General features: G+C 40.5%; 8 protein-coding genes across 17 annotated transcripts in view; 4 read left to right on the forward strand and 4 right to left on the reverse strand.

The window, feature by feature from the left end:
• The first annotated feature begins 10,411 nt into the window (after window positions 1-10,411).
• fam222aa (family with sequence similarity 222 member Aa) lies at window positions 10,412-55,435 on the forward strand. Its single transcript, XM_054611121.1, has 3 exons — window positions 10,412-10,768; window positions 35,188-35,330; window positions 51,630-55,435. The coding sequence occupies exons 2-3, from the start codon at window positions 35,234-35,236 to the stop codon at window positions 53,090-53,092; spliced, it is 1,560 nt and encodes a 519-aa protein (XP_054467096.1). The 5' UTR covers window positions 10,412-10,768; window positions 35,188-35,233; the 3' UTR covers window positions 53,093-55,435.
• A 6,284-nt stretch (window positions 55,436-61,719) lies between these two features.
• On the reverse strand, window positions 61,720-76,479 carry trpv4 (transient receptor potential cation channel, subfamily V, member 4). 2 transcript variants are annotated; one of them, XM_054610567.1, is made up of 17 exons: window positions 76,380-76,479; window positions 75,311-75,392; window positions 73,796-74,244; window positions 73,124-73,299; window positions 72,145-72,297; window positions 71,279-71,419; window positions 69,547-69,845; window positions 69,234-69,413; window positions 68,860-69,018; window positions 67,855-67,947; window positions 67,653-67,726; window positions 67,119-67,284; window positions 66,961-67,027; window positions 65,496-65,800; window positions 63,508-63,635; window positions 63,296-63,417; window positions 61,720-63,174 (listed from the first exon to the last, which is right to left on the reverse strand). In XM_054610567.1, the coding sequence occupies exons 2-17, from the start codon at window positions 75,317-75,319 to the stop codon at window positions 63,074-63,076; spliced, it is 2,622 nt and encodes an 873-aa protein (XP_054466542.1). In that variant the 5' UTR covers window positions 75,320-75,392; window positions 76,380-76,479; the 3' UTR covers window positions 61,720-63,073. The 2 variants fall into 2 exon arrangements, with proteins under 2 accessions (XP_054466542.1, XP_054466543.1); XM_054610568.1 differs by lacking the exon at window positions 61,720-63,174 and having other exon boundaries at window positions 63,332-63,417; window positions 63,508-63,646.
• A 5,757-nt stretch (window positions 76,480-82,236) lies between these two features.
• On the reverse strand, window positions 82,237-85,916 carry gltpa (glycolipid transfer protein a). The gene is made up of 5 exons (XM_054611677.1): window positions 85,814-85,916; window positions 83,063-83,121; window positions 82,823-82,956; window positions 82,559-82,709; window positions 82,237-82,419 (listed from the first exon to the last, which is right to left on the reverse strand). The coding sequence occupies exons 1-5, from the start codon at window positions 85,914-85,916 to the stop codon at window positions 82,237-82,239; spliced, it is 630 nt and encodes a 209-aa protein (XP_054467652.1).
• Window positions 85,917-86,938: 1,022 nt separating this feature from the next.
• On the forward strand, window positions 86,939-92,738 carry tchp (trichoplein, keratin filament binding). The gene is made up of 13 exons (XM_054611419.1): window positions 86,939-87,084; window positions 87,414-87,608; window positions 88,970-89,180; window positions 89,292-89,348; window positions 89,689-89,757; window positions 90,421-90,594; window positions 90,674-90,786; window positions 90,881-90,947; window positions 91,048-91,220; window positions 91,311-91,392; window positions 91,484-91,669; window positions 91,850-91,993; window positions 92,083-92,738. The coding sequence occupies exons 2-13, from the start codon at window positions 87,418-87,420 to the stop codon at window positions 92,113-92,115; spliced, it is 1,500 nt and encodes a 499-aa protein (XP_054467394.1). The 5' UTR covers window positions 86,939-87,084; window positions 87,414-87,417; the 3' UTR covers window positions 92,116-92,738.
• Window positions 92,739-92,804: 66 nt separating this feature from the next.
• On the reverse strand, window positions 92,805-108,185 carry git2a (G protein-coupled receptor kinase interacting ArfGAP 2a). 6 transcript variants are annotated; one of them, XM_054611408.1, is made up of 20 exons: window positions 107,791-108,185; window positions 104,942-105,075; window positions 104,469-104,581; window positions 104,194-104,299; window positions 104,017-104,103; window positions 103,790-103,920; window positions 103,506-103,600; window positions 103,090-103,135; window positions 102,561-102,612; window positions 102,402-102,474; window positions 101,166-101,263; window positions 100,943-101,054; window positions 100,702-100,844; window positions 100,453-100,602; window positions 98,458-98,706; window positions 97,447-97,536; window positions 95,822-95,904; window positions 95,458-95,646; window positions 94,511-94,586; window positions 92,805-94,156 (listed from the first exon to the last, which is right to left on the reverse strand). In XM_054611408.1, exons 1-20 carry the CDS (start codon window positions 107,840-107,842, stop codon window positions 93,944-93,946), a joined length of 2,292 nt encoding a protein of 763 aa, XP_054467383.1. In that variant the 5' UTR covers window positions 107,843-108,185; the 3' UTR covers window positions 92,805-93,943. The 6 variants fall into 6 exon arrangements, with proteins under 6 accessions (XP_054467383.1, XP_054467384.1, XP_054467387.1 ...); XM_054611409.1 differs by having other exon boundaries at window positions 94,523-94,586; window positions 107,791-108,182; XM_054611412.1 differs by lacking the exon at window positions 98,458-98,706 and having other exon boundaries at window positions 107,791-108,184.
• ankrd13a (ankyrin repeat domain 13A) lies at window positions 107,646-116,812 on the forward strand. 4 transcript variants are annotated; one of them, XM_054611417.1, is made up of 16 exons: window positions 107,646-107,731; window positions 109,200-109,349; window positions 110,923-111,058; window positions 111,343-111,467; window positions 111,575-111,620; window positions 111,903-112,046; window positions 112,149-112,338; window positions 113,173-113,239; window positions 113,348-113,429; window positions 113,522-113,583; window positions 113,663-113,793; window positions 113,922-114,079; window positions 114,221-114,352; window positions 114,443-114,603; window positions 114,734-114,798; window positions 114,944-116,812. In XM_054611417.1, the coding sequence occupies exons 2-16, from the start codon at window positions 109,242-109,244 to the stop codon at window positions 115,140-115,142; spliced, it is 1,806 nt and encodes a 601-aa protein (XP_054467392.1). In that variant the 5' UTR covers window positions 107,646-107,731; window positions 109,200-109,241; the 3' UTR covers window positions 115,143-116,812. The 4 variants fall into 4 exon arrangements, with proteins under 4 accessions (XP_054467392.1, XP_054467393.1, XP_054467391.1 ...); XM_054611418.1 differs by lacking the exon at window positions 107,646-107,731 and adding an exon at window positions 108,294-108,364; XM_054611416.1 differs by lacking the exon at window positions 107,646-107,731 and adding an exon at window positions 108,384-108,562.
• Window positions 116,813-123,709: 6,897 nt separating this feature from the next.
• Window positions 123,710-130,190, reverse strand: slc6a4b (solute carrier family 6 member 4b). Its single transcript, XM_054611030.1, has 13 exons — window positions 129,995-130,190; window positions 128,769-128,903; window positions 128,428-128,647; window positions 128,144-128,282; window positions 127,892-128,026; window positions 126,803-126,906; window positions 125,671-125,798; window positions 125,447-125,559; window positions 125,139-125,270; window positions 124,847-124,946; window positions 124,612-124,712; window positions 123,899-124,066; window positions 123,710-123,790 (listed from the first exon to the last, which is right to left on the reverse strand). Exons 1-13 carry the CDS (start codon window positions 130,188-130,190, stop codon window positions 123,710-123,712), a joined length of 1,752 nt encoding a protein of 583 aa, XP_054467005.1.
• Window positions 130,191-135,674: 5,484 nt separating this feature from the next.
• Window positions 135,675-143,425, forward strand: part of sgsm1a (small G protein signaling modulator 1a) — a 26,232-nt gene continuing 18,481 nt past the window's right edge. The window contains exons 1-3 of the mRNA XM_054610817.1: window positions 135,675-135,726; window positions 135,836-135,879; window positions 142,700-142,775. Of these exons, the coding sequence (XP_054466792.1) occupies window positions 135,675-135,726; window positions 135,836-135,879; window positions 142,700-142,775 (172 nt within the window). The remainder of the gene's footprint in view (window positions 135,727-135,835; window positions 135,880-142,699; window positions 142,776-143,425) is intronic.

Here is a 143,425-nt window from a genome sequence, read left to right on the forward strand (position 1 = left end):
CAACGACAGGTATTTCTCCCTGGCTGCTCAAACATAATTCCCTGTAGACTCTTTATTTCTTTTGTCAACAGGTGTTCTGTCGAAGTCTGCGTTCTTGTTGAATCGTGTGTCCGTCCTTATAAATTGATAGGGCCCTTCTCATTGTTAGGGATAAGGGTTGGTTCAGGTTTAGGTACACATGCTGTATCAACGGGTAAAAAGTATTGGACACAACACTAGCATTTTGTGTTCTTTTTTTTTAGCATTTGTTGAATGACAGCATAGCAGACCCCGATCTCGTCCAGATGGATGAACATGTGTGAAAACAATCGGACCCTATAGTCTGTTAAACAGTCCTGAATTTGTTTCTTGACTTTTCCAGCTCCAAAATTTCTACCTCATTAATTTCAGCATGTCTCCTTCCTTTTTTTTTATCTTCCTCCTCTCTGCTGTCAATCTCTTCCCGTCACTTTTTCACACGCAGTTATTCATAATCCACGACAAAATTTGAATGAATGAGTGACTAATTGTAACTATTGTCTATTGTAATGTGATCACAACGGGGTGTTTATAGAGCGTTTTACAACGGGTTCAAAAGCAACTCTGTCTGTGAAAATGAACATACAGTAGGCCACCCCTTGAACATGTTTAACAAGATTATCTTCTGTTTTATTTATTTGTTTTTTGTTTTAATGTTTGATTAAAGGCTATACAGGTAAGGTTTTTGAAAATGCTCATTTCAATTTATTTATCTTTCTGTACATCATCAGGAAACCTGTTTTGTGGTCAGCCAGGTGATGTATTTTCGGATGAAACCCATTTAAAATGAGCAAGGTCTAGGGTGCAGATACCTCAACCCCTACCAAACTGATAAAGCGAATCCTAATGGCACCTTTCTGTGCAACGCTCGTCCTCAACAAATTGATTTCCATGTGTGAAACAGAGAGTTGTCCCTGGAGACAACAGCTCCTAAAACCCTCTTCACACGTATATGCTGCTCATTTAGAGCAAAGGACATTAAATGAATGTAAAATAAAAAAAATGGGGTTGCATTGTGAGGGAATGTAAACAGTCAAAAGGGCGAAGGGGAGCGTGCAGTTGGCGATTAGACCCAGAGTTTATATAGAGGAGAGTGCACACAGTCCCTTTTGCCAACTGTGAAACAAATGGCATCTAAATTGAATAATTCAGTCTGGGGGAGAAAGACGTGGGATTTGCACACAAAGACTGACTGACAGATAGAGTGAGAGGAGCGGCAGCCAACCTTTAACAGAGCTGGAGAGAGAAGACAGTAAATGGCAAGTTAGATTAATAGATTGGCAAGGTCTCACAGAAGATGGGATAATAATTCACCAAGCAAAAGAAAGGCGTCTTTTTTTTAGGTCAGAGTTGAGCGAAGAGGAATTATGAAGATGGAAATATGAATATTGAATAATGCAGTCAAGATCCTTCCTTGAAACAAAAAAAGATTAAGAGTGGTAGGGGAGTCAAAGGTTAGAAGCAGTTGTGCAGAAAGATAGAAGTGAGTCAGGTGGGTGTAGAATAAAAATCTTCGAAGGAACTGAAGCGTAGTAGAGACAGAACAGCTGGAGAAAGAAGAATATGTGGTGCTAGACAGAGGTCAATCCTCCATCTAGCTTGAGCGTTCACCTCTGTCTATGCACCTTTTAACCAGCGGCTGACTGCAGACAGACATGTAAATGAACACCTGGATTTGTGAGGGTGTTTTTTTGGATCCAGTTTCTTACATAGTAATTTTAGCTGAACAAATACAAATCACTCCAAGAGTCAATTATGTCATGGGGAAATGGGAAATGGACTATTTAATTTTTACAAAGCAACCTCTAACTCTGGTTAATTGCATGCTGCATACTTCAGCTCTCTTCTCATGTGATGTGTCTTTCCTGCTCTGGCTCTCTGCCTCCAGCACCTCAGCTTTAGATTTTTCTCTGATCTCATTCATACTTTGTGCTTAGCGAAGATGTCCTGCTGGGATTGTTAACCAGATTCCAACACAGACTTTTAACCTGCTCTCTCATTCATGGTAATGTCCAAACCCATTTTTTTTCAAACATCATATGTAGTTTTTGTCTACTGATTTTTGACTGGCAGTGTGATATTACCAATGGATCACATGGCTACTTGTAAGTGAAAGGGGTTGGTTGTAGTGATGAACTCACAGATAATTAACACCAGACTCTGCAGTTCCTCAGCTGTATGGAGCTTTTTAGCATCTTTCAGCTCGGTTCACTCTCAAGGTTCCCATATCGTTATTTTTAGTGAAAAAAAGATAAACTAAAACAAAACACTGCACGCTTCTTGCCCAGCATAAACAGCAATCAGACAAAGTAAGCAACTAGCTAGTGAACACAGTTTAGCATTAAGCTGCTAACGAGCTAGATATTTACTTGGAAAACAGAGCTGAGATTGAATGGTGGCCGTACCTACTGGATGTGTGTCAGCAGGCCAATTAAGTGCTAGAAATGTTGTGTGTACAGCTCGTTTCCACTGTCTACAAAAATCAGTTATCATCATATCAGATAAAGTGAGACCGTGGGCCTTTTGCTGTGCAGCAGCCACTGTGGCCACAAGTGATTAACAGTAAATGCTAAAACATAGTGGTAATGGTAGCACAACTAAAGAAACGTCACCCACTGACTCAGTAATGCAAGTTACACAGCAATATCTATCTTAAGTTTGCTAATATTAGCTAACATTAGCCACCATAAGCTACTGGTCATACTAGACCAAGTGATATGTAGCAGCAAACCCCTGAGCATATTGAATTAAGCAAAGCTGTGTTTGACGGTTTATAAACTCAACTTGTTATTCGTTAAAGGAAGGCGGTACGTGTTTTATTACAATCGTACAGATTTGTACTATCTTTTTGTAATTTATAGCTGTCCAGCGTAAAAAGGCAAATGCATATATAATGGCTAAAAATAACAAGCTAGGGCGAGATTAACTATCGTCATGGTCATCATTATCCTTATTGTAATGATTGTCATCGTCATCATGTTTGTCCCTTCTGTAGTTAAACTTCTCTATTTATGGTAGAAATGTCTTTGTAATCATTTCAACTTCACAATTCAGTTGCATTGAGGACAATTTGTACGGAGTCAAGTAATTGGACCGAGAATCCAATGAGACAGTTTCAGCGTGGTGATTGCTTCCAGGAGACAGCGGTGCTCGAGTGTTGTGGAGAGGTTGTCTCTAATGTGATTAGCTGTCTGTTTCAAATTAAACACAAGCCAATAATGAAACTAGGGACAAAGTATCCCATTGTCCTTAGCATCCCTACAGATATCCTCACTTCTCTGTTTCTTTCTGTACTCTGACAGCTTTTGTTCCGCCTTTCATTTCCAGCCCTCGTCCTTTTAAGAGACAGACAGTAGAGAAGAGGTGTGTGTGTGTGTGTGTGTGTGTGTGTGTGTGTGTGTGTGTGTGTGTGTGTGTGTGTGTGTGTGTGTGTGTGTGTGTGTGTGTGTGTGTGTGTGTGTGTGTGTGTGTGTGTGTGTGTGTGTGTGTGTTTTTTTGGGGGTGCAGGGCGGGTGAAAGAAGGGAGCACTCAAATCCCAGTGGCTCTGGGGAGCTGTCAGAACTGATAGTGCTCTATCACTTGAGAACGGAGGTGCAAAATTGGGCAGAGCTGAGCACTGTGCAAAGCATAGTATGATGGTCCCTCTGTCCACTGGAGCCTGACTGACCGAGGCGGAGAGACATGGAAAGTGTTCAAACGGCTGCCTCACAACTTGAAATGAACAAGCCTAAGCAATTCAAAAATGCAACGGAGAAATACAGAAACTTGCAACATGGACGACAAAATCCTCTGAATTTTCGGATATTGTTTATCAACAATGCAAATCATTGACTGCAGCTACCTAATAGACTTACTCGCGTTCTTGTTGAGAGTTAGTTGAGAGATCAACACCAATCTTTTATCTGTACTCATATCGGATTGGAAACAAGGGAAACAGCCTACCAGCATTACTATTAATTAAAAGTTAATATCTTTGTTAAAACCATACAAATCCCAAAGTGGAAACAGGAAGAGATTTGAGAAAGTTACTGCCTCCAGCCAAGAAATTCTGTGGCACATAAATCCCTGTAAAATGCAAATTGTCCTATTTTCACTTTAGTTTTCTACGGATTAAACAAGCAAAATGCAATGTGTGAGTCAGTGAGCATTAGAAGTTCTGGAAGGCAGATGTTGTTTCTTTGGACAGTGTAGCTGTAGTTTTTGGTTTGTGGCACCATAACTCCCTTCAACACCACACTCAAGAAATAGAGTTTACTAAATTTTGTCACCTTTTCAGAATGAAAGCAGGACACACTTGAAACCCATTTAGAATAAACATATATCAAGGAACTTGGAAGTAGTGAGGATTTTAATCAAGTTCTATTCAAATTACTTCCACATTTTTCACAAGATTAAGATTTAATTAATACATTTTTCAGTGCAGATATCATTAAAACCCTTCTTGGCTACACAGGGAGGAGGAAGGTAAATCCAGATTATAGGTGGAAATTTAAAATGTTGTTTTTTTATGTTGTGCTTTTATACACATTGATTATATGTGAATGTTTGTGTTTTAGCTGTTCCCTAGGCTGCATTTTTATTAAAGTGGGCCTTAACTAAAACAAAGGGTATTCAGTGGCCCCTCACCTGTCACAGACACCAGTGCTGAGCTGACTCTGCATTGTGTTGTATTCAGAATGTGAAGCTCTCAAACAACAGTACGATTAGCTGTGTTCTTGGCAGACCTGCCTCAACCAGCTGCTGTTAGGAGGAAAAACAACAGCGTTAATACACTGTGTATGTTTGTGTTTGGTAACATGGACACTTTAATTACATCGTTCATATTTGGCACTTTAGGTTTTGTAAGATGGTGATATTCCATGTAATGCAAACTTTTGAACTTGCATTTAGAAAATGTACATAACTTGATGAATAAGAGGATATGATTTAGTGTGACGCTCTAAGCACCCTTTAAAATCTGTATGAGACGCACCGGGCTTTCAAGTGAGTACAGAGTAAACTCATCTTCGTCATCATTAGACTCTCAGAGAAAATGCTCCAGGAGTGAGATGACGTTGTATAAAGGCAGATAAAACCCATACAGGGCAGTTGGATTGGTTACGTTGTTAACTTAGTTTACGTACTTATTTTAAGCCAAACATGATGTTTTTTTCTAAACCTAAGCAAGTGGTTTTGTTTTAATTTACAATGTTTACCACGTGTTTGCTGCGACTGTGTGCTGGGCTGCCCATTACGTTAGAAGGTCTGACAAAGTGTCAGTATGTAAAGAGTTGGAATGAGAATATGTTATTTATTTTCTTGTAGAGTAATGAGAGCTACTTTTGCTCTCAACTTTAATACTTACTGGAACAACTTCCTGCATTTCGGTAGAACATTTAAATAGTTTAGGCTCTTTAATCTGTCTTCTCTGACATTCAAAGACCCGACAATGTGAAGTAAACAACATATCATTTCTGATCACCTGCATGTTTTATCTGATTCTTTTTTCCAGTTCCGTTTCTGCATTTCACACTCTTTGATAAAGCTGTTTTATAACTGAAATGTTGGCTTGTTAATGGCAATAACAGTCTCCACCCTAAAGCAGACTCATTCCAAACATAAAGGGCACCATATAACCTCAACTCGGCATGTCTGCAAGCAGTTTCCTGTGTGAACGATGAGGCTCCGGGTGGTGTCTCATAAAGACATCTCTTGACTGGTCACACGCAGGAAACCAGATGCTTTCGAGGGTTGAACCAAAACACTGTTCATGGAAACAGCCTTCTGAGACATAAACAAGTGACAGTCTTTGTGTCAGGTCAAATCAGGTTCACTTAAACTACATCTTGAATAAAAAACAAGGTTACAAAGCACTTCACAGAGAATCACTCTCAACCAAAACTGTTTAGGAACACCTTGTCTTTTGTACAAATGAGTGGCAGACTTCCTGTCAAGTCAACTACATTTCACCTTTAAAACCCTGATGTGGAAGACTTGACAATTAATTGAAACAAAACGAAATAGAACCAAACTTTTAAAAACCTGTTGAAATATCACCATGCTGACAATAGCAAGGCTGTGGTAAAACGTTTTTTTTTTTTTTTTTTTTTCTAAAATACCAAATAACCAACCTTTTCTTCAGGTTGCTCCACAAGCAAGGAGCCGCAATAGCAAACACATACTTCCTCTTCAGCGTCAGTGTGAATGTGAGATTGCCAACAGCCCTCTGATGAGACGGAGGGATGTTGTAAAGATACTAAAGTTCAGGAGTAACACTTCTTTGTCTGGGTCTGCGTGGCTGCTCTGGCCTCTGATCTTTGTCCTGGCTTCCCCTCCTTTCCTCAACATTTGGCTGTCAGTGTGAAGTTTCTGGGGAGACATCTATTTGCCAATTGCTGAGACTTAAAAAATTGCAAAAGATGCTTGTCTCGTCAAGCACTTGCAACACTTGATAAGTGCTTACTCATACAGTAACATTGTTGCCAATAGCCTTTGACTTCACACTAATAAATAAGTAAATAAATAAACTGAAGTTGGCCTACATGGTATTCATTTAAGATGTCGATCATGTCAACAGGACAGAGAAGTCTTGGTCTCAACTGGTGTCTTGGTTTATATGATGGTTTTAGCTTCAGGCCTTTCGCTCAGCTCTCTGCTTCCATCTTAATCTCTTCTCGCATCTGTCAAAGACATTTAACGCAACACTATAGAGCCTCAACCCCGCGTAGTGGTGGTGTCATCCACGCAACATTATCCCCTCTTATCAAGCTCTTCGTCTTCTTTCTGTTTGATACTTCATGCCCTTGCTCCCTCTCCAGTCTACTCTTCTTCCCCTGCCACCTCTGGCTGCCCCACGATCTCATCCTGCACCTCTGCGTCCTCTAACCACTTGACACCTTTTCAGATTCATCCCCATCAGTTGGCTGACAGCGCGCATTTCACCCGGAGGGCACAATGCAGCGATCCCTGCGAATCAATGGCAGATAAATCAATGCTATCTCTTTTTTCCATGCCTCTGCTGCCATCGATTTTTATTTTTTTTTTCTGTTACTTTGCTGTTTGTGGAGACTTGAACTCTGCTCAATTAAACTGAGTTCACTTTCAGGAACAAATTGTAACAGCGTAAGGCTTTCAGCTCGGAGACAGACACTAATGTTAGCTCTGGACGGGGGCGTATAAGAGCTTTATTTATGAGATGCCCCGTTCAAGCAGAAGCTGCAGCGGTTTTTACTGAAGCTGAACCTGGATTTATTGGTATTGTGAACCCTCTTTCAGATGAGTCATGCCAAAGGCTTTCCTTAACAGTGAAGTCTTTCATTTTGAACCAGAGCTAATACCTGAAACTGAGACAAGGCAAATATCCTTTGATCATATTTAGTAAGAGAGATGGATGCATAATTAGCATGTGAATAACCATTGCTTTGGTGTTTTAGCAAAACGCTCATAGGTTTCTTGGCAGGGAAATATCTAATGTGATTTCATATCCAATCTCCAGGCTCTAGATCCTGTCATTGGGAATGATTCCTGGGGAATGCACAGACTCAGACATATTATTTTGAAAACTGCATTTAATATAGCCCAGAGAAAATTATCCACTGTGATATTTCACTAGTCTCCCCCATAAATAATTCATTGTTTTTATGTGCCCTCATGCTGCCTTGGGGATTGGAACAGCTGAGTGTTTTCACAACGTATTTGTGTCCAATCTTCTGCGAATTGGGCGTACTCTAATCAAACCACAGTAAACATGCCTTGAATGTTTGTTGAGTCATCTGCTTATCAGCTAATCAAATGGCTTATTTGCCTGCCTGCCTGCCTCACTGGAGCACAACACATCTCTGGTTGAGTATTTTTCAATTAATTGTTCATCTGTTTGATTGACTATGCAGCGGTGGTGATATGATTGAACTCCACAGGCTTTAATGTATGCTCTATAGGTCCACTGCAGCAATGTGATTGCAGGGAATACATTTCAGGCATCATCGTTTTACTGACCCAGGCATACTTTTTGTCACGTAAGTGTAAGACCACACAAAAGGTCCCCCGTATGTACATGTACCTATTTTACTGTGAAAGAACTAGCATGAAAGTGCAAGTCATAGAGAGAATTTCAAAGGCAGAAGCCAGGATAGCGACATGGGGCTGCCAGGGATTGGTGAGCAATCAGATAGGGCAGAATTGATGACCTGGCTCAGGATGGATTTCTTGGAGCGGGCTGCCAGACCGAGGTAATACTTTCAGGCTCTTATCAGCACTGGCATAAGCTGAGTGCTGCATCACCCACTTCCCAGCGTCAGCTTATTATGAGAGTCCATGATGTGTGATTGCTTGTACTGCCTTTGTGTGTTCTGAGGTCTGTGTGCACTGGACACAGTTGAGAAGAAGAAGAAGAAGAAGAAGAAGAAGAAGAAGAAGAAGAAGAAGAAGAAGAAGAAGAAGAAGAAGAAGAAGAAGAAGAAGAAGAAGAAGAAGAAGAAGAAGCGCCTCTGTCACAGCAAACCCTCCACTTCCTAACTGTTGTAATGACATTTTGCAAAAATAGGTATTTTGCAAGGTTTCCTGTGACTCATATAAGCTGAAGGTGTCAGTGAAGGAATTCTGCAGAGTTAAGTAGACAGGCACATATATGTCATGCTTTTTAAAAGATTGTCTTGCTGAAATATATTTAGGTAAGTCGTTGGAAGACATTATCAATGTTCAGGAACATAACTTCTTATTATACATTTAGTGAAATCCTGCGGTACTATAGATCACTTAATAAATCTGAGCTAACATAGGACAATAAACTCTGCTGTTCACACAGCAGGGACACTTCTGATAATAAAAACTGATTATTGCCAGGCTTATTATCCGTATGTGATATTTCTCCTATAGGAGTTCCAAACCAATTAAGTTAAATAGCATTTTACAGTCGCCAATTCATAAACAATAGATTAGTTCTGCATGGTAATCACATTTAATTGTATTCTGGTTGCATGATCATGCTTAATGTCTCCCTGTAGACCAGCTACAGAGCAGAGGACACATCTGCAGGTTTGAGTCCAGGTCCTCCCATGAAAGGATGGAGCCTTTAACCTTTAACTAGCATATAGTAAGAATATAGTAGAATATAGTAAGTGCTAACTGTTGTAGCACTTACTATATTCGTATTAGTCTGTTGCAATTATTGTTTTCGTAGTAATTTGCCTCTGCACTATACTTTTGCTCTGGTTTATGCTTTAAGATGCTTGTTTAAGAAAGGAGATGCACTTGTGACTTCTGGTGACTGAGGGGTGGCTGTGGCGTAGTGGAGAGCAAGGTAGTTCTCCAATCAGAGGGTCTGGTTTGGATAAAAGCCCGGCTTAAGACACTTAACCCCAAGTTGCTCCTGAAGGCTTGCCATCGGTGTGGACTGATGTTGCTGAATGTTTTAAGATGGTGGCACCTTGCATGGTAGCCTGTCATCAGTGTGTGAATGGGTGAATGATATGTAATATACTACTGACTATGCTCTGGATAAAAGCGTCTGCTAAATGACTGTAATGTAATGTAATGTAATGTGACTAGTAGTTCTCTTGAATACCTATGTTGAAGACACTTATTGTAAGTCTCTTTGGATAAAAGCATCTGCTAAATGACTGTAATGTAATGTAATGTAACTAGGCTGCTGCTGCGGATAAAAGAGTGATTTAAAGATCTCAATCTTCCATTCTGCATTTTTTTTTTTTTTTTTTTACTAAACAACGTGGTTTTTTTAACACGCTTGGACGCCGAGCATCTCTATAGTAACAGTCTTCAATTACAGATGATTGGCCAACCCGTGGGAATGTCTCTGTCCCCCCCCCACTGCTGTGATTGGTCGGTGGGCGGTCTGTGCAGCCTGACAGTCTGCAGCGTTCCGGGTTATTGTCAGTCTCGGCAGCTCGGCACAAGGGCAGGACCGCAGAGCTGCCTGGAAGCTGCTAGCTCTCCGTTCACACCATCACACATCTCCATCTCTTATTTGGTTATTACACCACACAGAGTCTCTCTCGGCTTTGCTATCGAGGTCACTGCACAGCCTCTGCAGGGAAATCTGGGTCTCGATCGGAAGAGGAGACATCTCGGAGACTAAAGTGACGGAGAGCAGATTCCTGGTCGCTGGGATTTCTTACATCACTTCTACAGGATATTCCAGGCAGCTGGCCCAGCCTTGGTACCTTCACACCATCACTGCTCAGATACTAACATTCATGATGCATTTCCACCTAAAGTCTCCACTTTAAACCCGTGCGTAACAGCGGTGGATTTTTTTTTTTTTTTGAAATACTGCGTAGCTGTTCAGCCATCCAGCCTTTTTTTTTTTTTTTGCATTGTCAGTGTTATTTGGAGATATATATCTGTGTAAAAGAAGAGACAAACCAAGGACCTTTTCACTTTGTCCAAGGAGGATAAACGTTGAGAAACAGACGCGCTCTCGGTGCGCAATCCTTCCGAGGACGCTCCTGAAATTGCCGACCTGCTCTTTCGTCCTCGACAAAAAATTGGCAAAGGAGCCAAAGGAGAGAAAAAATAAATAAATAAGGCAAAAGCTTATTAACTTTGCACGCTAGAGGCTAGAGTGTGGGATATATTTGCTTTGCATACCATCGGAAGAAGAGGATAAACTTAATCAACATTTGACATCGACAAAAGCAGCTGCTGGATTCTTGGAGAACAGAATGAATCCTTTTTAATTCACACAAGTATGAAGCAGATTGCTCAGTGAATGCTACGATCTGCATGGAGTTCTAGTCTACGGAGCAATTTATGGTGAATATATTTTATGGTCATTTCTTTTTTCTTTTTTTTTTTTCTCTTAAGTCTTGCAGATTCAGAAAGCTTTGGGTTCATTCCTTGTAACCATTAATGTAGTTGCTGCCAGAGCCCAGCTGAATCCTTTTGGGATGGTAAATAGAGGAACAGCAGAAAATAATGAATGTTTGTCAAAAAAAAAAAAAAAAAAAAGAAATGCTCCCTTGTCCCCCAGGATGCTGCCCACATAACGATGTCTCAGGTTTAAACCCTTTGTTTCCATGCGTGACCCACAATAAAGCAAGTGTTGTAAAAATGGACTTGTTAGAGAGCCGCTCCCGAATGGCTTTAGGAAGTGCTTTGATGTGTAATATTGGTCTTTTTCAAGTATGGGTAGCAATTAAGTGAATTGTCGAGGGTATCGCACCGCAGACAGGGATATGAGTTGCTCATCTGCACACGTCACTGCGTGTGGGGAGGGTGACTATAGTGACTGCTGCAATTAGTGATTGTTCACCCTGGAGTGTTAATGATGCAATCTCGTTTTATAGTGTGCCTGCATATTGTGACAGGCTTTTTTTTAATCCGGGGTAATTCATAGAGATGTGTGCAGAACGCTGTAAAACTTTTCACTTTGAGCTTGGCCACACGGATGATGCTCTGTGCTGCATTGAGGTCTGGAGGCAATTTGTCATTGTCCTGTGAATTCTTCAGCTAATGTGTCCTCTGCAGCCGGAGCCTGGTTGCAAATAGACACGTCTGATTATGTTGAATGGAACTGATGCCCCATGTTTTTATTTGAATGTGAATGCCAGCAGCTGATAAAGTTTAGTCTGTTTCCACTCCACTGTGAACTTTGAGCCTCATGGGTTGCTGAGGTTGCTTTGCAATATTTAGCTTCATCGCTCACACGGCACATAAATGAGCCTGCACGTTATGCTGACTGTGCAGGGGAAAAAGCTGCACACAGTATGTTTTATCATTAGACTACAAGCATCCTCAAAATTGATCTTCCTCACTGGCTCCAGTCATTCTCTCTCCAGCAGCCCCGCAGACAGGCAGCTCGCTGAATGTAATATGGGCCCCTACAGCAGGGCAGGCGCCCCCACAGTCAGGGCACCTGCCATCCTGGCTGTATTGAATAAAACATCCAGTGATGTATGAGGCAGGGGCTGCACCCGAGGGGGCAGAACTGCCTCATTTACTTCCTCCACTCTGCGCCTATGACCTGCTGAGCAAATTGTGCTCATATTAGCTCTGCGGCTGCTCCTCACCTAAACAAATAGTCTTCCCAGCATAATGCTTGCCTTAACTCAACATGAAGGTTGGACAAGGCAGGGGAGAACAGAATGGCAAAAAAAAAAAAGCTTTAATATCTAGGTCACTGAATTACCTTTTGGAGTTTGTAGCTCTTGTTTTGCCTCTTTATTTTCTGGCTTGATGTTAGATCTTTTTTTTCCTGTAACATTGGACCTTCAAGTGTCCTGCTGCAAGTCTTAACTCACATTTCATCTCCTCTGTGTGTTCTCTTGCTTTCTTCTCACAACTGTCTAACAATGGTAAAAGGCCAGAAATAATCTTAAAAAATATTAGAAAATATTTGTTCACACATAAGCAATTTATTATTTACTAATGCACTTGCTGATAAAATTATGAAAACCTTAATTACTAAAGTTAAATCTAATCTACTATACTTATCTATGCTGGCAGCAGCTGAGAGGTGCAGAATATATTTTAGCATCGTATTAATAAAAGCCTAATACACCAAAAGAAGCCTGACTTTTTTTTCCTATCAATTTGCAACTGAAATTGCATATCAGTTTGATTGATTGATAGCGTTTGGGTTCCTTACTGTATTCTTTGCTTATTAAAGCGCCTGCCTGAAGTGAATAAGTGAGCTTCACTCATGAATATCGTTAAAGTCACTGAAGTTTAATTTCCTGCGCTGTGTATTAATCTTTTTTAATCCCTGCATGGTTTGATTGTCTCAACACCTACCCAGAGGCAGCAAAACTCATTTTGGCACTTAAGATGACTAAAGTAGTAGATACAGTGTGTGTGTGTGTGTGTGTGTGTGTGTGTGTGTGTGTGTGTGTGTGTGTGTGTGTGTGTGTGTGTGTGTGTGTGTGTGTGTGTGTGTGTGTGTGTGTGTGTGTGTGTGTGTGTGTGTGTGTGTGTGTGTGTATTTACCCACCCCTGAATATATATATATATATATGTCCATTCTTATGTGGACTCTATAAATGAAATAACATTTTGAAATCTGATTTACTGTCCACAAAATCCATTTGTAGATGTAAATAATCATGAAGAACATTTTCTTCTCCTGTCAAAGAAAGGAAAAGACAGGCGCTCTTGATTATCTGATATCCTAGAAACATCCTAGCATCTTACTTCTTAATATCACCAGACACCTAAAGGAACATGAATGTTTTCTCTCAAAGCCATGTCACCAGCAGCTCATTAGAAGCCTGATCAAAGTGTTTCACTTCAGGAAAATTCGACAACAGTCCATATTTGAACACTTTTCATGTGCAGGCAAACATAAAGAGACGTGCCCTTTCTTGTACTTGTACAATATTACATGATTTAATATAAACTCTGTTGTCCCTGCAGCGAGATTTGTCTTGCACATCAGTAACAGGATGTGGAGACAGAGCATGGAAAAAATAAGCGACATGAAACAAAAGCATTACGCAGAAATTATTGTGGAGAAACAAACACACCCTTCAGCCAGTCTGCAAATGCATAGAGGTGAAAACATTGTTCAGTTTGCAGCAGAGATTTTAGTGTTGATGGGCTTTTAAAGGCGAGATTAGCAGGAACGGTTCTGTTTGTTAATGTTGTGTTAGTGTTTGTATTTCCTTGATGTAGTTAGATGCTACAACACATCAAACTGCACACTGTATATTTTACTGCTGGGTGATTTACCCTCACTCTTATTAGCTTCATGTCACACAAATAAATACACACATTTTAAACAAACGTGTCAGTGATTGTCTATAGACTCCAGGCACTTGATTGCATACATGCCCCCCCCCCTGCAGTGTTTCTGATGAGTGCTATGTGTTAAGCGAGATGCCGTGTGGTTCTCGGCTCGTTACCCTGCAGATGATTTCCTGTTGTTTAGGCTGTTGTAAAAGGTTTGTCTGACCACAGGTATGCTCATGCGATCCAATCTGCTTTCATGGTAGATGTTGGCAGCTCTTCATCGTGGTTATCGGTAGCCACTTAGCGCGTGACGGACAGCGATCCCCTGACCTCCTCCCCCCCACTCACCCCCTGTCAGACTGAGTGGAAGTCACGTCTCACCAGGCTCGAGGTTAATATGTAGCCTTTAATTTGGAAAGGTTAGTGCGGTGAGTCCGATTTGTCTGTTTTGAAAATGCTCTTGTGCGTGTGAATTATATTGAAAAGGAACTGTGCAGTTTATGTGTGGTTAATGAGTACACCAGTGTAGAGAGGCAGAGTGCTGTGCAGTTTACTCCATAACCCAGCCAGAAAAGTGAGGGGAGGCATGCTCCTTGTAAAGTGTTGTTGGTGGAAGAAAGAGAATAAAGCAAATCTGACAAGCTCTCCAACAGCGAATTTGCTCTCCTTAAAAACAATGCCGCTCTTGCCTTCCTCATGGTCACATTGATTTGTTCTGGGTGACAGTGCAGGCTGCTGTGAAATCACCCCAGCGCCATTGATCTCAAGGAGAGTAGGAGGAGGAGAGGGAATGAGAGCCTGGCGACAGTGAGCAACATGGGAAAATCCTCAGTGTGCCCCCTTCAACCTTAACCAGTAATAAAATGAAGGCCTTGGTTTCTATCAGATCAGCTTTGCCCCTGCTGTACTTCTTCAGCCACTGTCTCGCGGTCTGCTCTGCGCTTTGATTTGTTTTGGAGGCCTGTGCGTGCTGTTTGATTTGCTATTGTTGCTCGCCATGTTTCACATTATCAGCTGAACTCTTTATTGCCACTGTTTTCCATGCCAGAAGCAAGAGTGTTTTTATCTCATGCAGGCCTCTGATTAATCTCTCCCTATATGCTGGTGTACTTTAATCTTGAATGGGAGATATCTGATTCTCCTCGGCTATTGAGGAAGATCAAACTTTAATGGAACAAGGAACTGCACATCATCCTAATCTCCATCTCCTTGAGTTTTGGTTGACTGCTCTCCCTCTGGCTTTGTAGCTTTCTGCAGAAGCAGGGAATACATCAGACAGATAAGGTGTTTGCTCGTCATGCTTTGGTAATTTATTCCTTGTTGACTATGGCCACCACGTTACATCTCTTCTGTTTGATTACCTGGTTGAAGGAACAGCGGGTAAAAGCAGGGGAATTGATTGACACTTACAAATGGCTATCCTGTATGACCCAAAATGTGTGAAACTTTCCCACAAACTTTAATTGGGGTTTCTTCACAGTTCAGTCATTCCACAGGAAGAAAACGTGCTCGCCCTCTCTCTCGTTATTGACATGCAGGAGATAAGGCCATGTGTGACCCACGTCATCATTCTATAATAGCCTGGAGGAGAGAAACAGTCAGCTGCATGGATGTATTAAGGTTCAATGCGTTTGATTACCCCACAGTCAATCCAGGAATTAGCTATTGACCGCTATTTCCTCCATTCAGTTCCTCCCTATCACTGAATAATGGTACACATTATGCTGACCCGCATCCGGGCTGTGACTGGCTGAATGCATATTGTTGCAAATGGATAACACTTATGGAGTGTCACACCTCCCACAGACGGTTTGTGTCTGTGACAAAAAGAGGCTATTACCCAATTCTAAGGCGGTTGCTGTAAGGTAATGAAATTTCCACTGACTGGAGAAAACAATGTTGTCTGGTCTGGATTGTAATTGCAGAAGCCACCTTACCATTTTCCTGAGTTCAGCGTGAATGCAACACGATTTAATAAAACTCTGGAGATTTTTATCATTTATTGCCAGGCCTGGCAGTCGCATCAGGGAGGGTGAGCTGAGGCTTGCACAGATAGAACTCATTCAATTTACTTGTTGAATTTTAACCAAGCCGGAGACCATTTACACGGGAGCCGGCATACAACCCATAGGGAAACGTTTATGCGTTTGTATGGGGCTGATGCAGGTCAGCTATATTATTAACATAAAGCAACCATTTCCTTAATCTAAATGGAGGAGCAGCCTGGAATTTCCGTCATTTTCTCCTGTGTTATTATTTGTGTCAAGAAAGGCTTGGAAATCCGTGGGATATTAGGCCCCGAGGCCAAAGAGCTTCTGTGTGCCTGCCTCCACTCACATACAAAAACATAGGAACATTGACATGAGGACATGTATGGACACACACACATACAGACACACCACACACACACACACACACACACACACACTCTCTAGCCCTGTTTTATTACCTCCTGCCTGCTGCTGGAATTGCTTTCCTCCCTCGAGTGAGCCAGGCAAAGCCGGCTTTATTGTGTTAACCTATTTGTGTGTCAAGAGCGATTGCAGCGTTCTTTATCTCTGTTTGTATTCGGACGGGGAGACGGCAGAGAGAGAGCGAGGAGGAGGGAGAGAGAGTGGCGGAGGAAAAGAGGGAGAGGGGTGGGTAGGGTGGGGGGCGTTTGCACAGGAGCCAGGCAAGCCAGCGGAGTTAGACGGATGGCCGGTCACCTCGCTCCACTCTGGAGGATAATGACTGGTTGCTTAGCAATAACCCACCACCACCCACTTCCAGACTTGCATCCAGAGTAATCACTTTTTTCCTCTAAAAGATTTCATATATAATTATAAACCCTTGCACTGCCGGTCTTTGAAATCTGCTTTAATGGGACTTTTCATTTATTTAGCAGAGTGGGTTGAGGGTGTGAGCTGGAATTGGAGCTCCTGGTTATTGTAGTGTTGTGTGTGTGTGTGTGTGTGTGTGTGTTGTGTGTGTGTGTGTGTGTGTGTGTGTGTGTGTGTTGTGTGTGTGTGTGTGTGTGTGTGTGTGTGTGTGTGTGTGTGTGTGTGTGTGTGTGTGTGTGTGTGTGTGTGTGTGTGTGTGTGTGTGTGTGTGTGTGTGTGTGTGCACAGTATATCCGCTTTGTGTTAAGCAGTTGGTGGAGTTTGCCCGGGATTACGACGAGGCCAAAGCTATATTTCCTACTAGATAGCTGCTGCTGTACAACCTTTGACCTATGTAATGCTGCAGTGGCAACGTTGCATTCAAATAGATGCGTCTGCACACACATTCGCATATTCCCGTTTTTTGATAGGCGAGGCTATGTGTGCTTCTTCTTGTGAGCTCTTAGTTTTATTAACATTTTTATTGAGTTGAGCAAATTGCTGACCTTTTGTGGCATAATAAATAGCCTGGCCTGCTTAGGAAAAGAGAGTTTTGGCGGAAGTGACTGGCGTCAATCCAAGCTATTTAACTAATGATTTGCAGTGTGTTTATTCAGCAGGTGACAGCATTTAATACTGTAGAGTGTTCAAACTTTTCACTTCTTTTTCAACTGCTTTTTCAAATCTTACTCCCAACCTGCACAGTTCTCCAGCAGGTCTCCATCATTTGAGGTAACTGTGATTTTAAGTAGCAGGACAAAGGTGTCATTTCTGAACATGACCCCAATCTGCTTTTCATCACCAGCAGCTACTGATGTTGGCACAAAGTCCAGATTCGTTTTAATGCTTAGCCAATTATCCTCTTTTTTTTCATCCCCTCTTTTATGAAGAAGTAGAAAAAAATAATTTAAAATTCCTCGTTGAGTTCATATTAAATTTGTTCTTGTTTATGATGATACAAAAGTTGTGGATGCTCAAACAGACCTCGTGGATCAAGTTAAATGTTTTTACTTACACCCGTGCAGCCAGTTTGATTTGGTATCGCATTAGACTGTTCATTTTTGGAGAGGAAAATTAGAATTCACCAAACAATCTGTTTTGTTAATGGTGCTTCTTCAAATAATGTCAGCCGTTTCTGATATTTACCCATCTGTGCTCTCTCTCCATATCCCGTTCGGTGCCATCTTTCCTTATCCAGGCTCATGCACCATTGCTAAGAGTGACAGCTTTGCACGTCCTGGGAACTTCATACAGATAAACTAAACATACAGCGCTATCCCCCACCCCCATCTCAGAGGCATGCTTCTGTGGCTGCGTCTATAGGAACAGCTGTCCAGCTGTCACCGCAGCCAGCCAGTCAGCCGCTCTCCAAGGCAACATCTGTAGAGACTGAACGCACAAGGGCAGCCTGCCGTTCTCTGCTCGTCCCCAAAGACCATGAAAGTGTGTCAAGCCTTTTGGCTACAAAATACCACTGACCACGTCAACCGTATCACTGGGTTTTGATTGAACGTTATCTACTCCTGTGCCACGTAAATAAGCTCTGCGAGGCATCAAACTTAATATTTTGTCACCAACTTCCAGTGATCTGTCACTGAAACGATTCAAATCATTACAACAGTTCTTAAAAACAAAACATGCGACTGTGTAGCCCAAAAAAACCCCAAGCACATTATGGTATCCATTAATAGTCATCTGCCTCTGCATGGATGTGTCTGTGTGTGTGTCTGTGTGTGTGTGTGTGTGTGTGTGTGTGTGTGTGTGTGGGTAAACAAAATCCCAGCGAGCAAGGTGCAATGGCCTGGAACTGACGAGAACCCACTGGGAGAGTCTCTCCTTGATGTAGCCCCCCGCTCCCCCTCCCCACCATCTTTTCCTCTTGGCAGCGGAGCGATGGTGAAGCGGGGGGGGGCACAGAGCCGTGTGAGTGGGGAGATGAACAGAGCAGCGGTCCCCTCTGTCAGCCACAAACTAGGATCAGGGAGATCACATGGGACTCTCTCCTGGGATGAGCAAAGGGAAGACGGGAGAAAGCAGCTGTTCACTGTTTTTCTCTTACTTCTTCACCAGCTCACATGTGGGTTTTTTACCCTCTCTCTCCCAGGCTGTCATTAGCTTCAGTCATGATTGGTTTTTTTTGGCAAGTTTGTCCTTAAAGGAGAAAAGGCTTTGCGTGTTGCCTTAGACATAGATGAGATGAAAATGTGCTATTTGAATGTGTCATTATCAATACTGTGCCTCTTCTTGTTGTCTTTAGGAACTTTTAAAGCTCTTGATTTCTTCATCAGTCCTCTCAGGCATACTGTGCTTCTCCCCACAGACAGCTGTAGACTCATACAGGCTCTGGGCGAAGTTTGATGGATCCTGTTTACTGGAGCTGAGAGAATGCCTGGGTATCTCAAATTAAGTGTCACTTAAAGCTTGTCTTTTAGTCAGCTTTCCATTCCGTTCCCCCATCTCTGGTGACAGCACCGTGCTGCCAATTGTAACAGGGATTGAGAGGAAGACATTTGGTGATTACACATTCTGTCATGATTGAGGGGTGAAGCCAGCAACTCGAGGCAAAACCAAATTCCATATGGCTGCAGTGAAATCTCTCCACCCATAGTGAGTTACACTCAAACAGCCCCTGTCCCGATGACAGGGAAATCGCCTGCTCATGACTTATCGTTTTATCATTCAAATTTACCCCATTGATGCTTGCTGCTGTGATTGACAGCTGGGCTTGAAAGCCACAGCAATCTCAATTGAGCTGCGGCAGCCAGTTGGTAACCGTGACAATGGTCTCTCCTCTTTGCCTTGTTTTCACACTTTTTCTGATGTCACAGAAACCTCACTGATTGCTTCTCTGCCAAGACAGCATCCTATTAATCTTTTAAATAAGGGCCACAGCTCGGCAGCATTGTTTGCAGAAAACCGAGAGGACCTTGTGAGACCACACTGAAAATGAAAAGGGGGCAACTGGGGCTGAAACCGCGTCATTTTGGCAGGAAAGCCAAGCTGCCTTAAAACCAAGGATATTAGAAATCTAATAGCTGCTGTGGAGATAGATGGTGCTGAGGTCTGAATATAGACGGTGCTCTCTTGCCCCACCTGAGAACTCTGTGGGCTCTCTTGTCTTCCGCGGCTCTCAGCTTTGCTCGCCAGGTGCATTCTGTGCTTTCATCTGCATCGTGGCACTCTGAATAAAAGCTTCTGTGTTTATGGTCATTTCCTTTTTCTGTCCACTTATTGATCCCTTTCAGTGTGGTTGGAACAGGCTTTATGTTTTTCAATTATGGCCTTCAAACAGCATAACAGCGGCATATTCTGAAATGGCAAACCATTGATGTATTGTGATCTGACTGAGAAGAAGTACAGCTAAACCCTATGTCCCTCAGTACTTAGCTGACAATTTGTTTGAAGCAAACACAAACAAGAATACAATAACGATTTCCTTGCACAAAGGTATGTTTCCAACAACCCAGAAAACCTTGCATCTCGCCTCTGTCTTGAAAAGGTTTTCTGCACTCTGAGTTCATGAACTAAGCCTTTTTTTATGTTTAATTAGGTGTGATTTGTGAACATTTCCCAATTGGTAGGAAGTCTTTTTGGAGTCTCTGTACCTTCTTGTCAAGTGGTTGTTAATGGAGGCTTGCTGCAATGCTCCTCACACCTTCTGCTTTGTAATGAGATCCTTCCTGTGCAAAATAGCCCCATAAACCAAACCTGTCAAGGATGAGGAACATTTGGTGGCTCAGAAGTTGGGATGTTTACGACATATAAAGAGATTCTGAAGTTATAGGATCATCGTATAGGCCTACCTTCCATGTGTCTTTGTTTCGTCTCTTGCCATAGAAACCCAGTGAGGCAGGGCAACTTGGATGACTAATTGACTCCCAGGTCAGAGCCACATGATAGCAAGACTGCTGTTCAATGGAAATGGATATACTTTCCCCTACAGAGAGCTATGACTGCTTTGTGATAATCTGTGTGATCACGCTCCCGTGCGTGAGCATTTGAGCATGTAGCTATTCATAGCAGTTCACCCTCTGTCTCACAGTGATTTCTCCACTTTAAAAAAAACGAGAAAATTGATTCCATTAATAATATCTTCAGAACAATACAACACCATTGTTTCTATAGGCTTTATTCTGGTTCTTCCTTGTAATCTCACGTGGTGTCCTGAGGGCACTGCGACTGTTTTGCAGTTTCCTACTGCCTGCTTAGATAGCCTCACTGCAGTGCTTTTTTAATCCAAAATAAAGTTCTCTGTTTTTGTGCACAAAGACAAGCAAGTGTCTGTAACTGTTGGTCCTCGAAGTGTGCGTTAAACTGCGAGTCTGTGTTTCCTCTGAACATGCAAATGTGTGCATGCATGGCTGCCTTTTTGTTCTTGTTTGCAGGTTAAACACAAACCCTGCTGTCCCAGATTCCCACACAAGCCCCGACCACCTGAGTCTGATCCCCGCAGCCAGCCGCGAGCCTCCTCCCCTCCTCCCCTCCTCCCCTCCGCCCGTCATCCAGAAAAGATTCTCTCAGTTCCTCCAGTTTCAAAGCGCTCGCATAGCTCGACTGTGTCGAAGCATGCCCCTCCTCCATGACCCCTCCTTCTGGAGACGGCACTCTTGACCTGCTGCCCCATTGTTTCCAGCAGGGATGGATGGGGAGCCGCCCCTGCCGGCGCGATCCTTCACTCAATAGCTGCTCCATCTGTTGACTGCGTGACTCTGGGTTACAAGCGGGGATTTTGCTCCGTCTGTGCAGGGTGTGAAAGGACCTATCTCAGGGGGTTTCCTGAATAGGGTTTTAAAACTGCAGTAGCAGGGTGTTGTGATGTCCCTCACACCCCACCCCTCCACCCGTCATCAGCCCAACACAGCCGGCTGGGTGTGTGCAGGATGAGAGGCCTTCATTGTGCCTGTTCACAGGCCCCTAGGCAACAGGGTCACCTTGTCCCCAAACAAATGCTGCCCTCAGTGGGATTGTTGGCACTGCATGTCTGTGTTTCTCTGTGTGTGTGTGTGGCTGTGTGTGAGTGTGTGTGTATGTGTGTGTGTGTGTGTGTGTAAGGGGGGGAGTGAGTATTTGAGTATAAGAATGCATCATCGGGAAGAGGGCAGAGGCCTTGGCTGCGAGGACATTTATCTAACATCTCTGCCTTTCACATCAAGGCCTATTCAGTGGAACCGTCTGCGTCAGGCTTTCAAAGGGCATCACAGACAGAGAAACACTCTCAGCTGCTTTACAGGTCAAACTGCTCTCACTGAGCATTTAGACCTACGTGCCTGCTGATGTCATTTTTTTTTATCTTGTATATACGGCTTAGAAAGAAAAAAAAAAACTTTTTGGAAACATTATCAGTGTTGTCTCTCCTGAATTTGTGCTCCCCGCACATGAAAAACTAGAAGAGCGCTGCTTAGGCTTTGAGGCTGGTCTGGTCTGTGGTTTGTCCACTTTAATTGAGTGTTGTGAACCAAAAACAAATCCTTGGCTGTTTTGACTGCTGGTTCACCTTCAGTAATTAATGGGCTAAAGTCTGCCAGACATTAGTGCTGAGGTCCTGTGTCTGTCTGCGTTTTTATTTGGCATTTCCTCTATAGTGAAAATAAGCAGGACACTTACCTCTGGGATCCTATTCTTTCTCCTGAGAAACATTTGCATCAACTAAATGAAAAATCTGTTTTTAGGATGGTTTTTGCCTTTCGAAAGATTATTTTATTACATTACAGATTCAAATACTTATTATAACATATTTATTTACTATCTAGACTTTTATAAACTTGTTTCTCTCCTTCATGCCTTAACTTGCCTTTGACAGTCTAAATAACTCCTGCAGTTTAATTCAATTCTCTGTCTTTCGTTTCTATCTAAAGTGGATCCTACAAGCACCCTAATCTGCATTGTTTCCTTCTCCTTTCCTTTAACACAGAGCCACAGTCAGCCACAGCTCCACCAATGGGGCCCGAACCCCTCAGCTGTCACATGATGTCCCCAACACACCATTACCTCAGTTGAGATGATTAAAGTAGCAGGATCCACTCTTGTCATGTCTCTTGCAGATGTTTCACCTCCACCTTTCTCTCCAGGCCGAGTAAAGACAAAGTAAGCAACAGTATCAGGCAGAGTAGCAGGCGGTTGGAGCCCCCTCGCCAGACGAGACAGAGTTACAGGAGGGGGCTTACTGAGTGGAATGAGTGGAGGTAGAAAACTGCAGTGACAGCAGAATGAATAAATTGAAAAATTCTCTCATTGTAAATTGTCTATCGCTCGTGACAAACGATCTGATAGGCGAGCGGCCCGGGTTTCCGACGCATCCGTCCCAATAGAGCTGTGAATAACTGGTCTATCTCCACACTGCTTAGCACTGGCCCCGCACTTAATAATTCATACAGTGTGAAATATTTTCCCCGGTACAGATATGCCAAAGAGCTGCCGCCAGCAGGCGGGGGCGGTAAGGGGGGTGTCCCTACGGTGCTAATTTGGGGGATGGTGACGTGCATAGATTTCTAAGGGGGCTCTAGTTTAGAAGAAATGCCTCAGACACATTTGCTCTCCTGTTTGCTCTGTCTATTGCAAAGAGCTGAGCTGGAGATGCAGAGAGTGAGCGAGAGCAGATGACATTTAACTCATGGCTGATCTGCCAGGAACCAGGAACAGAGGAGGGACATACATTTCCATTTAAGCTGACTGAACACAGTTATCGGTGACTGTGGGCACAAAGGGAGGCTGTAAACCCGCTAAGTAGTTTCTGCTGTTAGCTCCAGCTAGTGTTGTGGTCATAGTTGACATCAGTGGCAGTAGGTGTCTATGGACACCTGGTCTATGACTCCTGTTTCCATCAGGTGACTCCTCCTGCCACAGGCTCCTGCAGGAGCAAAGCAGCCAAAGGCAGCTCTCATGGTCCCTGAACCATTGTCCCCTGTATTCAATGCGGCTCACACATCTTTATTCTCCACCACAATGAACCCTAAGCAGTAATGGCCATGCTCACATGTGCGTGGGCAGATTTGACTCGTCTGCGATAGTGTCATGCCATGTGTGTCCCTTTTTGTGCAGCAGTTCTGTGTGGCTCGTTCTGAAGCGCAGTCCTGTACAAACTGGGTTTTTATGGTTCGCATTCAGGCCCTGATACCAATTACGCAAACTATTAAAAATTTAAGGAGGACAGTCTTTTATAATTTAATCCTAAAGTAATAGATTCTATTAAAAATGCATGAGAGGAGCTTTATAGATGGAGCTAGAATTAGTGTCTATCAAAGACTCCAGTCAAGGATGCAGGGGGAATGGACGGCAAGAGTGGTGGTATTGCCTCATTATTCAAATAGGATATGATTACCATAGAGCAGGAGTCCCTCAGAGCTGAAGCAGAGCTTGCCGGCCACTGTGATCACAAACAGGAGGGGTATGGTCGGGGCTCCTCAGAGGAAGCTCTCCCTTTTTCTGGTGAAATGAAACTGCTTTTAGATTTCCTGTTTTAACTTTCACAAATGGGATTCGCAGTGACGCGTGATTTGTTGTGCTTTAAAGCATTTTGTTGTTGAACTACTCTTTGTCTTCTATGGTTTCCCCTCCCTGGTGTTTCACTCGAGTTGTTGAGTCTTGTCCTTGCTGAAAGCATGTGGAAAGTGTTCAAGCATGAAAACAGGAAGCCTGCAGTGTTGTAACTTAATGGCTCATGCAGCAAGCAGACCTTTTACTGGCCTTGGTGTTCCTTGGTTTACCCCACAGAGCTTCCTGGACAGGTGAAACGCAGAGTGAAGACTTTCCACAATTATGTGTTTCACAAAGCAATCTTATCTGCAGTGTTTCACTTTTAAAACTTCAGGCATTTTGTACTCCACTTTATCCCACTCTAGCAGGGACGCGAGCTAAACAGTTTTTCTGCATCAGAGGTTTTTATAGAGTACAGATAGCAGTTGAATTTCACTCTGTTATTGTGATTTGCTTCAATAATTACAGGTAGAGAACGGCAGTGATTCAGATACCAAAACAGCCCATGAAAAGGCGCCGTGCTTATTAATGGGCTGCGAGAAGTGGATTGAAAAAGCCAATAAAAACTGGAACCCTCATGAAGCTTATATGGATTTTAAGTTCTGCCTCTGAGGTAAATTCCTCTCCTTTTTGATGTAATGGTTGCCTGTTTATGGAATAAATCCAACAGGGCTTAATCGATCATCTCCGTGGAAAGGTCAAGAGGAGAAGCTCTGGTGTTTGAAGTGCTTATCCCATGGAGAAGTGCCAGAAATGTGACACCTCCTCATGAGTGGGCGGCGGCAGGCAGATTAGTGACGGACAGGGTGGCCCAGGGGGATGATTTAGGGAGATTCAGCTCTAAATACTCTGTGTATATCATAGAGAGAGAGAAATTATAAACTGCCTCCCCCAAATCCCTATTTTCAACAGAAAAGCATATTAGTAGATCAAAAAGAAAATTTTAAAAAGGAGTAGATAAAAAGAAAATGAGCGGGGTCACAGCTGCTGGTGAAAGGTCATCAAAAGTTTCTTCTCTTGTCCACACTTTCTGTCTAATGTTGCTTGAAGTTACCAGTCGGTTTCATCCCTCTGCAGTCTAATCTAATCTGGAGTGGGTGGCTTTGGGCAGCATCTGTGCTCCGAGTTGAAATAGGGCTTTCTCTCTGCCTAATCCTCTATCCAGGGATCACTCAGTAGGGTGAAGACAATTACCAGCCTGCTCTCTCATGCTAATGGAATCTCTAACTAGATCTTACAGAAAGAGGAGAAAATAGATAGAGGAAGAAGGGAAGCAGGGACAATGGCGCAGAAAGATGACCCAACTAAAATGGGTTTTTAGATTACCATTTAATTATTGATAGAGACCCAGTTGTAAGGCCTAAGGTCAGGATTTGAAGAGCATTTTCTGAGAGAGGAGATAGATTATCAAGTTATTTTGGTGTGTGTGTTGAGGGGTGTCGGGCCAGGAAGTTGCTGAGACGGGACTGATGTCACCGACATATCAGCAGCTGTGTGCCAGATACTCTGCCTTTCACCTTTTTATCACCTGCCTCCAGCAAGGTGTCTGGAGTGGTTTTAAATTGCATTAATATGCAGGAATTTATAGATTGCCTCCCTTGGCATTTCTGCAGGGAGGGGAGGAGAGTATTACAGTCTCCATCTGCACTAATTACTGGGTCTTGGCAGTGTTACCTGTCTCTTGTGAAGGACAAACCAAGGCACCAAGCAGTAACACACTGAGCAGAAGGAGCTCATCTGCTGGGGAGTCTTCAGAAAGAAGGATGTCTCCGGGGCGTTTTTACTCTGGTATGTTTGATGTGTTGGGAGCCTTGAGTACCATTTTTAAAAAAAAAAATCCCTGCTAGCAACATCAATAAACTAAATGACTTGGTCCAACTTCCTTCATCTAGCTGAGAGAGAGAAGCTAGCAGGCTCTGCACCTGATTTCAGTGACAGTTGCACGTTCACTCAGACTGTTGAAGTTAAATGTATCAGCATATATCTTCTGTTAATCCCGGTGGAAACTTAAATTGACTGACTCCAGTGTGTCAGAAGATTTAAAGTCACGGCAGCTCAGGTGTAAATCTGAGCAGGTGAAGATCAGCCCTGTTCTCCTGGAAGTGTAGTTCTGAGACCTGAAACGTGAGAGCAAAACTTTGGACTAACAAATAAATCACAGGAGCGACGAAATGTATCCAAAATACTTAATAAGGGAAAAGATAATCAGTCTCCACATATGCCGTTATCTCCGTGATGACCTGGCTTCTCAATTCTTTCTCCGTGGCTGGTCAGACTCGCTGATAACGGGAACCCTTATCGGGTTGCATTTGTCATGGAAAGCGACTACCATTTTAAATCAGTACAACCTGCCCATTTTTTCACTTTGCCCAAACACTGAGCAGTGACACCAAGACCTTGCCAACTCTTTGCACTTCAGGTATCTCACTGGCTGCTAGGTTGCCAGGTTTCTGCATCAAATCTGCACACTGCGTTTCCTCAGCTGACGGTGGGTTTCTCAGGTTTCTGTGTTTGTCTGTCGCCTGTCAGAAAGACTTCTTGGATTGCTTCAGCTCGACAACATCTTGCTGGTGTTTGTGCCATCTGTGCCTTTAGCCAGCAGGTGATTACCAACCGCAGACTCACCTCCCACTCTGTCCAATTGGATTCCCTCTGTTGGCAAGGCCAGGGCCGGCTTTGAGAGGGAGCAGGATGACAACAGCTGGATAGCACACATTATGGAGCAAAGGGAAAGGCTCGCTGAGTCTCGGTGACAGAAACTGCAATGTGGAGAAAATATTGGGAGAAAAATGCCTGCTTCCTTTTCCCAGCAAGCTTAGCTGTGAGCGCTTGTGTCATCCTCTCTTTTATAGTCCGTAATATCCAGCAGAGCAAAAATGGCTTTGTCACACTTCAAATATATCAAATGAGATCAGTGTCAACATTTCGACGGTGCACTATTTGATTGCCTTTTGGGCTTCACAACACACTAATGTTATGCATGACTGACTATTGGATCTATGACACCCTCCAGAGAAAGGCGGCGGAGTACTCCTTTGGACCATGGGAATTGGGGTCACCTTAGGCTCTGCGGAGAGCGATGTTTGGAGTCAGGCTTCAGCAAGTGAGAGAAGAAATCACATTGTTTGAATTTAATTATATTCCATTGATTTATTGAACACCCATTAATAAGCATACATTTCGAGGCAGGGCCATTTTGCATGAAGGTTTTCTCTCTCTCTCTCTCTCTCCCTCTTTTCTCTCGCCTGCTCACTCCATTTCATCATAAATTGACATAAGCCTTTCTTTGAAGTTCAGGAGCCAAGCTGAGGAATGACAGCACAACAAACAATGAACACAAAACAAAAAGACAATGAACACTGTTTGAATATTCAAGTGAGCCGCCATAGGATGGGTAGAGGGAAAAAAGAGCCCTTGTTTTATTGTTTTTGCGTTAAGCCGTGAATGGACCTGTCTGAGACAATAAAGGATTGTGTCACATTGGGATAAGAAATTTTGCAATATCAACAATGCTTTACAAATGGTATGTAATAAGGTTTACTGGGGAAATATAAATCCTAGCATGAAAACCAAGAAAGCGCAGCTCATTTTTCACATTTGGCTCAAGTTAGTGTGGAGAGTTTGTGATTTATGAAAGTCCTGCCTGGTGAGGCTGTATCTGCAGCAAAATTCTGTTTTTTTTTTGTTTTTTTTAGATTGATATAAGATTAGTTTAATGCAGCCAAATTTGTCTTCGAGTAATTTCAATTTAAATTGTCCTTTGCAGAGGTATTTTGTCAACAGCAGTCCTTTGGTGCATCCTCAGGTGTATCTGCAATCAACATTTCAGTAAACTCCACAGCTACCCTCCACATCTATTCAATATGTCACGCAGTATGTAGCAATAAGAGGAGAAGAGGATGTGTTTCCCCTGTGGTTTGTCTGACAATGTTAAGCGACGCTCTCATTGCTCAAAGTCCCTCGCTGGCATCAGCAGGTTGTAAGAGCACCTTGCTTGTATTGTGCTGGAAACCAACAGATTTTACTGAGGGGATTCTCTCAGCATGGGGCTGCAGGCATGTGTTGGGATTCAGACTGGTGATTGGAGCACAGGATACACAGCTTATTAAATCAGAAATACAAGGCTTTGTCAATTTGATTAGTGAATTTAGTTTGTTGTAGTGGTGTTTTACATCTCATTGCTCTTTGCTCAATTTTAATTTTGATCAAAACAAGAAAGTGTGTGCCACTATTTTAAGCTACAAATAAAATATTATATTTCTTGTGATGTACTGTGCATTTAGACTATTGTCACACTGCTAATTTTTGTGTTTCAGTGTTGAGCTTCAAGCTTTACGGTGGTTTCTATTAAATAGTTTTCCATGCTCATTTTAGCTTCAGTTATTGTTAATATATATCAGTTCTCGCAGCTTCTACTAGAATCTCCTATACCAGTTTTTTTGCAGCCTGTTTCCCTCACATCCTTGACATGTCTCTCCTCTGTCAAGTTTGTAGTATGACACACAAACATTTGTGAAAGATCATTATCTTATTGGTGGAAACAAATATACTTTGTCAAAATGTTCATCCAGTGTTACTAAGCCCTCTGAATTAGCTCTCAGGTCAAGCAACATATGTATGTATGTTGAGGGTACTTGTATGTTGATTTCAAGGTCAAGCTGATCAGGGCTTAGCTCACGTTATGCCCCTGTGCACTGCTCAACTTTAGTGTAGGTATAAGAAGAAAAGACTTGCAAAGCTAATTCTGTGGTGAACTCTACCTAAAGCTGCACATCTAATACTTCAGAAAATTGCTGTCTCTGGTTGTTTCTTCTATGATTGCAGTGCTTTCCTCACTGGCTTGGTAAGCGATTGTAGTAGATAATTAAGTCTGCTACAACGTTTCAATATGTGGAGATTTATTTTATTTCAAAACCACACAAAGAAGCAGAGTATGTAACAAATCTGTGGTGCAGGTGCCAGATGTGGACAGAACCGTGTGAGCTGGACCACATTGGTCATACTCACTAGCGCCTAATACACCTGGAGGCTTGTATCTAACAAGACAACTTGATTTGTGGACATGCCACACTGAGGTTTGAATTTGACCTTGAATGCTGCGAAGGTAGGGGCTGGAAATGTATAGTTTTTCACAGAATAAAATTCTCAATTTTTCATAGGAGCTTCAAAAGCTCTCTTCCCAGTATTTGTAACACTTCACATGAATCTGAATTTAAATTTCATTCATCTTAATTTGCTGGATTTCAGCTATTGTCATTTTCTACATTTTGAATGTGGTTGCCACACAGTCATGAAGGCTGGCTTCCTTCTGAGCCTGTTATTTACCATAAATGAAACTTCACCCAGCAGAAAGATGCAGCAGTTGGCTGTGAAGTCAATTAGTCCTCATTGCTATTACAGGGTTGACATTAGTCTAGGCAGGCGTGTTTTGATTAGAGATGACAGACGACTTGCTACTATTGGACTGCCAGACATTCCTCACCCTTCATCCCATGGGTGAAGCTATTGAAGCTGACTGGAATATAGAAAGCTAACAGCTGAGTGTATTTGCCAAGATGCCCTTCATCTCCAGAGAAACCCCTTATAAATATGACTGCACAGCACACAACGTTGTATAAGCCCCAATAACAGGGATATGCTGCATCGTATATATATAAGAATCAGCTGCCAATATGTTATTCCAACGCTGTATATCATGGCAATAATGCCTAAACTGTAGGCTTTTACACACAATGGCCTTTTGTTGTGCAGGTTATTTATTGTGCTGGTGTGAGGTTGTGCAGAGCTGGTGGGTGAGTGCATCCAGGGGCTTGTATTGTTTGGGAATCAGTGGCTCTTGTTTGTGGAGCTGGGAGGGTTTGTTAACAATGGCTTTTTTATGTCCCAGAGTGCGTGCCTGTCGGCAAACGTCCCCTCAGAATTTTTGTTTATGTGTTTTGTTGTTGGTGTGTGGATCAGGGTCGGCGAACATAACCCGCTCATTGTGATGCACATCCAAGTGGACCAGTTTTATATCAGGCACATGTGAGCATTAGTGTGTGTGTGTGTGTTTTGAATATACAGTATGGGTGCAAATTATTTAGTGCGGATGTGTGGAAAGTACCGAGCTGAAGGGGTTTACTGCCAGTCCTTCCTAATGGACCCTTTCACTCTCCCTCCATTCATGTGACGGTATGGTGACGGAGAAGGGGGAGCCGGGGATTAAGGGGGTAGAGGCAGCGCCTTGTTAAAGAAAAAGAAAGGGTTTGAGTGTGTCGATTGGATTAACTTGTTTGGGCTTATTAAGAGGGGAGACACAGCAGCTTGTTAAAAGCATTGCATGGGGCGTCCCACAGTGAGACGGCAGGGTCACCATTCAATTAGGGTCGAAGCCCCGCCTCTGCTCATTGTGGAGGCTGTCTGCCAGGCTCCCAGGCCACGGCTGGTCTTCACTGGGAGGGGGAGCCTCACTGGAGACACTTTGAGTAAGACAGTCAAACCTCTATAGAAGCTTGGCAATTGGCTTTCTATAAAAATGTTTTTCATATAAATACCAAAATTAAACCTTTCCCGATACTATACTTTCAAAAATAATAGCATGGTTTTTAACACCTTTATCGCCAGACAAGCACACTGATATTGGACGATTTTGCAAACCTTAAATTACAACATAACACATTGCTGCATCCCTGCATGTATGTATGGTTTGGTAAATGTTTTGTAAAGATTGTCGTAAGGGTAAATAAGATACAGTACCAGTCAAAAGTTTGGACACACCTTCTCATTCAATGGTTTTTCTTTCTTTCTTTTATTTTATTTTTCTACATTGTAGATTAACATCGAAGACATCCAAACTATGAAGGAACACATATGGAATTATGTGGTAAACAAACAAATGCTCAACAAACCAGAATATGTTTTATATTTTAGATTCTTCAAAGTAGTTGAATGAGAAGTTGTGTCCAAACTTTTGACTGGTACTGTATGGTGACAGTATGGTTAGGGTTTGGAAAGTGAAGAAAAAGGTGGACATCAGTTGCAATGTTGTAACTTTCAGACTTGCTACATGCCCATCTACCACACCGTCCTCCACTTCTTAGCCTCCAACATTCCAAGATATAGGGAACGCTACTTGACATTGGACATAAATTCTGAGGTGCGAATATGTTTAATATGAACAATACCTAATTACATTTGACAACAGTTCACAAATGTTAAATGTTTCCTAAACACAAGCTGCTATACAAGAGCTTTGCACACAGGAATCTGATTAAATAATAAGCAAACAAGACTATGAATCTGACCAAACACTCAATGTCATCTGTTGGTAAACTGTTTTTCATACACATTTCAGCACCATACCTAAAATAATTGAGCTTTAATACCCAACTGAAGTCTCAGCTGCTTCATTCTTTCTTTCATATGAAACAAGTGTAGCGCAAAACACACACATACACGCCATCTATTCACCCATGACCACCCTGTTACACCCCACACTTGGCAGGATGCTTATCTGGGCAGACAGCTTTGGGCGCGGGGAGCCATCTCCTCTGATCTCCTCTGCAGTTTAAGAACCTTTTAACTTAGAAATAGCCTTCTGCCAAGCCCACCGCCTCTTGATTCCAGCTTATTCCCTCATCTCGGGGGACTGATCTTCCGCCCCCATTGCAAACCCTGCAGCAGCGTTGGCAGAACGGGAAAGAGCCGATAGACATCCTGGCTTATGAGATATCCCCACACTGGTGTAATAGGAGACTTGTGAGTGGATTTGATGAGTGAGTGAAGTGCAGGTGGTTTTCCAAGTGTGTGTGTGTGTGTGTGTGTGTGTGTGTGTGTGTGTGTGTGTGTGTGTGTGTGTGTGTGTGTGTGTGTGTGTGTGTGTGTGTGTGTGTGTGTGTGTGTGTGTGTGTGTGTGTGTGTGTGTGTGTGTGTGTGTGTGTGTGTGTGTGTGTGCTCACACCAGCACCATCACAGGGATCGACCTGGGCATGACGGGCTTTTTAGGGCAGCTGAATGATAGGTGATAGGGTTTTTTGGTTTTGAGATAATTTCCTGCCTCTGATAGACATCTGCTAAGTAGTACAATAACCTAATAGGAGGAGATTAGGGGAAAGGGGAACATGACAAACAAGCCAAAGACTTGCTCCTTCTGCCTCGCTCCTAAAGTCAATAATAGGAGAAAATTGGTTCTTGAAATTGAATTGAAAAAAAGTGGGTCTCTTTCAGCGAAGTATAATGCCTCAGAATACATTTGGTGAGCAGCAAATGGAGAAAAATGGAGGGTAGTTACTCAATTGTATTTCATTTCAGAGAGGGGAAAACTGTGGAGGTATCCCCCAGTTAAGACTAGCTTTTAGTCTCAATCCACACCATGTGTCCCTTTCCTCTCTCTCAACCACTATCTTTTAACAAATGGGCTGTGAGGAAGGGGTCGTTGTGAAATTAGTATCCTCACAGAGAGGACACAGAGAAAGGATTATGTGAATAGCCAGTAATGAGCTCAAAGTGCCAGTGTGTTTGGGCCAGGCCTGCCTGTGTGTGAGAGGAAATGGCACCGCAAGCGACCTTTTTTTGCTCAAGCACCTGGCGAGAAATAGAGTGGCCCCTCTCTTCCATCTGCAGCGTGTGTGTTTGTGTGTAAGCATGTGTGAGAGAGAGAGAGAGAGAGAGAGTGAACTGTGTAATTAACAAGAGTATAGAGATTTAAATGACTTACATTTATCAGGGATTTTCTTTGTGAACACCATTTTCATAACACCAGGTTTGTGCTGAAAGTGATGTTTTGTGCTGCTTCTGACACGTTTGAAATATACATATTTTTGACTTAGAGTGAGGTCAACTTAAATTACTTGTGAGTGATGTTTTATTTAAAAATCTTTTTTAACAGTGAAAGACTGAATTCTTTGCAGGGGTGTTGCTTTTTTTCTGTAACACCTGCTTCTAATCTTTAAACTATTCAGACCAGGAAAGTAATTCAACCTTAATTATAGGCAGTAAATTGTGTTGTGGTTGTCTATCATGCTTCCTTCCTCCATTTCTCAATCCACACTTTAGCACTTTACACACCATCTGTGTAAGGAGGGCTATTAAAGTTTCTGCAAATACACCTCTTAATGAAAATCTGTCAGTTCTGATTTAAATTATTATTTTAATGGAACCATCTACATTTTATAAGTAAACACATTCAGGGGGTTCAGAATGTGAAGAAGACATTTTTTGTTGTTCAGGGTCAGATGCTTTAACATGGTCTGAAAAGAAGGCCATCCTGAATGGATGTGAATTATTTTATTCTGTTAAACTCATTCTGTAAAACTGCACATAAATATATGTAATTGTAAACAAATTTTAGTTGTGGTTTTGTCTAAAGGTTAGTTTCATTAAATGCTTCTATTAGTGTTTAAAATTGGGTGGTTTTTCAGTGGTGACTGTATTTTGCTTTATTCCTGTAATGAGAAAGAACAGGAGCTGGTGCTTTATGAACTGCCATTAATTTATCTCGTAATCATTATAATTGCTTTCTTTAAATGATAATCTATAAAACTAAGTAATGGACTGATGGCAGGTGGCTAAATGTTCATTTAGTGATTCACTGAGAAAATAAATAACAGGGGACAAGCCTGTGACAGGCGCATGAGAAATCATTTTTCAATAATCTGCCACGCATCACGGCAGGAGACGCTGGCGCTGACAGCACAGATGAAATATTTGCCTCTGTTCTTTGTTTTAATATGAGAGGAGACCAGCCCAGATGGAAACGATAGTGTTTCATATCGAGGCATTTTGGACATGAGGCTCAAACACATGCAGAGCTAAGATTAAGGCCACAATGCTTTATACAGAGGCAGCCATGCTTTTAAGTCGAGACTGGGCTTCTGCAGAGTTATAGTCAGTACAGTAAGCACTCATTGTTTCCTGGAAAACCAAACAATATCCGCTAAGTGAACTATAGAAGAGTGAATCTTGATCCTTATCATATCAAAACACTATCTGGACCTAAATGGTTTGCTTTAGCTGTTCTCATCCGGCACATAATCCAAGTAGAAGACTTAGTTATCAGTCATCATTGTGTTGTGACACTGGTATGTTGCTGATGAATGAGGTCTACTATGCTACTCGATTGTTGAGGTTTCTAAGAGAGAGTCAGCAGTAGGTTTTTATCTATCTATGTGTATATATATATATATATATATATATATATATATATATATAGCTGTGTGTGTGTGTGTGTGTGTGTGTGTGTGTGTGTGTGTGTGTGTGTGTGTGTATATATATATATATATGTGTGTGTGTATATATATATACACACACACACATCAGGGCTGCTATGGGCTTTTTGAGAGGAAACTAGCAGCAACTGCCTCCCTGTTCCAGAGTGAAGGTGGCTGTGGGGAAAAGGGGGAGTATAGAGCTGGAGATTTATGGCCTAGAGGGAGATTGATTAGTGCCGTCACTAGCCCTGATGTACGGTTGGCAGTCTCTCCCCCAACCCATCCCAACCCATCACATTACACACACACACACACACACACACACACACACACACACACACACACACACACACACACACACACACACACACACACACACACACACACACACACACACAGAGACACTGACACACATGCAGCCATACAGTTCAATACACAGCTACACATACATCCAGACACCGTTCAGTCCCCAGGCCTTTCCCTGACAGTCCCCCAGAGCTGTTGCATGTTAAGTTGCAGCAGACAGACTGCTGTTTTTTCAGCATTACCATTTTTTGGCTGTCTATAGATAACGCCATCAATCACCATGCAAGCACTGCCCTGGAAGGAATGTGCCTGAGTGTTTCTGCTTTCTGAGTGTGCCTTTGTGTTTGTTTTTTGAGGATGGTTTCATAGACGGGAGATGCGGTTGAATGGTTGTGTGGATGTGCTGTTTGAAGCTGCAGAGTGACTGGCCTAGACTGTGCTCTGAACCCGTGTCAACCGTGCTGCCCCAGTGCAGGTGTGTGTTTATCATTCAGCACACAAAGCTGAGAGGCAGGCAGCTGTAGGCTTGCTTTCCTCATCAAATCTTGGGTGAGAATCCTAGCCCATCTAGCCCAGAGCCAGCTGCTGGTGGCTTACCGAACACGACCATGGAGCACTGACCTCGAATAATCCTGCTCAACACCCTCAACGTTCTTCTCTTTCTCTTTTTCTGCTCCAGGTTGGCCGCATAACTCCCCCGGCTGTAGTACTGTGCCCACCTCGCCATGCTGGCCTGTCTGCAGAGGAGGCAAAACCCTCCACCCCAGCACCCGGTGTGTGCCAGCAAGACCCTGGAGCCTCTGCAAGCCCTTGGACGGAAATGTGAGTTAACAAAGCGACTGGGAGCAACGGAGGTCAGGAGATCAGCTCGCCCAGAGCTAAGCAATGAGAGACGCTTGTGTTCTTCATTTGTAGTTAATCTATCCGTGATGGTGAATGATGGAAACGTGTTGTTAACCCCGACTGTGAATAAGTATAGGAAAATAGACTTTCCGGTTTCTGTTGTTTGTCACTGTGTTCCTTCGCTACTCTGAGGAATTCTAAACAGTTTCATTCGCTCTGCACTTAGACCTTGGATTGCCATGTTGTTTGGCTACTCATTGTGAGGGGGGCTGTTTAGCTGTGCTGATTGTGCAGTCGTGGCAACAGGGCTGAACAGACAGTGTTTAACGTGCCTCACTGGCCCTGGGTGACCCTGAGGGTCTGTAAACATTTACAGTGTCTGGCCCTGGCTGTTCCGGCCGCCTGTAAAGCATGACAGCTGCTCTGTTTGCTCCCCGAGCACCACCCTCTGTCCACTCACAAAATGGTGTAAAGGGACGGAGATGAGCCAGGGCTGAAAACTGTTACAGAGCTGGCAAAACTAGTTCCAACCAGTATGGGATTAGAGAGGTCTGCGGTAGTCAGGCATCTGGAAGGTGAATTTCCCTAATTTTGTTGAAGCTTTTGGATAAGCTTTTTACAGCGAGTCTGTTTTCTGATGAAGAGAAGAAATGTCTTTTCTCCCTATTGAATGCTCCCAGAGTCTTTAGTGGCCTTTGTTTACATGGCAGGCCTACGAGCTACCTCAAGCCGATTAAACAGACTGGCGGCTGGAGAGCAGGGGAGCACTAACCTACCAGTTTTTACCTCAGCTTAGAGAGGCTTAGTGAGAGTTGCAGGTTCTTTGCTTCCCCCCCATCAGTGGGACATTGTATCAGGCCTATAACCAGCCCAGTAAAAGGCAAATAAATAAAGCACTGCCTTCTTCTTTCTCTGCTTCTCACTGGCCAATTAGCTACTTCTCAGCTCAACATAACACTCCACTCACCTCCGACAGAGGAGAGCCGCAAACAACAAGGTGACTAGGTGCTACCTCTGTCAGATCTTGAGTTGTTTTTTGCTGGTCTGCACGGATGTCTCATATGGAGCTGTAAAGGTGTGTGTGAAACAGAGAGGGGACAAGAGACAAAAACAGAGCTCCAAGTGCATTTGGAAGGGGCAGCTCTTCAGCCGAGTGGGGTTCAACCGGCCTCACTAATGAAGTTTCAGAGAGGACAAAGAGAAAACTGCGCAAAATAGAATTAGAGAAGGTAAAGACGAGGAAAGGAAGGGAGGGAAATGGAGGGAGTCCTCAACAGTCGTCTTAATCGATTCCCTCCTTCCAATTTCGCAGGATTAGCCCACTTCCTCTCAGAGTCCTCTATTGAGGAGCAGCCAGTGGGAGTCAGGACTCAAATCAATAGAGAAAAAGCACAATCTCCAGTCTACCCGTTGCACTCCCTCTTACTGACCCTCTCTGTCTGACTCTCCCTCTCTTTCTCCACCTGTTTAACCCTTTGATTGAATGACTACCACAGCGACTGACTTGAGGTTCATAATGAGGATGTTTGAACATAATAGCCTCCTTTCTGTCCTTGGAGGGGGAAGAGGGGAGCAAGTGTTGAATTTCCACCACTGTGCAGTCCGAGGCCTCAATAAGGCAATTGTTCATCCGGGCCCAGAAGGGGTGCAGAAAGGCAGACAGTGGGTCTGGCTGCACAAGTGGGCACTCTCAGGTCACCATGCTGAGCAGGTCCCCATGATTGATTGTTCGTGGCCCAGTTTGTGCCAACCTGGAATGGGGGTTGTGAGTAAGGTGACCTGGGTTCTCAACAGGAGGCTGAATACCAGAATACACCCCTCAAAGAGACAGAGCGAGTGAGAGCACAGGAGGGGGATTACCTGGCAGCGAGGTGGAGGTGAGCTGTGTCAGTAGTGTGCGTGTGTGGGCATATAGTGTGAGGACTGGGGTGGCAGAGTAGTTGGGATGAGAGGGCGAGGAGGGTTTTAGCAAAAGCCCCTGCATGCAGATGCAGAGTGGCTGCACAGATCATTGATGCGACTCCCATTAAAAATCCCTCATACCCTCAATAAAAAAGGACTTAACTGGCTCTACCATCAGCTGGAAGCGTTCAGATCGGCTCGCCAGACAATCAATTTCCCCCAAGCGCACAGAGCTTAGCGGGAGAAACAGGAGGCGGAGAGCGGGATGTTTCCATTATCACAGCCCGCTCTGTGTCTGGACTCGGGGGGTTTGGTGAGGTACTGTAGAGCAGGGAGGGCAGGGGAGAGAAAGGAGGGAGTGGAAGAGGGAGATGGGGAAGGACAGACAAGTGGGGGAGAGAGAGAAGCAGAATGCGAGACAGAGAAGCTGGCTTTTCAAAAAGCCATTGACCGCCTGCCCTTAAAAATATCATATTGGATTAGCCTCACAGAGGCGGCCTTTTGATATTTTTTTCTTTGGCCGTAGAATTAAAAGGAGTGCAGATCATTACTTGAATTATAAATCATAGGCACTTGCTTTCACTGCGCCCAAATTCCACGCATATGTGGCTGCACTCTCCAGCGCCAGCCCCTGTCATTTTTAATTAAATCCCCCCTTATGGGTGACATTTGTAGCTTGCCCCCTCCTCCGTCCTCCCCTCCACATCTCTCTACCACTGCCCTAGATGGAGACATGAAAGGCAGAGACGTCAGCGGAGCCAGGGCCTCTCATCGTGTTGTGCCCCAGAGAGAGGGCACCCATCCAGACAGATGAGAGAGAAAGGCCCAACAAGGGGGAGAGGGGTGAATGGATGCCACTGACCCTGGCCATCCTCGGCCAGCGGCGACCTCCCTCGCTACCCATCCCTCTCCTTGATCGTGGTCCTCCACTGTGGGTCTGAAGGTCCAGAGAGTAGCCTTGCTCCAAGAGGGTAGAGGGAGGTGCCCCGGTCCAGTGATGAGTAACACTGAGATGGCTGGACAGGAGGCCCATCTGCCCCCACCCACTACCCTGCCTCCTCCCACACAGCAATTACTCTGCCACATGTCAGCTAAAGAAAAACAGGGGCAGAATCCCTCAATTGACTATGCCCTTCTATTTTTCAAAATGGGATATTGTCAGATTTTAGAAGATTTTAATTTGTTTATTCATTACTTGGTTGGTGCATTAGAGCCATGAACGCCATTTTATTAGAATGCCATGGTCACTTTGGTTGTGCATGTCCGTGTTCTTTATCCTAGCCCGCTGCAGGTCCTGCCTCCGTTAACCACGAAGCGAGTTGCCCCTCCCATTATCACCCTGTGATTGAATCAGACTTTGGGCTAAACCTGGGTGTTCCCTTGTGTCTCTAACCCCAGCAGGGCCTGGCTGAAACACACACACACACACACACACACACACACACACACACACACACACACACACACACACACACACACACACACACACACACACACACACACACACCAAAAAAATAATTTTGGTTGCTTTCAATTACTTATTTAACTCTAATTGAGACAAAAACTCTTCATGTTGTGATAAATGCAACAAACTGCCTGCCTCAAATCAACTGGTGTGAAGTCCAGAATTTGTCTCCTTGTAACAGAGACATACACACATGCACACACATATGAGCACACCAGCAGCCGTAAACCACTGTGACACCACCCAAGAGGCCTGCACTGCCAATCAGCCTGGTGTAGATGAGAAGTTCCCAGAAGGCCTGATATCCCGGGTTCATGCGATGTCAGGCCACGTTCAGCCCTCTTCCCACTTGATCGACAGAGACAACCTGGCCATGTCACACACAGCCCCGGGACATTATATGGGGGCTCACCTGGGGATTGTAGTCTTCCTAATAGCCCTGTGCCTCTGGAGTCAGAGCTGCCGGAGCCATTAGTTTGCTTTGCTTTTAGCAGCTTCTCTTCCTAAGCCACACTACCGGTGAGAGAGAATATGTTGAGGTAATGACCTCCAGCCATCTCTCGCCCACTGTTGTCTGAGGCGGTGCAAGACATAACAGGGGAATTAGCTGACCATATCAAATTACAGCATGATTTTCCAACGGTTGTTAGGTGGGGAAAAAAACAACGCATTTTTAGTTGAATATTTAAATGTGGTCACGAGCAGCAGCAGAAATAACAACCTTTCCCCTGATTGCCTCAGTGCCCTGGAGGTGGAGGGCATAAAGTGGAACTGGGGGAAAAGAAATGGAGATGGAGCAAGGGAAAGAGAATCTGCATGCACTTGACCTTTTCCCACTGATTGAACTACCTCCTTTCTAACTCCCATTTGGAATTCCACAGAGTGCCCACAGAGACTGCCATTATTCCACAGTCTGCAGCAGGGAAGCAGAGGTCATGAGGTATTTTTCATAGTGAAAGGTGATTGGCAGCTATCCATGGCGTGCATCCTCCTGGGTGCCTGCTTATGCAATCTCATTTTGGGGATCACTGGGTTTGCATAGCCACATGAAATATGTAATTCACACCTCGATCACATTGCTATATTGCAGAATTCAGAGTGTTAATCTAGTTTCACTTTATTTCATAGGTACAGCCCTGTGATATTGGCTGTACTAGTCTTACCTTGCATACTACTGGCTCTTCTGTCATGTAGGCGTCTCAGCGCTGGCACACAGAAGATCATTTCCGGCTGGCGGCGTCCCACGGAGCCATGCCTTCCCTCTGCCCTCTGCCTTCTGCTGTGAACACGGGGGGCGAAGCAATCTTATTGCCATGGGAGGTGAGCTTGAGGAAGAGGGGCTCTGCTTTAGTTTTTAGTCACAGCGGGACTTGGGTTGAATAACAGGTTCCTGGTTCCAAAGCCTCCGAGCTGGCATTTGGGCGTCCCAGGTGCAAGGCATGGACACCCTCTGTCTTCGCCTGCCAGAGAGTGGGGACAGGTTGGGGGATGTGAGCGAGGGTACAGACAGTGTCCGCAGTGCCTTGCTGTCCCACAGGAAATGACACACAGCCTGTGCCATCTCAGCGCTGAGCTCAGCCCACCACAGACTGACAATGAGAGGCGTTCAGGAGGTGTTGCATGCTCCTGGCACGCTCTTAGTTTTTTTTGAGTGGTGTCTTCATAACAAAACTCTAAATAGAAAGTGAGAGTTTTGGGGCCAACATTTGGACCTACAATGTGTTTAAGTAGGAAGAAAGCCTTCATTAGCTTTGTAGCTAGATTTCGTACCTTAATCTATTTCTGGCCTGTCACTCCATCCAAATCATGAAAAAATTACAGCCCATTTAAAAGAATGAATACATATTTGTATTATATCTATCTGCTAAACAAACATAATGTTGTTTTATAAGTATACAAAAAAACCACAAGAGTACATTTAGCAACATTTACTACTTTGGTCACACTGGGTTACACCCTCACTCACAGCTTATTGTTACATAAATGACATCTATAGCTGTATCTGTTATTTTTTAATGCAGTCAATTGTCTGACACATTCTAACCTCTCGACCATGATTGAACTTCACAGAAGGTGACTATTGATCAGTATGTTGTTGCTAGGGGTCTCTTTAAGCCATTAAGAAGTGTTCAGAGCCAACAGCAGTGGCGTTTGGTGTTTTTGTCCAAAACTCATGAATTTTTATTCCATCCCTGGCTGTGGTTATTTGAATCCACTCTAATAGTTAAGAGGATTTTGTGAAGAAAGCATGGGAATGTAAACCGACCACAGTTGAAAGCATCGCTCCTGTGAGACATTTTACTACAGTTTCTGTGCTTTGCTCCTCGAGCTTATTCTCATGACGGCCATCTTCTCATGCATCGGTTGCATCGTCCTTTTAGGTTTCAGAAATACTGAATCACATTTGATTGGTTATAAGTACAGAGGTAGGGCGTGTTTTTTTACTGACCTCTGGCTGCCAGGTCTAGCTGAATCATTTTTACTGGACCTCTTGGCCTTTGAACAGATTTTTAACAACCACTTTTCACTAACCCTAATCCTGGAGGAACCCAGGCCTCTATCTGTCAGCTCCATCATGTAGCAGCAAGTGTCTAATTTGTAAAGTTGGTTTTATGCTTTCTGATGTTGCGAAGCACTGAAAATGTTATCGACCTACCAGGTAACATGAAAGCTAATGTATAACTTAATGAAGTAATGAAAGCTCCGTCTTTATGTTCCACAGTCCAATAGATGAATTTAATTAAAGTGTATTAATTAAGAAACATTGCAGATGTTGGCTTTAGGCAATACTTAAAATAATACCTACCGACTTATGTATCTCCTCTCCTCTCCTCTCCTCTCTCCCCTCTCCTCTCCTCTCCTCTCCTCTCCTCTCCTCTCCTCTCCTCTCGTTGGCATGTGTACTGCAGCCGAGTGCCTTGTTGTCTGTGCAGTGTTAAATATTAATTGGGAATCAGTGAAGGACTTGTCTCCTAAATGATAGAACAGAAGGGCCCAGGCTTGCCTCAGGCAGCCTGCAGGCGCCTTTCTTCTTCCATTTACCTGCAGGCCTGTGCACCAGCACTTCCTCCAGTCTGACAGGCCGGCCCAGGCGCCTCCAGCCTCCAGCCTCTCCTCATCTCTCCCTCTCGCTCCCACTCTCTCCCTTTTTTCTTCCTTCTCTGCTCTCTGCACTGGTTCCTTTTCTTATCTCTTTATGCGCTTACAATCTCTACCTCTGGGGTCCGGTACTCCAAACCTGTGTGTGTGTGTTTGTGTTGTTGCTGCGTCCATTTGAGTTTGTGCATGACTGTGAATGCTGCCCGCTCTTGGCTGTACATGTAGCCCTTTGAGAAAATAGTGTCACAGCGTGGCATATTCTCTTAAAAACAGGACAGGGAGGGCTCGACATAAATCTTTCAGGTCAGGATTTTTCTATGTTGTATTTCTTTCTTGGCTCTGTGTCCCGTGTTGCTATCTGCCTCATCACTGAATGTTTTAATCTTCGTTTCTTTTCTCCTGATGTTTACCCATAACTGGCCCCACATTTTGTCTTTCTTTCTTCTATGAGCCGGCCTTTGTTCCTCGATATCAGCCTTGTCATCTGGAGAGGTATACCGAGACAAAACAACTGGCACTGACTGCTTCTTGGTGCACTGGCTACTAGCTCTAACTTGTGGATGACCCTTGTGGACTGAGTTAATTAAGATGCAGAGATTTGTTTTGAAAATCAAACCAGTCTAACCTGTTAATGTACTTTTGACTGTATATGTTTGCACTGGACCACAGCTTTCCACAAGGTTCAGTGAGGGTGCATTGTGAAGTGGCAGGGCTGAATGTAAAATGGAAAAACCTCAGAAGTGGGAGAGGGCAGCAGAGAGGCAGGGATATAACTAGAGGAGAGGAGGGGGGGTGGGGTTGACTATGATGCCATAGGAATGAGTTCACAGGCCCATGAGCACAGACCTAATCGCACATGACAATATCGGCTGGTGTGCCAGTCGCAACGCATAACCACCCCGCTGCTTGTGCTGACTCGGGGTATTTGCTGATAAGCCCTGCTTTCTAGACCATGCTGTATGCACAATGAGGGTGGCCCAGGCAGGCCTGAGGGCTGGCTCATCACAGGCAGCCCACAAACCGGGGCTAGGTCCCCCCAACTATACAGAACCATGCACTCCACTAAGCCCTTTGGCCAGACTTGATTATTAAACAGAAAGCAGTTTTGTGATGAATATAGGTATTTTGTTATCCATTTATAATCTTTACGTTTGCCCTTCCAGGATTATAAATTATTGCAAATGGAAAGAACCTGGTGAAACTCGGGCCTTAAATCAGTGCCAGTTTGTGAGGGGCTTTGTTCACAGTGTGAAATATTCAGGGTTGATACTTTTTTTTACTGTCATGGGAACAAACATGGAGTCTTCTCTTATTGTTGGTCCGTTTTGTTGTGTAGTGTGAGCTAAACATGCTGCCCCAGTTTCTGTGTTTGTTTGGTGGACGGGTGTCCCACAAAGAGGCTGCTGGCCTGCATTCCTTTGTGGCTTAAAGAGGACATAAACTACCCAATTGTGTTGTTTTTACTGGAGGGTCAGCTCGATCATCAGTAATTAACACGTGCAGTAATCTGCTCTGAATTAAAGGGGTGTTTTATGTTAAATTCTCTTTGAATATGACTTTTTGTGTTAAACATAACATAAAAGGGCAAGAATGTAAGATGTCTGCCTTAACATATTTTCCTTTTTGTCTTTTCAAATGCTATCTTGACAAAGGTTAGTGCTGATAATGTTTTTAATTCCATAGACAGGCAGTAGGCCTCCTCTGGTGATGCCAGTGGTGTTAATGGGGCAGGAATGCAGGACGAGTGCTTTCCCACGCTGTTAGTTTTCTTCTGCTAGGCGTGTTTGAGACGAGGCTCTGTGCCGGCTAGGCTCCGCTAATGCAGCCAGAGTGCAGACAAATGGAAAGTGACACTTGTGTGTGTAGAATGGTATTTGTGGTGACGCTTTGACTACAGATAATAAAGTGTTCGCCCTGAGGTGATTTCGCCCGGCAAGCACCCCAGATGAAACTCACTTACTCAGAGAGGGAGGATGAAGAGACAGAGAGGAGGATGAAGAGACAGAGAGGGGGATGAAGGGACAGAGAGGAAGAAAAGAGACAGAAGAGACAGAGAGGGAGACAGAAGAGACAGAGAGGGAGACAGAAGAGACAGAGAGGGAGACAGAAGAGACAGAGAGGGAGACAGAAGAGACAGAGAGAGGGATGAAGAGACAGAGAGGGAGACAGAAGAGACAGAGAGAGGGATGAAGAGACAGAGAGGGAAACAGAAGAGACAGAAAGGGAGAAGGGAATGAAGAGACGTAGAGGGAGACTGAAGAGACATCGACCTGGTTTGAATTGTGTTTCACATTTTTTCACCTGTTCTTTTAAACTGAAAATAAAGGGTGTATGGAGCTTTTTTCAGATTAATGGTTATCAATATTAAAGAGAAAGGATGTCTGTCCAACTGCAGGGTAAAATATGTGTGTGTGTGTGTGTGTGTGTGTGTGTGTGTGTGTGTGTGTGTGTGTGTGTGTGTGTGTGTGTGTGTGTGTGTGTGTGTGTGTGTGTGTGTGTGTGTGTGTGTGTGTGTGTGTGTGTGTCAGTCCATGTGTACAGAAGAGTCCTTCAGGATCAATCAATTCTCAGTAATTTCCCCTACAGCTCATAAAAGCCAGGTCTGTCTGGAAGGAGCATGAGGTTGCCACATCAAACCAGCTAATTAATTTTCATGGCTGATTCAGGAACATCTGGCTTTAGAGATAAATTCTGACAGGAAAATGTAAACATGGCAGTGTCTTGGTGGTGTAATAATTCACATTTCTTGGGAGAAAACCTTTATAATAGGAACCTAATTAGCTGTTTTGATCGAACCCATTGTTCACTGTCACATATTACATATATAAGAAACTGGAAAAAAAACGGATCTTGTTTTTCCTCTGCTCTTTCCTCGTGTTATCTTTACCTTATCTCTGTCTCAGTGTACTGTATTAACAGCACACGTGGACCGCCTCACTGCAGGCTAACTAAATGACCTCATGCTGCAGTCTGTGTGAGGAGGAAGCCCAAATTAGGCTCTCAATTGGGTATTTCTTCCATCTGCTTGTGCAGGAAATAGATAAATTAAATCTGAGATTAGATTGGTTTTAATGAAATGAAAGATTAGATTTGGGAGTTTTGTCCAAGTTTTTTTAATCTTTTAATGATTAAATCCATTTTTGACATCTTGCCACGTCTGCGTGCCTGTGAAGGATCAGTGTGCAGATTGCTTTAACATAATCATTATCCTCTTTGCTATTTGTGAAACATGTTGGCAGGTTAAAGCCCAATATGTGATTGCAGCATGACGCCCTCTGTTGAAAAATGTTGTCCAACTACTGATTCTATTTTACATAGTGATTCATTTGATTGAAGTATTTGTCTTTTATTTAGGGTCTGACATTTGATTGTAATACAACGCTATGTGACTGAATCATTTTTTTTTTACTGTTGATTTGCGGAGCAACCATCTACGATTCTGTGGTCAGGGTTGGTGGGGATCGACTGTATATCTAAGTCGGAAATGCGTCTTGAGGCCGCATGTCAATTTACTGGGAACTCTGAAATTCCAACTTTCCAGTTCAAATGGAATGCAGCATTACAATCTTTAAGTCAACCTCTTTTAAAAATAAATGTGTAGAATTTAGAGAAGACAGAGAGGAGTTTGGTGAAGATTGCATTTTCGTTTCCACTGTCTTACAGCGTGCGTTTCTTTGATGATTATGATGACACAAGCAGCCGTGAATTCAGACAGCTCTATCCTCTGAGAAATCATTGCAGTTTGATTTTTATCTTTGCAATTATAGATAGCAAAGGCCTGACAAATAATTGCCTTGATTTTCTTCTCGCTGTGTTGTTGCAAAGAAAATCAACCTTGAGATGAACAGAGGGAGATGAGTGTTCCTAAAAATGGCTTTTCTGATATCAAGCAAGCAGCAGGGTTCCCTTTCCCCTCACGTGCACTTGAATTGATTAGTACTCCAGCTGAGGGCATATTCAACATGTCTGCCCCCTGCAAGGCTGCTGTACCCTGTTGATCACTGGCTCAGACATGTGCTTCCTCTGCTCCCTCGCTCCTCAGGAAGCTCCTGTGGGGCGCTGAGGCTTTGATTGACTGGCGGCCGAGTCCACAGGACGCCTCTATTATTATCATCTCTACCTCAGCAGAGGGGGGCTATGTCCAGGGGGTCTGGCCGACAACCCCTGCTTTGTGTGCCCGATAGTCAATTAGAGGCAGCGCACTGCCGGAGACGAGTGGGATGCAGGGTTAATTGCAGAGGACCAAACAGCTGGCTCTATCAGGGCCCATTGTGTTTGCAGCAGTTGTCACGGCAATTGAGGCCTGGCTGTAATCGCTGACTAATCAGCCCTGTGCCAGATGACACCTCCATTAGCACAAGGCAGGTATTGTTCAGGACGCAAAGCTGTCTCTGGCTTCCCCTTGCCTGCCCTTCCTTTAACAGCAGGCTAAAGGAGGTGGGGAGAAGACCCTGATCCTATCTGCTAAGAGCTAAACAATAGCCACAGGTCAGGGGTTCCTCCATGGAGCAATACTGTTTAATCTGCCCTGCCCAGGCTGCAACACATTTGACAGGTCAGACATTTCCCAAGCTGAGGGATTGAAGATTGTTTGAGCCATGAATTAATAATTTGAATAACTTAATTACTATGAGGTTAAGGGCAAAGTGTCCATTAGTGGTGGAATGTGTTACAAGACTAATAAATAGGGACAATCTGCTGGCCCAGTGGTCTAAAAAGTGCACCACATATTTTAGGAATCCCCAAATTGAATGCTGTGAGGATCCTTGTTAGCAAGCAATCCCCCCCTGAAAAAAGTACTGTGGAAAAAAAGAGACCCATCTTGCAAAGCTGCATGTAGGTTGAATAGACAAATGATCAATACAGCAGCTAATGTCCCCTCTTGGCTCACACACATTTAACCAGGACTGGCCCTCTCTGGGGGAAATGGCTCCAAGTGAACATGGTTGATGTTGGACTGAAGCTGACCCCATGTTTTCTTTCATCTCTGCTCCTGTTGTTTGCCCTAACCTCATCACAGGCAGCTCTGTTTGTTTGACCAAAGTTAATGTGTACTATGCACTCGTTCTTCTGTGAAAACTTAATTGCATTTCAACCAAACGGTCCTCTCCCTCCATTTAAACAAGCACTTTTTCCCCCGCTGCTCACCAATGTACATGGTCAGAGGGGAACAAAACATGCGGTAAGTAGGGATACGGGCTCGCAGGAGTGAGTGAGGAAATGGCGAGGGCTGTTTGATGTGTTGGAGCGTTTTCTCCACTAATAAGAAGAAAATTCTCCGACCTGCTCCTAATCTTAGAACACTTGGAACACTAATAAATGGGAGCAAGGGCATTTCAGGCAGTTCTCCCTGACTTTTCCCTCTGCTTATTCATTTAAACCTCTAATTAAAATGCAAAGCGTTCTCATGGTCCTCTGGATTTGGTGCTGCACTCTCGCACAGCCCCTGACTCCCTATCTCTCCACCACCGCCACCACCCTCCTCTTTCCACATCACCTAACTCCCTGCTCTCATATTCTCTCTGTCTGCCTCTGCTTCTTGTGATCAACACAATTTGACCTCTCACTTGGAAGAAGTGCACAGAATTTAATGGATTTTTTACAGTCTAATCTAACCAGTTCCCTCTTTATTGCTGTTTTGTACCCAGTGGACCTCATCTTTACCAGCCCTCCACCACTCCCCCACCCTCACACCAAGAAAATTAGTTCATCAGAATTCAAAATGTACTGCTGGCTAATTAAAGGAGTGTTAATTGAGTGTTCAGAATTGGGTACCCCTTTCACCAAACGCACAGAGACACACACACACATGCACACTTGCGTGCATACACACAAGCACACATGCAATCACAGTAACAGTACTTGGTACACCAAGGACGGTGCGCTTGGGGAGTTTCATGCCAATCAAAAATGGAGAGAAAGGAGAGTGCCCATCCTCCAAGTGAAATGGGATTTCTAGATCATATCATGGCCTACTGCAGCTCAGTCCGGCTCTGTGCTGCCATGTTATCCTATCCCAGCCTTGCTATCTCTCTCTGACCGCTGGAGAGTGTAACACTGCACAGATAGCCTCTCTCGCTACGTGCATCGTGCTAATGAGGGGTGGCATTTAGAGATGTGCTGCTCTGACACATGGGCATTGTGTGCCAGGCACTGGGTGATTAAGGACGAAGGTCAGCCCATTAATTGCTTCCCTGCCATCTCCGCTCCCTGGCGCGTGATCTCTCAGAACTAATGCATGTGTTTGCCTGAGCTTTTATCTCATCTCCAATCCAGTTCAATCATATGCGTGGTTTGTTTATATTCCTTTCATGTGAAACTTTTTTTCTTGCTTATTGTTAAAGCAGTGCTAGCCCAGGTTTCCTCGTTCATTTACTATAAGCTGTTTCATGTGCTTGTGAGTGCACATAGCCTCCTGCTCACAGGAAGGGAAAAACCATATTTTTCCATCCCCAGGGAAATAATTAATCCTTACAAGGCTGTCGCATGTCGAAATGAAGCGAGTGTGAAGCATTTAGCCCAGGAGGCATTGCAGGCTGTCGCCCGCACAGGCACCTGTTGTTGTCCCTGCCCTACATTTCATGAGTGAGAGCTGAGCAGAGGATAACAACATGCTCCACTGATGGCAAATGAGACACACAACTGCACATGCAGGCTTGTGTGTGTATGTTTTTTGCCTTTCTTTTCTGTTATCATGCATAGTGTTTGCATGCACGGCCACGCTGGAAAGAATGTGCACAGGTGCAGGAAACCCCCTACCTTATGAGGGGTTGGGGGGGGTCACACAAAGGAGGCAGTGCTGGCTGCCTCAGAGGATGTTTATCAGCCAGCACCATCTGTATGCCGCTGCTCATAGCTATGATCTACTGCAGCCTTAACCAATAAGTCACAAAGTGCCAGCCTAAAAAGAGACTCTCTCCTTTAACCTCCATGTCCTCACTTATAGACTTACTGCTCTGAAGGAGAGAGATGTGGAGACCCTGCACATCAAACACACAGAGTTTGTATGAGAGTGAAATTACATCCCAGTTTGTGGCCATACTTACTGTAATCAACTTTGCTATAAAATTTATACCATGGAACTTTTCATTGAGGAAGCTGGAATCAGAAGCATCCAGATGCTCATTTGCCTCCTCCTCCTTTTCTTCCTTTATGCCTGTGGGTTCTAATAACCGGAAGCCTTTGTGGAGCTGAGATGGGTTTTGTAGGCCTGAAAGGCCTCTAATCCCTGTGGCCTGTGAAGTGTGAAACCCTTTGATGCCAGGTTGGTGTGCCAAAGGCTCTGCCTATTGACAAACAAGGGCCAAGCTGGGAAAAGACGGAGGGAAAGGGCTTTCTCGTCTCCCTCAGAAGAAATGCAGGCTTGGGCATGGAAAATATGGACTCAGTCAGTGAGAAGGAATAGAATTAGCCACCCTTTAATGAATTTCCTGGCTGTTTTTATAGTTTTTTTTCCTCATGTGGCAGTAATTAGGTGGAATGATGGGCATATTGCAGCTGGGGGCTTGCATGGACGGCAGGGCACACGCCCTTGATATGCCTGAAAGCCAAGTATCTTTCCTCATTTAGACCATGTGATGATCAAAGATGGGTTTTTTTGCTCTCATGTAAAGAAGATCAGAAAAAATACTGCCATTCCATTTGCATGTGGACCAGCAATGTGCTTTGAAATGAGCATGTTTTTATCTTCTGAGCAAATGAAATAAGTCTTCTGTCAGTTTTCCACTGCAAGTCAGAACATCAAAGCAAATGGCACTGTCGTCACCAGGGAAGCAGCGCTTTGCCTCAGTAAGGTTGGTTCGATTTTAGATAGGCTGGACTGGCACCCTATGCCTTGCCCATTAGGATGGCATCAGGTTCCTCACTCTGATTAAAACCAAGTAATTAAATCCAAGCTATTTTTTATTTTTTTTTAATTTAAAAAAACATTTAATTTCTAACTTGGAGTTGAGTGTTTCTGATTTAGAAAGGATGCTGTCTACAGGATGAACCAAACTGACTGGAATAGGTCTTGCACTTAATTTGGCTTGGGATATTCACAGTCTCTTCCCTCTGCTGTTAAATTCCCAATTTATTTCTTTTATGATATGGATCTTGTAGATTTAATCATTTTCACAGTTGGAGACCCAAAGGGTTGTTGAAATGAACTCCCCATGCTATCTGGAATGGGAGCAAAGAAATGAGTATTGTGACTACTTGGCTGTGGAGTCTCTTCAAAATGATTTTGCAATCGGAGAGGAAATGAAGTGAGTCCTAGTCACAGCCTGCACCCTGCAGACTCCTTAGGTCGCCAGGACATTTGCTGATGGCACGGTTATGGCAGTTAATTTTTTTGCGTTTTGTTAGCTTTTGCATGAAAATGTCATTTTTGAAGGGGTTGCAATCATTTGTGGCAGCTGATATATTGCTTGTAAATTGAGTTATTTTTCCCATCCCCCACCCTTTTTGTTACACTGAGCTAAGTAGCCATGAAATTGCCTGAATAATGTCGTTTAAATCCAATCTCGCCGCGGCCTCTCACCTCCATGCCCAGCCCCCAAACAATGACACATGGTGGGGTTTTTAGAAATTGCCATTTTCCTGTTTGCCACCTCAATTCACAATGGCCAAGCCTTGGCTCATTGAGCGAGGGCCATTGCTAGTCACACTCGCTGCGTTTTCTGCTGAATTGAATTTTGGGTTTGGATTGGTTTCATATGCCAAAGAGTACACAGCATTTACATGGGCGTTTATAGCAACGTCTCTGCTGCTGTCTTTTGTCTGTTCTGTCATGTAATATTTTGTAAATGTAAAATAAATGCATGTAATAATCTATATAACATCAACAGAAAAGCAATATTTTGCTACTGGTGTTCATCAATGAAATATGTCAGAGTCACACAAGTGCAAACTGTTGGCATGTGGTCTTATATTTGATTCATTCAATCTCAACAATGACGTGTTTCTGTCTTTTTAAATGCTTTCTAAAAGGAGTGTGCTCATCTTCAAACAGATTTTCAGTTTTATCCTTGACCAAGTTTGCAAATAGCAGCACTGTAGCAATCTTGACTTGGTTCCAGTCTGATGTAGTTCACCTTAACCAGGCTACTAATTCCCCATGGAGGTCTAATTGGTTTTTGTGAGGGCCTCTCCACTCCTGGATTGAATAAATGTGGAAATGCTGTGGCCAAGGGTAAGACCCAGTAAGTGATACCACTTATAAATCTCAAATGTGCCATTGCAATTAAACAAGCTTTTATCCCCTCCCCTTCATCCCTGCTTGCCTGGTATCCAAGGCTAACCCAATTCAATGCTAAAGAGAGTCTGAATTAATTTCACAATGCACTGATTTAACAGCGCCTAAGGTAGCAGGCTTTGACAGAATGAGTTTTTAAAAAGATCCATTTGCCTAGGGAAGAACTTCCACAGGAGGGTGTGAAAATGAGATGGAAAGAAAGCTCAAATGAATGAGGGATGGAGCATAAATGAGTTTTAGCCCTGATTTACTATTTGCAAACTCTGTTTGGGTTGTTCTGCAGTTTGCCCGCTGTGTGCATCTGGTTTTATTTACCTGCTTTTGTTGAACACTCACAGATATAGTCACTGTAATGCTGCCAGGTTTTACTGTTGCAGCAGAGTAGTGGTTATTGCAATTGATTGATCGATCTGACTTTGTGGCTGCCTTTGCTGTTGGCTCCTTCGATATTTCTGGTAATGAAACTCCTGGTCTGCTGTTCTGTTCTGCAACACATGCATCCATCTAGTTTTCTTTTGTTATTTTTTTATCTTGATCATTCATTTCACTCATACCTTTTTCTCTGTTTGTCTTGCAGGTGAGCTCGTGGTGCCGCCACATTCCCCACGCTACCCCAGTGCGGCAGAACTTGATGCCTTCGCTCAGAAGACGGCCAGCAACCCTTTGTCCATCAAGATCTTCCCCACTAACATCAGGGTTCCCCAGCACAAGCACCTTAATCGGACTGTGAATGGATATGACACCACCGGGTCACGCTATGTTCCCTATCCACATATCCACACAGGGGGCTACCAGGGCCTGCTGGCCATCTTCAAGTCCTGCTCATTGCCATCCTCATCAACAGCCACCTTTGGCCCTTCGAAAGGTGTTCTCAAGAACTCGGAAGGCAGACGGACTAAGCTCTCTCCAGCCCACATAGCTGTTGCTCCATACCCGCCCCCCAGTAGTAGCACTTTAGCCAGTGGCCACGGCCAAATGGTATACCACACTGGGCCCTCAAAGCCCCCTGAGGGGCCCGTACTATCTGTTCCCCCAAATGTCACTGTAGCTGGCTCAGTGATTCCTGTAACTGGGGGACGAGGCCTGGCCCTGCCTGCACAGTCCAACCTCCCCTCCATCCAGAGCATCATCTACCAGATCAACCAGCATTGCCAGGCCCAGGCTCTGCAGCAGGTGTGCCAAGGGGCTGCCACTGCACCGTCAAATTCAAGCCCCTCCAAGCAGGGCACAACTGTCATGGGGGTCTCTTCTAGCTCCTCAGGTGGAGGGTACGTGGTAGGAATGGGTCCCCAGGCTAATATGGTGTACACAGGGCCCGGGCTGCCGCCTCAAAATGCAGAGGCTTTGAAGGCTGGAGTGTACGCAGATGGTATGGACTACATTCTTTGGCAGAAGCAGCAACAGCAACAGCAACAGCAGCAGCAGCAGCATCAACAGGCTGTGCTCCGCATGTACAGCGGAGGTAGCGGAGGAGGGGGCGCCATCAGCAAGTCCCCCGAAACTTGTGTTCCAGGGGGACTTATGGCGGCACAAGTGTCCTCCTCTTCATCTAGACCTTACCACCTGACGGCGAGTGCCAGCGGAGGAGGCGGGATGGACAAAGTCAGCTCTTCCCCTTTGAACTGTATGGGTATGCATGGAAATTTCTCAGTGGGTCAATATTTTGCTCCGCCGTGGAACAGTGTGCTGGTGACACCTGACAGTGACTGCTACAACCCCCAGGAGCTTTTGGCCACCTCCACAGGAGGACCGGTCACGGGGCACAGAGAGATGGGCTACCCCCACCACCATCACCACTACCACCATCATCATCACCCTGCTGTAGACAGCGGGGGAGGTTTGTGCTGCAGCCTGCCCAGCAAGAGCATGTGCAACACATCGGTGCTGAGCAGCAGCTTGCAGTCTCTGGAGTACCTGATCAACGACATCCACCCACCCTGCATCAAGGAGCAGATGCTTGGCAAAGGCTACGAGACTGTGTCTGTGCCACGTCTGTTAGACCACCAGCATGCACACATCCGCCTCCCTGTTTACAGATAGAGGGGGAAGAAGAGGAGGAAGAGAATCAAGAGTTGTGAATTTGTGAAGAAAATCAAAATTAAAGAACAGAGATGTTTTTTTCTAGGTACAGATTTTTGAAATTGGCACTGCTTTAACTAGTGTGGGAGCTTAGAGAAGAGCAGTTGTTGTGCTGTGTGACCCTCGGTTTGGTGGTTTCAAGGCAGGCTGTGGGAATCCCAAATATGAAAGGTGGTGGTGACTGCCAACGGGAGAGAAAAAGGGATTTCAAGATTCTCCGGATGTTCCATTGTGTGTGTTTTGCCAATAGGAATTTTGGATTGATTTATTTTTTCTTCAGTTTTTTTGTTGTTTTACTCGCCTGAACTTTTTGATGCGAATCATAGCTTGACATGAAGTGCACACGGCACTTGTATCCCCCTTCCAAATACTAAGGCTGAAGCTACTGTGTAGGTTGTCACTGAAAGGGTCTTAAAAGGGCCAAAGCTTAGGGCTGCATTCAAAATCCAAAACAGTGTAACAGTACATTTATAAAGACACAAATAGACAAAGGCATACATACACACAATGTACTGCTATGTGAGGAGACTAAAATTATACTCGGGGTGTGTATGTACAAGGATCATAGGGTTGAATTAAAAGAATAGTACAATATTAGTTATTATTGCTGTTATGATTGATACATAAATTGCACTGCTTGAATCTTGTTAACTTTGAAGTTTAGAATTGGGTAGTTTGGATATGATATATTTAAGAAACTTGAAAAACTTGAACCTATTTTTTGTTTTATATATTTGTAGTTATATTTTATGCATTGGCTGCTATGGGAAAAGTGTCTCAAATGCTTTTTTGATTTTCATTTTTTCATTTTTTTTCTTTTTTTGATTTGATAAATCCTCCTCAAGCTAATGTGCAGTTTCTTATGTCCTGGTGTGAGGCATAGTCGCTGCTTTGGTTCTGTAAGAACCTGGTCAGAGAGCTCTTTTCCCTAACCAACACTGGAATCTACAATAAATCTTGAAATACTTATTTAAAAAAGAAAATGTTGCAAAAAAAAGACCATGATAAAGAAATGTTACAATGAAGAATGTGATTGGGAGGTTATTTACATAACCTTAAGTGTATGTTTATGCGTGTATGTGGCTGAGTGCATGCGCGTGTGTGCATTATTTTTTTTTGTTTTTCAAAATCCTCAGACTTTTTTTTTTTTCAATTGTGTCACTATAAGATTTCCACCACCAAGACTGAAAAACTGAATCCCCAGTCCCATAAACATCATATCTGAGTAATGTACAGGAGATATTTTGCAAATCTCGCTCCCTTTTATCAGAGGCTTTAGATATTCTCTGGAGCACAGATCAAGATCCCACATGACTCCATCTAGCTGTAGTAACAGGGCTACATCCCCTACTCCCCTACTGTTTATCATGATGACAGAAAGAGGTGGGAACAAATCAAAGTTCTATTTTGGGGGTACTAGTCCACCCCTGATCCTGCAAACAAATACAAAATGGAAACAATCATGCCCTTTCCTCTGGCATCAGATGAAATGAGACAAGGCTCACTGCTTTCCCTTGTCCGTTTCAGCCCCTGGTTGGGATACATTTAGCCCGGGCCAGTCTTAACTGATGATTCAGAGCAGTGAAATATTTATTATGACTGTGAGATTCCCTTGAATGTACTGCACTTAAATTACTGCAATGTTTTATTGCCTTGTGAGACTTGAGTGAAAGAGAAAAATTGGATCAGTGCAGCAGTCCTCTGGTCTTAAATTAGCATTTCTTTTGTCCGTCAAATTTCATTGGTAAATTGAATTTAGTAACTGGAGAGAGGGAGTCGGAGCTTTGTTGTGGGGAAATACTGGCATCAGTCAAGATTTATAAAGTGCAATTATTATGACTGTATTAACATTTTTCTCTGAGCTTACACCAAAAAATGTAAACTACAGTTGTCAATACATTCCCAATGTACCACATCCCTAATCCCTATCCCTTTATGTTTTGAGGTGTAAAATAAATTTCTTTAAGAATATATTCAGAAGCCACATCTTGGCTTTGAAGTCTGTCATTATTATTTTTTTTATGTATGTCCTCTAAAAGTCAGTGGGAAATTTGGCCCTTGTTTCAGCGGCAGCTCTGTGAGATCCAGAGCATGATGTGTGATGTTGATCCTTTACTGTACTGTAGCGATAAACTACTGATATTGAGAAAACATACATTATTTTTTAAATGTTAATACTTTGGCCACCCAAAGATAAAGGACAGACAGAATTGTTGTAAAAATAAAGGATTTACACAAAATATTGAAGACAAAGCAGAAATTGATGTTCCTTTGATCATTTGCATACCATAAATAGACCTGTTTTCCCTGAAGTTAACCCTTGCTTAATCTTAAATATGAGCCTTAAATTTTGAGCTAATGGTGTTTGTAGACACGCAACTGTCTTTGAATACCAAGCCCCTTGGCTTAAATTTGCACAGTAAGCCTCCTTAACATTCCAGTGAAAATTTTTCATGTTGTTTCAACAGCTTAATACCCCAGCCACACTGTGATTCCAGCATATTTTCTGTCTTGTAGAAATATTTTGACAGATTTACAGATTCATCCCGTCCCTAAATCCCCACCGTTTGGCTTTTGCAACCAAGCATTAAACCCTGTCACATGATGTTGACGTGAAGAGGAGACACTTGAGGCAGTGGAGTTTCTGGTGTCTGGCCTTTCCCACCAGTGGAGGTCTGAGGCACCAGGCCCCTCTGCTAATGGGAATATTGGGTGACGCCTGGCTGCTGGACACTGCCAGTGGAGAGTATTCATTCACTCAAAGGGTTGAAATCAAACCCTTTTTAAATAGCAAGGAGTTTCCAATAGGTACTGCGAGGAATATGGCCACTGTGAGCCACGTTCAACTGAATAAAACGGAGAAAAGGTGACACAAAATAAAGCATTTTTTAAATCTTTTAGTATAAATTAGTCAGTCAATTCACGTTTTATAAGATAGGAGGTGGTATTTAGATACTTTACCATCTTGCTTTGTCGATACATTTTCTACTGTACAGGCTCCAAACTGTCTGTCCCCCTGGTCCTTCACACACATTAATGAGCTCCTATTGATGGGATGCATCTTAGCGCTGAAAGTCTGGTCCATTCCACGATTCCCGATTTGGACAATGGACGCTTAGCCCATGTTAGGATAATAGAATTAAATTTCAAATAGATTTGTGCCTGAGCTGATCCATGCACGGCTCACTCAGCTGCAGAGGCAGAGTGGCATATGGCATGTCATTATCTAAGCCCACCCTCCCCCTGTCCGGGGCCAGCAGGGTTCAGCAGTGCTTAAACAAACTGAAGGTTAGGACTGGCTGGCTGGCGTTGAAGGCGAGGACAGTGGGGTTTAAAAAAAAAAGAGGGGGTGGGGTTGGGGTTGGGGGTTCCTAAATCACAGCCTCCACAGCGTCTCAGAGGGCCTCAGCACCGCACCATGGCGCCTGGGCTCAGAGGCCTGCTTTAAAAAGCTGGGCTGTGTTTGATCGAGGGGATTTGTTTTCTGTTGGATTATACATGGTTGCTCCCTGCCTGGCTGAGGGGCCCGGTGCAATGTGACAGATCTCAGCAGAAGAAAGAAAGAGGGCGAGAGATACAGGGAGGGATTTGGGGTCAGAGGAGCCTCGAAGCATCAGTAATCAGGATAATTGCCATGTTCCTGGTGCTGGTTTCAGCCTCCCCTCTTTGGCTCTGCGGCCTCATATTCAGATTCAAGCTCTGAGGAAATCACATTCTTCATTGAAAGTTTTTTATTGTGCCTCAATTTACTAAATTCTTGTAAGTGAAATCTTCACTTAGAATTACATTTATAATGCTTGGAAATATATTCTAAGTAATATTGCAGAGGAAAGGATAGATTACACCAATCAACACCACATGAACGAGGACATTTAGATCCATAACTTATCTCTGTGGCTATAGAGTATTGACTGTTAGTACGTTTTCAAGGGCAATGAGGCGCTCCCGGGGATGGCCTGAGGGCAAAGTGGAAGGGAATTGACGTATGCTGGTTGTAAAAATCCCTTAGTAAATCCCAATAAGTCCATGAAGACCTTTACCCAGTGCAATGGGTGAGCTCCTTTACTCTCAAAACAGAGGAGACTGGAGGGATAGAGAAAATAAAGGCAGCTGCTCACTCTGTAGAGTCTTGGCGCTGCTTCTCTAACCTACAGATGACAGAGGGGGGCGTGTAGGGGGGTGACGTCTCCGCCACACCACTTTAGTCCTGTCCCCTGGCTGCCCTTGGGCCCCTGGGGCTCTCATCTCTGAGTCCTTCCCAGCATCCCTCCTCAACGTCTACAGAAGATAAAGTCATGAGGCCAGTCATCTCTATTCGGCTCCTACCTAGCAAGAAAATACTTTAATCAATAATACAGAGGTCCTGAGGAGGCTTGTATAGTTAACCCACCAGCCTTATAGCTGTATTGCACAATATCATTAAGAGATTTGTTGTGTTTTGCTACAGAGTTACAGCGCATTGCTATCTCTATAGTGCCACTGAATAGAACTGGATGGACCATACAATTTACATTTTGTTTAAAGCATTAATTTAATACAAACCAAGGTAAAAAAAAAATCAGCACAGATCACACAAAATAAATCAGGATCTTTTTCAAAAGGCACAGTCCCAGAGCCCTTTTCTAAAAGGAAATGCAGCAGGTCGTAATTCCAGGAGCTTACAGCTTTTTATTTCTTCAGCGTCACAACTATGTATGTTCAGCTGAAAAGCTTATGGCCTCCAAATATTCATCTAGTTTATGTGGTGGGTATATTGCTTTATCCAAACTAAACACAAAAGTCTGGGGATTTTGCTTTATTTTTTTCCTGTTTCTTTTACTGTTTGTGTGGCTCTCAGAATGTTCCTGTGGACAAACAGGGCTGTTTTCCCCGAATGATCTCAAATGCACCAATGCTGCCAAAGTCTGAGGGTGCCGCAACCTTGAGAAAATAATATATATGGAAATGGGAAATCTATTAAGCATCTCTCTTATTGTTCTCCCTGCAGTGTTGTATTTATGTTTAAAAAATGATTTTGTCTCCTCAGGATGAAAAAATGTAAAAAATACCATGCTTTTTTGAAAATGATAATATATGAGTCTTAGATTTCGAAACAAGAAGTCTGAATATAAAAAAAGCTGTAAAATCCTGTAGTCGGGGGGTTTTCAACTTTTGAATGTGCCTACAGTCAAGCATCCAAGTGATTGCTTACCTTCTGCCCCTCTCCAGTTCTGCAATCTCCCCCTAATCTCCCCACAACCATCATCTTCAATTTGCTGAAACTGCCATTACCTCCCCTTCATCCCAACGACCACAGTAGATATTTTGTCTGTTCCCTGCTTTTTGTCAATCTCAGGACTGAAATTTCTTTATTTTAATGTAGATGGTTGGTTTTCATTTGACCTCTCCTCTCTTATGTATTATTGTTTGACATAAGTAAATAAATCAGATGACTTCTATGCCTGTCTTGTTGCTTTAATCATCTGTGTTCTTCTTTTTCTTCTTCTTCTCCCTCCCTTCGTGTATATTCTTAAACAATTTATTAGACTCTGGACGAGACTTTACCGTAGCAGAGGTAAGCATATTAGTCTAGGGATTCACTTTGCACATCACCGCCATATGCCGGCCCCTACAATCCTGTTGTTCACTTGACCTTTTTCACCTTTACAGCAGTATATTGTGGCATCCCTAAGGCCTCAAAGTATCACTGGAAAACAACCCACAGGGGAAGGTACAGTAAAGGGTACTGTAGGAATAATTTCCTGGATGAGGATTTGGAGAGACTCCTCTTAAGAAGAGGTGAAGGCAAGCTAAGTCTCTTCACAAGCAATTTATGCAAAGTGGCCAAGACAAGATGTCTCTGAAGCTTGGACATTCAAGTCATACAATAAGAGATTTCAGCTGTTTTAAATACCTGAACCAGTTTTCTTACAAAACAAAACAGAGCCAATGATGTTTGTCTTTTACTGTTGGTCAAACCTTTTTACTTCCCACGTCTTCTAAAAAGAAAAAGAAGAAAAAAAAACTACATAGTGCTTCAGTTCTGCATTATATTTTTATTTCATTATTAATAGTCTATATTCTAATGTCAAGCTATAAAAGAAAATGTCTTTTTTGTTAACTTCTTTTCCTTCTTCTTCTTAGGATTGTACTTGTACAACACGGTCTCACAAGTCTACTTCCTGAAAATGAGGAACACAACATACACCCAATCTAAATGTTTAACATCACAGGTACCTCCAAGAACTCAATATTGATGCTTTTTTCCTAATTTCTCTCCTTACTCCCAACCTCTCCACCCACCTAAAACATCAGATAAGCCATTGACTGATGAGCCAGTCGCCTCCACCAGAGCGTGTGGCACTGGGAGACTGCACACTGATTTCATACACGCTCGCTCAGACAGAAAAAGAGCTCTGTGGAGCAGAAATGCTTCTCTTATTAGCAAAACTCATTCACCTGCACGCCACATTGAGTCCCTGGCAATTTCACAATAAATCAGGAGAGATGCCTATAGAGGCCGGGCAGCAGCCTGACGCTCTGCCGCGGCCGTGCCCTCGCCTGTCAGTTTAGACACTCTGAATCATTTCGGGTTCAGCAGCCTCGTTTCATCTAAGATGGACTGAAAGGTCATATCACACGCCACCTAACCAATATGTCTCTGGCTCCTCATCTCCCAGTGCTTCCAGTGATTGTTCGTTCCATTTAGAAATACCACACCTTGGTGAGATATTTGTACCACTGGGGATTATGGAGGGAACTTCAAGGAATTATTTCAAGGAAGGCAATTAGAACTGACTTAAATCTGTGAGAAACCTGCTTTTAGCTCTCCTGACTCTATGTGTTAGCCTTTAATTACACAGTGATGATCCATCCACCTCTTTTGCAATATTAGTTTGTGAAATGTTTAGTGAGAGTGTGACCAATATGTAGTGAGGTCTCCCTCTCTCCGTCAGGCTGCTAGACCTCAGGCAGACAAGGAATGTTGTACTTGAAGCCATCAGCCAGTCTGGAGTCTTGTTTAGTGAATAAAGAATGAGTTGGCCTAAGTCCAGCCCGGTATCCGCTTGAGACTCATCAACCTAAACACCTTACAGCTTAACTGGCTGGACAATAGCTGAACAATTTGTACTTCCAATATCTCAGCTAGTTAGTTTACTTAAGACCTCTGGATGAGACTGTCAACTTTCCCTTATGCGCAGTTGCTAAATGGGGGCTTTTACATCTTGATCCTGCTTGGCTCTCGCTTTGGTTTATTGAGAAACATTTGTGGCAGCGAGCGCACACATGCTGCAAGCAAGTAAGCCATTTTGTTAACAGCTCACACTTCCTGTGCAAGTGTGCGGTTCCAGAGTTGCTGACAGTGACACTTGCAGGACCGAGCCCTGCCCTACTTAACAGGCTGCGGGGAGGAGGGCAGGCCAAGTTGTCAGCAGCGTAGGTGCTCACTGCTTAGATAAACCTGGAGGATTAGTGGCCCAGTTAAAGTTGGGGCAAAGAGGATTAGCCTCTTCTCTGAGGTGGTGAGAGATTCCCTGTGTCCTTCAGCGCTGCTGGCCTCAGAGAGGGGAGAGAGGAGGAGGAGGAGGATGGGAGGTGAGGGGTGAGGCCCTAGTTATCATGAGTGAGAATCACCACTGTAGCATTTTAAAAGATGAAAAGCAAAGGTGAGGTGTTATGATAAAAGGTGAAAAGCAGTGAAGCAGTTCATAAATTGTTGCCAGCTTGTGGTTTCATTAGGAAGGCAAAAACCCATAATTACTGACCTGAGATCGACATGAAAAAATATTTTATAAGCGGACTGCATCCTACAAACTATTAAAGGTTATGGTGCTAATAACAGTTAGCACTGACAATTCAATATTTACAGCTATAATTAAAAATAAATATATATTTATATATATGAATATATTTGTGCCCTACAGTGTCTGCAGGAGTAGACACAGCTAAGACCTGTTAGTCTAACCTGGGATCGCCACATACAACACACAGAGGAATTTAGACCTCTGCAGCCATCAGCAGGTCAGAGAAGGAACTGCAAATGATCTTTAACAGAGCTCAAAATCCTTGTAATGAGTTTTTGAGAATAAGGTTTGATGTAGAGTCTAAAGAATGTGCATTTTTTTAACCAATACACCCCACTGAAAATCAAGAACACATTTTTTTACACACAAAATGTCATCAAAACCTTCTGGGAAAGATTATGAAGATGGTTGTCCCTACTCTCAGTAAGGTAATATGAAATTTATGTTTTTTAATGCAATAAATTATAGAATGTAGTGATATTTGTGAGATGAACATAAGTGTAGATAATTAAAGGTTTGTCCTGATAAACTATATCTCTCAAAAAATCAAAAAAATGTCATATTAAACTATTCTTTCTTGTTATGGGTATTGTTTTCAACACTTTTCTTTTTCAACAATTTCTATCATTTAACCTTCTCTCACAAATTAATTTGGGACATTTGGTCAAATTAAATAATTTCTGGCTGATGCTGATAAGCAGCAAATATCCTAGGATAAAATAACACAATCAATCGTTCAAATACTGATTGCAAAATATCTTATATTCTATTCAGGAATCTGAGAACAGACTACTGTGTGGTTCAGAAAATGAATTTCATCTTTACTGTTCTTCACAGTAGTGTACAAACAATATAAAAACGCATAGGTTCTCTTTATAAAAGCAATGTACACACAGTGAACAATAACCTGTGACCCTCAGCGGCAATGAATTAGTGAAAATGAATTGTATGCTCTATTTGCTCTTAATCAAACCCTGACATGTAGTACAAGAACACAAATACATGTATACGTACAGTAGCTGCGTTCAAACAAGATGCTCCATAGGGCGAGGAGCCAATTGCAATAAAAACACTGCAGCAAATAGGGGGAAATACATAATGGCAAGGCCTGAGAGTTGATTATGCAAATACCCCAGCTGCAAAGGAACAATAACTCTAGAAATTCAAAGACAAACCATAACACGGAAGGCTATTGTCTTGCATTTGCATATTTGGTTGACAACTATAACCTGCTCATCATGCCCATCTTGTTCAGAACAATGTCATTGTGTTCATACAATAATGCACACATCAGAAATTTGCATACTGCATTGTTTCCAATAAAATGAAAGCTCCACTGCCTGAGCTAGTGCAACAACTAGCTGAGACTATTTGATTGATACGGTATAGAAAAATGAGCACAATACACTTTATAAAATACATATATCCTGTTTCTATACACTGAATCCCCATACCCTGAACAATAAGCAATAATCAAAATTACTATAAATATAATCTATAGGGACCTCTTAAATGTAAAGCAAGTAAATAAAAGCAAAATTCTATTCTATGCTATAAGCCTATCAATATCTATTGCATTATTTCTTAAAGCAGTACCTCCCATTTAGATTATGTCTGAAGATGGCATTTCTATCAAAGCTTTTGTTGGGAATGCTAATGCAATAATACAGTAAATATTCTTCTGCTAGCTATTAAAAGAAACATATATTTCTACAAGATTACAATGAGACTGGAAATGCTGACATATTTTAACTTTCTTGAATCCCTGAGTGATCAGCCACTGATGTCTGAAATGCAGATGTACGGTACATTTTAATTTTACATTTTTTGTTTATAATAGACAGGTTTAAAACAAATTAAAGCTAACGATGTCTTTAATGCTACTTTATCTATTTTTTTTATCTCATTTTGATGTTTTACCTAATTTGGTGTTTTTTAGATCAGTTATTCTTTTAGACATTGTACATCCAGTGTTTCCGTGTGCTCAGTCCTCTGTTCGTTACATTTACTTACTATACTTTTTTAGAAAAAATGCATATAAAATCTGTGCAAATTAGTACAGTTTTGGCCAAATCTTCCAATGCAAAGTGATTCCACTGGCGCTGATGGCTCTTAGCTGTCTCTTTATAAGAAGGACTGCACTAGTCTTCTGCAGGCCTCAGTGCCTCGGCGTCAGCGGCTCCATCTCTATCGCCAGATCACGAGGCCGTGGACCCTTACTTAACTCCACCGCCCGCGGAACCACTGTGGACCAGCGGTCTAGAGGGGGACAGAAAGTAGGTTTTTCTTTGATCTGTATGAATAAGTGAGTGTGCGCTCCACATGCATACATTCTTATTTGTCGATGCATTTATTCATGAGAGCACAGTGAGAATCTCACCTCTCCGCAAGACTCTGGCACTCTGCTGCAACCCGTTGGCTTGGCAGGTCTCATTCTTGCCTGGATCCTCGTTGATTATTGCCAGGTTCTGATTCCAGTGGCACCAGTTCACCTCATCCACCCTGATATAACAAGACACCATTGGGATTGACAGTTTTCTTTGAAGTGCCATTGGCGCTGCTGAGTGACTGATTATGAGTCATGCATAATACCTGAAGCACCAGCGTCGGTCAGGTGTGCCATCCAGGCTCTTCCCCACAGTCACCATCTCCCCGGCTCGAAAGGACTTGCGTAGGCAGACTGGGAAAGAGCGCTCGATGTCCAAGATGGTCGTTGCCCACTGTGAATAAACTTCATGTTTAATTAGAGTAGCCTATTTAAGCCACTTGAATAACAAAAAAATAATGCTCTTCTTGTGGCAATTAGCCATGCAGATAGTGTTAATGTTTGTCCAGTTTATAAAATAGTCTCTTCGTATTTGAGATCTCTACCTCAACTGAGAAACAGAGGAAGTAAATGGAAATGCTTCTGTGGTGCTCAAAGCATTGGTTAACCTCGGAGTTTCAACAACTTCTGGATAGATTGCAATGAAAATTGGCAAATAGGGTTACATGTGTGAATCACTTTGGCCGTTAAGGTGTTTCTATACAACAATCAAAGAATTAATATAGCAGAAAACAACTATTTGCGATGTTTTAGAAGTCCTGGAGTAATGGCTACCTGAGCAGATCTGTCTCATTGACTGGCTCACAGCCGCTGCTCGGCAGAGCGCTTATGCAGCAGTTCCAGCCCAAAAAAAACAACATACCGGCGCAAGGCAAAATGTTTAGCAACGATTACTTACTTGCATGAACTATTAATACTGTAATACCACACTCTGAAACCCTTCATTCAAATTTTTACTTCACGTGCAGATTAAAAGAGAGGCCGTATCAGCAAACTTAAATTTACTTAAAGTCTGTTCAAGGCGGAGCGTTCAATTTATTATAATGGATAGTTAAATTAGTAATAATTCATCATATTGAATTATTATATATTTTGAGAGTTAAGGCTGACTCTGTAATGTAACTAGACTAAAATGTTTTACTATGAAGTATAAGTATACAGTTAATAGTTTATAGTTGAGTTGCGTATATATTAAGTGCTTTGGGGGACCTTTTGTTATTTTTGGGTGTAATAAGTTAGAATGGTAACATAATTTAATATTTTTCACATCTAAATCTGCAGCTGTCGGGGCCTTTTTAGTCTAGGGCCAGGCAGTTGCTAACTATGCCTAACATTTTGCCCCTGGTGTTTTTCCTGTGAAGCAAGGTGTATTTCACTACTATATTTCAACTGGCAGGTGTATTGCCCAGGACCCAAGGAAGCACAGTGTTGAGCATGAGGTTGTTTCTATAAGTGTTTCTTGAGAAAGCTGTAAGCATCAACGGGTGCGTTGTGAACGGAAATAAACCAAACTCTACAATGGCGGGTAGGATTTGTAGTGTGACCACATATCTCATATTCATGGACATACTTTAATGCCTGTAAAGAGAGGAGTCAAGTAGCCTGTTAATTGTTTTATAATGAAATACTGGTTGTAAGTTTAAAGCGTTGCGCCTACCCTCCAGACCCCACTCAGGTAAACACCGTTAGTATCCGGACTGTTGCCGTTGTTTGCACTGTTGCCGTTGTTTGCACTGTTTGCGATATTGGCGCCGTGAGCTATGAGCTGCTTGCTCTGCCATCAACAAGTTGAGAGATTTTAATTTGTCCATTACTTTGGTTATTGACAGAGGAAAAAAAACACTGACATTTTTATCAGCCTATGCTGACTTTGTGTTTGTTTGTAGTTGGCCATACATAGCATGCTTACATGCTACACTGAGATGGTAAACGTGGAAATACTAGACCTGCTGACATCTGCACGTTAGCATTGTCCTTATGAGCAAGTTAGCATGCTGAAGTTACAGTACAGCCTCACAGCTAGCTAAAAAATTACATTTTTCAAAACTGTAAGCACTACAAACTGAATTTGTTTCACCTCTTATGTGTTTGAGTGGAGAGAAGAGTTAAATATCACAAAACCTGCCAAAAATAAACCCAAACTATCTGGATGGCTAGATACCAGAGGAGGAAAAAAGACAATATGTGTTTTCATAATTTGGGATAACTGACCCTTTAAAATATTGCTCACCAAAAAAGGGTTATTTCAGCTCACCTGAAGCTTCCAGATCTTCTTGCTCTCCTTCGACACCTGTCCCACCGTCTCCCCCATCAACGCGATCAACATGTTAAGCAGCAGGACAAAAGTGAGGATGATGTAGGTAACCAACAGGATGAGGAAAACTGCTGGATACTGTGCACCGTGGATCATGTCCAGTTCTCCCATCCCAATGGTCAGCTTGAAGAGGTCCAGTAGGAAAGCACTGAAGGTATCTGGGTCTCTGCAGTTGGGGTAGGTGGGACAGCCCCCCTCACACTCTGTGCCCGGTGGAGGACACATTGTCAGCAGGGACACCAGGGCTGTGAGGTAGGAACAGGAGGTCGGGTTTATGTGTCCGTGAGCACTTAAAAGAACAGTTCAACATTTTGGGAAATGTTCGCTTTCTGGCCTAAAGTTAGATGATGCCCCACTCATGTCTGTACGTTAAATATAGAGCTACAGCCAGGAGACAGTTAGCTCAGCATAAAGACTGGAACAGGAAAAATATGTTCTTTGTAAGGATCAAACAGAAATAACACAAACTTTTGAACGTTAGAGGTACCGGCAGACACATTTTAGTTTATTTTAATTTAGTCAGTGTAGTAACAGTCTGCTGGATATAACTTCATATACTTGAATGGACAAAGTTTTATTAATATAAACGTCAATCTATCCCTACTAGTAATGCTGACAAACACCTGTAAAGTCAGGTGAACATAAGCCGACCTGATCAGTGCTTGAAGTGGAAATTACAAGTGGCAGTACTCTCCTTATTCACATGTTGGGGTGTATATCAGCCGGTATCAGCAAATCTTCCTATGTATTCCTATTTATTTATTGGTGTTTTAAGCATGTTAGTCAGTAGTGATTTAATTGTTATATTGTTATACTTCGGCTATGCATCTTCTATTTTAGACCTATAATACTCCAATAATATTCCACCTAAAACATTACCGGGTTAAGGTGCTGTGTTTTTATATTCATATTTAGATTTATATGTTGAAACCAAAAGTGCTTTCCTTTGATATGTGTAGCCTATAGTTTAACTCTATAACATTTTATACAATGCCTGCAGCCTGGAGTCAAAACAAGCCAGACAGGGTGGGAATTAATTAATCAGTTTTTAGGAGCAGTGTCCCAGTCAGGATGCTCGTTCATATTATAATTGTATTAAATTCTGAATTTCTACAATGAATAAAAGATACTAGGAGCTATTTGGACGGGAACATTTGGAGGTTTTTGACTTAAAACTATACAATTTGATTAAATCTTGGACCATAATCATTGTCACAAATGTTTAAGAGAAAACTTACTTCTATTTATTTTTTTTTCATTTATATTATTTACCAGCAGCAAGAGGGTAAGAGCAGTTTGTGAGAAGTGCCGGTGCGCAAGAAATAGTCCTGATATGCCAAAGAGTAATACGTATAAGTGCCGGTACTGTGTATCGGTGAGTACCAGCCCACTTCGAGCACTGTACCTGACGCATATCCAATCATGAAGAGGACGTACACCAGCAGAAATCTGAAAAGGTCTTTGAAAAGAATCTGTGAACCAAAGAAAAGAGTGGTTAGACACATGGGTGGTGATATTTAAGGTTAATTCCTTTTCATTAGTTAATTTCCTCCATAAACTAACCTTCTGTATCATGATACTGTAGGTGCCAGTGAGCTTCAGGCCTCTGGTGAAGTAAAGAGTGTTCATCCAGCCCAGGACAAGTGCAAACACCATCACAGCCACATAGGCCTTAATGCCGGACAGGTAGAGAGCAGCTGTGACTACAATCAGTACAGAGTAGATGAAGCTAGAGAGGACAGAGAGGAAGTTTGTCAAGGAACCCGTTCCAATGCTAAAGTCTGCGATACTGAAGTAACACATGAATTCAGGAAGACGTGATTGCTGTCTTTTTTTAACAGAATGTAGAAATCACAGTCATGCTGCTAATGACTTTAATCAACACGGTTCAGAGAGGTCCTTGACATTCTCTGCTCTTTATTTGGATCATGGATTAAAATAAAGATTAAAACTACAGAACACGCCACGGAGGACGTTCAGAAATTAATTAGGTGACTCAATTTAGAGGATGCAAAATTTGCCTCGAGTGAAAGTCAGCAAAAGCTACTATGGCAGAGGTGAGGAAGGGGGGATGAAGGACAAAGGATGGAGACTTACTACAGCAGTTGAAAGGATCCATCAATAAACAAAGACTTCACACCGGGGCACTTCTTCAAGAATAGGTCCTTAATCTGCAAAGAACAGGAGAGACATTTTCATAATGACAACACGCTGGTTACAGTTTTGCGTTTGATGCAAGAGACTTGGAGACAGCAGTGAGCTACCAATAATCGCACCATAAAAGAGGGTATTGACTCACATTCGTGAGGAAGAAGAAGATTCCTGATGCCAAGGTGACAATCTCTCCTGCCATACGCAGGTAGTCAGAGGATGTTGTGTAAGGGTACGGAGGCTGTGAGGAAGGAGGGCGAGACTTATCAATTAACTCAATCTGAAAGTTTAAGCAATGAAACGTAAATAATCTAAACACACCATATCAGTTGATTAGACAGTGAGTTAAAGGATTAGTACAACATTTTGGGGATTACACCTATTCACTGTGTTGCCCAGAGTTAGATGAGACATTATGCTAGCATCCAATATGCAATATACTGGGGGGCCGGAGACCCCTTGTTTGACACTTGAGACCCCCTGAACGCTTTAACAGCAAGATTTTGTAAGTGCTACAAACTAAGTAGGATAAGTGCAGTAAACAAATACAAATTCAATAAGTGCAGCGAGGGGATCCAAAAATCTTTGTTACATGCAATTATCACTAATATCTTCTAAAAGCTTACTTTGTCCAGCAGCATTCATTATTCAAACTGCAAAGCATTTATTCACAAATATGAATACCAAAAAATATTGTTGCCATTGAACAACTGGTTGTTTCTGGTATTTATATGCTAGAAGGTGGATTTCTTTTTTAACTTTGCACAGAGCCAGTCTAGCCAGCCCACTGCTGGCTGTAGATTTATACTTGGTGTACGGATATGAGTGGTATCAATCTTTTCTAACGTTACCTCATTTCAAGCAAGCAGATAAGTGTATTTCACAAAACATTTATATATTACTTTAATACAGTACAATAAGTGGTCACGTGGTGCAAAACTGGCTGTTCTGAAATGATACATTAACATTTTATGATGTACAGCGCATGCAGTCTACTTATACTGTACATATATAATAAGCAAAAAGTTAAATTGCTGCTATTGTAAAATATATGTTTTGAATATTCCGTGCTATATGGGCACATTCAACAATATCAATCATGAAACATTGATCTGTTCCTATGAGTTCTACATTTTAATAGTTTCACACGCACCGTTCCCTGCGTTGGGTGGTAATAAGCCACGAGGGTGAAGATGATCATGGTGATGAGGTAGGAAACCACGCTGATATAAAAGGTGACTGCAGCAAACTTCTGCCATTTGGCCCTCAACAGCTCATTGATGGGCTCCACTGCCAGCATCTCATGGCGGTTCTGAGAACAGGACCAGAAACATGACACTGATATAATGTTTGTACACACACAGAATATTTTATTACACTCTTTTGATGCAACCGTACATGTTTTATGTCACACCTGGTGTCTTGTTGCTCTTAATACTAGTCTTGAGAGAAACAATATTTTATTTCAGTTATATATTTTTGTAGTTGGAATAAAAGCAAGAACTTGAGTTTAATATTGTTAGTCACCTCATTGCGGCTGTTGTAGACCAGGATTTCCAGCACAGACGGTTCCTCTCCACATGTATCCAATGAAGACAGATCGTAGAGGGAGGAGTACACTGGCCCATATGCCCAGTCCTTAAACTTGCGTGACAGATGACGAACTTCCTCATCTTTGATCTCACGTCGAATAATGTGTTGAAAAACCTGTAGGAATACGAAGAAAGTGACCTGCTGAGCTTTGACTTCAAAATATTATGGCTTGTAGAATAGTCATGGTGAAACTTATTTTATAATACTGATGCTGCTTGACACACTGATAACGTTTCTTTATCCCTACCCCGATCTTGCCCAGTTTGGCAGCCATCATGAGGGGTGACATGCCATCGTTGTTGAACACTGTCTCCAGGTTGCAGTCTGGGTAGAGCTTGGCACTCTTGATTAGCAGCAGGTCATACATCTTTGTGAGGAAACGTGTGTTGTCCTTGGTGTTGTCCGCAATGTGTACTAGAGCGTGCAGCACCGTGTTTCCACGTGAATCCTGACGGCGCAAGTCGGCCTTCTTGTGTGGATTCTCAGTCAGGTAGTGCACTATGTCAGGCTGGTTAGTGCAAGCAGCCAGCGAGAGAGGCAGCTCACCTAGGCAAAGAGAGAGACTCACTTCATACTGAATTCCAAGGAGATTAAAGGGACTGTATTTCAGATAAAATTAGCAAATCAACAGGAGAGTTAATTAAGAACTGTAGCTGGCGTCTGTATGTTTTTGCAACGCATACTAAACATGGATCAAAGATCTGACTTAAATCCCCGCTATGAAAACAGGACAATTAGCAGTTGTTTGAGGGAGGGGCGCAATGGGGCCAGAGTGCCAAAAGCAGCTGCTGAAAATGAGCCGTTGCCATGGGTGACAGATTACTTTGTCACCTCACATAGAAACGCTCCTCTTCATGGATTTGCACGGGTGCATGCAGAGTGTTAGTGTGAGTCTAAATCCCATTAGCCATCAGCCCTGCCAGGTTCCTGTTCACCTCACTGCAAAGCTCCGCAGCAAATTACTCACACTGTGTCTGGACACGCTGGGATTTGGGAATGACAACCGTGCTAAGTGCAAATAGAAATCATCTCCTCTGTGATGAGTGAGAAATATAATACATGAACGTAATCAAATAAACAATTCTAAATTGGGTCGGGGAAAAAATACAACATAGTTCATAACAAGTTACCGTTCTTTCAGTGTTTAAGAAGAGAGTAACATTTAAATCAATTATTTCTGCTATAATTATTGGCCAAAAAACTATTTTTTTCAGGATAACACATACAGTGATGTGGGAGGTTTTGCCTGAACAGACACCGCAGAGGGCAGTGTTGAGTTAAGTTTACAGGCTCTGATTTATTTTTCCTCTCTTACAGGACAGAGAAGTCCTGCAAAGGGGGAGGGTCAGCAGGGGACGTTGACTTCTCTTCACTGAAGAACACTGACACCTTTCACTGAACAACCCCTTAAACATGACGACATGGTGACATAATGCTCGTCTTTTCATGTGTTTTTGGAGCATGAATAATCACGGTTTCTCGTACGATGCTTCAGAAAACTTTTTGGCTCTGATGTGGACTTCCCCCTCTGGCCCACAGAAGTGTCCCGACTGTGTTTGCTTAGCCAAAACCTGCCACCTTAAGAGAGGGTGGGGTCTTATGTCACGTCATTTATCCATGGCAACAGAGGTTACCTTTCCAGGGCCATGCACAAACTTTTTTTAGATGTTAGATGTAGTGCACATTGCTTTAATGTGAACGCTGTGCCGTAAAAGACAGAGTAACCACTTGTGAGTAAAGCCAGTGTGGAAACTGACAGAGTGACCAGTGAAGTCATTGAAACCACAGACAGACCACATCATTACCATTTTATGAAGTAGAAAAAAACAGTAACAGCTTTCCAGACGTCTTCCTGTGACTGTCTGCACACAGTGTTCTATCACTAAGGATAGATTAATATTTGCTAAAAACAGAAGTTCAGAAGCACAATGAACTCTTTTGTTTGCGCATTAGATTTATGTGCTGTCAAAGGTCATTACCGAAGTAGAAGTAGCCCCCCTCGTCCCTGGGCTGGAAGAAGCGTCCCCTCGCCTGGGCGTGAACATCAGCTCCCTGCTCCACCAGCAGCTCCACATACTGCTTACAGCGTCGCTCAATAGCAATGTGGAGAGCCGTCTGGCCTGACAATGCAACATTTAAACTATTATTGATATTCAAAATTGCTGTTGGGTGTGCGGTGTTAATTCTAATAAATATCAGATGAAAGAATGATGTTCTCAAAAATAAAATAATAACAATTGGTGTTCTGTATGCAAAAAAAATAGTAAAATGGTTTGAGGTAATAAAAAAAACTGACTAAATGAAAGAAGGGCTGAGGGCCATATTTATGTGCAGGTTGTATTTACGGGGATCAAAACCTGTTGAAACAAAGCTTTAATGATGTCACACAATAAAAAAAGCAGTTTTCCTTTTCAAATTGACTTCCATACTACTGTGAAGTACAGAGATAAAGAAATATATAATAATGGAGAAAACCATGAAGAGCAAATCCAGATTTTGAGTTTGAAACTTTTTTTGCAAAGGTGAAAAGGCTTCCTTCATTGTTTCCTCAGAACAATGTAAGCGATGAAAGCCAAACAAATAAGGCCTGGGTCTTCTCATTTAGAGATATGTAAATATTCGCTTTACACATTCATAATGTAAATACTGTCCTTCCCCCATAATGGGGCCTCAACACCAGCCAGGAGCGCTACAGTTACTCTCAACAGAACACTGCAAGCTTCAACTCAGTGGTAGATTAAGGGATCATCTTCTTTCATAAAACTGCAAAATACAAATGACTTATTCAACCCCTTTAAATTACAAATCACTGTAATTGACTGTTATGATTGTGTTATTCCCATACCTCTGTAGTAGACATCTCTGAAGGGCGTATTAATGAAATCTCTGAGGTCTCCAGTCCTCTCCGCTATGTGCACCAGCAGTGGGATGGTGACGTTCTGCCCTCCGTAGAGGTTCAACAGGGCTTTAGGCAGACATGTCTTACCCGTGGACAGCTCTGGGGGAAAGATGAAATTAAAGCTAAGAATTTGTATTTTGCATTAGTTTGCATTTGTACTACTTTTTTGTACTATGTGGCAGAAGCTGGGCATTTCAACCATTTACCCAGTAGCCTACGATTTCACTTGTTCATCCCCAACATCATGTTAATGATTTATCCATTTATTCATAATGTTTAGCTATTTTCATTTATGTTAACCTATTTATCTCAACAGTTAATCCATTACATTAAGCTAACAATTTCAACAATTCATTAAATCCTTTAAGCTATTTATTTCAACGATCTTCATTTAAAAGGTGACCTCCGGGTGTGTTGCCCTAAATGTACCGGGAATGAGTAGGTTACATATTGACAAAGATAGACAGAGTTTTTGGAATTAAATACGGGTCATGAAAGCCCTTTACTATTTTTAGTCTTTTTGAAAAAAGAAAAAAAACACTGTAACGCCCTGTGTAACTCTCTGAAGGAGATGACAGTTTGCTGTGATTTCTCTCTGCTACTTGTTATGAGCCTGTAACAACTTCTTAGGCACACACAGGAAGCTTTCTTTGGGCCTGGCTCTAGCAGCACAGAGACCCAACTCCACCTTTCCCTTCTCACATCCCTTGAGCCAAAAACAGTAGAGGGAGGAGCAGGGGAAATACAAAAGGCCAAAGGTGAACCCATCACGAGATGAAACTGAGTATCTGCCTTAGAGCAAAAGAAGAGTCAACAATCAAGTGAGAATTTGTTCCCTTGCAGTCTAGTGTAGTTTCAGTGGTTGGTTTATACAGGGAAAGAAGCAGTACAGATATCTGTTGCAAGTGACAACCTACAGTCTCACCTCTGAACTCCTCATCAGTTAACCTCTTTTCGTGACTTTGCAGGTACTCCAACAGGCCCTCGAGGGCCCCGGAGTCAGCACGTGACACGCAGTCGAAGAGGAGAGAGCGGTTGAATATTTTCATTACTTTTGGTGGTTCTGAGCTCTGAACATCATCACAGGACGTCTCGGTTTTACTAAGGAGACACAGAAACATGACATGATGTCACACATTCACTGTAAGGTTCCCTTTGAATCTATGAATTCTTTTAACATTTCATTCACATTAAATTAAGAATTGAATGGGTGTTTGATGCACAAACCATCTTTTAAGAAATCATCCCCACCCTTAAGTAAATAGACCTCTGTGTGTATTAGACAGGTAGGGCAGCCTAAATATTACCTCAACGGCTGCAGAGAGACCAACAACATGCTCTCTGTTAGCCCAGTGAATGGGCTGAATGAGGAACTTCTTGGTCCACAGTGTGTGTGTTTGTGTGTGTGCGTGTGAACATACTTCCTTATGTGGCACACCTCTATATACAGAGTGGCAGTTGTAGGAGGTTTTCATTTTCCTGACAAACTTTTTCCAAACCAGCCAGAAACCCCTAAACTAAAAAGTCTTAAGAAACACATGATTATTAAATCCTGGAAACATGAATTGTAGTTCAGAGACAGTGAGGCCCTTCTCACCCTCGAGGGAGCTTCTTCCTGCGTCGCTTCTGGTTGCTGGTGTTCCTGTAGGTACCATAGTCAAAGAGCGAGTCCATGGGTGCTTTCTTAGGACCTTGAACCACATTTGACTCATACATGGTGGATTCAAAAAGGTCCATATGGGTGGAAATGCCCTTCTTGAAAGCACCCTGAAATTTCATCCGCAGGTTCGGTCTGCTCTCCGCCGGCTGGCCGGGCTGAACCAGCTCCGGGGCTGAATCCTGACTGGCGTCTTGAGTTGACGGTGAGCCATCCTCGTTCTCAAACAGCTGGGGGAGCTCAGACAGAGCGAGTGCTTCGTCGCTCTCAGGTTGAGCGGCCCCGCCATCTCCGGAGTCAAAAGACGGAGCCGCTCTGCCAGGAACAGAACCGAGGGTGTCGACCTTGGAAAGAGCAAGGTGGCACCTTCTGAGTAGAGCAGAACGGCCCTAGAATAAACAAAATGTTCTGGTTGAGCTTCATGGCCTTTAGTTAGTCAGGAAAGTCTTAAAGGTGCCCTGTGGATTTTTTGCAAAAACAAACAAGTAACGAAGCTTATACATTCAGTGTTACTCACTGAAATAGAATTGAGTGTATCATTGAAGTGCAATAGTTGTGTTAATTGTATTTCCTTCCTCATAAAACATTTCCAAAACATTTAAAAATATATATTTATTTTACATTTATGTTTACTAGCTAACTAGTCTGATTCCCATATCTGCAGCATATCTTGGTGTGATGTTGTAAGTGGTATAGTGGTACACCAATGGTAGGACTGTGTATCGTGTCATGCAAGTGCACCAAAAACCCTGATAGAAAAACAGCTCCATAACGCTTCTAGGAAGTAATAAATATTGATTAAATAATTATAAAAAACTGAACAGGGAGCCTTTTAATCTCTTCAAATTCAATCAGACATCTATGACTGTGTGAAATAGGAATGTTTCACCTCCTACATATTTCATACCTCAGAAACTATCAGCTTAAAACATTTGTCTAAGGGATCTTTTGTCATTTCCAGCATTTAGGCATTTATTTAGGCTCCGGTACTTCTCATTGATATCATTTGTAACCTGTCTCTCCTCAGTTGCATGCTTTTTCTTCCATATGCAAGCAGCATTGAGAGAATCTGGATGTCCTTATTTGATGGTGAACCTGATCAATTTCCAGGTCACATGAGGAAGGAGGATGTACAAATGAGAGATGTGAGATGCAGCCGGCGGGCCAAATTGTGTACTGAAGGGTATAGGAACCTCAGGTACCAAAGAAGACTAAGCTACTTTATTTACCCGGTTAATTTATCTATAATGCTGTTATTCGTGAAGATGAGATTTTCAAAATTAGGGCCCAACTCAATGGCAGTAAATAGCAACAGTGACAAAGATTTGTTGTACACTAGCCATTATGATAAGCACAAAGTGGACAACTAACTGTAATAAGACTAAATTAACAAAGGAACCCTTGAAATTCCCACTTTGAAGCTTCAAGCAAATTTGGCATTTAACCCCTCTGTACCTCATTCATCCCTTTTATCACAATGGTGTGCCAAATTCCTCTTCAGGGGAAACTGGAAATGATGCTGAAGCATGGGGGCGTCCTGTAGAAACAAAAAAAAGTCACAAACAAATCTGAAGGTCCTAATTGATAAAAAGAGAACTCTGTCATTTGGAGTTGGAATATATGAGAAGAAGTAGAAAAGGACTGATGCCGACAACTGTAACATGGGTGTCAGTCCGGCCTGACACCCATGTTACGGATAAGGATATGTTTTCTCTTGCAGGCAGAATCAAACCACATGTCTGTTTATCATTGAACATACTTACTTATACAACTCAGCACACACAAACATACACTTTACTGCTACAGTGTGCTACCACAATGGAACTTGGAAAACATGACATCCTCACTTGTTCCCCCCAAAGCTTCCTTTCAAATCATTCCCTTTCCTGCGTTTGTTCATGACATTGACAACCTATCTAAGCCAGACTGTGCAGCAAAGGAGCAACACAAACAGGGGAGTTGGGGTCCCACTAAGGGTGAGGCATGACTCACGTCCCTGTCTGACAGACAGGGATTACCATACCTTTACACCTCAACAGGCTTTTGATTGTAAATGACCGGGGGAACAAAGGGAGACTGCCCTTGATAAACTATTATAACAGACTAAAAGCAAAGGATTAAGTTGTTAGGTGGAGGTGTCTGACGGCAGAGGACCCACTGTGTATTAAAATTGTCTGTGTTAAAAAGGGGATCATGAAATGAAATTTTTAAAAAGTAGACCCGAAGCTCACTGTATCCACTTAAGTCGAAATCCTTGAGAAAGTTTCTAATTGTGGGTGAATCTAATGTAGCCTCAGAGATGTTGGATAGGCAAAATGACATAATTGTGTCATCAGATGACACAAAACAGAAATATTAAATGATAGCAAAACACATGAGGAATAATTAAGAGTCGACTGTCTCTCAAACAAGGTCTGAATAATAAAAATACGGAGGTCAGTTAAGTATTTTCCCAAACACTCATTTATATGGCATTGCCTTCGAAAGCATCTAATGAATAACAAAGATCCGAGTTGTTACTTACCTTGATCTTATCTGTTGGTCTTATTTTCAGTTTCTTTAAAGAAACTAGTCCGCAGCTCTTTTCCTATAGTGTGAAACGTATTTCCTCTCTGACTCTCCTCTGTTGCCTCCTCGGGTTGAATGTGATTCCTGTCACATCACACAAACCTCCGAGGCTGAAAAGTAAAGCCAACGCGGAAACTATACTTCATCGGATGGCCACTGGAGGCTGTCTCCAAAGGGTCCATCCCCCAGATCCCCATGTTTAAATACACAACTTTAAATGGTTACACAGCCTGGAACAAAAACGGTTTAGTAATATATTATAACTTGTAGTTGTTCATTGAAACTTAGTGTAGTATATCAATGATCCTCATGAAAATATTTTTTATTTGTCAAAAAATATCATAGTATAATGTGTAAAAAAAAAAGCAATGATATGGTATTTTAAATAAATTTGTGAAAAAGAAAACATTTTAATTAAGTCGAAAAATATATTATAATGTGTAAAAAAAATGTCAGTATAGTATGTCGAAAAATGTGTTAACAAGTCATAGTATAGTCTGTCGAAAAATATATTTAAAAAGGCATTGTATACTATATCGAGAAATGTCATAAATTGTCATATTATGGTATGTAGAAAAAAAGCATTAAAAAAAGTCATAGTGCATGTTGAAAAAATATGAAAAAGTCATAGTATGGTTTGTCAAAAATGTCTTGAAAAAGTCACAGTATAGAATGTTAAACAAAACATAACAACACATATTAGAGTATGTCGAAGAAAGCTTTAAAAAAAATCATAGTATAGTGTGTTGAAAAAAGTCATGAAAAAGTTCTTTTTTTAAAACATGAAAAAAGTCAGAATAGTGTTTAGAAAAACGATGTGAAAAAAGTCTTGTATAGGATACCAAAAAATGTCATAAAAAGTCTTAGTATAGTATGTAGAAAATGTATTGAGAAAAAACATATTAATTTCTTTAAAATAAAATAGTAGAATGTGTAAAAAAAGTCTTTGTCATTGTTCTCGAAATATGGCATAAAAAAGTCATAGAATAGTATGTCAAAAGCATACTATATAATGTACGTAATGTCATAGTATATAATGTCAAAAATGTGCTTAAAAGTCCTATTATAGTATGTCCAAAATGAATGAAAGACTTTGTATAGTATATCGGAAAATGTCTTAAACGATATTATAGTAAAGTTTGTCAAAAAAAATCTTAAAATGGAATTTTATGGTACGTAAATGAAAGCATGCAAAGAGTCAATTTATAGTAAGTTAAAAAAAAATCATTGTATTGTTTGTCAAAAAACATCATACAAAAAATGTCATGGTATAGTATGAAAGAAACTTTTTTTTGAAAAAATGTAATAAAAAGTAATTTTAAGGTATGTAAATGAAAAAGGAATTTAAAAAAACACAGTATAATATGTTGCATAACTTCATGAAAAAAGTAATTGTATAGTTTGAAGAAAAATGTCATAAAAAATAATTGTAATTTTTTTATTCTAGTATGATAAAAAATATGAAAAAAGTCATACTATGTCTTAAAATACATTTTAAAAAATCAATGTTAACTAAAAAATTCAACTTACATCCTCAAACCTTTGGAGTTTGAGGACCCTTAAGTTAACTTCATAATTGTGCCAAAGAATTGCATATTTTAATAGTCCTTCAAAATATTCCATTGTTCAGATTTCACCAAACAAATCATTAATACAAACCCTACAAAAGAAAAACAATTACTAACACCCAACACTTTTATGAAACCAACACTGGATCAAAACAAGAGTGTTACAGCATGAAACGGAAGGAACTGGTGCACTCAACAACGAAAATATATCCGTTTTTATTTAGTTAGAGTTCAGTTGAAAAATATATATTTAAATTCAACATCAGATTATTGTCTGTCAAAGACATTGTCAATAAATAAAACTTTCAGAGTAAAAACCTTAGTACAAAAGACAATTTTGCTTTGAAAAGTTACAAAAAAAGAAATGTTGTAGTCAACTTCAAGTCCCAGAGAGCATTGCTGTAGGAACAAACCAATCAGAGAGATTCAAAGTATGAATTACAGGTTAGATCAGGTGTTGAGCTTGGAGAAGCCTGCTGGATAAAATTACTTTTTCATCAATTTGATTCAGCTCACTTTTGGATACATTTTGGAACAATTTAGCAGCTGTAGTGAGTTTTGTCCTTAATTACAAGAATGTATCGTCCATTTTTCACTTGTTTGCCAACAGGTAGGAAGGAAATATCGGTCCAGTATTAAAAAGCAAATGCAATTTGTAATTCAGAGGATAAATTACATGTTTTCATAGTTTTGTATTAGGCAGCAACTGCTACAAACTGGACTTTGATTTCATAAGATAAGAATAAGATGACAATAAAGTATGTGAAGAAAACTTGGTCATTATGATTTTTTTTATAGCATACTATAATATATATATATATATATATATATATATATATTTATTTGTTTTTTCTATGTAAAATATAACTGACTTTTATATTGTTATAACATACTTAAAAAAATGATTTTGGGATATTTCTATGTCATACTCTACTATGACATTTTATGACTTTTTAATGGCATACTATCTAGGACATATTTTATGACACATTTTTCTGCCATACTACATTATAGAATTTCTATGACTTATAGTAACATTGTTTCAGCGTTTTTATGGTAAACTTTGTTATGGAATATTTTATGACATACCTTTCAATGATTGTTCAGTGGCATTTTTATTGCAAACTGTATTATGAAATTTTGTGGACATTTTTCATGACATACTATACTATGACTTTTTATGACATACTATATACTATGAATTTTTTAAAACATACTTAAATATATTTGTTATGGCATACTATACTATGATAATGTTATGGTAAACTAAGCTGTTGTTGTTTTGTTACGAATTACACTATGGCTTCTTTATGACTTAATCTTCTTTGTGACGTTTTCATATTACTTTGTTCATGACAAACTTTGTCACTATATTATACTATACTATAAACTATAGTACGGCATTTTTACAACATATTACGTTATGTTTTATAGCAAAATATAATATAAGTATCTTTATGGCAAATATCATTGACTTTCAAATGACAATGTTTGATATTGCTATCACATACTTTAGTTTGGCATTTTTTTATGACTTTTCTATGACATACAGTACCAGTCAAAAGTTTGGACACACCTTCTCATTCAACTACTTTGAAGAATCTAAAATGTAAAACATATTCTGGTTTGTTGAGCATTTGTTTGTTTACCACATAATTCCATATGTGTTCCTTCATAGTTTGGATGTCTTCAATATTAATCTACAATGTAGAACATTTTTTTTTTTTAAATAATGAAAAACCATTGAATGAGAAGGTGTGTCCAAACTTTTGACTGGTACTGTACAATACTATTACATTTTTTAGGCAATGTCACGACCCCTCCTTTCCACTAGAGGTCTGTGTCCTGTTTGCTGGCTCTTTTTTGTCTTTCAGGATGTTGACCGTCAGCTGATTAACCACAACTGAGCCTGGTGTGGCTCCAGCTATATAGACTTACCACCTGAACTTGGATCTCGCTCTTCTCTACCTGACAAAATTTCTGTTTAGTTTTGTTTCCTCCAAACATTTTCACATATCCACACATACTGACGTTACTGATAACTGACTCTCAATGTTAGTTTTGTTTAGTTAACGTTATTCTTTAAATAAATGTGGTTAGTTATTACTTTTAACTCGCCTGGTCTCCCATTCTAGTTTTATAATAAATACATATCTTTATATTCATATGGCCTTTAGATGTAGAGTACATATCAGGGCAATATTAGTGCAAATTTGAACTAAAGCATTGGGTGAAAAAAGACATGTGCTACCCTTTTCCTTTCTTTCCTAAAATGTAAATGTGAGCTATATTTCGGAAATAATGACCCATTTCTCAGCTATTCAAAATCACACAATGAAGTACAGTTCAATAAATCTCTGGAGGTAAGGAGTGGTGAGACCAAATAAAGGGAGCATGAAGAACCATACACAAAAGAAGAACACAAGAATAACCCTTTCTAAGTGACGCTGGCTTTTTATGACCTAACTTAACTATCGCTTTTTATGACTTACTATACTCTGACATGTTATACTATGACTTTTTTAATAACCTGTGTTGTATTTGACCTCTTAGTAAATTAGATGATTATAACATAGGACTTGCTGATCTTCAAGTTAATTTAATAGTATTTTTAGTAGTAAAGCAAAAGTATTTCCCAAAAAATGTAGTAGTAATAAAGTGACACAAAATAAATATCTCACAATTTTAATTACAATGGAAATGGAATAAACATAGTAATTTAGTTTCCACCACTGCAGATTGCCTATTCTGATCTGTAATATAGGGCAAACTGTGGACGCACATTAAGTAAAGCGAATCACAGGAAATATTGCACATATTTTATTGCAAATTATATTGTTTACATAAATTGAAAATACAAGCTTTGTTATTCTTCACTATACATGCACTGCAACATAACTTCAGCAACAAGAGACACATAAGACAAGCTTTTCAGCACATTAACTCAAAAACAGTACTGACTGATCAAAGACAACCAACATTTATCCAAAGTTGATGTGCTGTCAAATTATCACATTTGACATTTAATCTAGTTTTGCCATCTGAAATTCTATCTAACAACCATGTAGAAGGCAAAAGTCATTGCAACACTTCATATCCCTGTGACAAAGAGGTTTAAAGAAAATTCACATTCAGTTTTACGTAAGCACCTGAGAGCAGAGTGGACAGAGAAGGCACTTAGTGCTGATGAAGCAGTTCTTTGGAAGAATAGTTAAGATACCTATTCAAGTCCTGCTTAGGATGGAAGTATAAAAGAGACCATACTTTCAGTAATAATTAACATTTTGTTTTTAATTAGCCTGCCTGGTTTACAAAAAGTGACATGTATAAAAATATAAAGGACTAAAGGCAGAAAAGCTGACATTGTTACTTGAATGCTCCGTAGTTCCAGCTTAAGGCACAAACAGGTGTGAACTATATGAAGCCATTTACAATAGCATATGTACAGCTTTTTGTACTTTGTGAGCATTTTATAAAAATTACGCCGAAAAACAATCTATTCATGTGTTTTGTTTGTTTTGTAAAAGTAAATTAATAACTAAGGACTATGTAATACCTTAGAAGTAAAATTATTCATTAAAAACTAAAAACCAAGACCAGTTACCCAAAACACATGGACAACTACACAGTATTACTTGTGTAAGATGAAAACACATGAACTCTTTTCCAAATTGTTTGTAAGTGAACTATGTGCTTTGAATTTTGATAGTTTTACTTCAAACTAGAAGCCATAGCCATACCACATTTTTAATTCTTGTTTTGTAATTTGTCGTTTTTTGTATGATTACAAGTTAACGCAGCCCTTACCTTATGTTAGGATATAGAGCCCCAAAATTTCAAATAAAAAAAATTAAAATCCACTGTAAGGTACAAGTTATTAAAGCAGAGATTACATTTTTGTTTTATATTCAGTGTTGATAGTGATCTGGCTCATTACATTTGTTAACATCAGACACTTGGTATAATTATCGTACACATAAATATCTGGCGAACAAAGAAATACTGAGCTTAAAGCTTCAGCTGCTTTAGGAAACTAGCCTCAGAATCGACAAAGAGTGAGGAATAGGCCTTACAAGAAAGCCAGAACAGGCACACAGCTGATTAAAAGTGCACAAATACTTGACGTGTAACTACAGAGTATTTGTGCATACACTCCCACAGTGAGCTGTCAGGTAGATTACAGACAGCACAATGTAAATTGCTTTGTAAACTAAGCAGATCACTGGAGTAAAGAATGTCTTTCAGTCACACGGTGTAGTCTAGATCAGCATTCAGCTTACTATATATCTCATAAATAGCATCCACAGTGGGAGAGAAGTTGATGAGGAATTTTCTGATTTTTTCCAAGCATTCCTCTTCCTTGACATCCCGACCCTTGGAGAGGGCCTTCTGGAAATCTGTCTTATATGGAGCAGCGAAAAGAGCTGCCTAGAGGAGCAAATAAAAATGCCAAATTTGTGCTCAGCTCTGTGCAGTTTGTACGCTCTGCCATACATTTCTTAACAAATAACAGACAAAATGATACATCTGCTCTCATAGAAGAAATGTCTATCAACCTGGAACTCACCTTGAAGAGCTGCTGCACAAACCAGCCATGGTACTTTTTAAGGGCTATTTCATAGGCTTTGGTGACATTGACTCGAATGAGGTTTGGGTTGCTATCATCCTTTTCTCCATTCACCAGGCTCTGTAGGAAGACTTGAATAAATCGTAGACCCCTGGTGAATAAAGAGGACATTCACAGTGGTTATGGGTGCAGACATTGCTCAAAATGTAATGCACACTAGAAATCCAACAATCCATAAAACCTGAAATGTAACATTTCTCAAACCTTTTAAGCCACATTAGTGCCAACGTTGCACCAGCTTTGGGCCATTCTGCTCCATGTATTTCTTTCTCTGCCTCCAAAATATGCTGGAGTGTCTTGAACCGTACTGGGTTGGTTTCGTAAACCGCCTTGATTTTCTATTAGGTAATAAGAACCTTATTATTGTATTATAACATTACTGAGAAATGTAAGGGGAGTGCCACAGATTTAACTTATGGCACATGAAAGAATAATCATACTTACTGTGATGTTACCAGTTAGGTCCGCCTTTAATGGGGCGAAAATAGTAGAGCCAAGGCAGTCTGAGGAGGAGTATTAACACAGAGAGTAACTGAGAATTAGAGTGAAATTCTACACATGTAAACAAAACTATTGAGCCTATATGAGAATATTATTACATAATTTAGAGCGTCTCATGGAGACCACAAACCTCTACCAACATGGAAGCTAAAAAGATAACTGTAAAAAAATTGAGTTTATTGCAGTTGTGCATGTGTGGCTTTTTCTTGGATATTATGTAATATCTTTTTAAATTGTGTTTACAAATTTGTAATCATGAAAATGTCTTAATATTTAAACTTGTAACTAAACCATTCAAATTATTCAGTAACTGGAATACATTACATGTGCAATAGCTATAGCTTTACAGAAAACATTGTTTCAAAGAAATCCCTCTAACAATAATATATTGATATTGGTAAATATTACAATACTTACTATACATTTAACTGGGGCGCAAAACTAGTGAGTACAACCTTTCAACCGTACAGACTCTTTGCTGGTTCTGTCTTTAAAAACTCACATTGCACCACATTCAAGTCAAAATCCCATACTTAAAAACCTAAAATGTCAGACAGGATTAAAGGACAATTAGATATTTGATTTACAAGACATTCAGAATATTTTGAATTGATGAAATTGTTCAGCTACTACAATGCTTCCTAGATCCGAATATTTCAACTGATTTACATTATGTATGATATAGCTTTTGTTAAATGGTGGACCAAGCAGACATAAACAATGCAAAGTTTAAAGGGAAACTTTGACCCTTCAAACCAGCTTGGTATCGTTGCTATTAGGATGGTATGTGCAAATGAACAATGTTCGGCTTCCTTCTGTGTTACCGTGGCCGGGAGCTCCGTGCTCACAGGGCTCATTTGTTGAGGAAGATCCAATACCATGCTGTTTGACAATTGACAAAAATTCCCTTTAAGACTGAAAAGCTGGTTTTGCTGCCCTCTCAAGCCTATTTCATCATTGGGTGTTGTACCTGTAACTTCACCCAACAGTTATGTCACAGGGTTGTGGAATACACCTGTACATCGCTGCATCAAGGTGAGAAGTCAAACCTCTGGCAGTTAGGAAAAGCTAGATTTTCAGGAGGTAACTGTCTAAGTGAAATACTGGAAACATACTGAAATGGTTAAAACACTCTTGTGGTCTACAATAACTCTACAGATTGCTAGATAAGGTTTTCAGTGTTTGCTGTTTTCACAGATATATCATCCCAGTATTATCTTTAGGTGTCCTTTAATTAGGCTACTAGAGTATTTGGTGCCGACCACACACGACTCCTGGTTGACCCACCGACACAACAGAGAGTTTCACCAGCTCCTGTTAGTGGAAACTACTCATGACAAAGTCTGCTCTATTGTGCTAGCGTCATCACCGACAGCACTGGTGGCAACATATCTTGTTTCGAGGACATCTTCATGTTGTATTGCTCTGTCTAAATTTTCCACTCTCTTCACAAGATTTCTGTGACAAAAACAAAGTGCATCCAGAAACAACAAAACTCTCAGAATAAATTACAGTAAAATCTGTTTAACAAAAGCACTCAAATAAAACTAATACAAACCTCTAACAAGAAAAAGTCCTTGAATACTTTTCTATTAAAAAACAACATTATTTGTTCAGTTCTTGGTTACAAGGCCCCCACCTTTATTTTTATTATAATTGTTCGGGTGGTTTTAATTCTAGAGTTGGACAGAAGCATGCAGGGAGTTGACTGAGGTCATTAAACTCCATCTACTTAAAATAACCATAAAAATAGGATTTGTCCTGCTTTAAAACATGTGCAAACCTAACCGGGGATTAAGGAAGTACTGTCCATGTACTCCTGAAAAAGAGGACCGACCAGACAAACTAATTTAGAACACCTGACTGAATGTACTATGAGAGTGTGCATGACTTTAATGGCTTGTAGGAAAGTTGGCCAATAGATTTCCAGGTCAGGTAAAACAATGGTGACAAGGAGGAAAGAGCTTAATATTGACATCAGACTTGGTTCCTCTCAAGGGTTTCACATGGCAAATTCAATAGAGGACCTTTGGCATATTAATACAGAATGAAGTCGCACAAAGATGCCATGGTGCACCATGCCGCCGGTGAATGGGCAAGGGGAACTCAACACCGTACTAATCAATTTTCACAACTCAAAATCTAGGCCAGTGGATTAAATTATGCATGCTAAAGGTTTGTGGACAGCTTGATGGTGAGACATACGATCCAAAAAAGATTATCATTTGGAAAGAGTGAGATCGTTCCATTGGGTTTGATGGAAGTGTTGTGACAGATTTTTCTCACATCAAGTTAAGTGTTTATTAATCAAAGATGAAATAATCCAACATGAAAGATGCATGGCGCTGGAAAAAAGGCCCATTGCGTACATTGTGTCCATATGACTTCTGTCATATAAAAAACAGCATTTATGAGCATGTCAAGGCACTGTAACTCAAATCAAACAGTATTGTGAATCTACATGCTTAAAATGAATAAATATCACTGAGTCAGTGCCATCAATCTGGTCTATACTGTAGCTGTACAACTCAAATAACTCACTCATTATAATAAGCCGAATATAAATACATTGTAGAGGTAGCTCTTCTCTCTGCAGCCAGTGACATCTGGGAATGGATTTATTCACATTTATTTCCACATAACATTTCCATTAATGACTGGAGTCTACTTACACGGTCTTTAAACTTCACTTACCAAAGAATGGTGGAAGGTATGACACAGCCTCCAGAAACGGTCTTGTTTCCACCTGTCTGTCAGCTGGCATCTGTCTGAACTGGTGCTCCATTAGCAGAGCCATCTCTTTAGTCCGGACACACTCGTATCTCTGAAATGATATCAACAGGCTCTCAACCCTCCGTGGCGGATTAACAGTGACACCAGAAGATACTGTGTGCCATACCCCACCCTGATGGCACCAACGCACACACGCACACACTCATGCACACTCACACACACACACACACACACACACACACACACACACACACACACACACACACACACACACACACACACACACACACACACACACACACTCACTTACACACACACACACACACACACTCATGCACACTCACTTACACACACACACACACTCACTTACACACACACACACACTCACTCACACACACACACACACTCACACACACACACACACACACACACACACACACACACACACACACACACACACACACACACACACACACACACACACACACACACACACACACACACACACACACACACAGTCACCTACACTGAACCCAGCAGTGTTACTGATAGATCCGGGTCATCGCCACCTGTCGGGTAAAAGGACCGATAAACTGCATTCAGACAGAAGTCCAGATCAAACACAAGAACGGAACCTGATGTGCTTTAATCAGCTGACACTGGTCTTTCTCTGCGTTTAACAATTAGTGTCCAATTACACTATTTGTAGCCTGATAATCAGCCTGAATTTGCCATTTAGTTCCACTTCATTAATATATGTATTAATTAAATATGTATTATTTAATTTATTATTTCTCGCAAGTGTCGCAGGGGAACCAGATTACAGCCCATTATTTACAATATGTGTTATTCCATTTCATTTTGACAACAAACATATTAGTAATACTAACTGATTAATGTTTTAGCAGCGTTTTATTCGTGAATCAAAAACCAATGGCAAAATACAAAATCAATGGTCATATCTGCTTTATATAAAAAATGTGAATGTATATTGCTAGGCTGTTTTTCAAATAAGAAAATTGTGCTTCGCGTTTTCATTCAACGTTTGTCAATTTTGACCTTTACTTCATTCCGTAGCTTGGGAGTAACTAGGAAGTGTACGGGTAACTAATGAAAACTGTAGATTGAAGCCATGAATAATTGAATAACGACGGTTATTCTGTTAAGTAATGCAAAACGTACACTGCTTTTAACAAACATCGATAGAAGGCGATTCATTTTACCACTAAAAGGTAAGTAAGCGTTATTGTTCGAGCAGAAAAGGTCCTTAAGTGTTGCTGGTTGCTAGTCAGAGTTGTAACGTTAGCGTTTTGTTTACCATTTTTGATTTCCCTCTATTGCCCTTTAGCTAAATAATTAACGATATAGTCTATGACACACAACACTAGCAAATACAAAACTCGATACTTCCTGTTTTCTGCATGAATGACCATCGACTTAGTGTTTGGCTAAGACAAGGTTGGCAAGGTAACGTTACAGCTAACTAAAGACTCATAAACCTTAATAAAGGAACCTAGGTTGAGGGGATTTCTTCCTCTAATGTATGTTAATCATGATTCAGGTTTATGGCTCTGCCGACCCTCTCGGCCCACGTGTCCAGTCGGTCCCGGGTGATGGCCGGACAGCTGGCCCGGCAGCGGGAGCAGGAGGCCCGGTGTCGACAGCAGTGGGAGCTGCATGCTCAGTACTTCAAGGAGCAGAGTGTCCACAGCCAGAGACAGGAGGCTTGGAGCTCCCGTCAGTCCTACCAGCAGAGGTAACTTCATGCACCAGTGGGCCGGACTTACTGATATACCACATGAAGCCTTACATTACATTTTACATTACATTACATTACATTACAGTCATTTAGCAGACGCTTTTATCCAAAGAGACTTACAGGAAGTGACGCATAAGTGCATCTCCTTTCTTAAACAAGCATCTTAAAGCATAAACCAGAGCAAAAGTTTTATCCAAAGCGACTTACAATAAGTGTGTTCAACATAGGTGTTCAAGAGAACTACTAGTCACCAGAAGTCATAAGTGCATCTCCTTTCTTAAACAAGCATCTTAAAGCATAAACCAGAGCAAAAGTATAGTGCAGAGGCAAATTACTACGAAAACAATAATTGCAACAGACTAATATGAATACAATAAGTGCTACAAACTACTACGAATAGGATAAGTGCAGTAAACGAATACAAATTCAATAAGTGCAGCGAACTGATACGAATACAGACTTACTGATATACCACATGAAGCCTTCCCTATCATTTAGTTGCAGACATCTCTGAAACGTTAGGAGGTAAAACAAAGCAATGCAGTTTAAGTCTATGTTTTGGTGTTCCATGTTCAACCTTTGAATGTAAGGTGTCTGTATCTAAACGTTCAATGAGAGACAGTGATCTACAAAGCATGGCTCCCTGTGAATGTATACAAATCTCAAGCTCACATTGGCTCTTGGTTTGGAACAACTAAAATCAGGGTTAGTTTTCTCTCAGGACCTGATACATTTTCTGTGTAAGTGTGGCCACATAAAGGAAGATGTTTAGAGAAATACTACTATTATTATCATATATGTGGTGAGAGATTAACCAATTGTCCATCAACAAATGTCAAAATATATATTTTTTTAAACACAGTTCCCTTTTTTTAAAAGAGGGTTTTCTCTTACATGTGTAAATAGTGACTTGTTATAACATAACTTAGAGTGAAAATTCGTAAGTATTGACAAGTAATGAATTAAGTATTGACAAAATGTACATTCATGACTACCAGCGTTAAATATCATTCCACTATGAAATGCCATATTAATAGTAATGGAGTTTTGATGATATTCACCGAGCGCAATACTGTGTAGGTCAATGCCTCTTTTGCAGTGTTTAGTCATTTGATATATGTGCACAGTCTATGTGATGGCCTCAGTAGTTAAATATCAGTGTGTCTACCCTTAAATCTTACCTTACATTAATGTGCTGTGCTATACTGTGTTTGTGTAAATGTTTGTGAAAAATACAGAGCATAAATAAACCAGAAGTATCTTCTCTTCTAGAATGTCGCTGAAACCCTGTTGCTTTCAGCAGACAAATGACAGAAAATGAAACCAGAACTAAAGTCTCTTTTCCTCCATTTTGTCAGTATGTCGGCGTACCATAAACAGAGACTGAAGGACGAAAAGAAGGCCAGTCTGGAGCAACGCAGGAATCAGCTCAGGGCAATGCTTCAAGAGGAGCAAGACCGGCTGGAGGTGGAGCTGAGGGAAGTAGTTCCTGACAGGAGCACATTGGCAAGTCAGCTGGTGCAAAAGACTGGAGAGCTTCGTACAGCAAGAGAGGGAAGAAGAAAAAAGGTAGTTTTTACTTTAATTAATTTAATTAGTTGCATATTTCCTTTTCAGTACTGATCAAGGTGCTCTGCCATAAATGTATAATCCTTGTCATTTCTGTTTTTTTATCCCTAGCTTGCACAAGAGCTGCTGAGGGAGCACTGGAAGAAAAACAACACAGAGTTGCGAGAGGTAGCTACATTTAAACTATTAATGGGAAAGTACCAAGTTGCCCTCTTACTTCAAAGTCTCACTGTTGATGAAGTGATAAATGGCCTCAGGAATCCTGTAACCATCCTGAACGTCTGAAGAGCTGTGCAAGAGGAGAAAACAGACACTTTTTGTCAAGACGTCTACTTGATCTGGAAACTAATAGGGCTTGTGATACAGCTATTCCATGGCTTTCTGTTAACCTGAGTCCAGTGTTGACCTAAGAGAATAAAATGTTCTGGTATCCCTTCTGCCAAGGGTCAAGTTCATCAGTATCTCTGTCTCGTCCATGTCCTTTCTCGCTCTTTTAATCTGTCCACAGGTTGAGTCAGCATTACATAAAGATCATGTTGTCGGCCAATGGCAGGAGCAGATATGTGAGAAGAAACAGGTAAGACATCCATCCCAGCTATAAGACAAAATAGTTCGTTTTCTTTTTATTCAAGTGTTTTGATAACTTTTTATAAATAACAAGCATTTTTGAACTTTGAACTCATGACAAGGGCCGACAGGTCAAAGGACTTATTATTCTAATAGTTATTACCATAGAAATCGAAATAGAATAAGAGTAGAACGGACATTCGTATTTATATCAACATGTTTATTAAGTGTACCGTTGCCATTGCAATAAACTTTGACCGATGTAACAGCACTGTAAATTTCTATGGTCAATTTACAGTCCTGTGCATCATTATCTTTTAAAGAAGTCATATGACCATGGCAAACAGCTCAATGTCCTTCCTACTGTCATTCTATTTCTTTGATTATTACTCAATTTTACTCAGACCAAATGTGTAGAAATTGCTCTCCAGTACATTTAAGCAACGCCTCCCTCAAGTCAGTGATGAAACATCAGACCTACACGTTGTTAAACTTTGTCATTATCCTTATCCTAATTATTTATGTAACAAATTCATGCTTAATTAAATAGTGCTCATGTCATCTGTGATCACAGTATCAAGTCTGACATCTACTCACGTTAATCCTCTCAACATGGTACATAATTGAGAAAGTTAGACACCTACTGTAAGTGACGATGTTTCCAAACATGTAGCAAGAAGCGTCAGAGCAGGAGCAGAAGAGACGTTTTGAAAATGAGTATGAGAGGACCCGAAAAGAGGCTCTGGAGAGGATGAAGCAGGTTGAGGAGAAAAGGAACGTAGAGGAGCTCAAGAGGGCGGAGGAACTTCGCAAACAGATGGAAGAACTGAAGCTGAGAGAAGAGGAGGTATTTAGAACTTGGACAAAGTATTTCTGCACGGAAAAATGATCACAGATGTGTTCTTTAAGCATTTTTTCTCTTTCAGGCAACTTGCTTGAAGAAGGAGCAGGAAGCTCTGCTGGTCAAACAATGGGAGCTTGAGAAGTTAGAGGAGGAAAGGAGAAAGGTGGAGGAAAGACGAAAGAAGTGTGAGATGGGGTAAGGGCAGCTCTTTTTGTAGATACCCTAACTACATTTATATGCTACTTCTTTCTTGTGAGCCATTGGGTTAATTGGATTTGTGTTGCAACAGGCATTTCTTGATCCGTCAATATCGTGCTCAGCTGAAGAGGAGAGCCCAACAAGTGCAGGAGGAGCTGGTTGGTCTACTTCACCTACTTTTGTTACAGTATATATTTCTAAATGTAATCCAACTTGACTGGCTTTCACACCTTCCTCGATTTCACCTGTGGCCACCAGGAGGCCGACCGTAAGATCCTGGCAGCCTTGCTCGAAGGACAGCAGGAAGACAGGAAGATAGAGACTGCACGAAGGGAAAGGGCCATCGCTGATGCTGCATGGATGAAGCATGTGATTGAAGAGCAGCTTCAGTTGGAGCAGGAGAGGGAGGCTGAGTTTGACATCCTACACAGGTAAGCATCAAGATTTAGTAAGTTCAAACTCTGCAGAAAGGGCCTCTCGCTTCTCTTCAAATACAAACCAATGCATCTTATCCATTTCAGAGAAGAAGCTCAACATGTGTGGGAGAAACGAGAAGCACAGTGGGAGAAGGAGAGGAAAGCAAGAGAACGGCTCATGCAGGAGGTGAATTGTTTTAAAATCAAGATGAAACTCTATTTGAATGTAATTCATAAGATATGACTAACAGCTCTCTTATCTTCTTCTTCTTGGAAAGGTACTTGTGGGGAGACAGCAGCAGCTTGAGCTTAAGATGCAAAAGAACAGAGAGTCTCAGGAGGAGTCCCTGAGGAGACGAGAGCAGCTGATTCAAGAGCTGGAGCTGGAGAGGGAGACCAGACGCCAGGAGCAGGAGCAAGAAGGGTGTCGTAGGACGGAACGGATGCAAGAGATAGATGCTCAGGTTGGCAGATAGTGCAGTGGTTTGTGTTTTCATAGCACTTCTGGTCCAACAAAGTAAAGTTAATATTTTAAAAGAAACATTAACAGGCATTTGAACCCACGGCACAGGATCAGATTAAATGCTTTTTATAATAAAACCAAAAAAACTGTGTAAACAAGTGTTTCTGTACATCATCTTTAGGTGGAGCAGCAGCGCCAAGAGCAGTCAAAGGAGCGTTGCAAGATAGAGCAGGAGGAGGAGGAGGACAGGGAGGCCCTTCAAATCCAGGAGGAGGAGCTGAGGCTGGAGATGCAGAGGATGGCCAATAAAGGGTACCAGGAGAAGGTAAAAGATGAAAGTCAATCTGAATGCTAACTTTCCAAGGTCCAAAATGCTCTTTAATGATGAAAAATGCTTGAAAATGTCTGTTTCAGATTCATAGCAGACCTCGATCAGCATGGACATGAGCTACGTGCCTGAAGCCAAAACAAAATTGTGAGATGTATATTTTTCTACCTGTGAATCAGCTTTAAATGATGAGTTACGCAATGTTTCCAAGTTTGTCTTTAAACAAAGCTCATGTGCCTATATGTAGATCGCTACATGTAGTTAGTGGTCACTGTAATTGTTCCTCCTGTCCATGAAGAGATCCCTTCCTACCGCGATTCAAAGTATCTAATGGACAAAATCCACAATCCTCAATCAATGAAAACATGCATTTCAACCTTCATCAAATTGAGTTGGGATTTTCTCTTTCAATCTGGTTTTCTTGCTGAGCCATAATGAAGAGACAATATCACAAGGAGAACATTTTGAATGCAAGTTTTGAACAGATCAAGGACTGTGAATTTAGGCTCCAATCTCTTACATACACACAGGAATGTTAATTTATCCTTTATTCCCTTTTAAAGAATGACGCAGGTTATGAGGTCATATTGTGCCATCCTTATGTTGTTAATTTCATACTGGTTGTTTCCATATGTAGAAAATAATTAATGGATTTGTTTTGCACATTTTTTTTTAGAGCTGCATATTTTCTATCCTGAATTTGTAGATTAAATAAAACTATTTAAATCAAATAGTTTCTGTTTTTTGTATTAAGGCAACGCAAAGTTAAACCGGATGAATACAACATTTGGCAATGACAACGGGCTATATTTATAAATTAAGTTTATTTAGAAAATAATTACTTTTCCAAAGTCACATACATCACTGCACTCCGGTCAAGTACAGAGAGTAAACTTTACCTTGATCAGTTTTCAAAATGACGATAAACACTTGGTGAGGATGAACATTGGTTTGCACAATGATACGGGAGACGTCAAGACTTTTATCCCATATATTGCATATCAAATACCAAACTAGCAGCAACGGAACAGAGCACAAAAAACAAGGACATACATACAGTATGGCTATTAGCTCTAAATATCTTGTAACATCACCAACACTGCAATGGCACTCAAGAACGCAGAGTGAAGTGCAGTGTGAATAAACACACCAGATCATTTGAATTAATACTACAACATCTTGGTGCTGGTGAAGAATACAACATGGCCCCTGAACAAGCGTTATTTGCTTTCACTGAATGGACAAATGGGCACACATGACTAGGCGCAATTCATGCACTGCAGACTGATTTCACTTGGACAGGGGACAAACCATATCAATAGCTTTTTTGATGCAACAAACATTTGCATTGCTGAGCTGCAATGTGTGCATTGATGAAGTGTCACACATAAAATGGTCAGTTTGTTTTTGGAGATTAAACTTTACAGTATGATGACGCTTGCAAAGTGCTACTAATGAGGAGTTGTGTTAGCAATAGATGTGTTAGCAATAGCATTCAATGACAGCAGATTCATAACTCATTTATGGCTTTTCAGAATCCAGTTCTGGCTTTGGACTAATAACATTAACCGATATCATTATGTGTATTTACTGTACTGTGCTTAATTCCTTCTCTCAATAATAGCTATTTACATTATGGACTGATTCAAGAGGATTTGTAACAAAGTCATTGTAATCTATAAACCATTAGAGTCCCCAGGCCGGCTGCTTGATTTAACAGGATTTGTGGAAGTTATTATTTTATCTTAAGAGAAATTGTGCTATTACTACAGCTCAGTATTCAGTTTCAGTCAGTTTTCCTTTTACACTCAGATTTTGTCCAGACTTGGCTTTAAATATTTATCATAAATTAAAAAAAACAATGCATGCATATACCACCAATACAAAAAAATCATTAAAAAATATATTCAAGAATAAAACTGAGATGCTGGCTGTCTGTAAGTGCTGTTAGTTGGTATTCTCCTTTGTAGTGATGGTGACAAGCTGCTTGGCTGCCTTGGCAATGTCATAAGCACATTGGATGACCTGCTGGGTGACCAGCTGCATGTCCGGTCCTGGGCAGCCCTCCGAAGGCAACGCCTTCCTGCACTCACTCTGAAGCCGGTACGCACTGGAGGTCAACAAGCGCAGAGAGCCTCTCACAGTCTCCGAGCGTGGCTTCTGCAGAGGAATGTTAAAATATCTTAATACTAAAAGACAGTTATGTTTTAATAAGTCAAATGATTTGTGCAAAGAGATGCGATATAGAGAGGATCCCTTAGAACCAAATTGACCTCTGCTAGCTTGAACCTGGACAGAATCTACTTTGGTTTGTCTACCATGCTCTCTTCCTTTTTAAACACTAAATGTTAAACACAAGAACATATACATTTAGGTGCAATTTATTGCTATTTGATTTAATTAAATAACTAAGTAAAATAATACATGCTATATGATTGTGATACCTTCAAAATAACAAATAAAAAACTAAATGGCTGACTGATCTGTTCTTTTAAAGCAAAAATATCTACTAACTTGTTTCCATACCTTGGGGAAGAGGGCAGCCATTTCTGTCACAGCCACATGTATTCTTTCTGAACAGGGTATAAAGCTGTGAGGAGGAGAAGATATTTGTTGATGAGTGCAACAGATAGATGTCACATTCATACAAATCTCAGAATAATTGAACATTGATAACATATCAATTAACCAAAAGCATTTACATGCAAGTCAAAGTACTACAGAGTATTCTCACCACACCGTGCGTTACCATCTCCAGCAGAACATGCTATTTGTTGCGCACTTTTTTTAGCGTTGTAAGTAGAAGGCAGTTTTACTCCATAGCCCATTTTTATAATTAAAAAATGACGGCTACACAGTAGCAACAAGATCAACCTGTTAAATAAAATTCACTGTCACCTATATATCAAAAACAAGTCACTGAATAGATGTAACTTAATGTTGCATTAATTAACTGAAGCAAATTCAAGGTACATTCAATACATTGAAGCAAAAGAGACAGCTTGTTAGCAGGTGAGGAAGAAACTGTGTGAGGGAGAGGAAAATAAAACTGTGCCTGGGAGGCAGGGACAGAGGCCAGAGTACCAGGAGGTGGGGTCAGGGGACCGCAGGCTGAGCGGCTGAAGGGGAGGGGGGGCCTTCTCGGCCCACGGCACCAGAGTGCTGAAACATCCCAGGCTGTGCCTGAGCCGGCGTCCACCTTCACGCTCACATGGTCTGCTCGCAGGGGGGTGAGGGATGGGCACACGGCCACACCAAAACAACATCATAATAGCGAAGCAGATTGGCAGTAGAATGAAGGGGAAGAGTGAAGATAACAAACAAAAAGGGGAAATGATAGAAGATAAACACAACTAAACATAACAGAATAATGATGAATGTAAGAGGAACTTAGGGTTAAAAATGGAAGCAAGGAAATGAAAGCTAAACTAATAGAGATCCCTTTTTCTTCTGATTCTGACCTGTCATGTTTGTTCTCCTGAGCAGCTCGCAACAGCTCTTGGATATTCTTGGTGATCTGCTCGGTTTTGCGGATGACGTCCTCTGTGCTGGGTAGTGTTGGGTCCGACTCCATCTCGTGATCATCCAGCTCTGGGATAGAGCTGCCCTCCACCAGCCAGCCACTGCTCCTCAGCCTCCTCCTGCACATACTGCAGAGGGAGATTTATTGGACATTTTGTCTACTGGCAAATTCCCTAGGTGCTTGTTGTCTTTTCACTAACGCTAAAACAGCACATTACTTCACTTGAAAAGCCATTTTGATTGTTTTTAGGAGCCAGAAAACTGTCCTATTGTCTTCACCATCATTCTGGGTAATGCTCTTACCCCGAATCATCCATCTCAGAGTCATTGAATGTGTTGTCATAGTCACTTTCCGGCATGCTGCTTTGGTTCTCTAACTTTGAGGCCTAGAGGGAAGATAGGAGACATAAAAAAATGATAATGTACCTCATACAAGACGCCCCATGTCACTGCCGATTAAACCCAGAAACAATGCTGGTCCACAAAGACCAAAAACATATATTGGAAAGGTACATCTTGCTGTTTGTTGTATGTCAAATTGGAATAGAAACAAGTAAAAGCGATGTAGATGACTGACTGAATCAAGCCAATGCAGCTGTGAAGCAAGAGCACATAATTAATATAAGGTCTTCAATATAGGATTAGTAAAACACGTAACGCAGAGTTCATATAGTTTACTCACATCAGTATCATGTAAATCACCAATGCTGACTTACATGAAATGTATCTGATCTTCGCCAGTCTTCAGTGACTATGATCATCAAATGTGACAAAATGTTGGAATAAGAATGGATTAATTGGTGATAACTAACAAAACAGTCAAACTAAAGCCAGTTCAGCAACATTTTGCTAGAAACATTACGTCATAGCCCTGACACACAAGCTTTACTCATAGTCCGAATTTAAGACAAGAATACCCCATGCAGAGGGTCACTGTTTGAGAGTGGGAAGTCAAGGTTCAGTTGCGTTTGGAAATGAAACTGAATCCCACGCAGCACAACAAAGTGACTCACGTGAAATAGGAGTGCTTCATCTTCACACAACACAGGCTTCACTGTGATGTTCACGGTCACTAAGCTTCATGCAGGTTCACTTTGAGACTCAAAGCTAAATTCATAAAACAGGTAGCAGAGACAAGTACACTCAAGCCACACAGGACCTATTGTACATTTTTCAATCCATGTCAAAGAATCAGAACAAAATTAAATGCAGCAAACCTAAGCTCGCCTCACATTATGTGATTAGCACATACATGTTTAGATAAATCTTTGTTCTGCCTGAACAGAAGATAAATCTTTTTAGATTGTTAACAACACCCTGTTGTTTGAGCGTTACTGGAAAAAGTGAGAGCATGCTGTTGGAAGTTCACAGTGCGAAATAGCCAAGCAGTTGTTAGAGACAGGGTTAAAACATGACCTCTCTTTAGAATGTTTGAAGTCAAAAACATGAGTTTAACAACTCAAGAGTCAAACAATTTAAATATAACAATCTAATTTACTAAGTTTGTTTCCTTTCTTTTTACAGACAAGGTTGTTTTGTAAAAATGAAACAAACAAGACCATCAAACTTTGTACAATGAAACTTTTTCAACATCATCTGCTACACAGGTGAAGCAAAGAGAGCAAGCTTTCAAATTAGCAGGTGCTGCATCACAAGCACAACTTCTTGCTCAACGTTCAGCGGCCGGACAGACGTTTTGCCTTTTCAAAACCAAACAACTCCAGTTGTTTAATAGCGCTGTGAGGATGATAATGATGAAGGCGGGTATCTGATGGCGAGGGCAGCTGGTGAAGGGGCAGCTCATGCAGCAGGGCCGATAAGGAGCAGTGTATAGAGGACAGAGGGAGGTGAGGGGGGGGGGATTGAAATGGCTCCAAGTGGATTTGCTGTGTCCCACGAAATGTGGACCGAGTGAGGATGTACTTAACCTTTTGAGCACTTTCGTCCTTCGACCAAGACAGGGTGGATGGAAATGAGGGGAGGGATGAAGAGGTGGTCACAAAAGCGCCCCTTTCCGTCTAAAGACAGGGTTCAAATCACATTTTTAAGGGCACAAATTTCTTTAACTAAAATGAAACAAACTAAAAAGTGAGATGAATGAGATTAGATCAGTTTTGTCCCAAAAGTCTCGTCAAGTCAGTTGCGTCTTAACCGTGAGTTGTACACTGAGAATGGACTTAGTGCAGGAAGTTTTCCACCACTATCTGTGCAGTTAACGTGAGCATTAAATTCACAATTAGAAAATTCTATTATTTTGTATCGGTGATTTTAGGATAAACCAATACTATGTAGTTGGTTGTTTATACAGATTATCCTCCTTAATTTTTTTCACTGAGCTCATAATCATGTTCTTTCTGAGCACTGAGTGCTGGAAAAAGTATGACTGAAGAGCCTGCAAGTTAATCCATCAAGAGAAAAGTACCAGAAAATGATGATTCACAGGATCAAATTTAATTGTGTATATATCTTATTTGAATCAAAGAGAGAATCCAAACAGATGAGAAGATAAGGTGAGTTTGTGAAAGTATCATGCATTACAAAAACACAGAGTATTTGTATGGTAGTTTTAATGCTTCTTCAACATAAAACACAGTACAAACCTTCAACGTTTATCATAATAACAGCATCTCCTTGGGGTTACAGCTAAGTTTTTCTGACAAACAAGCCGTACTCCAGTAAACAGCAGATATATGCAGATAAAATGGATCTGGACAAGATGAAATGTGACTGGCTGGGTCTAAATGAATGACATTGTGGTTTTGACGACTCCGTCTTTGATGCTGCATAAAATACCCAGTGGCAAATGACCAGGGAAAACCAATAAAAAGAAAAGGAAGAGAGAAAGGTTTGCAGACAGGGTGAAGACATGAGGAAAAGCCAGGGAAACGGGGCAGTGGAGAGGAAATGGCAAAGGAGAGCAGGGAACAGGTCTTACTTACATGAGGTGGGAAGGGTTGCAGGGTGGGGATACCTTCCTCTTGGTAGGAAGTGTCCCCTTTAGGGAGATAGGGCTTCAGGCCTGAGCCGGTCTCATACATAGACATGGGCCGACTGGCCTGCGCAGACTGCCGGCGTTTCAGGGCTGAGGGGCTGGAGGGGTCGGGGTAGTCTGAACCGCTGGGGATCTGATAGATATTGGTTGGGACGTGCCGTCTGAGAGAGGAGTTCTCGCTTTGCAGAGATTGCAGCTGGAAGAGACGGTCAGCAGTACACTAAGAGGTGCTCTCAGCAAAGCAAGCTGTGTTCCCTGTTCTGAGCCACTCTATCTTTACAGCACAACATTTCAGATTCTACCCCATAGTTATTAAAATATTCATATGATACTTTGATAGTCTGCTTCTGTCAAGGTTTTCATTTGGCAGGAATAAAACACATCTTTGTTATACTATAAAAGTTGAGAATCTAACATTTAAAAATGGTGTTATTACCATGATATAGAAAGTACATTTGGATAAAGCTCTCACAAAAATCTACGATAGGTCACCAATGTACAAAACCTGAAAATGCTTTGATGATAATTTCCTTAAAAAAACAAAAACGTATGTTTGTGTATGCCACTAACTTCCTAAAAATCATAGGAATAACATGCTTTTTGATTTGGGAGGGACATTCTCTTGGTGTAAAAAAGATAAAAAATGAAGCAAAGCAAGTGATAAGCAAGCAAAAGATTGTTGCATAGGTAAGCAATACAGGTGCAGTTCAAGTCAAAGATGTAGCCAAAGTGCAGATGGATTAACTCAAGAATTATGAGAGGATAAGATCTGGTTTACTTGTCAGAAAAGTCAGTAGTATGGTTTAGGTATTAACGTCAGCCATAATGACTGACTGACAATGTTTGGTAAAGGCTGCCGTTCCAATTAAAGTTGAAAGATATACAATATCCGATGACAAGCCACATGTCCGGTTTTCTCCACCACATCTTCATCTGAGTGTGGTCATTTAAGTGAATCTCTTCAACTATAAGCTAACACAAAGCTAGATCACATCATCAAAACAATACAGTACGCTACAGTGCTGTAATTATACTGCAGTGTCACAATGACCTTGGGTGTGCAACCAAGAGAGACAAATTATCGGCATGCTCCTTCAAAACAGCCAAATTAAAATAAGAAAATTAACCTCACAGGGTTCAGTTTAACACAATAAAAGCCATAACATATTTAAACATCTGTAAATTATAATTTTCAAAATAATTTGGTTTTAGCAGGATATAGATGGCTAGGTTGAAGCACGTTGCATACATTTGTGCAGAATCTCAAATGTAACATTGTCATATCTATAAATAAGCAGTTTGGTGTAACAGAGTAACAGTATCCCAGGTTTGTACCAGCTGAGGAGTATGCTTTCTAGGTCATTTCTATGAAATGTGACCACTTAGACAACACGTCAAACAATAAATCCACATGTACTAAAAAGGCTATAACCAAAACAAAAGCTGGAAATCATCAAAAAACATTCTACACAGTAAACACAGTATATGTGATGAAGCAAGGCACACACATACAATTTCAGTTAGTCACTATGAAGGAATTAAAAACCAATGTCAATTACTTATGCTTTTTCTTAAAACATGCTTGTTAGTAACATTAGACAGTATAGATTTATTACAAAAGGAGGAATACTGGTAACCGTTTTTGTTATTAACTGGAGAAAGGGTGCATTTCTTCTTAATTCCAGAAAACAATACGACAAATAAGAAAATCTCCAGTTTACTTTCAAGCTTTGAAATGGAACATGCTGGCCAAAACAGAGGGTGGACCAGCGGGGTGTCACAGCAGCCTTATCCTGCAACATAGCATTCCTATTCAGACAGCCCGGCTCCTACACCCGAGAGCGATCACACTGGGCAGGAGAAGAGCTCTGCGGACCACTGTGGCCCCCCCTCAGTCCGGCCCCCGGTGTTAGTGATTTTATTGGTGGGGCGCGGTGGATACCTTTTTATGCATCAGCCTCAGCTCATCACTCAGGTTGTTGTTGGCTTTCATAAGATGCTGGATCTTGGCTTCAGAGGCAGTTAGCGCGGTTTTCACCTCCATGTATTCATGCATAGTAATGGGTCCATCGGAGAGGTCAGAGTCCAGACTCTGTCGGATAGAGAGGTTGAAAACAAAACTGTAACGGCACCTAAAAGGGAGAGAGAGCGTCTTTCAGGGTTTGAATTTGTGACAGTGATGTCACAATACCTTTGTCCTGTCTCCCTTGCTTGAGGGGAGCTCGTGATCTGTGTCCTCATCAGACGCCACACTATCGTAGTCAGGCTGGTCATTGTCCTGGCTGTCACTGCAATGCCTGACAGCCACACTCTTCAGGATAAACTCAACATTGTCTGGAATGAAGGGACACAGAGTGGAAAAGTTGCTTTATATCCGTTTTACACTTCAGTGTCAGTAGGAAATTGGTGTAACGTAACAATAAAATTCTGACCTTTGGGACTGGCTATTGTATTCCCTTGTTGTCTGCGCTTAGCATCACTTAAAATGTCAATCACAAGAGTTGCAAACTCATGTGCATTAAATCTTGCCAGCTTCTGTCTTCCCTAAATAAGAAAAACAAAGTCACATCAGCGGTATGCAATCTTACTTCAAATGAAATGTGTGCAGTGGGAAACCATACAAGATTTATATTGGGAGTTGTAAAGCAGACTCACCTGGTTTCGTGTTGATGAATACTCTGGATTCACAGGAAGGAAAGGCACAACAGTCGTCTCTGTCACCAGAGTGCTGTGATTCTGTGTAGCCAACCACACTACAAATAATAGGATAAGAATGAGCTCCTGATTAGAGGCGTGAGTACAGCTGCAACACCAGTCCAGGACTTCAAGTATCAGTGGGCCTCATTCACCAACTGTTCTTAAAAAGGTAGAATATGTAACAATTTCCTAAAAGAATTTAGACTGATCCACAAAAAAAAAATCCCTCTCAAACATAAGTTGTGACCAACTATAGGTGTGTGATGGTGTCTCCATCAGCAAAGACCCTGCCCTTTACTTGTGTTTACTCATTTCTCATTATTTTGCTGTGTTCGGGACGTTTCTTGGCGTCAGCAAAAAGCATTTGGACCCCATGTGAACGTGTAATCCACAGCCAATACATTTCTCCTTAAAACCCACCTATGCAGTTTTCACAAACATTCTGACTTCCATCAATGTTTTCTTATTTGGGATTTGTTCTAAAACAAGAACAGAATCTATGCATAATCAAGAGCACACTTACTGACATGTTATCAAAACAATTGCTTCTTGCCTTTTCTTCAATCCTACAGTTGTATAGTATAGGATTTGTATTTTATAATATTTTTCAATAATAGCTGTAATTATTTTACAGAGCATTATTGTATTTAAAAAAATAAAATAAACACTTCACCACTGGAGTAACAGCATTACATTCATCTTTTTTTTGGTGTCACTAGATTTCCACTACTGACGCAACAATATGACAGCTTGTTTGGCATTCACTTCCTGTGGAAGTACTTGTAATAACTTATTTTGATCTTTAGTGACAATTTTCCAAGAATAATTCACATATAAAAAAAGTTAACTACACATTGTTAATTCCTATTCCCCTAAATCCATGTCTGCTTTCTCTAATTTCAAACAACCTTTGAATACAGCTAGGAAGTAAAATGATTTTGTGCTTTCTACAATACCTGTGCAATTTTTAGATCAACTAGAGCACAACAAATTTAAAGCATGGAAGTTAATATAGTGCATTATTTTGGTTCATAATATTACTACACTCAGAAATGTATATTCATACACTCTTTTTATTTTATTTTTACTTGATAACTGACTTTCCAATTACTGATGAATGATATTGGTGAATGAGGCCCAGTGTGAAGAGCTGCCTGATCAAAAGAGAGCGTTCACTGGATAATTCTACTTTACCTGCATCAGTCTCTCGTCTGTCCACCTCATCGTACACATCCATGGCCAGCTCCTCAAATAAATGATTACTGAGCTGCATGCAAATAAGTAAATGACACTTAGTTAGACTTAAGTAACAACAGAAAACATACCTCAGTGAAACTCTGCAGAAACACTTACAGACTGCAGTTTCTTCTTTGCTGCCTTGGCCAGTTCTGATAAATCTAAACTGCTACAAACAGAGCATAACTTTCATAAACACACGCTCATGAACTGTAAGGTCAACATAATGCACACTTTATTCTGAGAAATACTTACATGTTCCTTATCCATCAAAAGAAAGCAATAAAAAAATATATCAAATGTGTCATTTAAATTGGAAAGGCACACAGGTGGTTTTACTTTGGCTGTTCTGCATGTTTAAAAATAAATAACAAAACAATAATAGCTTATTTCCCACAATTTACAGATTTTTGGGTATTACAGCTACTTCACTGGGTCCGTTTCCTTTAACACTGATAGTAGATGCTGCACATTCTCAACAGCGTGTCAGAACAGGCCTCAGAGCACAAATACAACCATAAACATCTGCCCCAACTGCTCACTTTGTTGGCTCAAATCAAGTAAACTTAGACACATGTTAATTAACAGAAATAAATCACTTAATATTGACATGCATCATGTTGACTTACGGCTTGTCTTTTCTTACCTGTCAGCCATTTGTGGAACAATGAAGTGCTGGCTGTTTTTATGATCTGAAAGGAACAACAAGACTGTTCTGGATGACTGCCAACATGATGATCGATACTTATGGGAAACATTAACATTTTATATTAAGCACGGTTTAAATATAGTATATAATTAGTATTCACAAAGTAAATAAAACATTTTTAGCAGTTGTTTTTATCTGCTTGGCGTACCACACGGTTGAGAATTATCTTTATTTTGTCAATGACAGAAAAGTGTACAAGCTGAAATACTCAGCGTATTTATATTTACTCATTATTTATATACTCATTGTAGTGCCAAGTCAAAAATATCTTTCACTCCAACCAAACATGCACATATTATTTGATCCTCATCTTATTAGACATGTCAATAACAGATCTCTCCCTCAATGCATACCTGGCTTTCTCCCACACAGGTAGAACGCCAGTCGATCAGTTAGTTCATACTGAATTTCCACCAATCTATCTGCCAGGTCATGGTGGCCAGCTTCCCTACAAAAGGCACATGTAAAAAAATAAATAAAAAACATTATATAATACTTAAAAAAGTGAAACTACAGGTCGAAAATATTTTGTACTCCTTGTAAAAGAGATTTTTAACATTCCAATGGGTTTTCCTGGGTAACATTAAACAAATACATACAAAAATATAAGTATTTAAAATGATTTTAAAAAGCTAACCTTGCATAGTCAATGGGAGTTTTGCAGTTGCTGTCAGAGGCTCCAGGATCTGCTCCATAAACAGTTAATAGTTCAGCCTGAGACACTTGTCCTGCCTTTGCAGCTACATGCAAGGGAGTGTTTCCTTTTTCCTAGAGGGACGGGACAAACCATTATGATCTAAAATCAAGAGAAAAGTAAATGCAAAGATGAAAATTCTGGTTTAAAATACAGCAGATGGATCTTACTGGGTGAAAAAAATTAGCTTGTGCTCCCAGGGATAGCAACCGTAAACAAGTCTCGAGATTCCCGGTGCGTACACTTGAGTGAAGTTGCTGAAAAAAAAAGACAAGATAAGATAAAGCTTTGTACAAAAACATGTTTCAATTTTAGCCTCATCACATTGAGCAGCCACTTTTCCTCACCTTGCTTAAATCCTTGGCTGTCGAGCTGTCGTCCTCCCGGCAAGGCATGCGATGGACAAATGCCAGCATTTGATATTTGGCTCTAATAAACTCTGATTTGTTTGGACTTTTGGGACACCATGAAACACAGAGGTTCAAACAGAAAATGAGAAGCAATGAATTAGTCATTGGCACAAAATAAACTGAATTGAATACTAAACTTGGAAGTTCAAAAGTCATCTTTCTGTTTCATGAATTAACCCCTGTGTACACATTTTCAAACAATAATGACTCACTGCAGTTTGTCCTGAGGGTTGGCCTTGCGTTTTCCACTCATCACAGATGCAGGGTCCAGAAGAGAGTGCTCCCATATTGAATTTGCACCGTTGCTGTATAATGTCAGAACCATCTAGGATGAAATGTAAAAGAAACCTGTTAAACGTGTCCCATTGATTTTAACTTCAGAATGCTGACTGGGTTTAAACAGTTCCCTTCCTGAATAAACACTTTCTATATTTGGACAAAATCAATACAACTGTTGTCAACCAAATTATCCTGAGAAAAGACAGAGTCTTGCTGAATTCCAAACGGCAGTAGTAGTGGATGTGAGCAAGAAAAACGTAATCTCAAGGCGTTTTTGAGAGAGAGACGATTCAGCCTTAAACCACTTAGACTATTAAAAAAGACAGTTTAACAGCCGAGAGCATTAGGATATGTAGCTTCATGCAGGCCTATACTAATAAACATAGTTTCCTCTTGGGATTCTTACCTGTAGCTGCGTAGGAGGCCATGGTGTGTGTGTCAGGTGACGGACTTGGGAGCTGTGTCTACCCAGACTTCGATGAACACTGCAGCACTCATCGCAAATCAAAACACCCCTGTTGACGGAAGCCCACCGAGGCTCTGAGAGGGAAGAGATGACCACAAAGTGAAAATCATGACCTTTGCAATGATCCAATTGATAAATCATAATTGATGAAAGATGTCATTTAAGGAGTAGCTAATTGTATCACCTGGCTGTACTGCTTTGATTTGCTCTAGCTTTATTTGTAGCTGATCTAAAATGAGTTAGAAATGGTTCAAAAGTCATGTGCCTCCTTTCAGGTTTAGTACCATTATTCAAATCAACAACATGCTAGGTCAAGCACCACTCCTCCTTTTTTGTTCTGCACTGAATGCACCCGGAGAAACTCTTACTTATTGTGTCAAAACTATAACTGACAGGTGCTTAAAGGATAATAGCACACACTTAACACTAAAAGGTACTGTGTGGCTAAACCTGATACAGGTTATTGTGTACCATAGACCTCCATTGTTGTAAAAAAAAAAACAAAAAAAAAAAAACTCCCAATCAAACGTCAATGAGCCACACCGTTGTACTAGGTGTACTGATAATAGATGAACTTCGGTCAATCCCAAATAAACATTCTTGCTGCCGGAAATACTCAGAAGAGAAGCACATGTGTATTAATCCTGGTCTGAAAATAGACCCTAACAAATACACAATTTAATTCTACTTAAGTAAAAAAAAAATTACAGTGTCCAGGTGTTTAGTAAATGAGTCTTTTTAATAATTAAATTTCATAGTTTGAACTTTTTTGTAAATGTATGTCTTCATTAAGATGAAATGAGGAAGGAGAAGCAGAAATTCATGAGAACCAAAACTTGTTGGTTTTGGTCTTTTTCGATTACTTTTTTTTCAGCGCCAAGCTCAAACCACTGGATGCATTTTTTAAGCTATGTAACATGAACATTTATCAAAACGTAAGGCACAAATATCAGAAAATGCCATATGTAGTTTAGACCATTGTTAATAGTTGTATTATCACAACAGGCCTTGGTGGAGCTTTCATATGCAGACACAAACACAAAGAAAATAGCTTTTTCGACCCCGGATTTAGGTGAAGCCATGCATTGTGTGACAAGGAAGTGAGGACTAGCAGCTGTAGGTTGCAGCACCTCGACCTCACTGTTGAGCAATAGAGCAACTTCCTCTTTCAAAACATTGCAAAGAAACACAAACGCTTTCGATAACTTTGGTGGTGCACATTCAGGAAATGCATAATAGTATAAGTGCACTCTGTCTGTGTCTCTCTGTGACCAAAATAAATGTTTACTTAACCTCGACCTATTTAGCACACTTCATCTAATACAAATGTCACAGAGTTGTGCCGTCTGCCGTTTACACAGAGACGTTACTGACAGTGAACATCTCAAGACCAAAAATACTGTAAATCATACGACACTCCGATAGCCGATAAACTGTTAAGCAGATTGGGTGGCTGGCACTGTGACAGGACAGCGAAGACTGTGAGTGTCTTAGCAGCAGCTGAGGTGTAGGAGGAACAGCTGCTGGAGTTGCTGGTCAAATTCTGCTCCCAAGTGTTCAGAGTCTCCTTCTTTATCTCCACCAAGACCTGAGAGTTGGTGCTGACATGCCTCTTTTACCCTTTCCTCAACAAGTGTTGCTAAATTTAATACCGCATCTTGAAACTCTAAAAATATTCAAAGCCAACAACTGGTAACAGTCGTATGGAAGGGCAACCCAGGCCAGCTGCTGAGGAGACTAGTCTAAACGTGATGATAGACAAGGTACTAAAACTTGACTAGTACTGAATATTTAGCATACTTTGTTAATGGTGTAATTTTTAATTGTGAAATAGGATAAAAACAGCGCAAGATATTTTTATATTGGTTGCCCATTTCTAAAAAGCTCATTTCTAAAGACAATTCATGTTCTGCTCTTACAGTTTATCACATGTACTGTACATTGTTGTGCCACAAGAGAAAAAAATATCTTCTGCACTGAAAATCTGAAGTCTATTCACTCAGCATCCTGTTTAGCTTCCGGTGCTTGTTGAAAAACATCACGTCATTTCTGTATAAATGAAATTCCTTAAGTACCTTATACTCAATACAAATAGTCTAATACTTGTTCGGCTTTCACAGAAACGTTTGATTGTAAAACCTTAAACCCATTTTTCTCTCTTCCCTAATGATTTTTACAGTTACCATTGTCGAAAGACTTTTCAAGTTCAGTGGTGGAAAAAAAAACTATCCTTTAAGAGTCCTTTCATTCAGTAATTCCTCAACAACACAATTAGTCAAATTCAGACAGACATTGCCAATATTGGATATGCTTCTCTTTTACAAGCAACACCTCCATGTGCTGCACAAAAAGCACTCTGACAGGACTAACTTTCTATGAATGAGACAGTCCTAGTAAGAGCACAGTCCTGCTGAGCTAGGGTGAGATTTCATAATGGATGCATGGTTATATTTACAATTGGTTGTAAACTGTTGCATGCCACAGAAATTAATTCATATACAAATATAGTGTGTTATATGTGCAATTATATTGACAAGGATTATAAATGCCTGCCTGATTATTTAAAGCCAGTAACACCTGGTGGAAACAGTTTAAGACGACAGCTGCTGCAGGTCTAATTGCATCCTAAACCAGGGAGCCACTAACAACCTGTCCTGCCAAGACAAATGTACTCTTTAATCTACTCCTACTCATTCACTGTAAAGGACAAAGCAGCATGGGCCAGCAGTGGTAATCTGATTTAAAGTGCAAGCATCTAAAAACTGCATGGATATTGTGAATTTTCTCACCTGGAACAGTGCAATCAGCGCACAGCTCAGTGTTTCTCAGGCGTTTAGACATCCTTTACTCAGCAAGAGATGCTTTTCACATCAGCAGTGTTATGTCCGCTTGGTTGTGCTAACCATTGATACCTGATGCCTTCCGGGTTAGCTAGACCTAGCTAATTAAAAACAACGACCTGCTACTTCATTTAACTGTTGCTAGCCTTTTAGGTCTGGCTACCATTATGCCGCTAGTCTGGTACAATGCTGCTGGTCTGCAGGTTAGCGGATTTAGCACGATTAGCTGCTTAGCCTGTCCCGTCTCTGGCGGAGCGTTCAGAGTGGCAGCTGCGCCGGACGCGCCCTGTGCCCAGAGGCAGGCCTGTCAGGAAATAAACTCCCCGGATATACACGCCTCCTTGCCTTTTACGCTTTAAATGAGCAAATTCCAATCGTAGTCCTGACTTTTTTTTATAGCTATAATTATATTAATAAAACCCAACGACAACACACGTAGTTTGTTTGGGTGAGTTTGCAGTGGGTCTGTGAGGGTCACAACCTGACAGACAGCACTGAGGGCCAGTTTAATTTAAACGACTAGGTGAGTTTGATCCAAGCACCTTCCTAACACGGTGCAAACCAATACTTTTTACAACTAATAATGGGGAGGCGCCAACTGGATTACCATCCACCAGTGGGCATCGTTTAATGCACCATTCGCGAATAAATATCAGTACAGTGCTTTTACTTAAAATAACCAGAAATCAATAAATCAACAGTATCACAGCCTTGAGGCAGGGTGAGTCCCTACACGTTATGGGTTAAACCATTTACCCGAGCATGCGTTAATACAGCAAGGGAAATAATTATCACGAATGCAACATTTACAATATTTGTTTTGTTTATGTTTGCAGGGAATTGTTTTATTATTATTTACAATGCTGAATGAATAAAAGTGGGACCCGGAGTCCCGTTTACACAGGAACAATACGTTTAGGCGGGTGTCTGAACCCCCCCCACGCAGACGTGTGGAATGGTTCCGTCCAGATGGAACCGACTATTCCCTTTATTCCTGAAAGCGGTGGTTTTATTCACAAACCATGTGTCTGTCGTGTGTTTATCCACATTGTTAGGACACATAGATGAATGTGTGTTCAAAGGGAGAGGTAGGAGGACTTAATTAGATCGTATTAATCAGGTTATCGGTGTTTCTCTGTATAGGACACCCCTGTCATTACTGGGAAACGTCACGGCTCGGCCACTTCCTCGTTCAAAAGTTTTATTTTGAGGAAGGCTTGGCGAGAAGTTGGACACCGGTTTCGATATCGCGACGTTGTTATCGTCGACCATCAGGGTCATGGATCATATGTGTCGTACATTGTGGGCATAACTATTGTGTAGCTGTCTCCGTTTCCCACCATGGCTGTGACTACCAGAGGCAGGCTAACGTTGCACTGAGCGGATCCGCAGAGAAGAAGATGTCCACGGCTACTGTGAGCGGAGACATCCGGGACAAGTTCCCCCTCCACTCCGCAGTGTGGGGGAATGACTACAGGACACTGGAAGAACAGATAACGTCACCACAGGTTGGTTAAAGATGTGTTTCAAACCTTTGTGCCGATGCTTGTTAGCTCAATTTAGCCAGGAAGAAGTAGGCCAGTCGTGTTATTATTATATTCCTTTATTGATCCAAATTCAAGTGTTGCAGCAGCTCAACTACACAGACACAGACAATAAATACACATACTATACTATACAACTACACAGACAATAAATACACATACTATACAACTACACAGACAATAAATACACATACTATACAACTACACAGACAATAAATACACATACTATACAACTACACAGACAATAAATACACATACTATACAACTACACAGACAATAAATACACATACTATACTATACAACTACACAGACAATAAATACACATACTATACAACTACACAGACAATAAATACACATACTATACATAACTACACAGACAATAAATACACATACTATACAACTACACAGACAATAAATACACATACTATACAACTACACAGACAATAAATACACATACTATACAACTACACAGACAATAAATACACATACTATACAACTACACAGACAATAAATACACATACTATACAACTACACAGACAATAAATACACATACTATACAACTACACAGACAATAAATACACATACTATACAACTACACATACTATACAGCTACACAACTACACAGACAATAAATACACATACTATACAACTACACAGACAAGAAATAAATACACATACTATACAAAATACACATACTATACAGCTACACAGACAATAAATACACATACTATACAACAAATGTTGACAGGTCCTCCTCTGTGCCACACACACATACTGTTTGAATTGTCTATTAGGACATGGATATTCACCCATCAACAGGTTTTGAAGTTGTAATCCAGTACATATTGAAAGTCTGTGTCTAGCTAGTCATTTGGGCTACTAACTCAATTCATTGGATTACTCAAACTCAGTTTATAATCTGACTAGATATGATAAAAAAAAATGCTTTCCCAAATAGATGTATACACCTAGTACCAAACAATTACAGAATCTGTATTGTGCTATTATTATTCTAAAGAGTTTATAGTGGTGATGATGTCATCTTCTCAGCGTCATTCCTGTCAAACATGCATCTGACTAATCTAACAAGTGATCTCTAAGTATTACTCATGTTTCAAAAGCATCTCTAATCTCATTGGGTTCCCATTTTAAGCAACCCATCATAGTTAATATTGTGTATTGTTGCAATTTAATTACTATGAGCTGGTCGTAATAATCGTGACTGCCTGTAGCAATGCTGATCAATGACATATTTACCTCAGTAGCAGGACCCATTTGAGGACCAGACATGATGCTCAGTCTTGTCAGTGTACTGACCACTGCAGTCCTTCGTCATTACCAGTGACGACTTAAATTAAAGGTGTAAAACTATGACTAAGAGTTATAATATAAAGGCCCTAATTTACACAGGCCAGAATAACATGCTCTTTTTTTGTATGTCACAGGTTGTCTTGTCGTTATCTTTGGTAATCAGATTTTATTACAAAAAGAAGGTGCAGGGGAAACTAATTTGTGTGTTTCTCCTTGTTTTTTACAGAATGAAATCGAGGCCGTGGATCCCAGAGGTCGGACACCTCTGCACCTGGCTGTGTCGCTCGGGCACCTGGAGTCAGTGAGAGTCCTCCTGAGACACGGTGCTGAAGTGACTAAAGAAAACTGCATGAATTGGACAGGTTAGTCGTAAAAATGGCTACATAACAAATACAGAATGCTGTGATTCTATGAACATTCATGTGGTTTTTTTCATCACTTAGAGCTCTTCTTACATTAGTATACACAGCATCTGCTGTCAATGGGGTTTCTGGTAAAAATGAACATCAGTCTGACTGCAGTGGAAAACTCTCTCCTTGGTTAATGCCCTCATTGTTGAGGTTTTTCTAATCGACTCCTAAAGAACAGATGCTGTGCTTAAAAGGTTTAGTGGTTTGTTAGTTTGTAATTGTCTGTGTTTGTATAGTGCTGCAGGAGGCAGTCAGCACCGGAGATCCAGAGATGGTTCAGTTAGTGCTTCAACGCAGAGACTACCTCAAAGCCTCCACTGCTCTGGGAGGAGTGCCTGCGCTGCTGTCAAAGATCAGAGAGGTTTTTAATTTTTACATTTTCCTGTTGTCTTGTCATCAATCTGTACGACTGCCTGGAAACAATTACCGGAAAGGAAATAATTGCTCTGTCCATCTGTTCTTCCATAGTCTCCAGACTTCTACATGGAAATGAAGTGGGAATTCACCAGTTGGAGTAAGTTCTTTTGTATGCGAGGATGTTTATCATGAAATTAAAGTGGAATGTGTGTGCATAGTAACCTGGTCATGTAGTGCAAACAGGCTGGTTATCAGCATTGAGTATGCAAAAGAAAGTATCCACACGTTTTATAAAGTTGTTCTCTGCGATTTAATATCCTTTGCCAGTTAAGAGGTTTGCAGAAAAAACTGCATACCTGCCTTTTGGTGTTTGTTTTTGTTAAGTTATGAGTGACATTGTTTTTCATGTGTGGGACATTCATATGCTGTTGCTTCACAGTCCCTCTTCTGTCCCGGGTTTGTCCAAGTGATGTTTGTCGCATTTGGAAAAGTGGGGCCAGCCTGCGAGTGGATGCCACTCTTCTTGGCTTTGAAAACATGACTTGGATCAGAGGTCGCAGAAGCTACATCTTCAGAGGAGATGGTGTGTGCGCTTTAACTGTCTTACACAAAAAAAGGGTTCTCTCTTTTATTTGTACACTTCTTGTTAAATGATAAAAGTCTATGCCTGCCTGTATTTATACAGATTCGTGTGCAGAGTTGATGGAGGTGAACCATGACGATCAAGTCGTGGAAACTGAACGCTTCAACATATCCCAAGAAATTGAGGATGTCACGCTAGAGTCAATGCAGCCGGCTGAGCAGGAAGTTGCCAAACGGTTGACCACTCCTATTGTCAACACCTACTTGGACACCAAGGACATTGCTTTTGAGAGGTAAGAGTCCCATCGTTTTCTGCTGCTTTTTCTCACAACATGAACAGATTTAACTTCCTTTGATCAGCCAAGAAGAAACTCCAGAGTGACTGTTTTTTAAAAGTGTTGGCATCTAAAGGCATTTTCACTCTTAAAGCCATTGCTCCCTGTGTGAGGTTACTGTATAAACAGTGATACTATTTAGCCTATTAATTATTATTTTTGCAGTAATATCTTTACGATTTTTCCATATCATTCTGGCATATGTTGTCTAATATTCATTATTTACACTGACTTATTCATTCTAGGGTTGTCTGACCCTGTGCAACCCTACAAACAAACAACTTGCACTATGTATTAATAATGTGAGCAAATTTAACTAGGCGTGTTAGTCATACATCATGTAATTATCTTGAGGTAACACATTGCTGCACTCATTAAGATGTTCAGTGCCACATCCTTGACATCCTGTGTAGTAGCTAATATGCTTATTGGAACACCTTAATGGAACTTAGTTAATGTTATTAATAACAGCTGTGCTTCTTGTTCTCAACATGTTGACGTATTACCATCGTTGATGAAATAATATATTTTTTATTGACGCTGATTAATATATTAATTGATGCTATATGGAACATATCCTATCTAAAAGAAAAACGTAACAATGGACTGCAAAATTGCAAATGACTCAAATGCACTAACAAGCTACTTAAAATATACAATATCTATAGCTTTTATTGCATCTTCACATTCTCTGTGTTGTGGAAGTTATTCCAAACTAAAGGATATGATGATGGATTTTGCCTGTAATGATGCTTTAGTTCTCACAAACAATGTTTTGTTTTTTTCCCGCAGGAACAAGTCTGGGGTTTGGGGCTGGAGAGCTGACAAAACAGAAATGGTCAATGGATTTGAAGCAAAGGTAAACAGGAGTTTAAAACTTTTTCTTTTTCATTACAACTAAATATTAGTGCCACTGTGGAGCACACTTATAATGGTATATGAATTAAGATTCTGGCTTCTTTCTCAGGTTTTCAGCGTGAACAATGTAAATGTGGTAATAAGGACGAGGACCGAGCATCTTACAGACGAGGAGAAAGCCAGGATAAAAAGTAGGTGGAAAATATCCTACATGTATGACTATATAACCTACAATTGAAGGAAACTGAATGAGAGTTCTGAAGTAAAACTTTTTGGTTCAAAGGTGAAAGGAACATCTTGGAGTCTCTGCTTGGGACTGTGGAGCAGCACATAAGTGCACAAGGGGTAAGACTCTCATTCAGTAACTGTAATAAAGTTATTTGGGTTTTTTTCCTACCTGGTTAACAAGTGCTCAACTTTATAGGACCTGACTCTTGAGTATGCAACTGCCACCAATCCTACTGCCATCACTCCAGAGGAATACTTTGATCCTGACTTTGACCTGGGGAATAGAGACATCGGCCGACCCATTGAACTGAGCATTCGAACACAGAAGTAAGAAAATGCTTCAAGGCCACAAAAAAACGATACTTTATTCCCCACTGCTGTACATTTATTTTTATCAATGAAATCAGTTGTGTGCACATTGCAACATCGTTCTGCTTTGATATTGTCTCACCCAGGTTCAAAGGTACATTGTGGATGAGCGAGGAACATCCGCTGTCTCTGGTGGAACAGGTGACCCCCATTATTGACCTCATGGCTCGGACCAGTTCCCATTTTGCACGTCTACGAGACTTTGTAACCCTGAAGTTTCCTCCTGGTTTTCCTGTTAAAATAGGTATGTGACATTCCTATCAAGTTAAATAGAAGCTACACTTTCAAGAAGTACGCAAAAACTAACCTCTAGTCCAAACCCCCCTTTGAAATGTTTTTTTTGATTATTTTTTTATCTGATTTGTTGTCCTTTCATATATTGCAGAGATTCCCCTGTTTCATGTGCTGAATGCCAGAATTACATTTGATAATGTCAATAAATGCAGTACTGAGGAGGAGGCGCCGACAACACCAGCAGCCACACCAACATCCTCCGGAGAAGAGGAAGAAGCTGCAGGTAGCAGAACAGCCAGTTTAACCATTTAACGTTTAAAATAGTCACAAGTCTATGATTCCTAAACAGACTTTTCTTTTTTCATCCGTACAGCACTGCCTCCGTTTCAGGTCTGTCCTTCAGTGTTTGAGGTGCCCGTCAGTTACCACCGCAGAGGAGGCAGCCGACACACGCCCATGTCTAACAACGACGAGGAGCTTTTGCAGTACGCCATCCATCAGAGCCTCCTGGAGACTCGCACCGCGCCGGGCCAGGTCAGAACAATCTACCCTCAGCTCTCTCGCAAATACTTCAACACATAAAGATCTGTTTTTATCATTTTCCCTTGCTCTCCTCGCAGTTCAGTGCTGCCTTTAAACGTCCCTGATGTTTGTGTCATTGTAGGAGGGGATTTTGGATGATGCTGATGGGGAATTCACCGATGTAATGCCCAGTAGCCAGAGTGACAGGTAGGAACACAGGTTTGCATTTACATAGTTACATGTGGTAAAAGGAAGGGGGATTTGGATGACACTATATGTCATTCCACCTCTTGTGTGTGTCAGTTAAAGCCGCAGAGCTGAATCTCACTTTCTTCTGTCAATGTCATTCTAGGAGTATCCCAGAGGGGGTGCTAGTGGAATTTGGAGACACCCCCAGCCCTGTCAGCTCCCCCTCCGCCTCAAGCCCCGACTCAGAGCTTCGCCTGGCCATGGAGCTCTCTGCTCGGGCTCAAGAGGAAGAGGATAGGATGAGGAAGCAGGAGGAAGAGGAGCTGGAGATGATCTTGCAGCTATCACTCACTGAGAAGTAAAATGAATAAGAGGGAATAATAATGCAACTTTTCCAGATCCAGAAGAAACCACCACACCTCAATTTTCCTTCCTAACCACTGTAGTCATCTATGCAATTGCCGGTTTCTTCCTGTAGCAGATCATTGTTGCACAGGCAATATCAGACTCTAGCTATCCGATATTTTCCACACGGTATTTTTGGTAAGAGCATTCTCCTTTATAAATTTATATCTCAGATTAGTGTGTCTCCATCCTCAAGCTTAATTCATGGACTCTTTAAAATCATTTTGGGTTTCTTTTTTTATTAATTTACTATTCAAATCGCAGTCACAGCAGCATCCCACGTCTGTTGATCACAGTGTTGTCCAGAGTGGGGCCAAATCAGTGTAATTATGGTTCTATGAACAAAATGACAACTCGAGGTGACTTCATGTTCTGACACTCAAATGTGGCACTAAAGGTCCAGAGCACTGTTGGTTTCTTTTTGTTGTTTTTTTTAATCTGTTGCATCACTCCCTGGTGTTTAGATGGCAAGAAGCAAAAACGGTCTAGTACAATAAAAAGGTAATAGTACTGTGGACATAAGAGACAGATTTGAGTGTTTTCACTGTGAGGTCGTCCTACAGAGTCACTTTGTTGAGGACAGTGAGCTCACTGCATAACGTAAATCTCAGGGTTCCAATTTTACACATTTTCCCTTCACTTTGGAATTAGTTTGTAAATGTTCCAAAAATGTTTTCTTGGTGCAAAATGGTATCCTTCATGTACATCCACCATATCAATATTAATTCAAAAAGCTGAGTTTATTGAGTCAAAGGTTCATAAGTAAATGCATTTTCTTGTATGAATGTACACTCTACAGATGGGTAAACGGTAGTATGCTGCTGTGAGAGAAACTTAATCAGCTGCATGGTAACGTTATATCTTCGCTGCAACAAGGATGAGGGTTTATCTTTCCCGGACAGATTTTTATTGAACATTTTCTCAGAATTCATTGTGGAAAAAAATAACATATTTTTGTTAACCGTCACTGAGCAACTGCACCTCAGTTCAAAAACTCAATGGCAGAGAACTGTCTGTGGACTTATAGTTGTCATGCAGTTTAAAAAGCAGTCACGCAACCAATGCTGCAGAGATTATTCATTTTTCAGAAGCAGTCTATGCCACAAACAACTCTTGACCTCTGAGCAGAAAAGACAGCACAGACTCTTAAGGTCAAGCATGTCCACCATATGTAGGATTAGTTTCTTCAGCATGTGCCAAGGGAAAAACGCTTGGTGGAGGCAAGAGGTGGTGACGATTTTATGTGGTGCCACTAAACTTTTGAACAGATTTTCTTTTTTAAATTTTGTAACTTAAAAACAAGATGAAGAGATTCCAGTTACACCAGGGTGATGCTGAGTGACATGCATTAACCACTATAGTTGCTTTCACTGACAACCAACCACTTATCAAAGGTCTCTCTGTGGAGCTGCGTCTGACATTCAGGGGCTGCAGCTGAATGACTAATTATTACATAACGCTCAAGTTTCCAAACTGCTGAACAGTCGACTTTAAAAAAGGCTAGCTTGGGTTAATTAAATGCAGGTCTTAGTAATGCACCGTTCCAGCTGCAAAGTTGTTTTTTTTAATATGTTTAAATTTTAACAAATTGTTCAAAATGTTCTAAAATAAAAGCACTTTATTTCCATGAGGACTAAATGTGACTTTGTTCATGTGCTTTATTTACAAAAACAGAGCTGGAAACAAAGGAGACTACTAGTCTAATATATGCTATTTCTACAGCAATGACTTTGATTTGTACATATTTATTGCAGTTGTTTTTGTTATTCTCAGTTCAAGTGTTGACCTCTTGAGGACAATGTGATCTTGACATGATTTATCTGCAGTGAATATATTTTATATTTGGCTATCTGACAAATATTGTCCTTCCACTGCTAAAATCTGCACTCTTTATATAGCGCATAATCAAAGTATACTCTTGGACAATTGGATTGTGCAGAATACAAAGCTATCACGTAGAAAGACTCGGATCTAAAAAATAGAGTAGATGTTATTGTTGTGTAAATTATCATTTAGATTGGGAGCCAGTTTCAATGACAGGATTTATAAATGGATTTATTTATTATTTTTGTTTGTTCGATCAACTAACATTTTATCACAAAATCAAGTGCAAAGAAGGAAATGGCCACCTTCAGCTGACTAATCAACCCAGAACAAAATGATGAAATACATAGATTTGTAGCTTTATTTCTAGGGAGGAAAGTTGTTTTAATTTTTAAGCAATGACTCCTCTCATTTCATAATCCCACTTATTTGAAATGTATATAACAGTTGCAGAACTCCAGCCTTTCGGACCAAATTTCCCTTAAATAAAAGTACTTGGCCATAAAATCTAACAAACTGCACTTAATAACAGCAAGTCCACCTAAATAAATAAATAAAATGGCATGTATAACAGCCTAGATTATTGGAAGTAAAAATCATTTCCATCAATCCGATGTCCCCTTGTTTACAGAGGCAATTTCAAATTCAATAAAAAATAAAAAATTACAGCATATCATAACAGGCAGGTGTGAGAGTGCGTGGCATTCAAACACACAGTCACTCTTAAATAACCTGATTTCATGACAAATGTTCATATATCAGTGTGCAGTCTGACTGATCTCAGTCATGGGCAGCAGTGATGTCAGAGCTCGGCTCTCCGGTCGAGGTCCCGTTGGGAGGAGATTGTGTCCCCGGGGCTGAGCTGCACCGGAGGGGGACAGCTGGCCTGTCTCACTGTCTCTATCCTCCAGGCTCAGGACCAGTTTCACCGACGAGACAGAGGTTTGTAGACACAGACAGCCATGATGATCATCAGCACCAGCAGCACTGCGAGGACACTCCCCAGTGTGACTGTGAGCAAGAGAACACAAGCCCATCACCGGCAATAACATCAGATAAACGAGCTGTCTCAAAGGGTCGATTCAATTCAATTCAATTCAATTCAGTTTATTTTGTATAGCCCAGAATCACAAATTACAAATTTGCCTCAGAGGGCTTTACAACCTGTGCACATGTCCTTACATCCATCCTCTGTCCTTCCCTCACATTCACAGGAAAAATCCTCTGTCTCCCACATAAAAAACCCTTTAACAGGGAACAGGGAAAAAAAGGAAGAAACCTCTGGGAGAACGACAGAGGAGGGATCCTTCTCCCAGGATGGACAGAATGCAATAGATGTCATGTGTACAGAATGAGCAGCATAACAGAGATACAACACATTCAATGTATATGACATAAATGATTCATATAATAAGACTACTTATAATAACAGCAGCAATTATTACAGTAGAATTATAGCCATGAAAATAGGGATAGTAATGTGACTAATAATAATAATCGAAGTAGCGATTAACTGGTATTACTGGGTTTAAGTCTCGTATTCACTCTAGTAAAGACATACAGACATGTTAAGAGGATAAACCCCTGAAAGGAGGCAGAATGTCAGCATCACTGTCTGCTCTGAGAGGCCTTACATCAGTCTCACCTAAATTCTGCTTCTGTAAAACAACATAAGCTCTCTCGGTCAGTTTGGAGTCCTCGGGCTGTCCGTCCACTAACACACCGAAACACATGATTAGTGTTTGTGGGATGAAATGCAGCATCATAGCGGTGGAGGCTGGAGGAGGAGGATGAGGATGGTTGTGATGGTTGTGATGGTGACGGTGATGACAGTGAGGCGTTTCTTCTTCCGCTGGAGGTTCTGGGTCCTAAAGCCCTTGGGTTATTGGGTTCACTGTTAGAGCTGATCAACTATTTGCCCATGTTGGTTAATCGATTTCTCGATTGTCAGAGAGTTAATTGACAACTATTTTGATAAGAGATTAATCATTTGAATCATATATTTTCTTTTACCAGTCAGCACATTTCCGGACATCCTCAAAATGTATTTAAAAATAAAAGGTAAATACAAGAATAGGCTGAATGACAAATTATGGGAAATGTTTTTTCTTTATAAATAACAAATGTTTGGTTGTCTTTTTGCTTATTTTTAAATATATATTCAGCTGGTGTACTGACTCCCTATGTTTAAGTCAGTTGATTTAATTTAAATTAGAAGTTTACCAATTGAACACTGCCTTTATTTATGTCCCAGTTCACAAAAAGCACAACAAAACCCAAATGCATGACTCAGGAGGCAAAGATGTAAGTGCAAGAGTCTTTACGTTACAAATCCAGGAAGGCAAGTGCCAAAAGGCAGAGGCAAAATCCAAATTAAACAGACTGGATAAAAAAACTAGATCAGGATCAGAACAGCCTATCAGAAAACTATGGCACAAGGCTCAAAGTCAATCTGGCAAACAAATGACAGGACAGAATGAATAAACATCCAAATCATGACAATTTACCCCATAATAGGAAGAAATTTATAAAGTTTTTTCCAGAAAACTTCCGAGTAAATTACTATAGTGCCAAATTATTATCTTATTTCTGTACATTATCTATCATTCTGTAGTGCCGAAAAATAATCTCTGGTTCTGACTTGTCAGATTAGACTATTTCCTGGTTTTCTAAACCCACTATAATATTTATTTACAGTAGAGGCTTGGCACTGTTGGTAGGACAAAAAATAAAATAATAATGGTGTGACCTTAGGCTCTGTAAAACTGGGATTGTGATTTTTTTCTTTACATTTTATGAACAATATGATGTATCAATGAATCGAGAAAACAATGGGCAGATTAAACAATAATGAAAATAATGGTTAACTGTAACTCTACTGACAATATCGATAGGTTTGCTTATATTTGATTGCTGGTTGTAGGGCTGCAACTAATGTCTGATGTGTAATGTCTAATTGATTAACCTGCAAATTATGTTCTCAATTAATTGTTAAATCTATAAATGTCACAAAATGCCCATCACAGTTAATCAGAGCTCAAGCTTACATCTCAAAAATTGCTTGTTTTGTTGAAACAGCATTAAAAACCCAAAGTTACTGAGTTTATTTTTTGTAAAAGACTATGAAAACTGGAATCTTTTTGACAATTTTGCTTAAGAAATGACTTAATATTTTTCTGACAATCAACAATTAAATAATCTTTTCAGCAGTTTAATAATAACAATGCCCTGACTGTTCCAAGGGACTGAAAGCTTCAGGTGTTTCAGGGCTGTTTGACTGTAAAAATACAAAGGGTTTAAAATATCTTCCCTTACTGTTAACCATCAAACAAGTGTGAGGCCCCCCATCACATTTCCCCATTTCTGAAATGTCAAAGAGCAATGAAGAATAGATATAAAGGTCAAGCTCCTTGCGGTTATATCCTTACATAATTACTCTGCATGACTGATATATGGCCTTTACCTTCGTCCTCTATAGAACGTAAGAGTGCACACCATTGCAAACACTTATGGCTCTTAATTATTTCCAGAAAAGCTTAATGAATGTTAGGAAATGTCACTCACGGTGGCCTGAAATTAAAACGCTAGGCTTCCTAGATAAATTAATCAAAACAAGAAAACATTTCAATACAGCATGAACTCAAATATTCTGTTTTAATAGGAGATCCGTGGGCATTTAAACTGAATTAAACTGTTTTTTATGTTATAATCTGAGTCGAGAATGTATACTCGATAGTCTAAATAAATTGAATAAGGTAATGCAGTCTTTTTTGTTATAAACTGCAAGAAGCCTATAACTGCCATCTTTTGTTTGATGTTTGTATGTTCATTAATGGATTTGACCGTTGCCATGACGGCACATGTATGAGAGCATTACATAATCCCAGAGTTATACTTGATGTGTTCCTGTCATTACGTCATGCCCCTCAAATGATTGTTTCACATTGTTTCATCTACATACAGCACATTGTCAATATTAACACAACAGTCAATAAATAAACTTTCTAAATCTCAAAAGTTTCAGCTCAAAGCACAACTGGGTGCCGCAGCAGACTCTTAGATTTGTTCGTTATTGATGACTACAATAATAATTGGTGTTTGATGACAAAGAGTGCTAATATAAAATCAAATGTTACTTCCATCCTTTTGTGTGTATACTATTAGGAGATTTTATTCACTGTTCAATGCAGGTTTGGTGGGCCTATAAAACTCAAAGTTTTATGTAGTAAGCAATTATCATCTTCTTCTATTCCACTAAATGTACCTTTATACTATATTATATACAGTACCAGTCAAAAGCTTGGACACACCTCTCATTCAAATCTAAAATATAAAACATATTCTGGTTTGTTGAGCATTTGTTTGTTTACCACATAATTCCATGTGTGTTCCTTCATAGTTTGGATGTCTTCAATATTAATCTACAATGTAGAAAAAAATAAAAAATAAAAATAAAGAAAAACCATTGAATAAGAAGGTGTGTCCAAACTTTTGACTGGTACTGTATACATATATATATATATATGATATATATGATGTTCTCCTGGCAGTTATTAAATGCTTCAGTATACAGATTGAACTGTATGAAACCTGTAATCACTCTTTTTATCTCCTCTGTACTTTTATGGCTACTGCATTGTGTTTTGTCCGGATGGATGCACTGCAACATAAACAGTTTCAGTCATTCTTCCCTTGAAATACGGTTTGTTGAGCTGTTCATGTGAGGTAGAGAAGAAACCTTCCATTTAGCAGTGTCTCTTTTATGTGTCTCCTGTTCTCTACTTCAATGGCAGTCAGTGACACAAAAGGTCTTTGATCTGCACGTCCAGCAGCTCTATGGGGAATCAAATGTTGCAAACCACTTTCTACTCTCATATACGTTCATACCTGTCGTCCTTGAAGTTATCCGGCCTGGTTTACCTAGGAATAAAAATCAGTTGATTAAGTAAAGATCTTGTGTAATGGCGTGTGTGTGTTTGAAGGTAGAGGCAGCTCTATTCCCTTATATGTTGATGGATTCTGGATGTTGCAAATTAGCTTGTTAATTAGAATATTTAATAGAGGTGAGCAGCACCAGCCAACAGCCATTACAAAGACATGAAGATCACCATATGGAGATTTACAAGAACAAATCTCTCATGTGGCCTGCTACACGTTTACAATACAAAAAAATGCAGTTCTTGTTGTTACATAGATAGTGGAATTTAAATTAATGTTGTCTGTTGTTGCATTTGTTTGTTCATATTCATGTTTAACATCTAGGAATGAAGAGATACACAAGAATGAAATATGTAATGAATAATATAATTCATTTATACACAGTACACAAACCAGGTTGAAAAGGACTGAAATCACACAACAATCATCAAATTGCTCATCACATTACTCTCTGAATATAAATTAAGAATAAAGCGCTTTAAAATAAGTTGAGACACAAGTAATATCTGTGTGTCTGCAAGAAAAAATAAACATTTGGACAGTAATACATTTTAGGCAAAACATTGGAAAGACACCATATTAATACAACCTTTACAATTTTTGTACATACAGTGTAATAGTTAGGCAGATTAAGGCAAAACAGTCTATCTTGAGTTAAATAAAGGCATCAGATAAAGATCAGAAGCGTGTTTGTTTTTTTAAATGAAGAACCAAAAAATACTCACAGTCGTACAAAGTCCAGCTGTATATATTGTACTGTATCCCAGGACATAGGCTCTACTTTCTATAATGCCAACACTAAAACAATACACTAGATTCTAAGTTTTAAAAAGATATTTAACTAAAAATGAACTGATGGTCTTTGTCTGAGTGCCTCAGGTATCTCCATTAAAACACTTGTAGGGAAAAACAGAAACTTTTTAGCAAATATATCCAGCAGCTGGCGTGAAATCCTACAAGCACTGTATTAAAGAACTACGGACCAACCTAATTAAGTTTTGGTCACATTTAATCTCTCTCCTCTGTCTGTCCAGCAAAAAAACAAACAGGTGTTAAGACTTGAGTCCAATAAAAATCAAACACAATAAAAAAATACACCAGAGCTGGTAACACTTGGTGTGAAAAACATTAGCTGACATACTTAGAGTATGTTGTCCACTGAGAAAAGTTTTCTTTACATGAAATCACATGCAAAACATGGCTGCCATGATTATTCTAGTGGCAACAACTGTGTTAACCTCACTGTTGCTCCAAGTGCAACCCTGGTGGTTCCATTGTTTCATCTAGCTTTCGGAAACAACAGAAAACATAGAACTTAACGAGAGAAAACAGCCCAATTCAATAGAAATGATATTCTGAATGTGACATATAGAAATAGCTGTTTTTATTTTCCTTGGCATATTGTTCTTGTGCTGATTGAGGGGGAAAGCAGACCAATAAGTTTAGCTAATTGCTACTGACTTATACAACACTTGAAAATGGCGACATGTGAAGCTACATACTATAGATCTGACACGCACAGACTGTGGAGTAAGTTTGAGTATTGCTATCTCAGCTCCTCTTGGAATTACAAGTTTAGCAGCATTTACCATTTTACAGAGTGTACATGTGCAGTGAAAGTTGACATGTTGGACATCATCAGCAGGTAACAGTCACAATGTCAGATAATGTTCGGGTTCGGTCACAAATAATTACCTAAAACTGTTGTTTGAATAGAATCTACAAGCAGGGGTACTTTTCATGTGTTAAGTTGTTTTACTTTCTATGGCACAGTAGCCATGTTGAGGCTGTCAGCATGGATGTCTGGTATGGTCCTCTCTGGTCTGAGGCAAACTGCCAACCTCTGTGGAAAACCAGACAGTTAGACATTTATTAAAGCAAAATGTGTCAGAAAGTTCACGTTTTCAGTATTTTTGCACACTTTTTTTTCCTCCCTCCACAATCCACTCACCTGTTTGAGAGATCCAGGAGTCCACACCAGCTTGTAGACCATGTAGATGGGGATCCACATGAAGGATGAGAGGCCAATGAAATATCCTACCGTGATGCTCCAGTCAGGGTACTTATAGTCGAACAGCGTGAGGGGCGGCGCTTTCAGCAGAGAGCTCACTATGATATACTGAGAGGAGTCGGGATACATAACATTTGCATATTTAGAATTCCATATGTAAATGTAACTTTTTTATTCTAATATAAGAAAATATATTGAGAAAGGGTAATAAATCTGTCACACTACCATGCATTGTAAAATAAACATATAAAGGAAGCCATGAGAGTGTAATAATTCAAAATGTCAACAGAAAGGCTACCAGAGAAATGGATGCGAAAAAGAGAGAAGGATATCAATCTAGATGTAGAGGAGGTTAATTAACATTTGAGTGTTTTGGGATGCACATGTTGCTGAAAACGTTTGAGGAGGATATTTCATATAGATATAGGAGAGGGGGGTCAAGTGTTGGTCCTTAAAAGGACATTTCAGTCCTTTGATCTTACAAAGAGCTTGTTTTGTCCTGGTCCACTTCAGCCCATTGATTTAAATGGACTACGCTTATTTACTTATTAAAGGAAATATTTCTTATCCTGCACTTCCTATGTATCCTTAATGTTAGCATTGCATACATTTAGCTGCACTTGTTATAAAGATCAGAATATTTCAAATCTTACCGCTAAAAATGCTGGACTGATGGCAACCCAGCACACCTTCCAGAATAATCCTGGAGATTTGCCCAACATGGACTCAATATCACTGCTAAATCTTTTGATACCTGAAAGTAACAAATTAAACATGATATGCCTTTTTCATATGTCAACAATGTATTTGATTATCAAGGGGCCTTAGTTCACATTCACAGTTATAAGAAACTGAATGCCAGTCAGTTGATAATAATCTCTTGTTTACCGTAGAACCAGGAAACTGCAATCGCCTCAAGGAAACCCACAGCTATGATGGAGCATCCTACTCCAAATTCTTCCAGCAGCTTTACCACGTAGGCACCACCCTGTCAATGACATTTACACTGACTAATAACACAATTCATCATCAGACTGCAGATTTCATGTTTTAGTTCATTACACTGGTCCAGAAAAACCTGAACCTTGCAACAAATGTGATTGAAGATAATGATCTGATCTAATGAGGGGTTACATTTTGTTCTCATTGTTTAAACAAATTTAGAATGTGAAGAACTTACATTTGTAAGGGTACTTAGAGAGCCCAAAAAGCAGACAACTACCAAGCCCAGAACAAAAAGTTCCCGTCTCTGAGAGAAATGCTCTGGGTATTCATCCAACACAGCAGTGATGATGGCCTCCAGCCCACCAAACTGAAACACACAATAATGTTGATATGGTATTATATTGTAGCTTCTGGATATTTCAATCTGCATTCGCTATTTAAAGAGCAATGAAAGTCAGTCAAACTAGCATCAATACAGCAGCTGAATAGTTTTCTGTTGCACATAAAGTGACCACCATGTACTTCAGAAATCACAGTTCGTACCGTGCTGTCCAGTCCCAGCATGATCATCATCACAAAAAAGATGATTGCGAAAAAGGTTGAGCCCATCATGTTTGCGATGGCTTCTGGGTAAGTGATGAATAGTAAACTTGGTCCTGAAGGCACGGAAGTAGTGGATATGAAAAGATCGGGGTCAGAGTTTGTTTTATTATTGAATTTTATCTTTTTTTTAAATAAAGTATTAAATACAAAACTAATTCGCTCACCTTTGTCCTTCGCTACATCCTCCACCTCCACCTTCCTAATCTCTGCCATATAGCCCAGCACTGTAAAGATCACAAACCCTGACACGAAGCTGGTCAGACAGTTCACCAAACTGGTCACAATGGCGTCACTGTTGAAGAAGAAATTAAAACCTGTTCAGGGAAACGCAACACAATAGTTGTCAATCATAAAAAAAAAAATTTTGGACAAAGTATTGCTGCCTGAGGTGCAAGCTGTTCAATGCTTTGCTGACCCTTCTGACCTTTGTTTAATTGGCTCCTTTATGTTTTCTCTTCAGCTTTGTGTCCGACAAATGAGGATACTCCTGGCTAGTAACCATTGACATCTAACAACAATACCAATGAGGAATACGATACTGTATGTTGTGTGTTCACTAGCGATTGAAGACGTCTGTCAAATGTAAATAGTCTCTGGTGTGATAACCAAGTGGCGATGGATGGGATGCTTTAAGTGAAGAAAATCTTCCATCTCCAGGTAGCCTCCCCAGAGATAAGCATTTAAGACAACTAAATAAACATCTTTGGAAACCAAAGCTCCCAAAGGACTTCCTGTAAGTATTTCTTCTTTTGTACATTTTAGAAAATCTATGATTTGAGCCAGAATTGGCAGTTTGTCAGGTACTTTGCAACTGAAAAGTATTACCTAATATAATGAGGAAAGAGTATTTATTGGGAAAATAATTCATACGCCATGCATTTGTTCAATCAAAAACAGACACTTATTTTTGTGTTTGTGATATGTTTGATAGGCCAATAAGGGTCAGTGTCTAGTTTTAATCATGATATGTGTGTTTACTACTGTTTCGTTACAAGCCACTCTGCTCCACTAATCACATCAGCCATACACACGATTAGTCAGTCTGTACAATTTAATTTCTTCTCCTGCATATAGCTTGGCATTTATAACCACCATGTAAAATTCACCACTCCTGCATAGCATTGTCTCGACCACACCATCTTATTTAACGCATGAGCAGTACATCCCACAGCTTCTGACCTCATACTGTGCACTAAATGCATTCAATTAAATCCTTAAATTCAACATGAGGTGATCAAGCCACAAATGTAGGTCCACATAACTCAGCGTGTCGTAGGTCCAAAGCTCAGCTCTTACCGATAGCAGTTATTTGTGAACGGGTTGTAGCTGGAGAGAGCCAGGAGCACCCCGAACCCTGGTCCCAGAGAGAAGAATATCTGAGCAGCAGCGTCCACCCACACCTAGAAAAAACAGTAAGAGACATTACACTGTCTGACACTTAATGTTCTGAGATGCTTTGGGTTCCTTTGAGCATTTAACAGCATAAAAATACAGTATTTCTTTAAAAAAGCAGGTATTTCCTTACAGTGATTTATTGTCACCCTTCAAATCTAGTTAAAAAAATGTTTTTTGTGTGTGTGTTCTGGTCCCTCACTATAATTTACCAAACAGAAGAGGTGTTGATTTAGTCATATAAAAATCTAGTAGCCGCACAGCTGTACGCAGGGAGATCTGAAGAGCAGCACGCGTTCGGCGTTAAAAAGAAGAGAGAAGCGTTGGATATTGGTGAGTGAGACAGAAAGAGAGGCCTTTGTTAATGGGCAGAAAATCTAAACCAATTATGCATCTGATTATCCTGCTCTGTGGCTTATTTATGCATCTCATTTTGTCTCATCCATATTCCCTTCCAACCAAAGCACTCACACATGTTTAGCAAACAACCGCAGTGAGCCGCGGAGCAAAATTAGGATGTTTTATAGATCTAGAAAAATATAGGCAGATTCTCCAGGGACTAATGTGTAGAAATGAATGAAGGATATTTTTAAACTACTACCTCCAATGTTTGGAAGATCAAGATGTGTTATTTCACTACAAGAGTTCCAGCAAGTTAAATATGAATCAGGAATTCCTAACTGTTGGCAGGACAGTGGTGAAACACCTTAGTCGTATCATCTAGTCTTACCCAAAGTTAAAGTCCTTTTGGCAAGTTAAACACAGTGAATTGTGTATATCATTCAAATTTTGTTTAACTTAAAAAATCTCTGTGGAGAAATGCTGGACAAACAACATGAGTATATGTTAAGAATAGAATAGGTTAAGAGCTCAGAATAGGATTCTCAAGGAACCAAACATATGAGGCATGACCATGTTTTTCTTGTTAGAGATGGCTGAATTGTATCCTTTTCTGAAAGAAAACAGGGGACTGACCAACTTTGTTTAACTCACACTGGTCTCCAGCAGCTTCCCCCACTGGGGTTTCAGGTAAAACACCACTCCTCTCCAAGCTCCTGGCAGAGTGGCGCCTCGAATGAGCAGGATGAAAAGCACAATGTAGGGGAAGGTAGCAGTCACCCACACTACCTGGTGTGGAGGACAAGATAAATCAGGACAAGAAACAGAGATCATAGATATGTGATGAAGAAGATACTCATGAATCTTTCATTATATTATGATGGTAAAGCAACAACAATGGGTTACCTTGCCTGAAGTCTTCACGCCCTTCCAGAGGCTGAAGTAAACAATGGTGAAGATGAGAAAAAGGCAGAGCATCAACTGCCAGCGAACACCCCCGACATTTTTCAGCCCATCGGACTTGTGGATCTCAAGAACATTCCTCCTGTAAAACACAAACATCATCACAGTTTCAGCATGCATGACTTCACTTCCCGTACGACATCACTAGCTGACAATATTTGTGTAGAGCATTACTGTAAAGCTATTTATCCATGTGGTTTCTGTAACTCACACTTACATGCACTTACGTGTAAAATTCCTCTGCCGGAGACCTGGAGGAATTCGTCCAGGTGACGTTGTCAATCCCAAAATAGTTGGTGCAATCGGGGGTGTTCCACGCATTGTCACAGTTTGTCCAAGGCAAGATGGTGGAGAAAGAGGAGTAGAAGTAGAAGAGGGCCCAGGCAATGATGGTGTTGTAGTAGAAGGACACATAGAGGGCGATTATACAAATGGAATATCCTATACCTGAAACAGCGGAGGGAGATAAGAGAGGAGAGAGAACCCTGTGAAATGTCTCCATAATGATTCACTGGCTTTCTGAACTATATGAATATCAGCTGTCGTGCAGCGCAGAGTGTAGCCTTACCTTTGAAAATGGGACAGATGTGTTTCCATATGGATATGGCTCCGGTTCTGTGGAACTGTCCCAGTGCCAACTCCATGTAAAAGAGCGGCACACCACCAAAGATGGCCATCAAAATGTAGGGAATAAGGAAAGCACCTGCACACAGATGCATGAGGGAACATGTTATGTAGGGCTTTTACATGAAGATCATGTGTGAAAGTGAGGATGTTCATAAAATCATGAGGACTTAAGAGGTGTTGAATCCAAATTAAGAAATTAAATATGAACAACAATTTGAAAATAAGACTTCTCATTGGCATCATTATTTTTACATTTGCCTATTGCTACTATGTAAATTGTTCTTTAAGTCCTAGTTCAGCTCTAAAGGGGATGTACAAATATCAAAATCTGTGTTTGATCCAACCATGAACAAGAGCCTATCATTAGAGCTATGACAAAAACACTTTTGACACATTTGCTGTATATTCACACACAAAATTATGAATTAAAAATGTCTACACGATCTGTGGTTTATTCCGGGTTTTTTTGTCTTTGTCTTGTCTTCATATCTTTTTATGTATTCTATGCACTAATTTTGATTGTTTTGTTGAAAGGTGTTATATAAATAAACTTTTATTCATGTAATGTAACCCTTAATTGATGATGTTAAATATTAGAGTAAAACCCAACCTTTTCAAACAAAATACATAACGACTGATCCATCTGTGCAGAATTTCTTTCTTTTTTTTTTTTAATTTCTAAGGAAATTAGATTTTTTTTTCTGCATTAAACGCTTGCATTTGTGTAGCCCCTGTATTGCAAACAATATTGATAAAGGGTGATAAAATAAAAGTACATAAAAGCTATCTCGTTGGAAAAGCGAAAAAACTTTTTGTGGACTTTTTAGGGATGTTTTGGCTCCAGATTCGCACTTCAGCACCATGGACAGTCTCACAGCCACATGAGCAGCTTCAGCCTGTTTTCAGGAGATTTCATCGATTTGAAGAAAATAAAAGTGTTTGCCAAGTGATTTGCTACATAATATCTCAAGTTACACAAATCCTAACTTGTTTCATTTGGAGAGACGTTCTATCTCTAGATTTTAACTTTTACTTTTCTTTTTTTTCTTATGTCGCACTTTGAGATTGTTTGCTCAATATAAAGTGCATTACAAATAAAATTCATTATTATTATTATTATTGAAATGAAGCTGAATGGCGATGGTTTAAAAATGTCTAAACACTTACCACCACCGTTTTGATAACATACGTATGGAAATCTCCAAACATTTCCCAGGTCCACCGCAAAACCTATGACAGATAAGAGAAAATCCATCTTTTTGCTCCATTTGTCCCTGGAGTCCGTCTGGGTGATGACTGGGACCGCGTTGTTGGAGCTGTAGCCGGGATTGGGGGATCCTTGGCGGGTCAGACTGCCGGCCATGACTGCTGAGTCCTGTCGGGCCATCGGACTGTGAAAAGTCAGTCAGAGGAGCAGCTCCATGGAGAGGAGGATCTCTCTCCTGTGGTTATGACAGGGAGGTGTGGGAGGAGTTGGTGGAGCAGCAGATGACACTTGGGGATACCTGTTAGTGGAAACAGATCATGAAAGGTGTTTTTTCCTGACAGCATCCTTAAACACAATTGAATAAATTGTTTATAGTATATATATATATATATATATATAATTGTATACAATTATATATATAATTGTTTACAATATTTGTGTGTGATTATATTGACTATTTATAAATATACGTAGATATATATGCGTAGATATATATATATACACACAATTATTCTGTATTCTGTATTCATATTTGTATGCATTATTATAGCTTGCATTATACTGACATGTTGGTGACATCTATCCAAGCTAAATTGATCCATTAAGGGGTAGGACTAGATAAGTTTTTTTTACTTCCTCCTACCCCCTTTCGAGCATGTAGAAAGTTTTTTTTTAAATTTTACTTCTTTTGTGTGTTCTTTAGTTGTCTCTTTTATTTTTTATTTCATCTATTAATAATCAATTGATAATCATTAATTGATTAATAATCATGTTTTTTATTGCTTGCATGTTCGAAATAAAGACAATCAATCAATCAATCAATCAACAACAAAAAAAGATTAGCTGATTTAGAGGTCCCATGTGTCATTGCTGATCAATAAAATGGATTTGAGTAAATTAACCTGTAGGGTTACAACAGGTTGTTAACAAATAAATGCTGATATTGATGTCTATCAGGATCTTTATCCTTCAACAACAGCGATGAGACAGGAAGAGTTCACTATGGTCACCTTATGCTCTAAATCAACTTTATATTTTCAACTCACACAATCGCACAGCATGCACCAGATTATTAAATTGGATTTTCCAGATTAAATATATCATTTTCTATGACGTTTCAGGGCCTTTTAACTGGTAAGTGAGATCTGAGTCAATCTGAGTTCTGATATTCAAACAATATATGAAATACAGTGACCAATGTTCTGTAAAAGTTACTACATGTTGCCAAGCTTTTAAATGCTCAGATGATTTTTCACAATAAAATTGTGATCTTATGATAAAACATAATTTCTTCTCAATCACCTTGGCTCTAAACAGTCTTAACATTCTCATTACTGTTTCATGGGACATCACAGCCCTATTGCATGTCTGCAAAAAGTAGGCCAATGCCACCAAGATGAAAAGTTGTTTAGTCATTGTGTGAGTCTTTTTCACCATGGCAGTCAACCCTGGAAATGTTTATTGTCAATACTTTACAATATACAGAAAAATGATATGCACATTTGTATGTATGCAGTATATGTATTTGTGTAGAAATGTGTTTCTTGTACTGTCAACAGAAATGTACCATTGATCTTTCATGTAAAGTCATAGAAATTTGCCACAAAATTACATCTATGCCAAACAAAAATCGAACAAACAACCCCTGCAACAATGAAACTCACTGCAGAAGTTCATGTAAAACAAGAAAATTGTCATAGATAATTATATAATATACATGTTTGACCTGACAGAATTAATTGATGGAATGGATTTCATTTTGCATGTGAAGGCTCAAATGAAAGAAGTTGTGAACTTCACTGAGAGTCAGCTCATCAGTTTTGAACAGTAAGATATGTGCAAGTGGTTGTTGTGCAAAATGTAAACAATTGTACTTCATCATTAGCACACGTTAGCATACGTGCGCTAAAACACATGCAATTTGATTGAATGTATGCAAAACTTAAATCTGTTGGAACAATGACATTTTTCAGAGATCTGAACTTCTCATTTTCAATTTTTTAAATCAAGAATTGAGACAAAGCAGAAAAGTTCAAAACTGTAAATTGTTTAAAAAAAATAAAAATAGGTCCTATTCAAGCCAAAAAGCAAGCAGTTTATTTGAACTTCCCAAATTGTGATATAGGTTGCTATAAATAGCACCTTGAGCCATCTTGGCTTCCTGATCCCATGTTAACATAGTTTGGGGAATACGGCAGAAGAGAATCCCAGCAGCTTAACTGCATTCATTAGGAAAAACCTAATAAAAATACTTTGTAATCAAATCCACAGCTTTTAGCACTGAGCACTTTGCAAAGGCTGCTAACTGGATATCCAGACACCAGCAGTCAGGCAGGACAGAGAGTGCAACAAATGAAGTTTGGGAAAAGGAGATGACACACAGATAGGAGGATCCAGCACCATCATAAAATTGTCACTTACTATAAAAGCCAAGTGGCAGCCAAACTGTCTGACCTGGTGTAGCCATTTACCTGAAGCTGGTAAACGGTAAAATGCAGTTATTTCAGTCATATGTTCTGCTATAATGTAGATCGCTGAAGATGCAAAAGCCTAGCCTGCAAAATAGATAGATAGATAGATAGATAGATAGATAGATAGATAGATAGATAGATAGATAGATAGATAGATAGATAGATAGATAGATAGATAGATAGATAGATAGATAGATAGATAGATAGATAGATAGATAGATAGATAGATAGATAGAGTTCAGATTCCTCCAGATTCCTCCAGATTCCTCCAGATTCAACAAGTCTTCTCATTGCCAGAGCGAGGATGGAGAAGGGTAAACAATCAGCCGGGGGAAAAAGGCTGCGGTTGCTCAACCGAGGTTTGGTGGCCCCTGAGGGTCAAAAGCATAACAACATAACAACAAACCGTATGGCACTGGCCTTCTCTAACAAACAATCCTGTCAATCTGCATTGGCACACATGGGCAGAAGAACATCAGACTGACAGGAGCCTCTATCGCATGCTCCGGTGCCTGTTAGAGCATGTCGAGTCTAATCACACATGGACATGTGCATGTTGGCCGTCTCTGCTGACAGACAAACAGACATGGACATGACACAGCACTGTCGTTTCTGAAATGTTTAATTGTATTTGGTTTAGAACAGTTTTATGTTGGCCTCTTTGTAAATTCCTCTCATCTCTTTTGTATCCAGAGCACATAAAACTTACACTAAATGTAACTGTCCTCTTCACTGGGGTTTGGATTTTCTGATCATCTGATGAAATGTGACAACATCAATTCACATAGTTGGGTCTATGTTCCTGCTGATTTCTCTCCTTACTTTTAATAAATGCAGTTGTTTATTGTGGGCATTGAACTGACAAACACATACAAATAAACACTCAAGTAAGCAAAGGCAAACTGTGGAGGAGCTCTGGTGTGCTGTTGACTCAGGCAGAAGTCCTGGTATGGTATTTAACAAGACATGCTATTACCTCACATTATCTAAAGCCACTGCAAGGTGTGAGTCATCCCAGCGAGGGAATCCTGCATTGAAGAGGATGCTTGTGTGGAAAATAGAAAAGCAGTTGTCAAAAACAAGCAGGGACGGATCCTTCCTCTCTAAGGAACTTGAGCTATGAGGGGAGCTTTGGGGGTCCATCTCTTTCCAGTCTGTCACTCTGTGTTATCCATCTGCTCAACACCTGATCTACCTGACAGGTCAGTCCCGCAGGCTGAACTGGACTCATGGCCCAAAGAAACTCCACACTCCGGTGCACTGGCGCCTATCAACTCCTCCTGCTCATATTATGACTCAGTTGGTGGTTTTCCTGAACATGTTCTCACTTCTACAATAACATACTTAAATATGAATATTGTTGCTGGATGGGAACACTCATTCTTATTTAGATTAAAGCTGCAAAGCTGAAATCCATATAGAAAAACCTGGTCTTTTTTAAGTGTAAGCTGTCAAAAATGGCACAGTCGCCACCTTCTGGACAATATGTGATACAACTTGTGGTACCTGATACCTTGTAATAAGTAGAATCAAACATATCATGAGGATTTAATGCCTTTGTAGAATTTCTTGGCACATTTTCACATTCTTCTTTCACAAAAGTGTTGAAGTAAATTACCAAATGTAAATCAGCATCAAAATATATTCAATTAAAATGTAGAAGCATGATAGCTTTGTTTTCAACTAGTTTAAACACAGATTTTAAGTGTTTTGTTTGTACCTGCTGCAAAAATTCAACATAATATGCCAAATGTTTTGAATTTCAGGCGAGAGTTCAGCAACAGGTGCTGGGGAGCATATCTGCTTTAAATGCAGTGTATTCCACTGATGGCATATCATATACACTGAATCATATAAACATTGAATGGTTTGACCAGATAAATTAAAATAAAAGCTCTGTGTAAATTAGAGATAAAATTGTTCGTCTTAAGATTGTGTATTTCCTTGTCTTGACCGCTAGATGGCATGAAGATCAAATGTTCTAATGTCAGGAAAATGTATTACAAGCACACGACTCTCATCTCCATGTAGTCCATGTCCATGTTTGTTTTAGTTTAGTTCACTTATCAATCTGTTTACACTGAAAGTCTTTGTGTGGAAAAATAACGTTGCAATAAGGAGACCACAGTATTTTGTCTCTTATATTGATGTTTAATTTGAAAGATGTGGACAATTACCCTATTCTTAATGTGGGAAACTATATCCAATGGAAATTATTCTCAGATTTCAATGCTAGAAATCTGATCCATCTTTGCATTACAGTAGTTGTTTTTTCAATTGCTAACAAACTTAAATAACATATAAAGAACAATTATCAAGACTGACTCCCAGAGAGCAAAACCTCCTTCAAAATTCTAACACAATTTCTGCTTTGCACCTAATTGGAGCGAAATAGATATCAGTATAAAGTACAACACACCCTTGGGTTTTGTCAATATATTCTTGTACTCCACTCTAACAGACGATATAATTAGAAAGGAACATATTAAAACATATTAAAAGCGGTTCAGATTGAGTGCAGCAGTGTGTAACTGGTTCAAAGACAATCTCATCATGACCACAGTCTGTCATCATGCTGACCAGCGTGGATATACTGACCATGTGGATATACTGTACATTTTTTATTTGTATTCTTATTTTTTATTTTATTCTATTTTTATTTTATTGTATAATATGTGTATTTATTATCTGTTTCTGTGTAGTTGAGCTGCTGCAACACCCGAATTTCCCCCATGGGGATCAATAAAAGGAATATAATAATGAATCGTGTGTGTGTGTGTGTGTGTGTGTGTGTGTGTGTGTGTGTGTGTGTGTGGCCCAGGGGCGCGCCGCTAGGGATTTTGGGCCCCATGTGTGTGTGTGTGTGTGTGTGTGTGTGTGTACCATATGTGGACAAAATTAGTTTTTTTTTATAAACATTGATTCATTTTAAATGTTCCATTTTGCAAAAGATCTGATGTGTGAATTGTGAGTAGTGTCTTAACATAACTGTCCCAGTTTTTCCAAAATCGTGCAGAAGCAAACAAAAAAAAAAAAAAAAAAAAAGACCTGTAATCATAAGCCTGTTCCATCGACACTGCTTCACCCAATGGAGGCTCTGTGTGCGTCTTTAAGAGGCGTGTTACAGGAGGTGGAGTTGTGATCTCAGTGTACAAGCAGCACTCAGCTGATGAGAAGGGCTGCAGACAGGAGACCGGATCCAATGGCAACAATCATGGCAGGTGGGAGCAACAAAACATTATTTATTAAATGATATTTGTGTTGTTTTGTGGCCACATATTAAGTGGAGTTGTGTCAGATTGTAAATGCTTCCTTTGCGCTGTGTTTTAGAGACAGAGACCCGTCAGAGGTTGCTGCGCACCGTCAAGAAGGAGGTGGGTGTTTTCAACTCAGCACTTATCCAATCGGAAAAACAAACATGTTAGTTGGCATGAAGCTGCACAGTTCACCCTGTGAACGGATATAAATCAAACGTTTGACTCTTGTACTAAACGATCCGACTCTAACTGATGATGACACCTGAGATAGATGACTTGGATGCTCATCTGAATCTCAACCTCTTTAAAAAGAGTAGAAAACAAGCCCATATCAAAAAGCAGATTACTAATGGTACCCTTAAAGTATTTATCTTTTTTTTTCTCTATATATCTTGTTCCCTTTTTTGTGTGTTGGTGTTTTAGATCAGTAATTATCCGGGTGGAGAAGCAGCATGAAGGAAACAGATTGTGTTTGTGGTGTTCATGGCAGAGCAAACCATCAGCCTTCTGCCAAGCCATTTGGTTGTTACAGTCAGACACAAACTGTGTGTGTGTGTGTGTGTGTGTGTGTGTGTGTGTGTGTGTGTGTGTGTGTGTGTGTGTGTGTGTGTGTGTGTGTGAGTGAAACATGGAAGCAGCTCTGGTGGTCTGTTCAGCTTGCTTTCAGCATTTCATGTCACTCATCATCATTTGAGGTTACCACAGTAAAACAGAAGACCAGAGTTCAGCAGAGATCAAATGAGATGTCGCTACCATTTAGTCTGTGTAACATTCAAACCATGAATGAGGTTGCTTCTTAGAGATCTTCATTTTTGTGAATTCTCAGAAAGATTACCGCAGTCTTTTGCTGTAGATTTTAGGTCCCAACTGTTGAAGAGAGGACATATGGAGCATAAAGATCTATGACATGTAAAGCCTGTTACATGGGAGCAAATAGTGCTGATGCTGAGATGCAAAGCTCAAACTGAATGAACATCCATTTGGATGAAAAAGAATGAGGATTTGTTAACTATGTCTGACATTTGTTTCCTTTGTTTTATCTAAAGAAAACTGCTTAAGATTCACACCGGCTATATCATCCTTTTCTGGATCTGATTACGATTACGGGTTAATATTATCATATAGGGCCTGCTGAGGGTGTTTACTGAAATTCTGGTGAAACTACCCTACAGTGTTCATCTGATATGAAGGATTGAAGTCAATACTTTTGGATTGTAGCTGTAAAAAATTCCAAACATATTTAGATATTCATGAGTTATTACTGTGTAACATTCTTGGTAAATCACTGCATTTAGGCCACGGTGTTGGGTTGCACCAGCTATTCATAAATCCATTACTAAGTTTGATCTTCATGAGTTCATTCAACTAGCTAGTTTCACACCAGTGGCATTTACTAAATCTTTATCTTGCACCATTAAGGGTTCAAAGATAATGGGTTTTTTTTTCAATTGCCTGGTTGAGCAAGTGGGTCAGAGATTGACTTTGCAAAATGCAATTCCATAAATATTTACATAATCATTCAACAACAGTTTGATTAAGTGTCATGTCCAATGTGTGGACCGTACTGATTTTACTCTTAATAAACTGTTTCGTTTATATTCTGAACATTAGCAAGCCATCGTTAGCTTTGGCTGTTGGTTCAGTCACACATGACAGTTACTGCAAGTTACTAATAACTAGCTACTTTGTGTGGTGAAACCTGGTTTAATTTGGGTAGTGTTAAGTTACATTTTCACTTAGTAAACCTTCCTGTCATAATCAGTTTACTTTGAACTTATATAACAGCTGGTGCAATCAGCAGCAGAAAACTAAAGCTCTCCACTGAAACACAGATATTTATAATGAAACAAATTCAGCCTCAAACAAACTAGCTATAATACATACACTGTATAGAAGATAGATAATAATAAGGTGTTTTAATGAAAGCTTATTATGATATATATGCAAACGGATGTGTGTGTCACTCCATTAAGTCTCCGTGGTCCTACAGTAGTGTTTACTTTGTAGTCACTATTGTTTGTTCAGGGAAGGTTTTTGCAAAATCACTAGCACCTTACCTAACATTTACAGATTTAAAGAAATGTACAGTCACCCCTGGGAGCTTTCCAGTATCATCTAAACTATTGTACTGCTGTTTGTTTTGTACATTTAAGAGCTGAAGCAGTGGAACATTAACAGTAGTTTTTTTTTTTTTTAAGTGTTAGGCTACTGAGTCCCTTTTCCTGGCCAGATTTATCCTAGACAAGACCACTTTGTTCAACATCCGTTTGTTAACAGTTGATGGATTTATTTCATTAGTTTCATCTCACATTGCCTTATAAATAACAAGACTTTATTTCTGCAAAGCAAACAAAGATAAAAATCTCATCCTGGATCTTGTGAAAGGAGAAATAAGGAGACTGGTCTGATTTGTTTTCTATCGAGCCTTGTTTGCAGTCTTATCAGTGAGACCAGACCCTTCCCATAATGAATCCTGCCTCCTGTGTGCTGATATGGCCTTACTGGGATTCACTCACAGTGTACTGTTTACCACGAATGCAGCCTGATGGAGTCTGTAGATGGAACAACACAGTATGATAGCTCACTTTATTCATAGATAGCACTTCATGAATATCAGCATTATTATTATTATATTCCTTTATTGAAAAATTCAAGTGTTGCAGCAGCTCAACTACACAGACAATAAATACACATACTATACTATACAACTACACAGACAATAAATACACATACTATACAACTACACAGACAATAAATAACATACTACACAGACAATAAATACACATACTATACAACTACACAGACAATAAATACACATACTATACAACTACACAGACAATAAATACACATACTATACAACTACACAGACAATAAATACACATACTATACAACTACACAGACAATAAATACACATACTATACAACTACACAGACAATAAATACACATACTATACAACTACACAGACACAGACAATAAATACACATACTATACAACTAACAATAAATACACATACTATACAACTACACAGACAATAAATACACATACTATACAACTACACAGACAATAAATACACATACTATACAGCTACACAGACACAGACAATAAATACACATACTATACAAATTAATCTAGATGGGTTAACAAAGAATTATCATCAATTGATCGGTCATGAGTATGTAAGGATGGATGTTGTTGTTTGTAATGTTTTCCCTTTAGTTTATAGTTATTATTACTCTGTGTGGGTTATACCATATGGTGTCTCTATGCTGTGTGTTCTCAAGCTCTCCTTGTCCAGCTGGTTGTGTGTCACCAGTCTACTCAGATATACCTGGATGTGGGCCATTATCCAGAGAGTGCAGGACGTCTGTAGCAGCGAAATTACCTTCTGGCACATACTGGTTTGAATGAGAGCTCCTATTTGCCTTAGCTTTGATACATAACTCCTCTCAGTCTGTCTCCTTCTCTTTGTGTTGCTCTGTTCGTCACTCTGAGTTGTGTTCCTCGAGCACACAAACACGAACACACACCTGTGTTTGCTAAAGGAGAGAGAGGGGGAGAGAGAGAATGAGAGAGAGACTATTGGAAGAGCAGGCCACATAGATCGGCACCATTTACATTGCTGGTTACTCAGGACAAGGTTTCAGTCAGCGGGGTGTAAGATAATACACCAGTCTTGTTCTGTGTTTTCTGTTTAATAGAGATTTTCTGATTCCTGGTAACACGTTGAGAGAAAACATTAAACATTAAAACAGGGTTGCTTCAAAATGCAGGAACAAGCTGCAGGAAGATCATCAAATATTATTGTTGTCATAGATACTGATAGAGTTACACTGAGACAATTATACAGTCTTGACCTTTCTAGGTGAGTGTTTTCATAATCGGGTTTTGATATGGATGTGATAGGATTACCTAGCGAGTTAGTGCACCATTATAATCAAACTGAAATACAAGGTGCTGTTGGCGTGACAGTTGAGGTAATACTATGCAGCAGCTTTATGGTCCACCTCAACCTTCAGTGATGCTGTGTGTGTCATATTACAATTATTTCAGGTTGAGAGTGAAATTAAACTCTTGAACTGGGAAGTTGACGAAACAATCTCACCAGTAGGTTAAACCAACATGGGCAAGAAGTCTAAATGAAAGTAAAAAAGAAGAAATGCAAAATTGAAGATGTAAACTTCAGTGCCAACTCCCATCTGCTGAAGAGTATCATGTTATGTGATCAAAAGGTCCAGAACAGCTGCTGAATGGAACTTGGGGTGATTGCTTGTCTTGTAAATTGTTCCAGGTGGTATTGTTGTTGCAATGATTTTTGTGATGGAATCACTGCCTTGATGTTGATCTATGTTCATTATTAAATTGTTATTCAAATAATAAAGTCGTAATTCAGATGTGTAACTCTAAATCAGAAGTGTAGCTCTATGCATGGATTAACATGCATAACCAATGATGATTTTTCTTTTCTTCCCTTCATTCGTCAGTGGCCATAGAGATGATGAATAATGAAGGGTGGCCGTTAATGGATGGGGCTTTCTCTCTGTCTCTTATTTCTTGGCTCTGCTGTTTTAGAGTTAATTGGAATACTCTGAAGATCTTTTATCACTCTGGCTGATGCCCTCAGGCTACAGTAGTTAGTTCACAGCAGATTCATCAGGCTTTGCCTCTGTAAAAGAGACATTTAATAGTTGTTGTAACATACGTACATTGTTTTATCTGTAAATTATTGTAAATATGTATTTTGTGGTGCCATTTTAGTAGGTATGGCTACTAAATGTTAAATTATTTTTGCTTTATTGATGCAAATAAACACACTAGGACTCTTGGTTGCTGGATGATATGTGAAACCATGACAGCAAAGTGCATCTGGATATTATTGGTTGCTGTAGTCGGGGAGCCGCAATAATGTTTTTGTTTATTTCAGCGATGAATGAATGTTGTTCATGCATCTTCTTGGGCGAAAGCGATCCACGGTGAGACACGTGCCGTCTCCATAGAAACCTGCAGGTTGTCTGAGCTTAGACACTTCACCATATGAATTCCTCAGAGGCCTGGTCTGTAGCCCAGATGAGAGAGATGAGAAAACACAAGTAGTCTGTGTCCTCAAGTTGGCAGCCAATCAATCAGCTTCCTGTATGTCAGGTGCACTCATAAAGAAAATTAGGGCCTATAGCCCCCTGTGTCTTGTGTGTGTTTGTGTGTTCTGTGTGTGTAGACTTTATATAAGTGTGATTGTGAGCAGAGTGGGTGTGCATCACATCAGACTGACACTGTCTCTGTTGTGTTGGTTGCATGAATCATTTCAGTTCATTCTGAATATAACAATGCTTCTGATGTGAATACTCCACATTTGCATAATGACTGCCATCTAATTAGTGAATGTTTATATATAAAATATTTAAAGATTAGTCATCTGGCATTAACGGTGTGGGTGCAATCCGTGCCCAGTGTGCATATTCTTCCCAGCACCAGCAGAGAAAAACAAGTTGTTCTTTGCTTCTCTCAATTTCTGACTTTCAAGTAGGTTTGGACAATATATACTGTTTTACTTAAAGGTCCAGTGTGGAGGATTTTGGGGGTCTATTAGCAGAAATGTAATGTAATATTCATATATCGGTGTATAAACACCTGAAACTAAAATCGTGGTGTATTTGTTAGCTCAGAAACAGCCATGTGACACTGCAATGTTTCTACAGTAGCCCAGAACGGACAAACCAAACTGACTGACTCTAGAGAAAGGCCACAGTCGTTCTCCTACACATGTTTAAAGGGAGGGGTGAGTGGAGGGGTGTTCAGTTGGATACAATCTGCAACATCACCGCTAGATGCCATTAAATCCTACAAACTGGACCTTTAAGTAAAACATCAAAGTACATCTTTCAGCACTGAAAGTTACTGGTAATATAATCCTTCCGTCTACAGCAAGTAAACCAAATATTAAGATTATTGGTCCATAAATTTGAGCAGTAGTTGAAAAAAACCTGAAGACAGAACTTTATTTCGTGGAAAGTTTTATGATCAAGCTGTAAATATCAAACAGTGAAAACTGATGTTGTTAGACAGCTGGCTGCTTCTTGACCAGTGAACTGCCTCACAGAAAACCTTTTCTTCACACCACCGAAGGATTGAATCAATGTTCAGATTGGAATGAAGGATAAAATATACTGTGTCAGCCACTGGAGCATGAAGCTGTGTGTGTCTGTGTTTGTGTAGAAGGTGAACTTGACTGTGTAATATGGCCATTGTGGACAGACTCATTACAACAGGAAATTACAGCTATCTGTGAGGCTGTGTCCGGAGGTTGATATTCCCCATGCAGATTGCAGAGCGGTGCCCACACAGGGGGACGTCTCCATAGCCACCAGAAGGATTGATTTATCAATTTTCTTAACTATTGGTCTGTTGCTGTTGTCAGGCCAACGGTGAGAGGGGCACATTGCCGTGACGATAAACCTAACTAATGAGCGTTACCTCTTGAGCGTGTCTGACCTCCATTTTATTTAAGAAGTTGGGCCTGCATGAATAGGACGTCATCAGCCTTTGACACAACAGAATCAATTGCTCCCACTGAGGATTACAAACTGTTCAGACAAGGGGGTCTGTGATGGAGGAACCCCCCCCTACCCCTTTATTCTCCCACCCCCAAATGTACCACCTCCATTTCCCAGTAGAGATCCTCGAGATGAAAGCTGGTGACTCATCCACCATCTTAATATGCACTCTTCTCACTCTGTGTTTTTCTTCCTCTTAACTTTTCAAGCGTAGTTCACCCCTGATCCTTCTGCTCCTAATTTTGTGTACACGTTTTTATAAATTCTCATAATTATTCTCAGAAATATTTTTGTAACACTCTCACCAACAAGCCCCTCACTGACTTTGTGTGTACCACTCGTGGCATGTTAATGAATCAGTCATCCAGCATCTGGCATGTCATTGACAGGTGAAGCAGATTATGGAGGAAGCAGTCACCAGGAAATTTGTTCACGAAGACAGCAGCCATATTGTGTCCTTTTGTGGTAAGTAACCAACAAACAGGAATGAATCCCTCGGCTTTTGCTCCTTTATAACCTCTTTAGATTTAACTATTCTGCCACACTAGAAATAACCTGAGTATTTTCTTTACATTCAAAACATTCCTGATATTGTCGATTTAAGTTATTTGTGTCACCTTTATATTGTAGTCTTGAGTCTATTACTTTACATATATTTGCAGGTCGCTATAACTTCTTACTAATTCATTTTAACCTGTTGATTTTCTTTCTCGACATGAACTGCTTTCTTTAACTTTATACTAATTACTTCAATTTTTATTTATATCTTTTTCATTCTCATCATACATATTTATTTAGCCGTCGTCACAAATTAATTTACACAAAACACATCTACCAAGGTTTAACTTTATTGATCAGTAGACAAAATTAAGTACATGATGAAACAAAGTTAAACTCAGGAAGGCAATTAAAGTACACTGGGGTTTTGACACATTGCTTATAATTCCACTCTACAGCCATTTTAAGAATAAAAGGTAACCCAGAAATTCACTCAGAGTCAAATGTAAAGTTAGAAGTAGTTTTACTTAATGTTCCAAAAATAACCCTGCCATGTTGCTTGTAGGAAAGTGTTAGGGCTAAAATAATAAACAAAACCCCCACACCAATTCCAATAT

This window comes from Anoplopoma fimbria, chromosome 13 (genome assembly GCF_027596085.1).
Source record: "Anoplopoma fimbria isolate UVic2021 breed Golden Eagle Sablefish chromosome 13, Afim_UVic_2022, whole genome shotgun sequence".
Classification (NCBI taxonomy): domain Eukaryota; kingdom Metazoa; phylum Chordata; class Actinopteri; order Perciformes; family Anoplopomatidae; genus Anoplopoma; species Anoplopoma fimbria.

What these genes read in the sequence shown, in the direction of transcription:
- fam222aa (XM_054611121.1), top strand. Translation starts at nt 35,234, where the DNA reads ATGCTGGCCTGTCTGCAGAGGAGGCAAAACCCTCCACCCCAGCACCCG. An exon ending in GCAAGCCCTTGGACGGAAAT is followed by an intron (nt 35,331 to 51,629) that starts GTGAGTTAACAA and finishes TTTGTCTTGCAG; the next exon opens with GTGAGCTCGTGGTGCCGCCA.
- trpv4 (XM_054610567.1), bottom strand. An exon ending in ACAGTATCATGATACAGAAG is followed by an intron (nt 67,028 to 67,118) that starts GTTAGTTTATGG and finishes TTTGGTTCACAG; the next exon opens with ATTCTTTTCAAAGACCTTTT. An exon ending in GACCGACGCTGGTGCTTCAG is followed by an intron (nt 63,418 to 63,507) that starts GTATTATGCATG and finishes TTGTTATATCAG; the next exon opens with GGTGGATGAGGTGAACTGGT.
- gltpa (XM_054611677.1), bottom strand. Translation starts at nt 85,916, where the DNA reads ATGGCTCTGCTAATGGAGCACCAGTTCAGACAGATGCCAGCTGACAGA. An exon ending in ATACCTTCCACCATTCTTTG is followed by an intron (nt 83,122 to 85,813) that starts GTAAGTGAAGTT and finishes ACTCCTCCTCAG; the next exon opens with ACTGCCTTGGCTCTACTATT. An exon ending in ACCTAACTGGTAACATCACA is followed by an intron (nt 82,957 to 83,062) that starts GTAAGTATGATT and finishes ATTACCTAATAG; the next exon opens with AAAATCAAGGCGGTTTACGA.
- tchp (XM_054611419.1), top strand. Translation starts at nt 87,418, where the DNA reads ATGGCTCTGCCGACCCTCTCGGCCCACGTGTCCAGTCGGTCCCGGGTG. An exon ending in CGAAAGAAGTGTGAGATGGG is followed by an intron (nt 90,787 to 90,880) that starts GTAAGGGCAGCT and finishes GTGTTGCAACAG; the next exon opens with GCATTTCTTGATCCGTCAAT. An exon ending in TGCAAGAGATAGATGCTCAG is followed by an intron (nt 91,670 to 91,849) that starts GTTGGCAGATAG and finishes CATCATCTTTAG; the next exon opens with GTGGAGCAGCAGCGCCAAGA.
- git2a (XM_054611408.1), bottom strand. Translation starts at nt 107,842, where the DNA reads ATGTCTAAACGCCTGAGAAACACTGAGCTGTGCGCTGATTGCACTGTT. An exon ending in CAGCCAAGGATTTAAGCAAG is followed by an intron (nt 104,104 to 104,193) that starts GTGAGGAAAAGT and finishes TTTTTTTTTCAG; the next exon opens with CAACTTCACTCAAGTGTACG. An exon ending in ATTCATCAACACGAAACCAG is followed by an intron (nt 101,055 to 101,165) that starts GTGAGTCTGCTT and finishes TTTCTTATTTAG; the next exon opens with GGAAGACAGAAGCTGGCAAG.
- ankrd13a (XM_054611415.1), top strand. Translation starts at nt 108,906, where the DNA reads ATGAATGTGTGTTCAAAGGGAGAG. An exon ending in ATGTGTGTTCAAAGGGAGAG is followed by an intron (nt 108,930 to 109,199) that starts GTAGGAGGACTT and finishes TGTGACTACCAG; the next exon opens with AGGCAGGCTAACGTTGCACT. An exon ending in TGCTGTCAAAGATCAGAGAG is followed by an intron (nt 111,468 to 111,574) that starts GTTTTTAATTTT and finishes GTTCTTCCATAG; the next exon opens with TCTCCAGACTTCTACATGGA.
- slc6a4b (XM_054611030.1), bottom strand. Translation starts at nt 130,190, where the DNA reads ATGGCCGGCAGTCTGACCCGCCAAGGATCCCCCAATCCCGGCTACAGC. An exon ending in TTCACAAATAACTGCTATCG is followed by an intron (nt 125,799 to 126,802) that starts GTAAGAGCTGAG and finishes CTTCTTCAACAG; the next exon opens with TGACGCCATTGTGACCAGTT. An exon ending in TGCAGTTTCCTGGTTCTACG is followed by an intron (nt 124,713 to 124,846) that starts GTAAACAAGAGA and finishes TGTTACTTTCAG; the next exon opens with GTATCAAAAGATTTAGCAGT.